General features: G+C 44.5%; 12 protein-coding genes across 31 annotated transcripts; 5 read left to right on the forward strand and 7 right to left on the reverse strand.

Moving 5' to 3' along the window:
* The first annotated feature begins 3786 nt into the window (after positions 1-3786).
* Positions 3787-4955, forward strand: LOC100713319 (interferon-induced transmembrane protein 3). The gene is made up of 2 exons (XM_003461295.3): positions 3787-4171; positions 4648-4955. The coding sequence occupies exons 1-2, from the start codon at positions 3983-3985 to the stop codon at positions 4810-4812; spliced, it is 354 nt and encodes a 117-aa protein (XP_003461343.2). The 5' UTR covers positions 3787-3982; the 3' UTR covers positions 4813-4955.
* Positions 4956-31734: 26779 nt separating this feature from the next.
* Positions 31735-32931, reverse strand: LOC100713599 (interferon-induced transmembrane protein 3-like). The gene is made up of 2 exons (XM_003461296.5): positions 32558-32931; positions 31735-32018 (listed from the first exon to the last, which is right to left on the reverse strand). Exons 1-2 carry the CDS (start codon positions 32804-32806, stop codon positions 31863-31865), a joined length of 405 nt encoding a protein of 134 aa, XP_003461344.2. The 5' UTR covers positions 32807-32931; the 3' UTR covers positions 31735-31862.
* Positions 32932-33033: 102 nt separating this feature from the next.
* Ifitm5 (interferon induced transmembrane protein 5) lies at positions 33034-42769 on the forward strand. Of its 2 annotated transcripts, none has more exons than XM_004999537.3 (2): positions 33034-33295; positions 42324-42769. In XM_004999537.3, exons 1-2 carry the CDS (start codon positions 33167-33169, stop codon positions 42534-42536), a joined length of 342 nt encoding a protein of 113 aa, XP_004999594.1. In that variant the 5' UTR covers positions 33034-33166; the 3' UTR covers positions 42537-42769. The 2 variants fall into 2 exon arrangements, with proteins under 2 accessions (XP_004999594.1, XP_003461363.1); XM_003461315.4 differs by lacking the exon at positions 33034-33295 and adding an exon at positions 33303-41742.
* A 1843-nt stretch (positions 42770-44612) lies between these two features.
* Pgghg (protein-glucosylgalactosylhydroxylysine glucosidase) lies at positions 44613-49971 on the reverse strand. Of its 8 annotated transcripts, XM_063252014.1 has the most exons (14): positions 49274-49968; positions 48835-49045; positions 48622-48760; positions 48325-48531; positions 47749-47868; positions 47443-47574; positions 47176-47287; positions 47018-47090; positions 46788-46924; positions 46575-46708; positions 46392-46487; positions 46159-46256; positions 45881-46104; positions 45288-45803 (listed from the first exon to the last, which is right to left on the reverse strand). In XM_063252014.1, the coding sequence occupies exons 1-14, from the start codon at positions 49593-49595 to the stop codon at positions 45748-45750; spliced, it is 2061 nt and encodes a 686-aa protein (XP_063108084.1). In that variant the 5' UTR covers positions 49596-49968; the 3' UTR covers positions 45288-45747. The 8 variants fall into 8 exon arrangements, with proteins under 8 accessions (XP_063108087.1, XP_063108084.1, XP_013006152.1 ...); XM_013150698.3 differs by having other exon boundaries at positions 48325-48760; positions 49274-49967; XM_063252015.1 differs by having other exon boundaries at positions 48325-48760; positions 48835-48928; positions 49340-49966.
* Positions 49972-51920: 1949 nt separating this feature from the next.
* Nlrp6 (NLR family pyrin domain containing 6) lies at positions 51921-57327 on the reverse strand. The gene is given in 8 exon segments (XM_063249783.1): positions 51921-52085; positions 52474-52578; positions 54126-54235; positions 54238-54660; positions 54663-54723; positions 54725-55327; positions 56649-56722; positions 57288-57327. Coding segments are annotated over 8 exon segments (1581 nt in total).
* A 5250-nt stretch (positions 57328-62577) lies between these two features.
* Positions 62578-63713, forward strand: LOC100714158 (cytochrome c oxidase subunit 8B, mitochondrial-like). Its single transcript, XM_003461297.3, has 2 exons — positions 62578-62776; positions 63551-63713. The coding sequence occupies exons 1-2, from the start codon at positions 62666-62668 to the stop codon at positions 63650-63652; spliced, it is 213 nt and encodes a 70-aa protein (XP_003461345.1). The 5' UTR covers positions 62578-62665; the 3' UTR covers positions 63653-63713.
* A 288-nt stretch (positions 63714-64001) lies between these two features.
* Positions 64002-74889, reverse strand: Psmd13 (proteasome 26S subunit, non-ATPase 13). The gene is made up of 13 exons (XM_063252028.1): positions 74672-74889; positions 73321-73399; positions 71511-71545; positions 71371-71426; positions 71154-71197; positions 70694-70780; positions 68455-68626; positions 67529-67608; positions 67324-67449; positions 65864-65926; positions 65205-65285; positions 64953-65069; positions 64002-64466 (listed from the first exon to the last, which is right to left on the reverse strand). Exons 1-13 carry the CDS (start codon positions 74764-74766, stop codon positions 64371-64373), a joined length of 1131 nt encoding a protein of 376 aa, XP_063108098.1. The 5' UTR covers positions 74767-74889; the 3' UTR covers positions 64002-64370.
* Positions 74890-101390, forward strand: Sirt3 (sirtuin 3). 9 transcript variants are annotated; one of them, XM_004999545.4, is made up of 7 exons: positions 74890-75097; positions 78831-79011; positions 79088-79320; positions 80865-80965; positions 93968-94129; positions 98639-98848; positions 100259-101390. In XM_004999545.4, exons 1-7 carry the CDS (start codon positions 75043-75045, stop codon positions 100277-100279), a joined length of 963 nt encoding a protein of 320 aa, XP_004999602.1. In that variant the 5' UTR covers positions 74890-75042; the 3' UTR covers positions 100280-101390. The 9 variants fall into 9 exon arrangements, with proteins under 9 accessions (XP_004999602.1, XP_063108095.1, XP_063108093.1 ...); XM_063252025.1 differs by having other exon boundaries at positions 78870-79011; XM_063252022.1 differs by having other exon boundaries at positions 74910-75097; positions 78823-79011; positions 100219-101390.
* An 83-nt stretch (positions 101391-101473) lies between these two features.
* On the reverse strand, positions 101474-107713 carry Ric8a (RIC8 guanine nucleotide exchange factor A). Of its 3 annotated transcripts, none has more exons than XM_063252019.1 (11): positions 107528-107713; positions 106868-107099; positions 106600-106647; positions 105925-106515; positions 105342-105433; positions 104640-104790; positions 103502-103597; positions 103256-103400; positions 103037-103181; positions 102528-102647; positions 101474-102165 (listed from the first exon to the last, which is right to left on the reverse strand). In XM_063252019.1, exons 2-11 carry the CDS (start codon positions 106949-106951, stop codon positions 102045-102047), a joined length of 1593 nt encoding a protein of 530 aa, XP_063108089.1. In that variant the 5' UTR covers positions 106952-107099; positions 107528-107713; the 3' UTR covers positions 101474-102044. The 3 variants fall into 3 exon arrangements, with proteins under 3 accessions (XP_063108089.1, XP_063108090.1, XP_063108088.1); XM_063252020.1 differs by having other exon boundaries at positions 107497-107687; XM_063252018.1 differs by having other exon boundaries at positions 106868-107687.
* A 160-nt stretch (positions 107714-107873) lies between these two features.
* Positions 107874-111934, forward strand: Bet1l (Bet1 golgi vesicular membrane trafficking protein like). Its single transcript, XM_003461277.5, has 4 exons — positions 107874-108037; positions 108985-109076; positions 109296-109352; positions 109497-111934. The coding sequence occupies exons 1-4, from the start codon at positions 108019-108021 to the stop codon at positions 109662-109664; spliced, it is 336 nt and encodes a 111-aa protein (XP_003461325.1). The 5' UTR covers positions 107874-108018; the 3' UTR covers positions 109665-111934.
* Positions 111935-112828: 894 nt separating this feature from the next.
* On the reverse strand, positions 112829-117733 carry Cimap1a (ciliary microtubule associated protein 1A). Of its 2 annotated transcripts, XM_003461278.5 has the most exons (8): positions 117630-117733; positions 115742-115829; positions 115283-115399; positions 114890-115090; positions 114444-114545; positions 114197-114318; positions 113431-113571; positions 112829-113166 (listed from the first exon to the last, which is right to left on the reverse strand). In XM_003461278.5, the coding sequence occupies exons 3-8, from the start codon at positions 115389-115391 to the stop codon at positions 113077-113079; spliced, it is 765 nt and encodes a 254-aa protein (XP_003461326.1). In that variant the 5' UTR covers positions 115392-115399; positions 115742-115829; positions 117630-117733; the 3' UTR covers positions 112829-113076. The 2 variants fall into 2 exon arrangements, with proteins under 2 accessions (XP_003461326.1, XP_063108099.1); XM_063252029.1 differs by lacking the exon at positions 115742-115829 and having other exon boundaries at positions 117630-117721.
* Positions 117734-124510: 6777 nt separating this feature from the next.
* On the reverse strand, positions 124511-125531 carry Scgb1c1 (secretoglobin family 1C member 1). Its single transcript, XM_003461300.4, has 2 exons — positions 125332-125531; positions 124511-124910 (listed from the first exon to the last, which is right to left on the reverse strand). Exons 1-2 carry the CDS (start codon positions 125384-125386, stop codon positions 124675-124677), a joined length of 291 nt encoding a protein of 96 aa, XP_003461348.3. The 5' UTR covers positions 125387-125531; the 3' UTR covers positions 124511-124674.
* Between the last annotated feature and the right edge of the window lie 12610 nt (positions 125532-138141).

Here is a 138141-nt window from a genome sequence, read left to right on the forward strand (position 1 = left end):
ACTTTAGTTTCTGTCAAGGCATTTTGCCAGTGTTCAATGGAGTTTTTAGTTTCCTGGTAATCTCTTTGGATCTGTTTCATGTATTCTAAGTTATGTTTAAACTCTTCTTCAGAAGTACCTCTTTCTTTTCTGATTTCCTTAGTTCTTCCATCTGTTTTCTCTTGGGAGGGGCTTGTCATTTCTTTAATTAATCTCTTTATATCTTGCCTCACTTGGGTCAGGAGTACTGCTTTAAATTCATCTATGAGGTCATGGAGGTATTTTTTTATTTCGGCTGATGCTGTGCCCAGTATTGGATGGTTACTGTGCTTGTTCTCTTCAGTGTTTACTTCTCCTGGGCTTATTTTCTCATGTTGGGCAGCTAGAGATTTTTTTATTTCTATCTCTTGTCATGTTTCTGGTTTCTTTCAGACTGGAGTGTTCTGGGGGTGTGTGGCCCTCTCCGTATTGCTTAGGGCCTTTCAGGAGTGTGTTGACTTGAGTTTTTGCTGTCCTCCCCAATTTTCTGTTATCTGGGGTAGGCAGGGATGCAGGGACGGTGCAGGCTAGCCTCCAGCCTCTGTGCCAGTCAATCTGCAAATTAGGCTGTACTTTGTGGTGTCACTATTGTGACTATTTTGTATCTGCTTATTGGGTCCCAACCAGAGGCTTGGTTCAGCCCCAGCATATCCTGCCAGTTCTCTCTGTGCCAGAAGCAGCTGTCTAATGTCACTGTGGCACAGGACTCTGCCCAAATCCCAGCTGTCCTCTTCCAGACCTCTCTGTGCCAGGATTGACTATGTAATGTCCCTGCAGCTGCGGGTCTGCCCAATTCCAAGATGTCCTCCACCAGTTCTCTCTATGTTGCTGATGCCAATGTGGCACCGGGCTCTGCCCACTTTAAGATGTCCTCCACCAGACCTCTCTATGTCAGGGGTGACTGTCTGATGTCACTGAGCCGCGTGCTCTGCCCAACTCCAAGATGTCTTCCACCAGACTCTCTGTGTTATTGATGTTGCTGTGGTGGCAGGCTCTGCCCAATTTCAAGAGTCTTCCAGCCAGCCACAGCAGCCACAGGACCCAGTCCCCAGTACTCACCAGGACACAGTGCAGGTCTTCCTTTTGAGTCTAATGCACACTACGCCGTTTGCCTTCACTGTGTTCCCAACACAGCATCGGATTGGTCAGAAAACTGCATGGTGCCCGGCTTCGGAACTCCAGAGCTTCTCACAATCTCCTCCGGCGCAGTGGGGCAGCCCTAGATGCTTCGCGGGGTATTTCCAGCAGTCACCAAAAGCCAATACAGCTTTTCCTCTTGGGTCCACTGGTTAGTTTGCTGCATTAAAGATGCGGGATTTGCAGACTCCCGTTATCAGCCATTGCATTCTCAGCACGACCTTAAATCCTCCAGCTGTGCTGTCTTGGTTAAAAAGAATCGTTATCCATTCATCTGGCCCTCTCCATGTTGTCATATTCTAGCATCTAATATAATTTCTCCGGAGAGACTCTCCGCCCAATCCCCTAGCAAGCCGCCATTTTTGAAACTCTTTTTTTTATTTTAAAGAAAATAAAGCCAAACAAGATAAAACAGAATAGAGCCAATCGAAACAAAACAGTGAATACACTACAGGACTCCAAAACAAGATAATAGGAAATCAATAGTGGCTAACATAATGCCTCCCGTTGTCTTCAATATAGCTGCCCATATCTTCAGGTATAATAAAATCAAACAAAACAAAACAGAACAATGAAAACAATGCAGGGCTTCAAAACAATTCAATAAGATATTAACTATGGCTACTACCTTCCCTTTTTAGATGTTTTCTCCCCTTTCACTTTCACAATATCTATTGTGTGTTTTGGATCCCACTAACTCATTCAGTTTTTTATACTAGAGAGACAACACAATGTTCATCCATGTGGGTCTGAGCCATTTTATCCAAAGGCATGATCTCAAATTGCATCCATTTACCTACAGGAGTCTTGTGATGGTCTTTCTTTATAGCTGAGTAGCTTTCCATTGTATAGAAATGTCATATCTTTCTTACCCATTCTGCTTTGACAGGCAAGCTTTTTTTTCTGGTTCCCTGTCACATGGAGCATTGTTTTCTCTTCTTTGACTTTCAGTTTATGAATTTCCTTTTGAGTTCTGTGTTTCTTGTATATTTCATATTGATGGATATTGCTTTTTAATTTATTGATTTCTTTTTATTTTTTATTTTAAAGGGGGTAAAACAGAATAGTAAAAAGAAACAAAACAGGTGATAGGACAGTAGGAAATCCACAATCATTACTATACTACATATTGTTATCCTCTAAGTAATTGCCCAGACTACTGTCCCCAAACCTGCAAAGTCAGGTTACTTCCCTACTTCAGTTACGATCTCAGGTTGTGTCATGTCTGGTTGCTTATGGGGGTGGGGAGGAGGTGGACGTGGCATCCTTACTAGTTCTCCCTGGCTGGCAGGGCTTCCACCAGCACACAGAATCCTGCCCCAAAGTCATCCTGGGAGGCCAGCTGAAATCGATCAGGGTGCTTTGCCACCTGAAGCTTGATCATCAAGGTGAGAAGGCACAGGGCCTCCTCAGACAAGGACCTTTACCATGAGGGATCTCACTGGAACATCCAAATGTTGTGTCAGATTGCGAGAGACACTCATGGAGGCTGTGAAAAGATTTATCAGCCAGTGGACAGCAGTAAGCAAGGCATCAACACTGAGGCAACATTTACCAAGTTCCTAAGTAATCATAGCAACCACATTATTTCACTTGAAATTCTATAAGAATGTCACAAGATTCCTTTTCAAACATTCGGTTTTGTTTGTGAAACAGGATGTAGACAATGGTCAGCATGTCCATTGTTTGCTGTAATGTTCCTTGCTTGTGGGTTTTATGGCTAACTGGAAGGAGAATTAGAGGGTGAGTTCATCTAGAGGAGTCCTAAAACAAAATGAGTTACTTTTGCCATGTCACTACATTCGTCTTTCTAATTGCTCTGTCTGGTTTAACTGTAGAGGCACGAGCTGCCTTTAGTAAGATTCTCCATTAATTTTTTTCTGTATTAATTTTTATTAAAGCTTGAATGAAGCTTTTATCTTATTATTTCTTTGCCTAGGAGCTTCCTTTCCCTACATTGGGGTAAGTTGTTTTTAATTTGTGAAATCTTCGCAAATTAAATAGGTTCTGGCACTACATACCTTCTGTTAGAAGCAGTGCTGAGCCCCAAATGCGCCATGACTGGAGCAGAGTCCCAGTGTTACTGAATCATACCCAGGACATAGCAAGCAATTTTGTAAAGAGCTCACAAAATACATGACAGGCTAAATTCCTCCCAAGCAGCATTTGGAATTGAGAATAGATGCTGTTGCAGATCCTTCCTCTGCTCCACTTTCCTTTCCTCTCTAACCAGAGACCCAGGCTACCTGGAACAGTTTCCTCCCTGGGACAGAATGCAAGCAATACCTTCTGGACTCCTACTGCCTTGCTTTATGTCTTGTATATAAATACTACTTCTCAGAAGTTGGTATGAAACACTAATTCAGCCCTGAGCTTCATCCAAACTTCAATTTCAAATAAAATTAAGTGCCAAATTGAATTATGTAAGCCCTGAATACAATGTCATATTACAGTGAAAGTCATCAGGCTCCCCAAACAGGCCCCATTGCAGCTATGTCCCTCCCATAATGTTGCTGGTATGGCTGAGGGAGGACACAGGGGCTGAGCTGCTACCTAGGTCTCCAGACTCCACCCTCAGGGGAGTAGGGATGGGCTTAGTGGGAGTGGCCTTGTTTGCTTAAAGTTCTACTTGCAATTTGAAATTCAGCGAATGCTGCTTACTCTTCACAACAATCTGCCAAATTATAAATCAGGAAGCTGAGAGACACACTGCTGTGGAGGGTAATCGCTAAGAAGCAACCCTTCCAGACCCAAGCTGCTCTCTTCTCACCACAAACCACACTGCTGAAGCCTTCTAGGCTCCCAGGAGGTACACCCACTGAGACAGATGATGCCCAAGGAGGAGCATGAGGTGGCTACGCTGGGGGGACCCCATCGCTCAGCTCCTGAGACTACCACTGTGATCAACATCCACAGCGACACTGCTGTGCCTGACCATGTGGTCTGGTCCCTCTTCAACACAATCTTCATGAACATATGCTGCCTGGGCTTCATAGCCTTTGCCTTCTCCATAAAGGTGAGTGTCCTGGGTGTGATGCTCTGGGAAGGAGCTGTAAGCCTCAGATTTACCCATCTGAACAAAATCTCTCTCTGACTCTCTGTCTCTCTCTCTTTGTGTGTGTATTTGCAAAACCTGTGTGGGAACTGAGCTGTGTGTGGTATGCAGCATGAGTGTGTGTTGAGAAATTTCCAGGGCAAGCACAAGGTAGGCTCTTGGGCATTCTGGAGTCCCATTTGTTCCCCTCCTACCCAGAGGAATTCTCCCCACTGTCCATACCAGAAACACCCCATGTCCGGGAGCTGGGGACTTTACCCTTGGCCTAAGCGGCCAGCACTGGAGCCACCTACAGTTAGAGTGTAAGAGGGATGTCCCTCATCTGAGTGAGGGCAGTGGGACCCTGGCTGGACAGGGTGAGACCGGGGCCCCCAAATCAGTGCTCTGGGCTCTGCCCTGTCAGTTAGGGAGGGTCCTCACTTTCTGGTCTCCCCCAGTCTAGGGACAGGAAGATGGTGCATGACATGATCGGGGCCCAGAGCTACGCCTCCACTGCCAAGTGCCTGAACATCAGCACCCTGGTCTTGAGCATCGCCACGATCATTATCTTCATCATATTGTATGCTACCACCGCCATAGCAATCACCCGAAACTTGTATTAGTTGAAAACAGATTCTCAGGGTTACTAGTTCTGTTGTGTTTTCCCCTTCAGAGCTGCCCTGATCCTGGGCTAGGGCCTGCCCTGTGCCCCACTCTGTGACCAACATCCACAATTGGAATCAATAAAGTGTATATGTTCCTATTATGTTCTGATGTCTCTTGGGGGAAGGGTATTGCTCGCTGTTCCCATCTTGGTCCTGAGATGAGCCCACCCTCTGTGCAGTGTCTCTGTGGCGACCAGGGAGGGTCTTTAGGTCAGAGGTCTCTGGGTACCTGCTGTGGGGAGGCAGCATACCAGTCCTGACGGGTCACCTCTCCACTTTTCCTGACTCTAGGGCACACTGTAAACAGAATTGCTTGATTCCAGACCAACCCTGTACACTCTGGCCTTGAGGATCTACTGTGGCTTTTGTATCCCTGGGATAAGTGCTTGAGCTGAACCCTACCTTTCCAGTCCATCCAGCTCTCATTCTATCCTAGCTACTGCCTCATTCTGTGCATTCAACTTTCAACTCTCCTTAGGTGTGGCAGGTGTAGCCATAATTTTCTGAGAGAGATCAGAAGACACAATTCAGACTTGGTTGATGATCTCTTGGCTTTGGGACAGAGTGAAGTCTGAATCCCTGGTGCTGACTTTCCTAGGGAAGGAGCCGTTCTGTGAAGGTTGAAGAATGCTTCTGCCCCTGGCTAGATGGGCTGGGTCAATCAGGGGCTCCTCAAACCTGGCACCTCAAGTCAGGAGCTCCACCAGGAGTCTCCTGCTCTGCCCTAGACACACCATAAAACTCACCAAGTCTCCTGCCACTTTGGGCCCCGGGGGGTCTTAATTCTGTGGGTTTGTGGACAGTGTGGTGTCTCTGAGCAGACAGTGAATGTGCAGGGGTCAAGTTGTCTCTGGTATCCTTGGGAAGTGAGAAGGGAGGTGCCTTGGAGGAACCTAGGAGAGGAAGCTAAGAAGAGGCTACACACTAAAGGCAGGAACCCAGTACAATGAGAGCTGTCAGATGGAGCCTGGACCCATACACGTACTGCAAGATTGTGGCACCATAGTCCCAACTGAGAGGCCGCCATTCCTGGAGGCAGGAAGCAATCTGTGGCCACATCCAGTTGAAATTCTGAGGCCTGGGGGATCAGAAGGAGATGTTTTTTGGAAGGTATTTTTGGTGCTGACTATTCTGTAAGGCTTGATTTGAACATGACTTTCCTAATACCCAACCTGTCTGCCAGCAGAGGCATTTACTCAGCTCAACACTGGTGCCCTCAGAAAATACTGCATGTTATAAAGAAGACAAGATGGAACACAGACTCCTCCAAGCACTGGGACACCTGAAGACACCCCAAATGTTTACACTAGATGTCTCAAGGACTTTTTCCACTGAGGCACAAGACATCTGGAGAACTCTGACCACTTCTGTTTATTAAGATTTTCCCACTCAATATCCCTTGCCTATAAAAAAAGTCTACTTCTCAGGGCTGGGGATTTAGCTCAGCAGCATAAGCACCTGCCTTGCAAGCAGGCAGTCGTGAGTTCAATCCCCGGTACCGATAAAAAGGAAAAAGACCAAAAAAGAAAAAAAAAGTCTACTGGTCTTTTTCCTTTTTATCAGTACCGGGGATCGAAGTCACAACTGCCTGCTTGCAAGGCAGGTGCTTACACTGCTGAGCTAAATACCCAGCCCCCAAGTCTACTTCTCTTTGTTGCCGATTAGAAAACCTTTTCATCTTTGTTGTACTCTAAGAAAATAGCTTCGTTATATGTGTATTATAACAAAACCTGTAACATGGCTTATGTATGTGTTTTCCTTTTCCCTTTGGATGACCTAATTTATATGTTAATCAATGCTCTTCTCTGTAAAGAATTGTAAAACCTTACCTAATTGATATGTTAACCATTGTTGCCCTCTACAAACAACAGAAGTAGTGCTAAAACAAGCTAACAAGGGTTGTTAATCACTGTTAGGCACCTCTATTCTCTGCTAAAGAGCTAAAGAAAACTAGGATGGCCCTCTAATTTACACTTGTTTGAAGTAACTTGCTTGTGTGCAGGGAGATTTGCTTATTAGCATAATCCTTACCGGACCTTGATCCCCCTCCCCAGAAAGAAAAAAAAACATAACCTCCGTTTTCTGTTCTGTATGGCACCTTATTGCCTCCCCTCTCCCCTTACCTATCTATCTAGGCTAGGCCATAAAGATTTTGGGTTTCTGGTGACCTCTTCCCAACCTGGTGGTGGTCTGTCATAAAATGTGCCTTAGCTTCAAAGAAATTACAGGAAAATGTTGTGGCTTAACCCTAATGCACCAAAAGGGTTAAGTTCCAAATCCTTGTGAAGGCTTAAGTTTCAGCTTCTTGTAACTTTCGACCCCTTCCCACCTGTTAGTGTTAAGGAGCTGTCCTGAGATAATTAGCTTTCTACTTTCTTCTCCAAATGTTATTACAGATAATTCTTATCTGCAAGATGGGAGTAACTCAAAAGGCGCCAAAGGCTATCGATGTTGTCAGAACTAAGTGGACAGCTGTACAATTTCCAGATTGGGGTCAACAAGTTTGATGGCTCTGCAGGTTTCTTTGTTTCTCCCCTCCTTTTCCTCCAGCCTCTTTTTAAAGTCCTCCCTTCAGTCTCTGGGATGCAGTCTCCAAATTGGCTCCCAGAGACTCGTCACCAGGCCTGGAAATAAAGCCTTTGCTTCCCAAATTTCAGTCTCTTGCTTCCTTGGATTTTATACCAGGGTCTGAGTTATTACAGTTAGTGCCTCACACATTTATTTGCATTTTCTTCTTCTTTTTTTTATTTAAAGAAAGACTACACAAAACATAAAATGGGTAGAAATAACACAAACTTTCAAAGAAAAAATAAACAGTAAGAAATCACTAGTTGATGATTACATATTGTCCTATTACAAATAGTTGTTCAAGATACAAAAGTGAAACATATAAAGTGGGGATTGAAACAGTGAGATTATAAACAGTTCTGTTCAACTATCCATCAAAAACTTAGTAATATGGTTATCAATCCTACACACTTAAACATACATGCAGTTATCCATATTTGTTCATTTCATCATGTATCAGATGATCGGTTCTCATAAACAGTTTATAGGTTCTACGCATACACGAGTCTTAACATGTATTTCTATCCTTTCTATATTAGAGGGAGAAACAAAACAAAGCAAGAAAAAAACAAAACATTCCTATAGACACATGAAATGAAAAAGACATATAAAACTGCTGTACAAGGAGTTCTACCATGGTTACTGTGTTGTCTCTTGTTACCTTTAAAAGAATGGGCTATATCATCAGACATAGTATATTTGAAAATAGCAATACATAACAATATAAAAACACAACTTTGTAGATAGTATAAAACTTCAAAAACAGGTAGTAATCAAACCAGAATGGGCATTGTAGTGAATCTTGTCATCTTCAGTGTAGTTGCCTATACTCTCAGACTTGGTACTATCAATCATAACAGTTTTGAATAAAATCTGTTGATACCAAACAGCAATCAAACAAACCAGATTTAATTAAGATCACTCATGATAAAACAGTATAAATTATACAGGGTTCTAGATTAAGTTAATAGGAAATTAAAGATGATTATTGTACTATATCCTGCTATTTTGGGGATAGGTGTCTGCACCCTCAGATCTAGTGCAAGTAGACAAACTGGGAGAGAATAAAATCTAAGCAGAGTAGTGTGAGTAATATGGGTTTTAAATCCTGATATACTATTAACAATATCTTCTGCCATCTTTTTAAAAACTATTCCTCCCCTTTCACTCCCCCAGGGTGCACTGTGCATTTTTGGGTCTTGCAACACCCTTGATTTTTAGATTAGGGGAGCAAACTGCTATTTACCTAAGTGGTTTCGAACCTTTTCCCTCCTGGACTTGCTCTCTAGTTGTACTCCTTTGCCTATTAAAGCCTGTCTTGCCACTCTGTCCACAAACACTGGTCTAGTTGCCCCTATTTCTCTCTGCTTACCTGTCACATAGTGTCGATGTCCGCTCCCGGCCGGCAGGAAGGACACACGACATAGTCTGGTAGTGGACAACCTTTTCTTTTTATTCTTCTTTCTCCGTACAGCCTGCCCTGGGTTCTCCCAGCTGAAGCCTCCTTTGGTCCGCTCTCCGCGGCTCCTCTTGTGCTTCAGTCTGCCCCGAAGCCTCTATCGGTCCGCTCTCCGCAGCTCCTTCTGGGCTTCTACTTCCGGGCTTCTACCTGGCTTCTTCTTCCGCCCAGGGGTGGCACCGGTATATATACGGGTACAGTGTCCAATCATGTTAAAGTAAGCAAGGCAAGCTGATTGGCTAACATCATCAGTTGCCAGGCAGACTATATTGTTGAGCGGGTTGTTTACGCGGTAAGCAGGAAACTAACATATTCGATGGGAGGGGTAATCTACCTCAGGCCTCACTCTTTACTACAGGCCTCACGTCCGCCAAGTGAGGCGACCGGGCTCGGGGCTGCGGCTCCCAACATCTCCCCCTTTTTTATTTTTTATGAATGTGCGCATCGTAGCCCTTCCTGGACTGGGTGCAGAGGCTTATGCCCTATGCGTAGGCCCACCGTAGGTCCTTGGCTTAGACCCTGGTCGGCCGTCCCATGGTCTGCCAAGGCCCTGAGGCCCTCGTCCTTTTTCTAGGGCCAGGCACAAACTGGACGGAACCTGGATGCACACAAGCTTGCACTCATTTCCTCTCCGTAAAGAAATCCCCTCGGAGAGAAATTTAGACCTGGGCAGCATCTAACAGTCCAGCGGCTTACGTGCAGGATGGGGTAGGGCCTGGCTTAGGTCGAGTCATGCTGGGGAGGCACGCTCTTACCCGTCATTGACTCATCTACCCTGCTGTGTATTGTCACCTTATGGAGGAGAATGAAGGATGCCCGCCATATCTAGACTCGGTCGTGGGCCAATCGAGCAAGCCATGCATATGCCTGAGGATCTTTTTGTCCATTTCGGGCTACCGCTATTTCTATTCATCTTGTTGGTTGGTCTGTGATGGATCTCCAGTAGGGCAGGTCTGATCTTCAGTCGAGGGCTTTGTTGCCCGTGTCAGTCTCTCCGGTATCCACAGTGGTTCTCGTCCCGGTTCCTGTGGGAAAACACAAATCGCGCCTCGGTTCCAGCTGACCACTGGATCCGGGCCCATCCACTGTCCTGTCAGGACATCTTTCCACTTCACCCACCCTTTATGGTTGGGGGAAGGGTTGCAGTGCTCCACAGCTAGGGAGCGATTATCATTATTTAAATTTAAAAAATTGTGTGTGAATAGTGCCATGGATAATCGTGCCTTTGGGGCCAGGCCTTGGCCTACTCCCCCTTTTTGTTTTTGTAAAATTTCTTTGAGGCTTCTATGAGCCCTCTCAATGATTCCTTGACCTTGGGGATTGTATGGGATACCATGTTTTAATTGAACCTCCATCATTTTGCAGAACTCATTGAAAGCTTTGCCTATATAGGCTGGTCCATTATCAGTTTTTAATATTTTTGGTTTGCCCCATGCGGCCCAAGCCGCCAGGCAATGATTGATCACATTAGACACTTTTTCACCTGTTTCTGCTGTTGCAAATATGACGCGAGAACAGGTGTCTGTGGAAACATGAACATATTTAAGAGTCCCAAACTCCTGTATATGTGTGATGTCCATCTGCCAAACATCACCAGGGATCAAACCTCGAGGGTTTACTCCCCCTTTTTGTTTTTTATTTTTTATTTTTTATTTTTATCTTTTTCGTTTTTTTTTTTTTTTTTTTTTTTTTTTTTTTTTTTTTTTTTTTTTATTGGTACCAGGGATCGAACTAACAACTGCACACTTGCAAGGCAGGCGCTTAAGCCGCTGAGCTAAATCCCCAGCCCCTTTTTCCTCGACCGGCGTTTTTCTCAGCCTGCTCGGCAGAGTAGCCGCCCATGAAAATACCGTCTGCCCAGCGGCGCGACGTCATAAGACTGCGGTCGCGACAGAGTGAAACGGGGCGTCACTTCCTGTGCCGGCTGAGGGAAGGGAGGGTTTCCTGTGGCGGCCTCTCGGCGGGGAGCCGCTTTTAGAAAAGAGCTCCAGGGCGGAGCGGATGGCTCTCTATCTCCTCCCCGCCAGAGAGCGCCGGGGAACCGAGTCTGACCATCAGCGCGCCGACCCTCTCCCACAAGCATTCTCTTGTTCCACCCCCGGTCTCCCCGATTGGCGTTTCTCTCAGCCTGCTCTGCAGAGGACTCTGCATACCAGGCTCGCCAATCCAGGTAACCACCCGAGGGCAGACACGCCCCCGCCAGCTGAATCCAGTCCGCGGGGGTGAGGGGCCCAGAAGACAGATTCTCCAGCATGGCAATGGTGTAAGGCGCAGTCGGCCCAAAAGTTGTAACTGCATTTTTAAGTTCTCTAATCTGCTTTATCTCAAAAGGCTCCCGTACATTGCGTCCCTGGCCTATAGCTACTTGTACAGGAAATATCTCGTAGGGGTCACTATCCATCCCAGGTGGTGGATGTACCTCATGAAACAAGCGTCTCCCCTGCCAAAGCCGCCTGTAAAAATACCGACCTGCCGGCGGCGGAGCATAAGACAGCGGCCGTGATTGGGCGGAAAATGGGGGCCCGTGCATCACTTCCTGTTCTGGCGAAGAGGAAGGGAGCTCCCGGGCGGCCGCCCCGCGGCGAGGGATCGCCTCCGGAAACGGCCCCCGAGGTGGGGCGGAAGGCTTCGCCTCCCTCTCGCGCCGGGGCGCACTCAGGAGCTCTCTACTCCTCCGCAGACCAGGTTGAGCAGAGCGCAATTCGCGGGGCAACGCTGGAAAAGAACCCTGCGACTCCTTATTGAGCGACTTAGGCTCCTGACAGCTGGTCTCTTTGGCCTCCCTGCCATTCAACTTTCCCTCGTCCTCGGAGTCAGACGACTCCGAGGCTAGAGCCCCGTCCTCCTCCTTAGCATCCTTGTTCCCCTTGACGGACACCTCTCGGGAGCTCCCTGACTGGGCCTGCTCAGATACCCTGCGTACTTTTGTAAGCTCTTGAGAGCTTTCTCCACAACCACCCTCGCTCTTAGTGCCGCTACCTAGCATGTTTCCCATTTTTTAATATGTTACTCACCGCGTGAGGCCCAAAAATCCGCCACTTACGCGTGAGCCTGAGGGGAGTCTAAAAGCCCTGTAGGTGCGCGCCACCCAGAGCCCAGGCTTATCCCCAACTCACCTGTCTCGCAGCTCTGTACTGGAGCGTTGTCCACTTCCACGTCGCGGGGGTGATCAGTCCCCGGGCGGGCCTCCAAATGTCGATGTCCGCTCCCGGCCGGCAGGAAGGACACACGACATAGTCTGGTAGTGGACAACCTTTTCTTTTTATTCTTCTTTCTCCGTACAGCCTGCCCTGGGTTCTCCCAGCTGAAGCCTCCTTTGGTCCGCTCTCCGCGGCTCCTCTTGTGCTTCAGTCTGCCCCGAAGCCTCTATCGGTCCGCTCTCCGCAGCTCCTTCTGGGCTTCTACTTCCGGGCTTCTACCTGGCTTCTTCTTCCGCCCAGGGGTGGCACCGGTATATATACGGGTACAGTGTCCAATCATGTTAAAGTAAGCAAGGCAAGCTGATTGGCTAACATCATCAGTTGCCAGGCAGACTATATTGTTGAGCGGGTTGTTTACGCGGTAAGCAGGAAACTAACATATTCGATGGGAGGGGTAATCTACCTCAGGCCTCACTCTTTACTACAGGCCTCACGTCCGCCAAGTGAGGCGACCGGGCTCGGGGCTGCGGCTCCCAACAACATAGAGCATTGTTTTCACATATTTGATTTTCAGTCCATATACCTTTTTTCAGGTTAATTATATTTCCTACATAGAGCATCTCAGTGGACCCTTCCTCCTGATCTACTCTGCCTGAGTCTCTCTCTCTTTTTTTATTGTATCAAGGCCATCTGTATTAGAGATTATAGCCAACCTTCTCTGCCTCAGTTCTGTTGTGCTCCTTTTCTGCCAATAGTGGTCTGCTTTTCTTCTTCATTCTGCTTTATGCTCCATTCATGAGGCTTCTCTGCCACTGTTCCTTGAATCCTGGTACTTTTCTCTCTCTCTAGAATGTCCTGCAGAATTCTCTGTAGAGTTGGATTGGTGGTTGCGAATTCCCCCAGTTCCTCTTTGTCTTGGAAGCATCTTGTTTCTCCATTAATTTCTAGAGACAGTTTTTCAGGGTACATCAATCTGGGCTGGAGGTTATTTTCTTTCAGGGCTTGGAATACTTTGCTCCAAGCTCTTCTTGATTTGATGGTCTGTGTGGAGAAATCTGCCAGGATTTTGATGGGGTTTCCTTTATAGGTAATCTGTTTCTTGTCTCTGACAGCTTTTAATATTCTGTTCTTATATTGAATTTCTGGGATCTTGATTATTATATGTCTGGGCATAGCTCTGTTTTGGTTGTAGGTGGCTGGAGTTCTGTATGCCTCATACATCAGAATATCATTTCCTTTTCCTATGTTTGGGAAGTTTTTCTTAATTATTTCTGTGAATAGCCTTTATAGTTCCTTTGTTCATACCCCTGATTCTTCATTCACATTCTTTATTCTTAGGTTATAGATCCTCTTGTCATCTTCTAGCCTTTGTATTATTTGTTTCCTTGTCATTTTTAAGAAATTTTTCCTTTCATGATTCCACATTGCAAACCTGTCCTCCAGTCTGCATAATCTATCCTTAGTTTCTTTCAAGCGGTTTTGCTAGCTTTCAATGGAGTTTTTTTATTTCCTGGTAATCTCTTTGAACCTGCTTCATGTATTCTACGTTTTCTTTATAGTCTTCATCAAATGGTTCTCTTCTTTTTTTGTGCTCCTCCATTCTTCTGTCTGTATCTTCTTGAGAGGTGCTTAGCATTTCTTTTATTAATCTACCTATATCTTTCTTTACTTGGTTAAATATTTCACTTTTGAACTCATCTATGAGGTCCTGAAGATATCTCTTTGCGTCCACTGATGCCATGTCTGATATTGAATGTTTGCTGTCCTCAATCTCTTTTGTATTTACCTTTGTATTTACCAATGTTCTCAGGGTTGGGAGCTGGGGACTTTTTCTTGTTGCTTCCTCTTCTCATATTTTTTTTCCCATACAGGCATATAGCGGAGGTCCCAGTCCCTTTCTGTATTGGTTATGGTTCTTCTGAAGTACACTGGCTAGGTGATCCTGCCCACTCCAGTGTGCTATTGAGGTACAAACAGGGGCAGCATATGCTGGCCCCTCCCCTATGGCTCAGTCAACCTGCTAAGGCCTTCACTGTGCTAGTGTGCACTGTGCATAGAGAATTGGTTTGGGACAACTTATTGGGTCTCAGCCAGGGGCATGACCCAAGCCAAGCATACCCCACCAATCTTGTCTGGGAAGTAAACAACTGACTGAAGTCACTGCTGTTCTTTGTTCTTGCCAGTCCTGCCTAATTCCAAAATGTCATCCTGTTGGAACAACACCCTTTTCCATGGAAGGATTTTATTCCCGGCACTCACCGCAGGTAAATGCAGGTCCCTTGCTAGCTCTGTCCTCCTTTGGGCTCACCAACCTTTAACTTCAGTGCGACTGTGGTTCCAGTGAGTTGAAATGGTGGGAATTTGGGCAGCTTGATGAGTCACTGCCATGCGAGTTCGAGCACTGCAGTGGGAGCACCAAATCTTAGCTGTTGCAATAGTAGCACTGGGACTGCATATTTGACTGGTTCTTTTTACTTTAGTTTCTTCCTGGGTTGAAAGGATTCATCTCACTCTGTCCAGAACTCCTCACGCTGTGTTATTTTGGCATCTAAGTTGACTGTCTCAGGGAGCCTCTGTAATCTGCTCTTATCTATCGGCCATCTTTACCAGAAGCCCTTATTTTATTTGCATTTTTAAAGGTAAAATACTGAAATGGTTTATTTTGATCCTGCTGACTAGAAATGAAATAATGGTTTTACTTGGTGAAGGAAGGTTCCTCCACCACCTAGTGGCTGCAATTCTAAATGGATCAAATATTTGCATATCAAAAACAAATTGCTTGCCTGTAGCTTTCTCTCGAATTAATATATCTTTTGTAATGGCTAGATTTTGAACAGCACTGCCAGAGGCCTGATCTGTACACAATTCAAAAAATGTCTTCAGAGATTTAGCTCAGTGGCATAAGCGCCTGCCTTGTAAGCAGGCAGTCATGAGTTCGACCCCCGGTACCAATAAAAAGGAAAAAGACAAAAAAAAAAAAAAAAACAAAAAAACAAAAAAAAAAACAAACCCAAAAAACTAAAAAATGTCTTCATCCACAACAAATAATTCCCTGGACTTAAACATGTTTTAGTTAATCATTTCAATTCATTTGGGGCCACAATCTGTCATCTTAGAAATTTTATAAAACCAAACACAAATGGGCTAGGGAGGAATAATTGAGGAAAGCACCCCATTGTTTGGTGGAATCCAGGTAGGCCCCACTAGAGGCTTTTCTGGAACAAGGAGGCCTTCCACATCAGTTTTCAATTTACACTGAGTGACCCAATGATACCATAATCTACATTTTGGATGAATAGTTGAAGGTTTTGTTGAAAGGACAGTTAATGGCTGTGTTGCCCCCACAGGAGCAAAAGCCCAACTTTTGGCAAAATGTCCCCTCCCATGCAATGAAAACAAGTAGTTTTGTTTTTTCTCCTTCCTTTAGGCTGTGAACTGAAGACTTGAGTGATTATAATTTGTCTCTGACTATTGGGGATTTGAAGTTTAGTAACATAGTAGATTACATTGAAAACCCTCCAGGTACTCCCACGCCCATCTGGCTTCCTTTAGACAATTGCAAGGGAGACAGAGAAAATCACTCTACTCCCTGAGAGGCAGAAGTTTTAACCTATGATGCAGAAAAACTTCTCTGAGCTGAAAAAGTAGAGATAGATGCTTGTGGCTCAAATAAAAATACCAGGTGTTGTACAATGGCATTTACAGCATAGCTTTCCTTTTGTGAGGAAGAGTTATTCCCCATTGCTCCTTCATTATCTAATTGAACAAGGTTACTGAAAAAGTTTTGCCCTAGAATAAAGTACAGGACATTAGGGTGGTGGAAGGCCAAATCAAGGATGTTTACCCTGAGGTCAGTTCCTTCTTCCCCTATTACAACTTCCTTTTTCCTTTCCTAGTGCTTGTGAAGAAAATTCCAATCAGCTCCTTGCGTGTCATCAATGCCTGCCCTAAGCACCACCCCCGCTCAAAGGTTACATATGTCCCATACCTCATATTCCAGTGGAAGGAGACAGTCCAGCCACCATGGGTTGTGTGCTCCTTTCCACATCCTCTTCTCAATAAACCTCTTTGTTTTGTACTTTTACTTCTCTATTGCACCAGAATACTCTATCAGTTACAAAGTTTATTAAACTTTATCAGAATTTCTTGTACTCTGCCATCTCTTCCCTGCTTGGGACTTGATTTTAAAATACTGTTCTGATCCAGTTTCCCTGTGGCCATCCCAACAAGCTCATAATTGTCAAGACATTTCCTAATCAAAATTCACAAAAGAAAAGTAAATATTGGAATCAAGCATACAACAAAAAATTCCATACACATTTCTGATTCTTTAAAAGTTGTTTGTTCCATAATTACACCACTAATGAAATCAATACACTTTGGGCGGGGGATGGGTTTCCTCACAGGCCCATTTATAACTGGCCCCAGAGAATAAGAGATTGTTTCAAGGTCCCACTCTTTACACCTGATGAAGCCAATATCAATACATTCCAGTGATGATTATGGACCTATATACAGATACGCTTTTCCCTAGTTGGATGCATACGAGAAGTGTCCCCTCATCCTCAATCTCTTACCCCATCCATGTTCTGACGCCATATGCCATGACCCACGTGGCCCTTGAGGCTCTTGGGGTGAAGGATTATGAAAGGATGAGAAAATAAAAACAGACAAAGCAAGGGTCTGGTGGAGCCTTATCCTCCTGATGAGAGCACAGGTACTGATCTTTCACTACAGGGGCATTTATTTACACCTTTAGCAACTTAATGTCATATGACACCCTGTTGTCTTAGCAACCCACTGTTCAGATTGTCTTGGGGCTAGGTGTTCTCTAGGTTGAAGCAGCTTCTTCATGTGACTGCCCCAGATGCTCTTTGTTGTTGGGATGGTCATGCTCCAGCCTTGCATAGGTGATCAATTTCTAGTTTCAGTGGCTCCCAACAGGAGACAAGTTCTCGGGAAAGCTTTTAAACTCTCTTGAACCTCCACCCCAGCTGAGGCCATCTGGCAACATCCTCAGACTTTGGTCCCTACAACTCTTTCTCTTCTGCTTTTCTAGATTTTGCTGGGCATTTCAGATTGGGCAAGTTCCCCAATCTCTCTCTTCCTCTTTTTCTCCCTGTCTGCCTTTTACTCTCCCCAGTAAAGTGAGAGAGAGGCTTTCCTTGCTTTTTAAACCCCAGTACTGGTCTCAAAAAGCACTGTAAAGAAGGTTGCTTTCCTTTAACATCTGACCAACTACAAAGACATTTGCCTTGCTCAGTCGCTCATGTTTTTTTTTTTGTCTTTTTCGTTTTTATCAGTACCAGGGATCGAACTCACGACTGCCTGCTTGCAAGGCAGGCGCTTATGCCGCTGAGCTAAATCCCCAGCCCCAGTCACTCATGTTTATAGCTTTGCATTCCAATTGAAGATGTCCACCAGAGATCCAGCTACTCTCCCACACCTCTTTCTGTACTCCAGTGGGAAACTGTCCATCTCCCATCTCCTCCTTGTCCCCTTTAGCCTGCCTCTTGTAGAATCTCAAATCTCTCCACCTCTGTCTTGATCTGAATCTCAAGTAGCTAATCTTTTTCTATAACAGCATGGCCAAGCTTCCTGCTACACAACAGGTCTCAGTGACCAGAGCATGATACTTTTGATTTTGTCCATTTTGTAAAATAACAAGTAATTAACAGGAGATAAGAGTTTGCTTTTATTTCTTGTTTGTTGAATTATATTAGGTAATCATAATTGCCGTTCTTGTTTGCCACTGCTTTTGTAATCACTATATATCCTTTTGTCAAAATGTTTATATTTCTTTAAAAAGATATTTTACTTTCATGGGCAAGATCTCATATTCCTGCTTTATATGTTACATTGAGACTTAAATTGTTTGACTTGTGACTCCAATGGGTTTTTTTTTTTATTTAAAGGAAAAAAACCCAAAACAGTATAAGGGTACAAGTAATACAGAATTACAAAAAAAAACAAAAAACAAAAAACAAACAAACAAAAAAGGTAAGCAATCACTAGTTAATAGATTACATATTGTCATCTTAGAAATAGTTGTTCAAGTTACAGGATTAAAACATACAAAGTGGACATTCAAACAGTGAGACTGCAAACAGTTGTGTTCAATGATCCAACAAAAAGTCAATAATATGGTCATCTATCTTAACACACCTAAACACACTTGCAGTTGTATCCTTTAGAGCACATTTTTTTCCTCTCTTTTTTACAATAAAATTTACGCATTTTGGGTTTTATTACTCCCATAGTACTTATTACTTTTTTTGGAAGAGAATAAAACCAAATATGACAAAATAAAGCAGTCAGTCAAAACAAATGATAGACATAGCACATGATGTAAAAACAGAATACAAGGTTATCAACAATGGTTATCATAGTGCCTCTTGCTTCCTTAAAAAGAATTGCCTATATCATTAGGTATAATAAAATTGAACAAAACAGTACAGAACAAGACCAATAAAATCTAAACATTGGAAACATTAAAGGACTTCAAAAGAAGATAATAGTCAAACCAGAATGAGCATCACAGTAAATGTTACTGCCTTCAAAGTAGTTGCCTATACCCTCAAACTTGATACTATCAAACAGAACGGAACAGTCTAATCAGTCAAAATAAGATAGTGGGAGTAATACAGGGCTTCAAATCAAGTTAATAGGAAATCAAAAAAGTTACTATAATATATCCTGCTAATTTTTCCCTTAATTAAAAAAAAATAAAATAAATAAATAAATAAAATTTTTTATGAATAAGGGGGAGATTGAGATAAAAGAGGACATAACAACATAACAATACAGGTCAAAGCATAACAATTTCAGCAACCTAGTGCTTCACCACAAGATAACCCGACTTAATAGCAGTTACCAAAGTGTCTCTTTCCTTGAAATATTTGAATATAACTTTGTATACTATAGCATTAAACATATCAAGACAGTGTGAAACCATTCAAGTGGATGAAAGTATTAAGGGTATTTAGAACCAGCTAACAGAAAACAAACAATGGTTTCTATATTATCTCTTTGCCTATAACAATTTTTGTTTATACTATCACATATAATAAAATCCAGTAAGATACAACATGATAAAACCAATAGAGACAGAAGAGCAACAGTTTTGTGGGATTTCAAAGCAAGATGATATGAAATCAGCACTAGCTATTATGATGTCTTGTTTTCTTCAAAATAGCTGTTCATTTCATCACAGGCAATAATATCAAACAGCCCAGAATAAAGCCATTCCAATCAATGAGTGAAAACTTTATAAGGCTCCAAAGCCACATAATGTGGAATCATGATTATCACATATTTTTATATAGTTGAATCATTTCTTACAATAGGGAAACTATTCGGTATACATACATGTGAGTTTATTTTATTTCACTTATGAGTATGGTCTCAAGCTGAGTACATTTATTTATAAATATCTCAATATGATCATTTTTTATAGCTGAATAGTACTCCATTGTATAAAAATACCATAACTTTTTTTATCCATGCCTCAGTTGATGGACACTTGGGTTGTTTCCAAGATCTGGCGATTACAAATTGTGCTGCTATAAACAGAGGTGCACATATATCACTGTGTATGATGCTTTCAGTTCTTCTGGGAATATGCCTAGAAGTGGAATAGCTGGAACAAATGGGACTTCCAATCCCAGCTTTTTGAGAAATCTCCAGACTGACCTACACAATGGTTGCACCAGTTTACACTTCCACCAACAGTGCAGGAGAGTTCCTTTTTCCTCTCTCGCATTTGTTGTTGGTGGTTTTCTTGATCCTGGCCATTCTTTCAGGAGTGAGATGGAATCTCAGTGTGGTTTTAATTTGCATTTCTCTAATGACTAATGATGATGAACATTTTTTCATGTATTTATTTGCCATTTGTATTTCATCATCTGAAAAATGTGTATTCATCTCAGATGCCCATTTTTGGATTGGATCATTGAATTTTGGGGGTCGGATTTTTTAAAACTCTTTATGTTTTAGACAGAAGTCCTTTGTCTGAGGGAGAGTTCACTAAGATTTTTTCCCAGTTTGTGGGTTTTCTTTTCACTATGCTGGAGATTTCTTTTAACATGCAGAAACTTTTTAATAAGAGGTGGTCCCGGTTATTGATTCTGGGAAGTATTTCCCATGCGGTTTGAGTCCTGTTCATGAATTCTCTACCTCCCCCTATGTCTTCAAGGTTTCTACCCAATTTGTCTTCCAATAGATTTAGTGTTTCTGTTTTAATATTCAGATCTTTGATCCATTTAGATTTTAATTTAGTACATGGTGATAGGCATTGGTCTAGTTTTAGTTTTTGGCAAGTGGAGAGCCAGTTTTTCCAACACCATTTACTAAAGAGATTGTCGTTCTTCCAGTGAACATGTTTGGCTCCTTTATCAAAGATAAGGTGGTTGAGTGTGTTTGTAGTTGTGGTTGTATCTTTTAATCTATTCCTTGATCTTTGGCTCTGTTTTGATTCCAGTACCATGTTGATTTTACTATGGTTGCTTTGTAGTATAACTTCAAGTCAGGGATTGTGAGGCTTCCTGCCTTGCCTTTGTTGCTTAGAACTGTCTTTGCTATTCTAGGTCTCTTCTCGCTCCAGATGAATTTGAGGAGTGATTTCTCTAGATTCATGAGGTATGTTGATGGTATTTTTTATTGGGGTTGTGTTGAATCTGTATAAGAGTTTTGGGAGAATGGCCATTGTGACAATATTTATTCTTCCTATCCATGAGCAAGGGATGTCTTTCCATTTTCTGAGATCATCTTCAATTTCCTTTTTCAGTGTATTATAATTTTCCCTGTATAGGTCTTTCACTTCTTTTGTAAGAGTAATTCCTAAATATTTCATTTTTTTGGTTGCTAGTGTGAAGGCTGTGGCTTCTCTTATTTCTCTCTCTGTGATTTTGTTAGTGTATAGGAATGCTATTGATTTTTGAGTATTGATTTTGTATCCAGCTACATTACTGAATTTATTTATTATATCTCAGAGTCTTTCAATGGAGTTTAGGGGGTCTTCATGTCATCTGCAAACAATGATAGCTTAACTTCTTCTTTTCCTACCTTTACCTCTTTTATTTCTCTCTCTTGTCTAATTGCTCTGGCTACTATTTCCAGTACTATATTAAATAGGAGTGGTGATAAAGGACATCCTTGTCTTGTGCCTGATTTTAGAGTAAAGACCTTCAATTTTTGGCCATTTAGTATGATGCTGGCTGTTGGTTTGTCATAAATGGCCTTTATTATATTGAGGTAAAGACCATCTATTCCAATTTTCTGTAAAGTTCTTATCATGAATAAATGTTGTACCTTATCGAAAGCTTTTTCTGCATGTGATTCTTACTTTTGGCTTTATTGACATGGTGGATTACATTTATTGATTTACGTATATTGAACCATCCCTGCATTCCTGGGATGAATCCCACTTGGTCATGGTGTATGATCTTCTTGATGATTTGCTGCATCCCATTTGCCAATATTTTATTGAGGATTTTTTAATCTGTGTTCATTAGGGAGATGGGTCTATAGTTCTCTTTTTTAGTTGAGTCTTTCTCAGGTTTTGGTACTAGAGTAATATTTGCTTCCAGGAATGACTTAGGAAGGATTGCTTCCCTTTCAATTTCCTTGAAGAGTTTGAGGAGTGTCAGCATTAGGTCTTCTTTGTATTTCTTATAGAATTCTACAGTGAATCCGTCTGGGCCTGGGCTCTTCTTTGTAGTTAAGGACTTAATTACATTTTCAATTTCAGTAATAGAAATTGTGTTATTCAGCAGTTTTAAATCCTCTTGACCTAACTTTGGTACATCATATGTTTCTAGGAATCTGTCTATTTCTTCTGTGTTATCAAACCTCTGAGAGTAGAGGTTTTCAAAATAGGTGTTGATGATCTTCTGTATTTCTATAGAGTCTGTAGTGATTTCACCTTTTTCATTTCTTTTGCATGAATTTGAGCTTTTTCTTCCCTTTTTAAAATAAGGTTGGCTAGGCGCTTATCAATTTTATTTATTCTTTCAAAGAACCAACCCTTTGATTCATTGATTTTTTGGATTGTTTTCTTAGTCTCTATTGCATTGATTTCTGCTCTGATTTTTATAATTTCCTCTCTTCTTTTGGTTTTGAGCTTGACTTGCTCTTCTGTTTCTAGCTGTTTGAAGTGTAGCATCAGGTTATTCATTTGTATTCGTTCTGTTTTCCTGATGTGGGAACTCAGTGCAATAAATTTTCCTCTGAGGACGGCTTTTGTTGCATCCCACAGATTTCAGGAAGTTGTATCTGTATTTTCATTTTCTTTTAGGTATTGTTTAATTTCTTCTTTAATTTCCCCTGTGACCCACTGATTACTCAAGAGTGTGTTTTTCAGTTTCCATGTGTTTGTGGGATTTTTGCAGTATCTTTTATCATTAATTTCTAATTTCAAAGTGCTATGATCTGATAACATGCAAGGGATGATTTCAACTCTTTTGCATTTGTTTAAATACGTTCTGTGAGCTAATATATGGTCTATTTTAGAGAATTATCCATGTACTGCTGAGAAGAATGTATATTCTGATGTGGTTGGGTGGAACATTGTGTATATGTCTATCAACTCCATTTGTTTACAGGTGTGATTCAGTTCTGTTATTTCTTCGCTCATTTTCTGTCTGGTTGATCTGTCCCTTGGTGTCAATGGTGTGTTAAGGTCTCCTGTTACAATTGTGTTACTGATAATTTAAGTTTTCATTTCTGTTAATAGTTGTTTTATATAACTGGGTGCTCTGGAGTTTGGTGCATATATATTTAAGATAATTATCTCTTCGTCTTGGAGTTTTCCCCTAACGAGTATGTAGTGACCTTCTTTGTCCTTTATGATCATCGTTGGTTTAAAGCTCATATTGTCTGCAAACAGAATGGCTACTCCTGCTTTTTTTGGGGTTCCTATTGCATGAAGTATTGTTTTCCATCCTTTGACTTTCAGTCTGTGAGTATCCTTCTGGGTTAGATGGGTTTCTTGTAGACAGCATATGGCTGGATTTTGTTTCTTGATCCATTCTGCTAGTCTGTTTCTTTTAATTGGTGCATTGAGACCATTTACATTAATGGTTATAAACTGCTATATGTTGGTTTATTGTTGACATGTTATCTCTCTGCTGTTGCATCTTTATCTTTCTGTTCTGTTTAATTATCTGCTTTGCTTAGTGGTTTTTTCCTAAGTGTATCTAAACTGTCTTTCAATATTTTTTGCAGGGTTGGCTTGGTGATCATGAAGTTCTTCAGCTGTTCTTTGTCATGGAAGTATTTTATTTCACCATCAATTTTGAAGGATAGTTTTGCAGAGTACATCAGTCTAGGTTGGAAATCATTTTCCTTTAGGATTTGGAATACTTCACTCCATGCTCTTCTTGACTTTATTGTTTGTGCTGAGAAGTCTGCTGTGATTCTGATAGGTTTTCCTTTATAAATAATCTGTCTTTTCTCTCTGACAGCTTTTAATAATCCATTCTTGTGTTGGATTTCTGGGATGGTGATTATTATATGTCTGGGTGTAGTTTTATTTTGGTTATGACTATTTGGAGTTCTATATGCTTCACTGAACCTGATCTCATGCTTGGGAAATTTTCAGCTATTACTTCTCTAAATATCCTCTTGATGTCCTTTATGTCACCACCTTCTTTTTCATTAATCCCTATCAATCTTATGTTGTTTTTCTTTGAGTCATCTTGCAGTTGTTGAATTGTTATTTCCTGATTCTTTGTCAATTTTAAAAGATCTTTCCTTTCCTGTTCGCTAGCTGCAATCTTGTCTTCAAGGTCTGAAATTCTATCTTCACTTTCATTGAGGCGGTTTTTACAGCTTTCAGTGGAATTCTTGATTTCCTCTATTCCTCTGTGCATCTGCTTTATGTATTCTGTTTGTTTCTTATATTGCTCATCTAGGGATTCTATCTTTTTGTTTAGTTCTTCCAATTTTTAAACTTTGTTTTCTTTAAATATGCTCAGCATCTCTTTCATTTCTTTTATCATTTCTTCTTTTACCTGGGAAATTATTTCTAGTTTGAATTCCTTTAAAGCTTCCCGGAGTTGCTTGTTTATTTCAGTAGCTACTATGTCTGATATTTGAGGTGTATGGCATATATTTTCTTCTATATACGTCGCTCCTAAGGTTTCTTGGGATGGCCTGGAGGTTTGAGATTGTAATTTGGTCTTTCGTTTTGTCATTTTCCTATATTTCTGTGTTTCAAGTGTTATTTGAAAGCTTCCTCAGGGTCTGTTGGAAATCCACTTCTATGCCCACAGCTCCTGGGACTCTGGCACCCAGTTCCCCAAGGCTACTGGGCCTCTGGAACTGGTGGTGCTTGCTTGCTTGCTTAGAATTCCACAGTTCTCCAAGCACAGCCTGAACGGGGAGGTGGATGCAGGCACCCCAGACCCGGCTAGCTGTTCTACTGCACCCAGACGGTTCAGGGTCCCAAACAAGCTGGGCTCAGGGGAAAGTGCACTGGGCACTTACCCTAGGACGCCCAGGCTTCTGGAACCGGTAGAACTCGCTTGCTTAAAACTCCACAGTCCTCCAAACACATGGGGAGGCGAATGCTGGCGCCCCAGACCCGCCTAGCTGTTCCACTGCACTCAGAAGGTGTGAGGGTCCCAAACAAGCTCGACTACCATGGGTTTTGAAAGGGTTTTGGCCCAGACAGGACACTGTAGCCAGGAAAGCCTCAACCAGAAGCAGGAAGCCCCTATCTCCCCCGCCTCTAGGAATTTACCTGTGATGCCATCTTCCTGCCCCTGGGAATTTGCCTATGGCACCAAACCTAGGACCAATGGACTACCTGTGCATCCCTAATGCCCGCCTTAGGTTCCATCTCAAACTGAGGCTACTTACATACCCCCACGCCATGTGTCCGCTGGAGAGATGCTGGATGCCAGCTGTGGGGGGTGCCGGCCATCTCTCTTCGTGTTCTCAGAATAAAGGCCGCTTTTTGTTTTATACTTCTCATCTTTTGGAAATATTTTTCACCTTTTGGAAATAATCCTATCAGGTTTTAATCTTTAAACAGTGCTAAGGAGAATTAGTGTAAAAGTGCCATCTAGTGGACTTTGATAAAATTCTATAAAATGGGTCTTTATATAAAATAATCTTGTCTGTATTCAGCTCAGGCCTTTATCTGTGCTTTACAAAATGCTAAAGTCAAACAGTGGTGACTCTGATAGCTAATAACTACCTTTAGAGCAGTTGTCACTCTCAAAGCAGAGGACAGATCTCTCCAGTCCCCCTAGTAAAATCCTTACTGATACCAATGGTCAGTGGAATGTTGACCAGGTGGGCAACTGGATTCCTTTCCACAGACAGATCTCTGATTGCACAGAAGTAGTGAAAACTGAAAGGATAAGTAAGGAGTCATGGCTGGGGCATCTCTACAGTGGATACCCAAAGGTCCCTCAGTGAAAGCTAACTGTTGACAAACCTGAATGCATAATCAGCAGAGGAGCTCCACTTGTCTATTGTTCCACCTGCATTTTTCATGGAAGGTGAAAGGTAACTGTTTCAGTGATCATCAGGTATCCTCTGTCTCAGAGTGGCCTGGAAAGATGCCATCAAACCCCCCTTTCTTAAGCTTCTGTCAAGAGTTGAGCTACAAGCCTAGACTTTTCTTTTTCTACTAAGTTTAAAACCTTAATTTTCCTCCTCTGTCCAACCCCCTCCCCACTTCCCTCTTTCATCAATTGCTTCCTGACATTTCCTTCACTCTACTCTCTCTTGCCATCACTTTTCACTTTGAGACATACCCAGGGTCCCTGGTGTAAGCTGCTGTGCACCAGCCACCCTGCTTGTGTGCCAGTCCTGGGCCAGGGGTTCCAGGCTACATGAGCCCAGTGGCATGTCCAGCCTGCCTCATGCAGAGCCTGCTTGCCACTCTCACAGTACTGATCACACAGCATAGCAGGCACATGCACCACAATAAAAGTCAAGGTCCAACCAGCGCTTACACACACAGTGAGGCCACAGTGAGTATTCATACAGGCCTCCCTCTGACACCTAGAAGCCATGTCTGTACACAGAGCCCACCATCAGTGCACCTACCTGAGCCCACCCCAGATTAAAAATAAAGAAGTATGAGCCCTTGACAGCACACCCCCTTGCCTTATCCTGCTCTGCTGACCCCATACACAGCAAGCTGTGGCTGCACCCTTCACAGCATCCTAGCCATGGCACCTACTTGCAGGTCTACCCTGCATTGCACCATCCTTGTTCACCCTCCCTGTTGCCACCACAGTGCGGCCACCTGGCTACACAAGCAAGCTGGTTCATACTCACCAAGCCCATCTAGGGCTGTCTTCTGAAGGCCCACTGCCACTCATGATGCCACAGGCCCAGGTTATGGGGCTTAGGCCACCCTGCTCACTGCTCCTCTGACCTTCTGTTGTATGCTCTAATCCCCACCTTGCCAAATACCTGGTCCAAACTACTTACTCCTTTGTATTCTCGTTCTTTGTTCTCTATCAGAAGTCTCCCAGGTCAACCAGGGTCTGAGCTCTTTCTCGTTAAATTCTTAAAACTCTAGTTTTTCTTCAACTCCCCAAAAGTTGCTTCTAGCTCAGCAGACACAGGACATGAAAAAATCTTTTCTACAGGATCTTACAATCCAGTAAGTCACCCAGTCTCCTGAACAGGGAGATTGATAGATCCAGAAGACAGAGATCAACAAAGACGTTTATTGTGATTAAGGAGGGTCACCTAGAAAAAAGATCTGTCAAGCAAGAGTGTGACTCATCTTTGGAAGCTGACATTGACAGAGGAGCTGAGAGGCTCTGTGAACGGTTCCAAGAGTAAAGCTTCAAATCAGACTCACATGTATAAACATTGTATTGTCTTCCTCGTGTAAGAAACTGAAAGATTAAATAAGGTCCAAAAGGCACCATAGATATTGTAAAAGGGTATGAAACTGCTCAAAAGGAAAGTATAACTGGGATGAGGGAAAAAGAGAAAAGAAGAAAGGAGGAAAAAATATAAAATATTATATATACACACACAAGATAGTTAAGATAATTATACTGCTGACCTTATTCAGGGAAAGAAACTGTGCTTATATTTTTTGATATGTTTTGCACTTGTATCTTATAATCTGAGCAACTATTTTGAAGATAACAATATGTAGTATAGCGACTGTTGTTAATTTCTTATCAGCTCATTTCTAAATCCTATATTGGTTCTGTTGTTTTATTTTCTTTTAATCTTTATTAAAAAAGTCTAAATACAACAATGAAAAAAAGAGACTTTACATGATCTTGATAGACAGTGAGAGGTCAATTTTAATTAACACAGGTCTCATTTTAACTTGATCTTAAACACCCAGCAGAAAAATACAATCAAAGAATTAGATAAACTTTTATTATGCATGTGCTCTCCAAAATAGCAGTTATTTACTGTAAGATGCCTTGACTGGTCTCTCCCTCTCCTAAGTTAAAAAGAATATTAATAAGTTAAACTGCTTTCAAAAATCCAGATGACATTTAAACATTCAAACAATTTCAGGGTACTTGTGCCATTATAAAAGCTAAGTGCTGTGTAGACATTCCTATCTTTCTAATATCTCTATGGCTATTCAAGATGTTAGATGACAGGTTAAGGCCATATCAGATTCTAAAATTCCCTAGGCCTTTTCCTTGTCCTATTTATAGAAGGCTAATTCTGGCTCATCCTAGTAAAATGTTTGTGATTTATAATTATAATAGTCTTAGCTATTCCAAAAATAGCAGGATATACTACCGTAACCATCCTTAATTTCCTATTAACTTAATCTGAAGTCCTGTATTGCTTACACTGTCTTGTTATGTCTGATCTTATTTGAATGTGGTTTGTGAGATAACTGTCTTGTCTTGACTGATTTTACTTGAATCTGTTATGTTTGATAACATCAAGTCCGAGAGTATAGGCAACTACTCTGAAGACAACAAAATTCACTAGGATACCCATTCTGTTTGACTATTACCTGTTTTTGAAGTCCTATAATGTCTCCAATGTTTTGTTTTTATTAATAGTGTTACGTACTGCTATGTTCAATTATACTATGCCTAATGATATAGATAATTCTATTGAAGATAACAAGAGATAATAACAAGATAATAACCACTATAGATCACCTCGTATTGTAGTTTTAATCTTGTATTATGTCCATTCTTTGTTTTGAATGACTCAGTTTTGTTTTCTTCCTCATTTGGTTTTATTCTTTTCAAAATAAAAAAATTATAATAGTCTTGTTGATTTTATTGTTTGGTCCTTTTATTGTTATTGTCACTTAACTGTTTCTTTGGCCTTGTCTAATTGTGGCCAGAGACAAATCAGTTAAAAGCCAGGCCTTAAGACAAGTAACACAAGGGCTGGGGATTTAGCTCAGCGGCATAAGCGCCTGCCTTGCAAGCAGGCTGTCGTGAGTTCGATCCCCGGTACCGATAAAAAGGGAAAAAAGACCAAAATAAATAAATAAATAAATAAATAAATAAATAAAAAGATAAGTAACACAAAATCAGGCCTACATACTCCCCAAGAGATGAAATAAATGGTAACATCTGATCTAATAAAATCTAGATCGATATTAATCACCGTAGTAGACAATCAAGATCATCACTTACTTGAAAAGTTCTTTAATCTTCCCATGCCAACTTACTACAAAACTTACTTCCCACTGAATCAGTATACCTAAACAACTCACAGGACCCCTTCTGTCAGTTCAGTCCTTTCTCATCTTACCTTCTCTGGCCTCATCCAAAGCACCTATTGCCTCCCCAGATCTGGACCCTAGAATCTGGGATACTTCCTTGGCTCCTAATCAAATATCTCTCATCTACTAAAGCCAGATCATTCCATCCCTCCCAGCCACAATACCTTATCCCAGATCAGACTCTGAGGAGTTAAACCAGTTTACCTCTTGACTGTTCCAGTGCAATCTTTTGGTCCTATCAACTCTCTAATTGTCCAGTTCTCTTTGTCTAAAAAGTGGACAGCATGTACAAATTAGTACAGAATCTCTGCAGTATCAACCTGATAGTCTTTGTTTTGCACCCTGTGGTGCCCACCCAATGTATATATTCTTTTATCTTCTAGCCCGCTATCCACTACCCATTACTCAGTCCAATATTTGAGAGGTACTTTTGAAAGGTACCAGTATCTCTTCACCTTTACTTCAGTCAGGCCCTTGCCCTTGATTTACTCTCTTTCCACCCATCTGGCTCCCACCTCATATAACATACAGATGAGTTTCTTCTCTACAGGCCCCTTACAAATCCTCCAGATGGGTCTTATAGCTCCTTTCCTTAAAAGGAGTGCTTGTCTGTATAATCTTCCTTCCCTTGTTCAAGCTGTCTTTTCAGACTGTTCTAGTTCTTACAAGACTGTATCTAACAATCACTAATTGAAAATTAGTGATTAGAAACCTCTTCTCCTCCCCTCAATTTGAAACAGTTCCCCAAATGTTTCCTTTTCTCTAGGTTGTCAACTGAGTCCAAGTGCTATACAGGAAGCAATCGTAAGAAAGACTATCTCTTTTCTTCCTCTTCCTCCTCCTCCTCCTCCTCTCCTTCTTTTCCCTTTTTGTTTATAATAATAAAAAAATAAGAATGTAAGGCTCAATTTGGGCACAAGTCTCCCAATACCCAACCTCTCTGCCAGTAGAAGCATTGTTTTCAGCTCAACACTGGTACCTCAATGTTGTAAAGGAGACTGCATAGAGCATGGAATTTTCCAAGCACTGGAACACCTGAAAACACTTAAACACTTACACCAGATGCCTCAGAGATTTTCCTACTGAGGCACAAGACATCCACAGAACTTTGGCCACTGATGTTTACTAAGATCTGCTCATCAAATGCTCCTTGCCTTCTTTCGAGCCCTTTAAAACAAAACAACCCTGCATCTCTTTGTTCCCTACAGATAGCCTTTTTGCCATTGGTCTGCCTGCACTGAGGCACAATAAATTCCACACCGTGTTGCTTTTAGCCAAGCCTTGTGGTCTTGGCTGGTATCTATCTCATCATGTATTTTACAGGTACACAGCAGGGACATGACTGGGAAATGGTCATGGGAAACCCTGGGAGTGGAGACTGCAGGTAACTTGGTGTGGAATGCCCAGGACTGCATTCTTCTAACTGAGCAGCTAGAATTCTCATCCTCTATCTGAGGACAGCATGGAGAGTCCCCTAACTAAGGAGGCACAAATGACCAGGAAGGGGTGCTCCTGCTGCCAGGTAAGGGAGGACAGGGCCATGGAATCACTCCAGGGCTTCAGCGCTTAGGCTGTGTCTGCTGTGACAGCTCATGGTGACTGGCAGCTTGGTGGGCTTGAGCCCCCTTGGAATTAGTACAGCACATTTCTGAGTGTTCCAGGTGACCATGGAAGTGGCCTGGGAGACCCTGTGTGCCTCTGACCCTGGTTCTCTGGAGCTTTCATCCTGCTCTCTGCTTCCCAGGTGCCGTAGCTGAGCATCTTTCCTCCACCCAGAGTCTGGTGGCCTGGGCTCAAACCTCCAAAACTGCCAGTAAAACAAACTCTTCTTCCTTTAAGTTGTACAAGTCAGGTATTTTGTGCCAGCAATACAAAGCTGGCCCAAACATCTGCTCTGCCAGTTAGAGATACAGCAAAGCCTGGGGTCCTGATATGAAGAGGTGAACATGCTTCTTGAACCAGAGCCCCAACTCTGTGCCTTCAGCCTTTCTGGAAACTGACTCTTAGGTAACTCAAAGGTTCTAGGGTCCACCTGAGCACCCATGGCATCAATGACCTCCCCTGCCTTGGGAACCTTGCATACATTTAACTTTGCAACTGGCTTAGGAGGCAGAGAGCTGCAGACATGGCCAGGAGACCCAGAGATGCAAGAAGGAGGCTGAAGTCAACTCCAAGGGATGATGCCTAGGGTAGGTCCAGAACCCAAGATGTAGGAGGGACGTGCTGTGGGACAAGGGGACAGGTGCCACTTGTTCCAGGTGCCACACATTGCAGGGCACCCAGAGGAGAGGAAGACACATGGGAGCTGTGACCACCAACAGAGAACAGGGATGTCCCAGGGATGCAGATGGGAGTGTGAGTGGGTTTCTAGCCATCACCAAGGTCACATTTCCACATCCAGCTGCTGTGTCAGCCCTGCCTAGAGAGAGGTCAGGAGTGCATCCTTTCATCAGGACACTTCCTGGGAGGCCAGGAGGTTGGAGTCTGAGACATGCCCATGGGTGACCCAGGCAGCATCCACAGGGCTCCCAGAATCAGGGCTCTGCTGTGGGAAAGGAGTAGGGAGCAACTACTGAGGTCCTAGATGGTCGCAGAAGTAGAAGTACAGACAGCCCAGTCCCACCCATGTCCTGGTAGTCAGGAGCGCCTTAGCACAGGGCTCCCAGAGGACCACATGGAGCCAGGATAGAGGCTGGGATCATAGCACTGCTAGGTTGGTGGTGTCTGCTTCCCTGAGGGACAGGACCTTGGCTGGTGCCCCTGGCCTGTGGACACCCTGATTCGGGGGTCCAGGCCTTGGTTGGATGATGAAGACCTTGGACTTGGAGTGGATTGGCCTCAGTATCTCTCTGCTGAATGGCCAAGGATCTGAGGAGGACCAGTAGGTCTCAGGTATGCAGTCATTCATGGCACCCAGAGACCAGAAACTGAGAACATGCTCCCCTCAGAGGCACGAGGGTAAACTTATCTCAGTACCAAACCATGTCCCTTCCCCCAGGAGATGTCACAGCACAGTAGGAATATGCATTTTATTGATCCCAATGGTGGACAGCTGGTCAGATTGTGGAGTTCAGGAAAGGCCCAGCCCAAGGCCATGACTGGTGTACAGGGAAGGAAACTGCAGGTCTAGTGGCTCTGAGAATCATGTGAACAACTGCACAGAGGTGAAGACAAACACAAAGATGAGGCTGATGACCAGAATGATGCTCAAGACCAGGGCGCTGATGTTCAGGCACTTGGCAGTGGAGGCGTAGCTCTGGGCCCCGATCACATCGCCCACCATCTTCCTGTCCCTAGACTGGGGGAAACCAGAGAGTGAGGGCCTGACAGTCAAGGCAGAGCCAAGGTGCTCACATGGGGGCCCCAATCTCGCCCTGCTCACACAGGGTCCTCCTGCCCTCACTCAGGTGAGAAATGATCCCTCTCACACTCTGACTCTAGGTGGCTCCAGTGCTGGTGGCTCAACCCAGGGACAAAGTCCCCAGTGAGTCCCTTTGCAGCTCCCAGAGAGCCTGGGGGCCACTGTCTGCAGTGTGGATGGGAAGTTTATGGAATGGGCAGTGGGGAGAATTCCTCTGGGTAGGAGGGGAGCAAATTGACCCCAGGATGCCCTGGGAGATTCTTCAACACACACTCATGCTCCTGCACACCACACACAGCCCATTGCCCACACTGATCTTGCAAACACACACACACACACACACACACACACACACACAGAGCGAGCAAGCGAGAGAGAGAGAGAGAGAGAGAGAGAGAGAGAGAGAGAGAGAGAGAGAGAGATTCTGTTCAGATGGGTGAATCTGAGGCTCACAGCTCCACACCCAGGACACTCACCTTTATGGAGTAGGCAAAGGCTATGAAGCCCAGGCAGCACATGTTCATGAAGATCGTGTTGAAGAGGGACCAGACCACATGGTCAGGCACAGCAGTGTCGCTGCGGATGTTGATCACAGTGGATGTTGGGGGAACCGGACCATGGGTGACCCCAAGCACAGAAACCTCGTGTTCTTCCTGGAGTCTCTCGTAGTTTGGGGAGAGGCTGACATTGGCCTGGGAGAAGAAGGTCTGGGTCGTGTTGTTCATGGTGCTGAAGCAGGACACGTTGTGAGTCTGGACAGTGGGCTCTTCTCTGTGACCAACTCTGCAGTGCAGTTTCGATTTCTCACAAGTTTCTTTTTCCTGCCCAAAGGCAAGTTAGGGACTAGCAGGGTACTGAGTGGGTGGGACTCCTGAAGATCAAATTTCTCCGGGAAATGGGGAGGTAGAGAGGGTGGAGATTTGGGAGCTTCCTGTCCAGGATCCAAGCCAGTATTTGGGTTAGCTGACCCCTCCTTGTTGGGGGCGGGACATAGAGAGACTTTCCAAGGCTTGGCTGTCTCCCCAGCCCAGGCTAACAGTGGGCCGGACCTTCCTATCTCTGTCCAGGACCAAAGTAAGGCCTTTATGGGTGACCCAGCTCCCAAAGCTAAGTCGTTTGGTCCTCAGATATTCCTTGGATGGGCTCTGAATCCATGTCCAGCAGCTCCACCTCCATGGCCTTTCACCCAGGAAGCTGTGGAGGACAGTGACCCAGTAAGTACAAAGGACAGAAGAGTAGGTGGGATTTAAGGTGTTTTCAATGATGTGGACTTGTCTGATTATGCTTACAAGACCTGAAGGTAACAGTGGCTATGTTGAGTGTGGGCTTACAATGCTACTGATGTCGGGCATTTGCTCCATGATGTTTTCTGGCTGCTGGCATGGGGACCTTACTCTGAAGGTGAAATGACTACATCGATGGCACACTTCATAGTCCCTTCCAAGGCATCTACACCCCAGGACCCTATTCCCTCTGTCTGTTGTGGCTTTGGTGAGCCCCAGGGACTTTGCTGTGAGCGCGCCTCTATGTTTGTTCTGTCCCTGGCCTGTCCTCAGCACCCAGAGGCAGCTCCTGTATGCAGCTCTGCCTGGAGGTGCTGCCTATTCCCTAGCTGTTCCAGAGTGGTTGAAGAGAGATACCATCACTCTGCTCTGTTCCCTCTCAGGTTATCCATGGTGAGCACCAAAGCCCTGAATTCTCCTTTCTCCCACTCTGTCCCTGAGCTCATCCTCTGTCCTCCAGGGAACAGCAGAGGGATAGGTACTGGGAAACAGGCTCAGATGCTGGGGTCATGGCTGCCTTGTGCTCCATCCTTTTGGTCCTCTTCTGTCCCTGTGCTTCAGAACCAGGTCCAGGACTGGAGCGTGTTAAGTCCCAAGGACAATAGAAACTTACCCCTCATAAAGGTGGACATGCTCTCTTCCAGTCTTCCTTGTGGCACTGGTGGCCACTACTGTGTAGCAGCCCTGAGTACTGGGCATTCTCCACAGAGCATCACTTTGACCCTTTGCTCTAGGGCCCTCAGGGGGACAGTCAATAGTGTCCAGGACAAATATCTGGTCCTGGAATGCTCTGGTCTCCCGCAGGGACTTCCCACACCATACATCAGGGAAATTAGAGGTAGAGATGTTGGCATGGCCAGAGTAAGCTGGGAAGGACACCTGTGGGGTGCCAGCCTAATGGGAAAGCTCTGAATGTTTCCTGGTCACCTGCCACAGAGAGCAGACAGGCATTGAGTCACCTCCCAGAACCCACAGTGTGTGGACACTGGCCACAACCATTCTCTACATCCTTCACAATTGGACCACAGGCCACATCCATAGTCCTTGTGCAGGGGACTTGGACAATGGCCAATCCTCACTGTTCCCAACTGTGACTGACTGACAGTCACAGGACAGCTCTGCCGTGTGGGCATCCAGTTGAAGAGGGCAGATTTTTCATGAGTCTGGTGGGAGCTTGTGCATTTCACCCATCAGTGAGGAAAGCCCCCACCCACAGATGCTTGGCATCACTTAGAAACCCCTGGTCACACCTTGCTTCCCACATGTGATCTGCATGTTACTGCCTGTCCCTGAAACCTGCTCTAGGTGTCTCTGGGCTGTATGGGTCTAGAGGTCCTCAGGGGTCAGCTCTGCCTTTGCTGGGGCTGCCTCAAAGGGTTCCTTTTCTTTCTACCCCCTTCCCCTTTCATTCTCAGGGGTTTGTTCAAAAGTTTTCCCTGATAAATGCTTAAATAGAAGCCCTGGGATGCATATTTTGTGGAAGACTGATGGAGCAAACTCACAGTACACTGCTATGTAGGGAGCTGTTTAAACTGGAGAATGATAACATGTGCAGGGCTAAAGCAAGGCCAGCCCTGAAAACACAGAAAACCTAAAACAAGCCATCTAAACAAGCTGTTCCAGCTCCAGGAAGGCAAGGGGCTGAAATTGACATTCTTCTTGGGAGTGTATAAACAAAGGTGCTACAGTGTTTGAGCAGTTCCTTTCCTCTCATCAGGAGAGTAAGGGCTCCACCTGACCCCAGCTTTGTCACTTTATTTTCTCATCCTCTCAAGGTCCTTCACCCTAGGAACCTCAAGGGCTGCAAGAGTTGCAGCATATAGTGCCTGAACATGGGTGGGGTAAGAGATAGAGAGTGAGGGGACACTTCTCATTTGTTTGCAACTAGGGGGAGAAGTACATTGATATAGGTCATTAGTCATCATTGGAGTATGCTGATACTGGCTTCATCAGATGTAAAGACTGGGGTAGTGAAATAAAACATTCTCTAAAGCCACAATTATAAATGGGCTTGTGAGAAATCCCTTGATGGCGGGGGGGGGAGGAGGTATATTTATTCATTAGTGGTATAATTATAGGACAAACAAAGTCTAAAGAATCACAAATGTACATGGAAGTGTTGGTTGTATGCTTGATTCCAGTATTTACATTTCTTTTGTGGCTTTTGATTGAGAAGTATCTTAATAATTATAAGCTTGTTGAGACAGCCACAAGGAAATTGGCTCAGAGCAATACTTTAAAATCAAGTCCTGAATAGGAATGAGATGGCAGAGTAACAGAAACTCAATAAAGTTTAAGCTATATAACCTTGCTCAATTAGATAAAGGAGAGATGGATAACTCTTCCCCATAGGAGGGGAGCTTTGCTGTGAATTTACCACACCCAATATTTTTAATTGAGCCACAAGCAGCTATCCCCACCTTTTCAGCTCAGACAGATGGAAACCTGCATCACAGGTTGGAACATCTACATCCAAGGGAGTAGAGCTCTTTTTGCATCTCTCTTGCAATTGTCACTAAAAGAAGTCAGACTGGCAGGGGAATACATGGATGGTTTTCAACATATCTACTTGTTTACTAAACTTTGAATCTCCAATAATCAAGGACAAATTATAATCACTCAGGTCATCAATCCATAGCCTAAACGAAAGGAAAAGAACAAAGCTACTTGCTTTCATTGTGGGGTTAGGAACATTCTGCCACAAGTTGCTCTGTTGCACCTGTAGGGTGCCACCACCCTACAGCCACCACCTGTCTTGTCAACAAAACCTTCAAGTATCTGTCTAAAGTGTAGATGATGATATCATTGGGCCACTTGACGTATATTTAAAATTGATGTGGAAGGACTATCTATTCCAGAAAAACTTCCAGCGGGGCCTATCACAGTGCTACCACAGAGTAGAAGTGCCACAGCTCAGACAGCTTCCCTGAGATGGCATGGCCCTACTCAGCACGACAAACTTCTTGTGGTTGGGGGATAATGTGGTCCTGGTTTGTGGCTTGCTGATTTTTATTTACAAAATACTCTCATAAAAGATAATTTGATATAACCAATACAATAACACCAATATGTAAAACTTGTAAAAGTTGAATATTCAGCTTTCATGAGCTGGTAATAGGTTGGCTCAAGCATTTTACTTTCACTATGGCTTCCTACAAGGAAGTCTTAATATTTGTTAGTGTAAATTCTCCAACTCCATTGTTTTTCAAAAGTGTTTATTTCTGGGGTACTTGCTTCAAATTTGTGATCAGTTTAACTCTACATTTATTTAGGTCTTCTTTGCTTTCTTATATCAAATCTTAGTTTTCAATACACTGACACTACACAGCTTGTTAAATTTCTTGAGTTTGTTTCTGAAGAAGGAATTATAAATTTACATACTTGGGAGCAAATGGGAAAATAGCTTAGAGCAAGGCTAAAGAGAAAACAATAGAAATCTATCAGGACCTTTGCAGACTTTTGAAGGATTACTTAACAGGGAGAAACTGTGGCTTCCTGCTCCTCACACTATTTCTCACCAGATCTCAAGCAGGGGAGGGAAACAAAGAGCACCCCTGAGCCTGGAGCTTGGCCCAGACAAAAGAGGTGAAGAAACAATGTTGCTTGTTTCAGCTGCAGTGGTGAAATGTTATGATTCTAATGTAACATAATGTTGATAGATTTAATACTGTTTCTTAAGGGTTGATAATCTGTTAAAATGTTCAAGTGGTATTTCTTACTGTATATTTTTTTTCCTGAAATTCTGTATTACTTGTACCCTTTTACTGCTTTGTTTTTTTTTTCCTCTCTTTTTTCTCTTTAAATTAAAAAAATGTTCAAGTGGTAAAATGATAAAAAATAAGCATGTCTTTTAAGCTGGAAATTGGTTTAAAGCAATGTGACAGTCATGGATGGGAATGGTTGATACACTGTGTCAGCCTTCAGGAATCTTGACTGAGTGACTTGGTGAGGAGGCTGGGATTCTCACTTTGCAAACATCCTTATACTGTGTAAGAACAGGGTACAGAGTTAGCCTGAATGCTGCACCCATCTGGGGATGGCCTGTAGGGGGAGAAAGTTTCGCTATGTTAGCTGTCTGCCACTGCCATGAATTGTTACTCCCTTAGACACTGTTCAATAGGCTTCTGTTTCTCATGCTACCTTCCATCAAAATGCTTTTGTCTTATGAAAACAGTTCCATTTAACCCCAAAACAGACCCAACAATTGTTAAACAATGTTCCTCATACATAATACAAGCTAAAAATTGTTAAACTTGCTCAAAATTTAATTACAAAAACGAAAAGGGAAATTTTACCTACTATTTTTATACCTGATAATAGGCTTCACTTGGAAGTATGTACTGTTAAAAGTTTTAAATCCTACTAAAGATGGAACTACAGCAGTAGCAAGGCAACTTGATCAGGTAAAAGCAAGAAGTGAGAGTCCTTCAGAAAGGTCTTCATACTAAACAATGAAAGCACTCAGTCCAGCACTGATTTTGTGTCAAGGATAGGCATATGTCTTTCCAGAGAATGTTGAACAGCCTATCTGGGTGCCAGAGCATACTGTTCAGATATATCATGGAGTCAGACACAGAAAGGGGCTGATTCCATCTCTCAAGAAGCAGATGCTTAGTTCTATGACTGTGATGCCTCAGAGACCACTCTACAGCTCACAGACAAGGATGGGATTAGACCAGACCTAGAGCCAGTTGAAGCAATTGACCCAGAATGCCCAAGGGATGGAAACCAAAAATAAAACCAAAGACATAAACAGATAATAGGAGTATGCTTAGTCCTATGACAAAAATATGTTATAGACAAGATTTTGTCCTTTCCAAATTCTTTTACAAGATATCTCTGATACTGCCTACAATAAATTTTTACTAGTATATTTATAATTGCACATTTTATAACTTTAAAAAGATTATATATATAATGCAATTTGGATAAAATATATTTGTATGTACTCTGATTTTGTGAGATGTTTATCAGTCTGCCTGTTATCTGTTTGACTGTTTGTCCAGTCTGTTGAGCTGTTGTTGAGAGTTGCTGAGCTAGTGATCCTTCACGCATGAAAAGCCAAAAGCACAAGTGTCCATACAAGAGTTCCCAGGGGCACAGAGTGCCTCAAAAACACCCTGAGGGTGTAAGGTGCTGTAGGTGAACAGGTGTTCCAGCCTGAGAACACAGGGTATAAAAAGTGAGCTAGTTCAGCAAATGGGCATGGTACAAGTATATAAATAGCCCCCCCCAAACTTAGAGAGCTCTAGTGGGCACCAACAAGTATTGTGCTTGTTTCTATGTCTGTTTCAATCTGTAGAGATCGTTCGTGTTTGTCATTTGTCCATTCTGTGAACAGCTGCTCCTTTTTGTTTTAGTTCAATGATTTTTCTCTTTTCTTTGTTTTGCATTTTTTAGTAATTTAATCAAAGTTTCATCTGGGTCGTACATTAAAAAAAATGTTTTCACCTGGGTTGCCAGCTTGCCAAAAATGGTTGTGTAAATGTAATGTATATTATTATTATTGACTTGAGAATCTCTCATAGGTTAAAAATTAATGGGCTAAATGTTATGACTGAATTTTTCATAAGTCATCAGAGTTATTATTAAGATAATTAAAAAAGAAATCCTTTGTAGTAGGAGGAAATTATTGAACAGGACTCCAGTTGATGTATAAGAAAACAGCTGCCTGGTAACATTAACCAGTTCTTGTTCATTAATGGGAGACCCCACTGATCTGTATGGTCTTATGGAAGACACCCCAATTAAAGTTTTAGAAATATATTATTGTGATATGCTTACATTGGTGATTGTCACAAGATGATATTTTCTAGACTATAAGGTTGTTGATTTAAAGATGCCAATACCAAGGTTTTCACATGGCTATGACAAATGATTGTTATTAGCCTCAGGTTTATTAATATATTCATGCTTCCAGATATACAAGGCTTCCAAGATATAAAACAAGGATTGTTTATGGTGACAGAATTTTGTTTCAGATTCAGACCTTTGCCTTTAATAAAAACTTATGAGATGTACATCCCACTGAAGGTCAATAAGTTAGGTAAAATCTTCTTAAGTTTTAGATAGGGACGACTGGTTAAAAGGGGAAATTTTATGTCAAAATGGAAATTCAAGTGTGTTACAAAATGTCATCATTATTGTCATGCTATAATGTATATTGTTTGATTTCTAATTTTCTGTGTAAAATGTATAACTATTAACATTCTACAGGTATTGAAATATTAAAACATCCATGGTTCCTAAAAAATAATGGTTCTATGTTCTAAGGTGTTTGATGTTTGGATAAGATAATAATGTCAAACTTACTGCCTGTACTACACTGTACTGTTATCAGTCTTTTCTTCTGGATGTTCAACAACTGAGGTTTAGAGGTCAAAAATTAGAGAGCTACTTGGGCTAAGAGGACAATCAATATTTGGGCCCTAGCCTTCTGAGGTCAATGAGAACCCAGAACATTAGAGAACCACATACTCAGCGAGTCCCTGATTTTCTGATCAAGAAGATTGTGACATCACAGAGGAAAATGATCACTGGTGTATAGTGTGCCTCAGGAGAGTCATCAGGAGAGAAGGTCTCCCAAGCTTTCACAGAAGGCAATCTGTTCATGCAATGGCCGTGACTCATCCGTAAAGTTGGCACTGACAGAAGTACTGAGAGGTGCTGTGTGTGGTTCCAAGGCATTTCTCTAGGAGACTTAACTGACCTTGACAGATAAAAAAAAAGTTTGTAATTAATACAGGTCTCACCTTGGTCTTGAACATGCTGAAGAAAGTGCAATTACTAGAGTTATATGAAACAGTGTCATAATAATGTGTTAATCATAAAAGAAACTTAACTCAGTAACACCGTTTGATAGTTTCCAGCCACACTGATACCTGTCTATTGTTATGGATTGATGGACTGTACAGAATTAAATTATGGAATGCAAGAGCTTTAACTCCTTGGACTGCACTTAAAATGAAAAGGATTCAAGAATGAAAGGGTCTTCCACCGAGTTCTTCAAACAACTCCTCCAGTTTCTTTCTTTCTTTCTTTCTTTTTTTTTTTTTTATCGGTACCAGGGATTGAACTCACAATCGCACGCTTGCAAGGCAGGCACTTATGCCGCTGAGCTAAAACCCCAGCCCCAACTACTCCAGTTTCAACAGAACACTCATTCTCTTGTGGGCCTTCACCCCAAGAACCTCAAGAGCTGCATGGGTATTAGCACTGCTTTCCCTGGGAAAAGGCAGGTTTGGGGTCACTGTAAGGCACAGTAATCACTTGAACAGGAGCACACTGGCTGTAGTGCAGAGCATAGACTGTGTTGCAGTGAAAGATAGAGCCCCAGGAGGAGGGAGGTTGTTTGGTCCCAGAAGTTCCAAATGAGAATGGAAAAACTTCCCATGTCCTGGACTGCTGGAGGGTGGAACACCACGATTTGGCTGGGCATCCAAGGAGCTGGCAAAGCCAAAGTGTGGGCTTTGCCAAAGGTTGGGCAGGGTGGGATAGCAGTGGAGGTCTGAAGGTTCTCAGAAGGGTTGGGCTGGGAAGCCTGGTTCAGATGTCCACACTGGGATATATTTATGTCATTGGCACACAGAGGCATCTTGTGAGCACAGTACGATGAACTCTATTCCTAAGCAGGACCATAACCCACAAACAGTCCAGGGTGAAGGAGGGCAGAGCAGATCCCAAGGAGGACCTGCTCACCCAGGAGGTGGAGGTTGGGCAGAGGACCCTATGGATGGGGAGCTCACTGTGGCCCTGCCAGTCCTGCTGGGTGTGGCAGTCCCTGGGGTGCTTGGCTTCCGTTTAGCTGCTCTGACAAGGTCTCCACTTTTCCACCTTGATGTGCCACTGGCTGCAGATGGCACTGCCAGAATCTGAGTTCTGACTTCTGGGCACACAAAGCCTTGGAGGCTCTGGCTGTGCCTAGGGTGAAAGAGGTATTTTGCAGCTCCAGCCCTACACAGCTTCTGTGGGTCTTCCTGAAGCCAATTCTGTGTCCCAGGGGCTTTGGGTGGGGTCTTCCTGGTGAGTAAGGGATACAGGCACCAGGCTGGCTGCCTTGCTCTGCAGACCCAGGCTGTAATTTGGGATCCATTTAGTGGGTGGAGCTGGCCAGCAGGGCAAGTCTATAAGCAAGCCAGGCACCCATCCTGGAAACAGTCTGAGTGACCGAGACGGCGCTGGAACCCATGGACACGTCGTTCCCCCGTGAGGATCCCCGGACCCTGACACCAGGCAAAGCTGATGGTGCTGCCCCTATAGCCCTTGGGCTGGGAGCACCAAGCCCTCCACCCCATGACCACCTGATCTGGTCCATCTTCAGCACAATCTACCTGAACCTGTGCTGCCTTGGCTTCCTGGCACTGGTGCATTCTGTTAAGGTGGGCTGTGGGCATAAGTGGGCCTCCGTGGAAGATGGGAAAGGAGACTCCATCTGGGGTGAGGGAAGGAACTCCAGGAGTAGGGAGAGGGCTTCGGGAAGGGTAGTGGAGGGGCTCCATGGGCAGAATCTTGTGAGTGGTGTTCCTGGAAGGCGATTATTAGCATGGGGGCCAATGTGGGAAGCCTCTCCATTATATCGGATTGCCATCACAAAAGGAGTGTTTGCTCTTGTGGGGATTTCTTTCTCCCAGGAGGGTGGAGTCCACTTTGGGGTTCCACATGCTTTGGCCACTGTGAACCAAGGCCTCTTGGCTCCAGTGTGAATCCTCTTTGCACACAGGTAGGTGTGGGGGAAGAGCTGATCTGATGGCCATGGGCCTGCAGCTGAGGTTCCCAAGCCACATACTTTTGACCTCACTGAGGCCCAGCCCTGTGTCAGTTTATGGGGAAGGAGAGAAGGGGCCCTGATCAGGTAGTGTTCCCTGGGCCATACTTCTTCACCCAGGTTCTCATCTTGGTAGACAGGCCCTGTGCCAGGTCCCCTGGACTTATAGTGACTAGTCCTGTGGCTGTCTCACAGGCCCGAGACCAGAAGGTGGCTGGGGACCTGGAGGCAGCCCGACGCTATGGCTCCAGAGCCAAGTGCTACAATATCCTGGCTGCCATGTGGACACTCGTTCCCCCACTACTGCTCCTGGGACTGGTGGTGACTGGAGCCCTGCACCTATCTCGGCTGGCTAAGGACTCTGCGGCATTCTTCAGCACCAAGTTTGATGATGCAGACTATGACTGAGTCCCTTTCCGGACCAGAGCACCCTGCCTCCAAACCCTGGCCCCAGGGAGCTTTACCCTATGACAGGGTCCCAAACCCTGGCTGACTGTGACCCTGGAGGCACCCCTGTCTCAACCTGGTCATCTGAAGCTGGCCATTCAGACCCCAGGGACCTCAGCTCATCTGTAAGGATTCCCAGTCCCTCACTCTCTGGGCTCATTTTCTGTTTGCAATTAAAAGTACCAGATACCAGACAGCTGAGATTTCCTTGCTGACTGTGTGTATGGGAGCTGCTACAGGGACCACACAGCTCAACCTCTTGGACCAACTTCTACTTGCTGGGTTTTGTCCACCCAATTATTCGCTAACTGTCCCCTACACTTAGGGCAGCCTGTGGCTTCTGGGGTGGAGGTGCCAGAGTATTTTAGGGTGAAGTTTGGGAATTCAGGCCTTTGATCCCTGCTGCCCTGTGGTTTGGTGCCATGTATTCCAGAATGTCTGGGTGTGTCCTGCATTCATGAGGCCCACTCCCTCTTGTGTACGCTGCTGCCTCACTGACCCTCTTTTCCCACATACTGGTTGCCCTTTAATGATATCTCTACGTTTCAAGGCTCTTCTTCTTCCAGGGTCAGCAAGGGAAGTGGGAGAGGTAGATGGCCTGTTTCCCAGGTGGGGTGGGTACTGGGTTCCCCAACATGTGGTCACATAGACTTCATGCCCACATGCAAGTTCCCTCCCCAACACTCTAGAAGCAAAATGGAGGACAGAGTGCAAGATATCTGCTAAGCCCTAGTGCTGGGGATGCCCTGCTTGATTTACCACATAACTCCCCACCCCCCAACTGCAGGATCCATCATGTAAAGGTTGTCAAACACAGCCCTTTGTGGTTGAGATGAGGCCCCAATCCTGCTGTGGCTCAGTGGCAGGGTGAGCTCATCCCAAGGGTCTTACTGAAAGGTGCTTTGGGACTCTGAGTCCCACTCAAGTCCCTTTTCTCTTGGGGGGTGGTCCTTTGGCTTATAGATCTTCCAGGGCTGGAGAAAGAGTTAACTCCACACAGCTTCCACTTGATGACAAACCTGGAGCTGGAGCCTCGACGAACCCCTCAAGGGCAGGGTACTCTGGGGGCTGGGCTGGAGATAGAGAGATGCCACTGCCAAACAAGGATACAGGCAACGTATGACCTGTGCTTGGGCCTCAGTGAGGATAGCGTACTGCCTGGGTTTGTTTTAAGAAGGGGCCAGCCTGTGCTGGACAAAGAGGATGGATGCAGGGGTCAGTCTCCAGGGAAGAGGTCTTCTGCTGGCCCCCATGTATGGTGGTGCAGGGATAGGTGCTGAGGACAAAGCCAATAGTCTAGTTGGTGCAGCCCTCCCCGCCCAGGCTTATTCTCCTGGGCAGGCTGATGGACCTTTGTTAGCCATGCTAGCACACATGCCCTGGGATGGTATGCAGAGGTGACCCATACATGTAGCAAGCACCAGGTTACACTGTCCCATGGATACAGGGCCACCTGCCACCCCATTCTGACACCTTTGTATAAGCCTACTGTTGGACCTTCAAGATGAATGCCCACTCCTGCCAGGACAGCCCTGCCCAGGCCTGCAGCAGATGGCACCATCTCCCCCACAGTGACAGTGATCATCAGGGCATTGCAGATGAGGGACAGCACATGACAGTCCCCTGGGGTTCAAGCCACAGTTTTGTCCCTGTGGCTGGGGGCCCCAGCAAGCATACCTCCCAAGCTCCCTGTAGCCAGGAGATGAACAGTATCCATGAGTCTCTGGCCTCTATATCCCACACACTGCCACTGCAGTGGTATTAAGAACTCAAGAGTGCAAGGGTAGCTGCTGGAGGCCAGTATAGCCTGAGTAGTGGATCGGTCGCTGGGCTCCCAGCTCCAGAGCTCCCTCTAGCCCAGAGTGCCCTCCTCTATGTGTATGGAGGTCTCTGCCTAGTGTCTATTGAGTGAAAAGAACTGGGATGTGACAATGCAGAACAAAGAAGTGGGACACCAGGGACTCACTTTGGTCCCTGACCCCAGGTGAAGAGAAAATCCATCCTTCATATGATGCTACTTTTGGAGGAAGACAGCAATTTGTCCCTTGTGGAGGACGCTATGTCAACACTAACCTTTAATTTCTCAAACTGGCTTAGTGCAGAGCAGCAGGCCTCTCCAGGTATCAATCCTAAATGCCACATCACCTTGTTGCTCTTGGAAGACATCTAGGATGAGACATCTAGAGCCTAATGGCTTAGGAGCAGAGGACAGGCAGAGCCCTGGCTGTATCCTTGAACCCACGTGCATTTGGCTCTTGTCCTTCTGGTGGCCAGTAGGGAGCTTGTGGCTCTTGTTCTGCTGTCTACCTGCCCTACCCTCTGGTGCCAGTGCCCCTTTCCTTCTGATCAGCAAGTGAGAGAGGATGGGCTGCACAGCCAACTCCAATGTGCCAGGGACTGGTGAGCTCTAGAATCAAGAAGAGACAAACAGTAGGGACACCAGGGTGTTGCAGTGTGCAATCATGGTGGGATGAATGGTTACTCATGAATGATGAGAGGGATGAATGATTACTCAACTTAGTTCAAACACTAAAAGCCCCCAGTATTATGAAGACTCCCAGGAAAAGCTCCAAAACCAAGAACCCTCTGACCCATATAAGTGGTGGGGTGGGGGTGGGGGGGAGCAGAAGAAAAACAGTTTGGGCAAGGAGCTGTCTCAAGACTAAGTAGTTTCTCTCGGGGAAAAGGGAAGGACAACAGCCAGACACCACATGCTTCACTAATCTGTTTAACCATTCACTTTCCACAGATCCCATGTGGCTTTGCCCCACAGTTTAACCATTCATTTTTTATTCAAGTTCCCCCACACCAAGGCCTGACACCCAGTCTTTGGTGGTTCTGCAGGTGGCTATGACCCTTTCCCCAGACTCACACCCTGCCACTCATGTGACCAGAAAAGTCTAGAGATCAGGGACCACAGAGGGCATGGGGGTGTCACAATCAGTCCAAGGGCAAACAGACTGTGTGGCTCCATGTCCGGACGAGCTCAGGCTGGGGGAAGGTTGGCAAGGGGGCATGCAGTAGTGGTTTCAGGAGAGGCCTAGGATGTCTCTGAGGCTGGCACTCTGGTTTTTTGGGTGCTAAGCTCCAGGGAGAGACTGTGAGGCTGGGGTAGGATCCAAGGTCTTCAAAACACTCTTCTAGAAGACTTAGGGCTAGAGCTTCAGGGCAGCTATGGGGATGACCTTTGTATCCGGCCAGCTGAGCAAGGAAATGAGACTTGGTTCCCTGCAGAGAGAGGGGTTCCATGGGATGAGGGCATATGTAAGGCACCTTGGGGCTGTATCACCCCAGACTCTACCTACCCAGCAAGAGGGGGATCTGAACTCCCGAAGGCCATAGCTCAGCCTCCAACTGAGGAGCCCTGGGCCATGCCTGGGCCGTAACCTCAACTGTCACTGATTCCTTGGAGAAAGTAAAGTTGAGCCTGTTCCCCTGGTAAAAGATGCCAGACACACACACTCTGGAGATGTCCGTCAGGCAAAGAGGGTCAAAGGTCACACCTTCACAGGTGATCCTGTGGAGAGAGCTGTGTGAGAAGGTGAGAGCCCTCTTTGCCACCCACATGCATTCCTGTGCTCACCTGAAGCCTGTACATCCAAACAGCACTGCCTGCAGGAAGCCTCCCATGCCTGTCAGGAAGTTTACAGCCCCAGACCCATCTGCATTCTCCGTCCACACCTGCAGGAGGGTATAACAGGCCTGGTACTTTGGCTGCCTTCCCAAGGTCAAGAGGAACTCCAGGCTGAGACCACATGGGCCTGAGTGGGGGCAGGTGAAGTCAGCCTGTGGGTCAAGGGTTCAAACCAGGCTGACCTTGAAGGGCTCAGTGGCATTGATGATGTTCCTGTCTAGAAGGCCCTGTGCCCGCGATGAGTCCTTCAGCTCCATCCAGCCCACAGCAAACATGCTCTGGGGTCAGAATTAAGAAGGCATGAGGCTAAGACCCATGGCTTGGGGAAGAAGGGCATGGGGCAGCCCCACCCCTCAGGTTCTCACCCATGTCATGGCAGGGCCCTGAGGGGATGTCACAGCTTCGTAAATCTCCAGGTTTCTTCTTCGGACATCAGGACTCAAGGGGAAGGGGACAGGGTATCCCAGAAGCACAACATCAGCCTGCTTTACCTCGTCACCTAGAGGGTGGGCTGCTGATGGGGCATGCTTGGTTGGACACAGGGTCAAGGGTAGGGAGAGGATGTAGGCACTACTCACCAAGCTCATATCCATCAAACTCAGGGTGGAAGTTCCACTCAGGGTCAAAGGGCACCTTGATCTTATCAGCCACCACCAGCCACTGATCAGGGATAGGCTCACCCAGGTCACGTGCCAGGGCAGCAGCAAAGTGCAGGCTGGAGGAAGACACAGGCTATTGACCCAGCACTGCTGGTTGAGCCAGGGCTGCTCAGGGTGGGCAGAGGCAGACCCAGGGGTTGGAGTCTGACCTGTTCTGGACCAGGACATTGGTGTACACAGAGTTACTGACTCCTGCATGGTACTCGTCAGGGGGCATAACTCCTGGGCACATGAATCCACCATGGCACATCATGCAGCAGACCCCATCTACCATACTGTTTCCCCACCTGTCTTCCCAGACTCATACCTCTCAGGTCGAACTTATTCTCACTGGCATTCCACTCTACACGGCTACACCAAAACTCAGCCACGGCACTGACCACATCCCAGCCACCAGCTTCTCGGAAGAGTTGCAGGTCCTAGAAAGCAGGAGGTGATACTGAGGCCAAGGCAGGGAGTGTCACTGTGCAGGCCAAGTGCCCACCCTGGTTCTTGAATGCCCCTTAAAATAGCATCCCAGGACTGACCCCAAACAGGGAATTGTGGGTAGGGGGCACACCTGGCAAGCCCTCACCTTGGTGGCATGGTAGTACAACTGGAAAGCCAGTACCACTGCCCCATTGATGTGGACTTCCTGGGTCCCATAGATGTCTTCAGGGCAGACCTCCAGGCCAGAGTCTGCACTCTCCCAGGCAAATTTAGCTCCCTGCAGGATAAATGTGAGGGACTGGAGGAGGATGGGCCAATGTCCTTAACTCTAACCCAGGGGGCCTGATCTCTTATGCACAGTGGAGTGAGGAGAAGTGGGTGCTCTGGTGTCTGCTGCATGATGACCTCTGCTTTGTTCTCAGGGTGTGCTGACCCTAGGTGGGCCCCTTACCTTGTAGTTCAGGGCCCGGGCATTCTCCAGGGCGCCACCCAATGTTCGGACACGGTATTCCAGGAGGGCCCTGGCAGCCTCTGGGTGAAACATCAGGATATTTGGGAACATCCAGAGATCCTGTGAGAATGTCCCCATTCTGAAGCTGGAGGGGCTCCCCATCCAGTTTTCCCCTATAGCAATTACCCTTAATATCTAGTGGCTCCCAAGTCCCCTCCCTTTTGCCCTTAGCTTTTCTGGCTCCCACACCTCACCCACCACCTAGCTCCATTTAGCAGGTCTTTGTTGCTCTTGTATTAAAGTCCCCTTGGCTTCTTTAGTCCAAAGAAAGCTCCAGGCCCATACTGCTGCCCAACTTGCAAGGGGTGGGTTCCCCTTCACCCACCAGGTGACCCCTGGGAACCTCTTGGTCACTCTTGTCCACCAGACTCCTGCACCTGCACGTCCTTCTGACAGACACTACCTCCTCCAGGCAGCCTCTCCATCTGCCCAGCACCTATGTTGCCCCAACCACTGCCTGGGTCCTAGGGAGGCACAGGCTAATCCCTCACAGCTCGTGGTGCAGGCCATGCATACCTGATCCCAGAAGACATGGCCCCAGTAGCACTCTCCTTGACTTCCATTGGAGAGGCCTCCAGGGCTGAGGCCATGGCAGATGGGTCCTGAGGTCCCAGGATGGGGCAGGGCACTGAACAGGTAGTAAAGGGAGCTACGGAGAGCCTGGCGCAGAGCGAGGGGCCCTGTCACATCCAGACTGCAGCCTTCCCAGAACTGGGCCCAAGCCTGCGCATGGGTGGCATACAGAGAATCCCTGGCCTGCAGCTCTAGGGCCTCAGTGAGGCAGGCCTGGGCTTCCATCTGGCTGCCACCCACCACGGTCAGGAAGTCCCAAATCCTGGTCTCTTCGCCTTCATCAAGGGTCAGGGCTGAGGGCACTGGTGTCCATAGCATGTGTACCTCCTTCTGGGGACCCCCTGGCTGCTCTGGAGTGAGCGTTCGGCCATACAGGTACCTGCGAAGGTACAATTGTGCCTCAGTGATGGCTTCCTCCTGGGCTACCCCACAGGGATCTGGGTCGCTGCTCACCTGAAGCCCTGGAAGTCAGGGCCCAGGTGCAAGTCCAGGTCTGGGCTTTCTGGGGAGAAGACTGACCACAGCAGCACCCTGATCGGCCCATTCCCTGCGGTCACACGTGCAATGCACACCCTGAAGGCCAGGACGTGGGAAAGCGTGCGGTGCGCATAGATGCGTTGGTAGGCCTGGAAGCTGGGGCCCTCTAGGGTGTGTAGGAAAGAGCCTGGAGGGGTGGGAGTGGGAGCCATGTCAACCTGGGCAGGGACAGGAGGGAGGGGCCGAGGGGACCAGAAGAAGTGTGCAAGGCTGTTGCACGTCCCTGGATTAGGGACTAGGCCCCCTGGACCTCTGGGCATCTCTTCCCACAGTGAAGTGGGAAGAGCCTCCCAGAATTTTTGTAATATCTATACGGGACCTGGGAGGCCCAGCAGAGAGAGGGAAGGGCACTCACAGAAGCCACATCCCGGGAGGCTGTGTGGTCCCCTGCTTGGAGAGAGGCCAGACCACGCCTTGCTACCTGTGTTGGTGTCCAGCGCAAAGGTCTCAATGAGCTGGTCTGTCGCTGCGGGGGCTTCCAGACGCACGTTGAGGGGGCTGGGTAGGACCGCCCGATGTGTACTGCCCCCGGACCCGTTGTACACGCCGCTCACATGCAGCGTGTCATGGTACACACGTGTTCCCAGGTACGCGTTGGTTACCGTGGCCAAGAGCCGAGGGTCCCTGGGTAGAGAGTGAGCGACGAACAGGGTGGGGTCCGGCTGGGTGTCCTCCATAGACGTCTCTGGCAGGCAGGCTGGTCCGTGACTGCAGGCCTCCTTTCGTCAGATTGCAGCCTCCCAGTCTCCCTAAAGCCTAGCTGACCTCTCAGACAGGGGCGAGGGTCCCTAGTTTTCTAGCGCGCCATCCCCATAGGCCTCCGGAAAACGCCAGAAGCACGGTCTCCAGCCAGACGCGGTTTCGGGATCTCAAACGAGTCTCCACGCTTAAGACCTGCGACCCTAAGAAAGAAACCACCCAAGTGGGCCATCCCCTCGGCCCGCGCGCTGAAGCCGCGAGCGCATGCGGACTCGCATCCAGCGGTCGGGAGCGCAGAGGTCAAAACAGGAAGCATGGGAGCAATCGCGCTGGTCGGCGGGGCCTCCGGGATTCATCGCAGCTTTGCTCGGTCGCCTGACGCCCTCTGGTGTCTGTCTATACGAACAAGCGGGCTCCAATTTGAGCGCCTGGCAACTTTGACCTTGGCGTGACGCGGGGCGTGGCTCAGAGGCGGGTGCGCTGAGCTAGGCGCCCCACAGCCGCATCTTGAGGCTTTGTAGGTGTCACTGAGCCTGGTAGGATACACCAGGTCCTACCTGAAAAATGGCATTTATCAAGCATGTCTTCACAGTTGGATTTGGTGCATCACTATTTATTTGCCTTCTCCAATCCTACTTCTCTGCTGTGTCAAGATCGCCCATTGTTCTTCCCTTTGCTAGGGCCTCAGTGAGGCAGGCCTGGGCTTCCATCTGGCTGCCACCCACCACGGTCAGGAAGTCCCAAATCCTGGTCTCTTCGTCAGGGCTGAGAGCACTGGTGTCCACAGCATGTGTACCTCCTTCGGGACCCCTGGCTGCTCTGGAGTGAGTTTATGGCCATACAGGTACCTGCGAAGGTGCAACTGTGCCTCTGTGATGGCTTCCTCCTAGGGCCACCCCACAGGGATCTGGATCCCTGCTCATCTTCGCCTCTCACCGCCTCCGCATCCACCTCTGCTTTGGGTCCCAGCCGGTCTCCACCCCTATCCACATGAGGCTCCCGGGCACCATTCTGGGGTAGGCATTGCCTAGCCCGATCTACATTTAGGGCTGTGCCTGGGTTGGTTTGTCAGGTTCCCTACTTTGGCATCCAGCATGGAGGCCAAGTCAGATCGTTGCTGTGGGCTCAGAGGACTGCAGCAAGGCTGCTTCAGCAAGCTCACTAGGCCTGCCTTGGTTCCCGCCCTCTTCTCTGGTCATTTCTGCCCAGCTCCCTTTGCTCTTGGGTGTGTGGAGCGCTTTCCCAACCTTAACCCAGGCCTTATCTGCCATGCTCCATGTACTCTGCAGCCCCTCACTGCACTGCACTTCTCTCCATGGTATGTGTCACAGCCTTTATTATTTATGTGTTTATGTACGACATATGTACTTAGGATGTATTGTTCATCATGTATGATTACTATATTACTATTTCTGTATCCGGGAAGCAGAGGCAAGGGGTCATAAGTTTGAGGCCAGAGTTTTTTACATGGCAAACCTCATCTGGATAAAGTTAAAAAAAAATCCCACCGTAGTGGCACCTGCCTATAATCCCAGCACTTTTAGGAGGTTTGCTGAAGTGAGCCACTTTAGTGACTCAGTGAATCTCTGTTTCAAAATTAAAAATAAAATATAAAATTAAATTAAATTAAAAAAGGACTGGGGACTTAATACAGTATAAAGACTCTGAGTACAATCCCCAGTACTATTAAAAAAATCCTATATTTACTGTGTTGTTTTTATGTATCAGATGTACAGCCACTGTATTGTGTTCTACAGTACTGTACTTTCTGTCATATGTGTATTTACTGTTCTGTGTTTGCATATTCCCTACATATTTATTATCTGTCTTCTATTTAGACTGCTGCCTTAGCAGGGCAGGGAATTTTCTATTTTGGGAATGAAAGAGTGGATTTACAAAGGAGGGTATTTCGCTTGGGAAGTGACTCCAGAATACTCTCCACACAGTCTGGGGCCCAAGAATGGGAAGAGCCTGCAGAGCCTGACAGAGGAGACTGACACTCAAGAAGTCTGCTTTCTACAGCCAGGCCAGCTGCTGAACCTGTTTCTTCAGTAGTGCCTGAGGACTGAGGCCTGTCCGGTGTGGGCAGAATGGTGAAAGCCCTGTCCTGTGCTGGGATGCTTAGCCAATGTAACAGAAACCAATGAAAAACAATCCACTAAAGAATTCATTATCAGTGTACCGAGGCCACCAAGGTTCTCACCCAGGGTGGTCACCACTCTGTGGCCACCTCCTGCCTTTGGAGCAAGGAAGACTTCTGGGCTCTGATCTCCAAATCCTCCACCTACTCCATGCTAGAGGACTCAGTGGGCATTAATGACTTTCTCAGGAGGATCAGGGTGGCTGTCAAGTGCTGGGTGAATGATGGCCAGGCTGGGCTTTGCTGTCTTCACGGCCCTCAGCTCCTTCACTGATGGCTCACTCAGCTCCACAGAGGCCAGACTACAGTCATGACTGTACATGTCAGACTACAGACAGAGGGCTGGTCACATGAAGGGAAAAGGCCTGGGCTTCGGGTATAGTGCTGAGGGCCCTGGGGCAGTGAGAAAATTGATGCTTTTGTCTATGCCAAAGGGACAAATGACCAGTCAGAGATCTGCCAAAAATGAGCAGCTCTTGGAGGATTAATTGGTGGTAAGATTTGATACCCAGACTGTATTATTTGGTATTATGGATACTATTTGGTCAGCCAAGTGGTCTAGGGCTTTAAAGGGGGGCCTCTCTAGGCCAGGCCCTATAGATCTTGTTGGAGCTTGGGAGGTCTTGTGAGGGCTTGTGGAAGCCCCAAGAACCACCCCCATAGGGTTGACAGGCTGGGTCCTAGCACCCTGCCTGCTTGCCCCTGCTTTCACCTACGGTCTGAAGGCTGTATCCTGGGTGTTTCAGGACTGTATACAGGCAGGGCACCATGGGGCCAGGCAGGTGACAGTCACTTAGGTCCCGGGTGATGAGGGTCGAGCTCTGTTGGAACAGGGCTCACAGGTACTGGAAGGCTTGGCAGTATCACCCTGGGAAACAGCTAATCTCAGGAGCTTCTGGGGTTGGTATCATGTCCCTCCAGCCTCCCGTGGTGGTGGTGGTGGGCTCATCTGAGTGTCTGTACCCAGCACTGGGGCCAGGCCAGGCCCTCACTCAGCACACTAAGACCAGCCTCACTGAGTGTACGGTGGAGGTCTGTCATCCCTTAGGGTCATAGAGAGGTCTTGGCAGATTCTGTCAGAGAGTTTGCAGTGGAACATCCGGTGGCCAAGAAGACATAGATCTAATGCATGAGATCCTGGATTTGAGCCTTAGTAGCAAACAAAGGCAAAAATAAAACCAAACCCAAAAAGAAGCAGCCAGAGCTGTCTGTGAGCCCCTTAGCCAGTTTTTGCTCCCAAACACATAAACTGCTTTGCTTCCTGGTGACCTGATATTCACCATGGAGAAGGTGCACAGTTCACTTAATTGGGTCATTATTTCTTTGGTCAGCTAATTCTTGTGGTTAGCGCAGTTTTGTGGATTTTGCTTTTTTCTTTTCTTTCTGCTTACTGGTTATGGCTAACTACAGTTGGAAAGCTACTGCATTCCATGTGCTGCACACTGTAACTCTTTACCTCTGAGGGAGAAACTGGGTACATTTCACACCAACCCTTTACTCATTATCACCTAACTCAGAATGGAGCCCTAATGGTTCCTCAGGTTTCCCCAGGTCATCCTTCTGATCTGCACAGGGTATCCTGCTCTGAGCTCCCTGCATGAAAGGAAGAAGCTGTAGTCACTCATGTCAAGCTTCTCAGGCCACACTACAGGTCAGTCATGGCCTTGAAGAGTGCATGCAGTGGGGAGACCCAGAGTTGTTTCAAGGTGGCTTGAGAACTGCTAGGAGAGAGAAGTAATGTGGCCCACTATATCCCTTCTGAGCTCCTGCCTATCTGTTGGGTCTTGGCACTGCCTCTGCAGTCACTCCCATGATAAACCAGGACTCTTCCATCCCTTCTGCAGGGGCCTGGGTCTAGTCCTTGCCAATATTCTTGTGAGCACCTGGGATGGCTCCTGAGTGAAGTTCAAACAAACTAGCACAATTCTTGCCTTGAAGGGCCTGAAGTTGTGACAGAAGAGACAGGCCTGAGAGATGTGGAATAACCCACAAGATTCCAGGTCATCTGGGGGCAGCCAGGGAAGGCTTTGAAAATGGATAGCAAAGGGAGTGCTACATGTGGAGGGAACAGCAGGTGCAAGGTTCAGGGCAGAGGACATAGTACATTCTAGAACTTACGTAGATGGGGAGGAGGCAGCTGCCATGCTAGGTCTGCATTGGTAGGGGATGGCTGAAGGTGGGTATAGTAAGGACACCCTGGGAAAGATGAATGCTGGGAAGTTGCCTTGCAAGGGGTAGACCGGCATAGTCCTAAGGTTCTCCTGTCATTTGGGGGAGTAGACACCAAGTCTGGTCATGTGCTCCAAACTAAGAGGCACCAGTGCACAGGCACACACTGTTGTCTGTGGGACCATGAGACTCATCCCTTAACACACTTTGCCAGGCTCCTCTTCCTTCTTTTCTCCTGCCCAGCCACCAGGCTGCAGCTGACCAGTCACAGCTCCTGTCTAGCTGGGCAGCACTGAATGCAATAGCTCATACATTGAGATCCATGTGGCTGAAGCACACATGCTCCAATATCCCCTCAAGGAGGCTGCACAGGGCCTGGCACATAAAGGCCTTATCCTTATGTGCCAGGCCCTGCTCCAGAGGGAAGTTGGGTTCTTCTTCCTCCTCTTTTTCCTCCTTCTCTGGCTCCTCCAAGAGTTCCTCTTTGAACTTTTCCATCCCATTTGTTCCCTCTGGTGCTACTACCATGGGATGGCCCTGCCCCAGAACCCATTGCAAGGCATCCTGCTTCACCTGCACTGGGACCACACAGCTGAAGTGGTGCTAGACATTCTGCACATGCTCCACACTCAGCAGCCCAAAGAAAAAGTGTGTGGTGAGCGTGAAGTGGCTATGCCCCTTGATACCCTTGTGTAGCAGTGTCCCCAGGCCGCCCACTGGGACCTCAGATGCCCCTCATCCTCCAGCAGGTAGGACAGTGCTGCAAAAAACCTCTGGAAGCTCTGATAGATGAACTGGGTAGATCGCCTCAGTCCCCAGCACACCTGGCAGCTCCTTCTTGATAAGAAAGTGCTGGACATCGGAACCCTGAAGTTCCAGGTGCTCCAGGTACCTTTCGGAGGACTGTGCCTTGCATCCTAGGACCCCGTTGCAGGTCAGGTGGCACAGCTTGTGCAGCTGCTCCCGCATGTGGGGACCCTCAGCACCCAAAGAGCTTAGCGCATTGCCCAGAAAGAGCAGGTACACTGAAGTGATGGTCTTGGAAATGCGTGCCAGGTCCCGGCCCAGCTCCAGCTGCCGGCGCAGTACAGTGCACACGATCCAGCACACGACCGGCACGAAGCACAGGGCAAACAGCGTCTTGTTCTCTTTCACAAATCGATAGGCGCGCTTGACCCTGCGCTCCTCTCAAAAGAACTTATAGAAGTACTTCTTGTCCTTGTTGGAAGGGCCGCGCACCTTGGCGCACTGGGACACGCACAGGCTGCGGTGCAGCTTTCTAGAGGCTGTGGTGCGTGTTGAAGGCCCCGGTGTGGGCAAGTGGTCGACGCCGTCCAAAATGAACAAAAACCGCTGTGGCTGCGCCAGCATCTGCGACACGGGCGCACCGAGGAATTTTGGCTGGGTATAGGGATGGGCACCGAATCTAGGGCATTTACACAGAGCTATATCCTCTAGCTCTTTTATTTTTTATATTTTGACAGGATTTTCTAAGTTGAAAGTTGCCTGGGCTGTGCTCAAATTTGCAATCCTCCTATTCCAACCTTTTGAGAAGCTGTGGTTATAAGCATATATCAATGTACCCAGCTTTAAACAAGTATACTTTAATTAAACAAAAGTGGGAAAGTTTAAATGAAAGCAAAAATAAAAGTTAACAAAATTTGTGGGACTCATAATAAGCAGTTCTTATGGGGAAATTTATAATATTCCAATATTCATACTAAAAAAAAAAAGAAAGCTCTAAAGTCCAGTCTTAACTTCCACTCTAAGAGAGCAGGAAAATAAACCAAATTAAATCCAAACTAAGCAGGAGAAAATAAATAATAAAAATAGATCCCAAATCAATAAAACTTAAAGAAAATCAGTAGAGAAAATGAAAGAACCCAGAGTTGTTTTTTGAAAACAAACGATGTTGATAAGCCTCTAGCCAGACTAAGAAGACAGAGAGGGGAGAGAAGGAGAAAGTGGGAGGCAGGTGGGGGGGGGGGAGGAAGAGAGAGAGAAACACATTTCTAATATTAGAATTATAAATGAGGCCATCACTACTGAATCTATGGATATTAGAAGAATAATAAAGGAGCACTATGTGTCTGCCTACACATTTGATAAAATGGCCAATTCCTAGAAAGACAATCTTCTAAAACTCACTCAGGCAGGTAAGTTGAATAAGCCTATGCTTACTATAGAAATAAAATCAACAACTAAATAAAAATCAACCACTAACTTTCTAATACCTAAAAATACTAGGTTGAGGTAATTTCATTGGTGAATTCTACTAAACATTTGAAGAAGCAATAACAATTCTTTATAATATCTTTCAGAAAATAAAAGCAGAGTAAATATTTCCTAACTCATTCATTGAAGCCAGTAATGCCTTAACCAAAACCAGACAAAGATAACACAAAACAACAAAACCACAGACCAATACTAAACATAGACACAAAACTCCTCAACAGAATATTGTTGAGTCAAATTCAACACCTGTAGAATGGATTCATGACCAAGTGAGATTTGTTCCAGATATCCACAACTAATTTAAATTCAAATATCAACTAATCAAATAGATTCAGAAAAACATTGGAAAAATTCAACATCCAATTATGATTTAAAAAAAACTCAAGAAACAGAGTAGAACTTGTACAGCTTGATAAAGAACATCTACAAAACACTTTCAGTTAATGTCAAGCAGGTGGCTCTACAGGGCCAGTGCCCAACCCCCTACCTCAGAGGCTGCTACTTTCCCTCTCCCTGTGGCCTTCCAGGTGCCTGCGTCCTCAGTGGTGGGAATAGTGCAACCTGGGTGAACAGGAGTACATCATGCAAAGTGAAATAATCCAGATGCAAAAGAACAAGTATTGTATAAATTTTCTTGTACCAAATATACAGAACAGGAAAATTCCCAGCAATGGAAAACAGGACAGTGGTTTTTAGGGCTGGAGTGATATATGTTAGTGCTTAATGGGCAGGAGGCCTCTGGGGCAGTCAAAGGGTTTTGTAATTAGTGGTGATTGTTGTGGGATGTTAAAGTGTAATTAGTGCCACTGAGTTGTGCACTTAAAATGGTCAAAATATTTAAAGTGAAAAATTTTTATGTGTATTTCACTATATAAATGATTACTTGACTCATAGTGAGTGCTTGCTATGGTGGCTGGAATGATGGCACTGTCCTATTCCATCAGACTATGTGTAGAAGAGCCCCTGTATATTCTATCTGGTGGCAGAAATAAGCAGGACACACCTATGGATCACACAGAAATGAACTGTGCAGGGGACAGAGCTGAGCAGAAAGGGAAGCAGTAGGAATAGTATTACATGGAGGATAGACTGGGGGCCATTCCCTAATGGGGCAGCCAGCACCTACTGGCCAGCACAGTGGGGTGGGTAGGTCCAGGGTAGGGCATATTTGTGGGAGGGGAGGGTGGAGAGGAACAGGTCATGTCCAGCCTCTGGGTACCTGATCATTGCTCACCAGAGCACGAGGACAAGGCTGTCACCCTTCCCAAGGACCAGCTCCAGCCAGGTGAGACTTGAGAGTCTTCTGCAGTGGGGCATAGCTGATCTGACACTTTACTGTGTTTCCCACAAGGCAGGAAGTGACCCTCTGTGCCAACCCAGCCAGTGAAGCTCTACATCACAGCAGCGCCCCTGCAAACCCTGGCCCTCAGTTCCCTGTGCTGCTTTGTTCCCCTCTCCACCATGACCCCTGTCCGGTCATTGTCCCCAGCTTTGATCACTGAGGTCACCAGGCCCCTTTCTTCTTTCTTTGTGGTAGAGGCCTTGTGTAAGCCAAGACTGCGTATGCGTGCCATGCTCTGCTTGGAGAAGTTTCTGTGTTTTCTGCCCTCTTCTTGATCCCTGTTCTCACCCTCTGCCATTGGCCTCACCACACCCTCTCATCTCTTGTCATCGATTACCAGCACTACTCAAATCTGCTCTGGCAGAGCACTTTTCTAGCTCTGCCCGTTATGGGATTCAGAATCTGGCTCCTCCACTGCACACACTGGCCAGCTCTTACTTGCTTAACAGAACTTCCCAGCTGCCTTCCTAGTGCCCCTAACTAAAGAAAACAGAAGATATGTCCATGTTACACTGGGAATCATCTAATACAGCAGACTTCATGGAAGGAAGGCATAATGAAGGGTTAGTTTCACAGTAGAGGTGGAAAGTCCAGAAAGCTTCTTTTTCTTTAGGCTGTTTGTCAAAGTGTCAGTGTGGAATCTGCAGAGAAACAGGATCAGCAGAGAAGGTGTGTTGTGTATGGTGGTTGCGCGATGTGTGTGTATTGTGGGGGAGGGAAGATGAGAGAAACCTTTTTTTTTTCTGGGATAGGTTCACATGATTGCAGAACTGGAGAATCCAGAATTGGTACACGGCTGGCAGCAAGAGACATGGGCAGACCTGGTGTCAGAAAGCAGAATTCCTGCTTGCTTAGGAGAGGTCAGTCTTTGTTCAGTTAAGGCCTTCAGCCGACTAGAGGAGGTCTATTCATTTCACGAGGTTCATCTGCTTGACAAAAGTCCACCAATGCATGTGGAAGTTTCATGTAGCAACATCTCACAGAAACACTCAGGGTAATGTGTGGCTAAGTCTGGACTCTGGCCCTGCCGGGTTGACAAATATTCACTGTTGTACCAACAGAACAGTTGAATGAGGAACACTTTCCTCTCCAGTGGCCCAGGCTTCTGGTGGAGGCCAAGTTCTCAAGGGTTCAAAACTACACCTTCACAAGATCGCCTGTATGTGACTCATGTTTCAGTAAATGCTGGCAAATGTAAGAAATGTTTAGTGGGAGCATGGTTTTATGGATATATGGAAGAAACTGAGTCTTGTAACCTGTGTGAGCTTTTTGTCTTTTTGGAATGACTGTCCAGTTTGACTGTCACTGTTTTTGTGACTTAGATATTGTTCCCAGACTTGTATGTATTAAAATCATCTGGTGCCTGCAGTAAGGGACCCCAGCACACCCCTCAGCTTCTGGTCCAGGTACCATACTCTGAAAACCCATTTCCTGTGGTGAGAGGACAGTGAGAGGATCTGGTCAGTGGTTCACATGACACATGCTTCCTGTGTCCCTGATTCTGGGCTGACCTCTGCTTCTGTTTTTTCCAGAGATCTTGTGTTTCCCAGTCTGGACACAAGGTGGTGCCCTCTGCCCACAGTGTTCATTCAGATGTCGGGCCTCCAGCTGTGCAAGTGACATGTGGTTTGGCCCTGGGAGTATGGACATGTGTGGGCCCGATGTTCTAGAGGTGGGAGGGCAGTCAGGTTCCAGCAGCGGAGCCTCTCCATCTGCCAGACACCTGGGGAGGCATTTGTGTCCCAAACAAGCAGGATGGGCTTTCTCCAAGATTCACTGTCTATGGCTACCACAAGGTACCTTCATCCTGTGCTGTCTTCCACATGACTATCTTCCCCTTCTCCTAGGGAGTACCGTTTTTCTTCCAATGAAAAGCAGACCCAGGTCTGCTTCCAGAGGGCAGAATCCCCAGGTTTTGGAATTAGGGGCCAGTAGGGGTCTGCAGAGAAGTGATCTGAGGAAGTGGCTCAACCTGGAGACCAATGTTCAAGTTAAGGAGAAGCGCAGGGCTCACTGTGGCAATTAGTGGCACAAGAGTTGTGTGAGTGGAGGTAAGGAGGACTGGCTGGTGCCAGGAAAAATCTGGATGGGATTGAGGGATGGGAAGGGGCTCGAAGGACACAGCTGGGGTGGTTACCTGGGCATAAGGGGATTTAGAAGATCTCCTCTCAATGGTGCCTCCTTGTTCAGAAGCCAAATGCCCTGGAGTACTGTGGGCCTCTATGCCACCTGTGCCCCACCTAATCAAGCCAGGTGGCAGAGATGTAGGAATGCCTATAGGAACAGTAGGTCTTATCTATGAAAAGAGCAATGACAGGTGGAATGGCCTGAAGAACAAACCTCAGGTCTACCACCTTATCCTGAGCTGGACCCCAAGGCTGTAATTAAAGGTTCAGGCGGAAGGGATTATATTAGTGGTGGACAGAGCCCCCCACGGCCTGAGGCTGGCATGAGAAGCCCAGTGCTGTTGAAGATAACATTCAGGAACCTTCCTCGTCTGACCTCCCAGGACTTGGCTTCCAGGAAGACTACCTGGCCTGGTGTAGCAGGCAGTGGAGAGCCCAGGAAGGAGTTCCATATTTGAGAAAATTTGGCTTCCAGGGAAGAAAGAAAAAATCAAGTCATTTTCCCAGTGAAATGAATTCACATTTTCAATTTGTCATTCCTAAAAAAACTGAAAAGGGCAATATTGTCCCTCATGAAGACAGTGACTAGGGCCAACTCTGGGGTGCAGACATGGATAAGGCTGAGTGCTGCATGCCTGGTGTGGTTATCCTGTGCTTGGGCCCATACCAATCTGTCTGAAAACAAAGAGTGTCTTCTGGGGTGTGGCTTTCATCACTGTTTTGACAATGTCATGGGCTATTCTGATGGTGGAGTGCCTTCCTACAGTGCTTTGCCTCATGTCTGACTCAGCTCTGTATTCTGAAATTTATCACAATGTCCAGTGTCTGATGGAAATTTCATCTACCCTTACATCTGCCTTTCCAATTTTCTACCAGTCCACTCATCTATCCATATACTTACCTCACCTACCCATTCCATCCATCCATGCATTCATTCATTCATTCATTCATCCATCTACTTAGCCATTCATCCATCTACTAGCCTACTCACTTATTTATTCATCCACCTCCCATCCATTGCTTATTCATTTATCCACTTATCTACCTATCTACTCCTTAATCTATTTACCCATCAATTCACCAACTATCCATCCATCCATCCATCCATCCATCCATCATTCATCTACCTAAGCCATCCACCCATCCAACATATCCATCTATTCACTCAGCCATTATCCATTGACAACTGTGCAACACTGACTGAAAAATTTGCTAAGCTAGACTGTTACAGGGCCCTAAGATTCACTGGTGGACACACAGGATCGCTGCCTTCATGGGCTTCTATTTCACCTAGGGAAAGCAGACCATTGAGCAAGATATATCTGAGGAGATTGCATTTAAATAAAGCCCAATGAACTTAAGAAATGCCCAAGAAGATAAGAATGCTGTCTGAGCAAATGCACCAGCCTGAGTGGAGTGTTCTATGTAAAAAGGAAGCCAGGTCATTCTGACCTCCCTGTGAGAAGGTGAGTGGAACCTGTAGGAGGATGTGGAACAGAGGGAGTTGATGACTCTACAAGCATAGTCCTTGTGTGTGGAGAAGACATCTGAGGCTGGGCTTGAGAAGACTGGTGAGCCAGTCCCCTGGGGTGTAGCTCTGTTGGATGATGAGCAGATCCTCTGGGGTATGGCTGGATGTGAAATATGAGCTCCAGAGGGAGCAGAGGCTGCTGCTCTGTGGAGGCACACTGGGGAAAGAAAGAAGCACTGCAGGGTCACAGTAACTTGACCATGAGGTGGGGAGAGGTCAGTGGTTAATAGATTCAGAAATTGTGACTCTGACAGCTAAGGATATCAAGGTTGCCTGGACCAGGGCCAGATGAGGTCTGGAGAGGAGCGTTGGGCCATTGGAGGCTATGCAGAAGCTGTACAAGGTGGGAGGAAAACCAGCAACTAAGGAGAGCTAGGCAAGTGATGGTGTCCAAGAACTGACCTTTGGATTTGGTGGTAGTGAACAGGCAGACACACAGGCTGTTGTCCTGGGGTAGTGCAGGCAGAGACAAAGGCTGTTGTTCCAGGGTAGTGCAGGTAGGCCCACAGAAACTTGTGGAGTGGGGTTTGCACACTGAGAAGGTATGAGACAGTCTCGGTAGAGAGGAGGAAGGCAGACATATTAGTACCTTTTGCTGGAGGAAGGGTGAAACCCACTATCTGCAGAAGCAAGAGCAACTGGGAGCTCTGGAGCCTGCTAAGTGGCCTGAATACTTGAGTTGGAGGGCCCAGCATATAGCCCTGAGGGTCTTGACTCAGTCTGAGGTCAGACAGTGCCCCCTGCTGGCACTCAGAAAACATATGTTGAACTTAGATTTTGCTTCTCTGCAGCTTGAGGTCAACTTCTATTCATAGAAATGTGACTGTCTGCTCAGGTTGCCAGTAGGCTCCCGGGACACAGGGCTGTTGGGGAGGACATTGTTTGAGAGTAGGAAGCCTCAGGGCTCAGTTGGGAATCTATATTAGACTGTGTGTGTGTGCGTGTGTGTGTGTGTGTGTCCAGGGCCTCTGCATTGAATTACACCCCCAGCCCTTAGTCTTTATTTTGAAACAGTTTTGCTAAGTCACTGAATTGCCCAGGGTTGGGTATAGCTTTTGATGCTCCTGCTTCAACCTCCCAGAGTGCTGGGATTAGAGGTGTGTGCTGCCATGCCTAGCTACAGAGTCTTACAGAAGCTTTCCATAATGTTGTTGCTGATATTCCAAGATTTAAAGTTCACTTTGGGAATCTGTCACTGTCTCTTTGTGTTTTGAAGCCCGACTGCCTTGGAACAGCTCCATTTAAGTTTTTTTTTTTTTTTTTTTTTTTTTTTTTTTGGTGGAGTAGAATCCAGAAAACCCACTACAAAGGATTGGGAGCCCTACAGGGTCAACATGCTGGGACTGTCATCTCCCATTTCCACGCCCCTATACTTTCTGCCAAGCCTTGTGACAAGAGAGGACAGCTGCAGTTCTCCCTCCAACTATAAAAAACCCTAGTGCCCTATTGAGCAGAAGACAGTCAGGGCACCCAGTGGAGACTCAGGAAGGAGCTCAGTTTGAGCTATGCTAAGGTTGGCCTCTGCCGTGCAGCTGCTCCAAGTCCCCTTCAAATGCTGGGTGGTTTCCAAGGCCCACGTGTCTGCAAAGCCAGCTAGAACTCCCACTTCCTCTATGGTAAGCTACCCCAGAGACGGCAGCAACCACTCTGGGTTTGGGACAATTCCAGGCTGGGAAAGGGAGGCAACAGTGGGCCTAGGTCAGCTATGGTTGAATCTGATGGCCAGGAGAGACTCCTAAGGCAGCCATAGTGGATATGTCACCACCAATAAAGGGCAAGGGTGACCTTGAGCAGAAAGGGCCTGTCACTCAGCCTGACATGGCAGTGGGGCTGCTGAGACAGAAGAGGTGGAAACCTATACCTCCATCAGCAGAAGTGTCCCTTTGTTAAGTATATAAATAAATTAATGCCTAGGTTATTTGCTTAAGGTCATTCAGCTAAAATAAAAATTCAGACTAAGGTCACTGTTCCAAGGCCACATTTGCTCTTAAACCTTCCAACCAGGAAGGTTTTCAAGAGCTCTGAGTGGAGGTGACTGATGCCTTAGACTACTGTCTGCTGAGGACATGGGTCATGTCTCACAGCACCCTTCAACATATAGCTGCAGGTAACCAAAGGACAGAGGGGTTTGTTTTGCTGGAGGGTCAGCTTGTCAGAAGGATCTCAGGCCTGAGCCCAAGGCCATTCCTCCTGGTCCCCTAGATTGTCCCTCCTAAAGGTTAGATACTGCCCCTCCATGACTGCTCACCCCAGCACAGAAGCCTGAAGATGGCCTGTGCTTGATGCAGATAACTGGCCAAGTGTGTGTGTATGGCAGTTTCTCTATTGCCTTGGGCATCTGCATCTCATTAGGACTGAACCAATGGATTCATGTATGCTTTCCTCTTCAGGAGCAGGCAGTGGGGATTTCAGCCATATTCCTCAGCTTCCTGGTTCCTGCAGGCTGGATCTTGTCCCATCTGGAGAGCTATAAGAAGAGCTCCATAGCATGAAGACCCCACAGCCCTATGAGTCACAGCTCTGAAAGATCACATTAAACCTTTTTCCATGTGCTGCTCTTGTTGATTCTTCCAGGTTCCCACTTCTGGCCAAGAAACTGAGAGGTCTCATGTATACCCCAGCATCAGCCTGTCCTCTGGCTGGCTCATGCTGACCCTGGGGCACACTGAGTGCCTATCTGAATGCTGCTATGTGGCAAGGGTACAGATGCCTGTGTCTGAGAAGGCACCTCAGTGGGAAAAAGGGGTGGCCAACGGCTGAGTTCTGCCCTACTCCTCCCTAGTGTGGTGGGAGAGGAGGGGGCAGTCCTAGATTCCAGTTCAGACACAGGCTAGGCCCACAGACAGAACAAAGCAAAGGCATTTATTATAGGAACATTCTTGTACCACATTGGAAAAGATGTCCACACAGGCAGATGTGGATGAGGACCCTCCTTGGGGTGTGTGTCTTCTGAAGAGTGGAGGACATCCTGCCTGGTCATGTTCTTACCCTCCTTCATCACCTGAGGCCATTGCAGGTGAGACACTACAAAAAGGAGCCTTTTGCTCATATCTAGCCCCCATCAACAACAGTTCTGCTTTCAAAGCAAAAACAGTCCCTACTCCCTCAAAGGTCCACCTCCCCCAAACCAATGCAGGTCTCTGCTACTGAGAGTTTCATGGGCCACAAAGGCCTCTTGGGGTGGAGCAGGGTGGGTGGTGCTGCAGGGCACTAGGTGAGGATGTCATGGGCCTGGTGCTCCACCAACATCTCCATGCTCTTCACATCTGTGCACCAGAACTCCAGGCGGTCCTTCATCCCCTTGATCTGCAGGCAAATAAGGACCAGAGAGGCTTTAGGACATGTGGGATCACAGGCCAAGGGGAAAGCACTATGAACCTCAGAGCTGGGCTGGGGCTGATGGGATCACCTAGTCAGTTGTTATCACAGGGAGTTTGAAAATTTGAGTTAAAGAACAGCCATGAATAGAGAAAATCTACAGATAAGATGGATTTGAGCTCAAATCACAAAACTAGGAACATATTTGATCAGAGTACCAATTTTAAGATTAACAGGCATTATCATTAGCACAACCAGCAGTATTGTCCCAGTAAGCTTCTCAGCACAGGGATCAGACCGCAGACCTACATCAAGCTACATTCGAAGAAAAATGCTTGATTCTACAGCAGTAATCCACTTCCCAAATCTGGGTCAGGTGATGCCTTCCTTCTACATGGCCTCAGTCCACATGAAACCAAGACCCAGACACAACCCCAACCCCATATAGGTGAGCCAGGGGCCCAGCCAACTCACCTGCTGCAGATCTAGCACACGGGGCTGCACCCAGGTCATGTGGACTCGCTTGTCGACCTCATCTATGCTACCTCTCACCAGCCCCACCGAGAGTGCCTTCATCACCAGCAACTCTACCTGTGTAGAGAGGCTCACGTGATATAGCTGAACCAGACAGCTTCCGAAGACTGGATGCCTTCCCATTGCCTGGACAGTGTGTGGCTGAGTACTTAATAGGTCTCAGCTCCAACACCTCAAGTCCCAGTATTGTACCTCGTTCACTGTGATTTTAGCACTTTTGGCAATTTCTTCAAAAGTGAGTTGTCTGTGGTTGGCAGGTCGTGTGAAAGTCATCTGAAAAAAAGATGTTCCTTAACTATTTTTCCAAATAAAAATGGTCAGAGAACTGATTGTTAATGATATTTTTGTAAATACTTGCTCTGAAAATAGAGGTCATCTTTAGTACCCTACACACTAAAATTTCCTTGGTATCTGTCTTATCTTACTCCAAGTTTTCAAAGCTTAGAGAAAAAGGTTAAACGTGTAAATAGTTTTACATGAATTTTCAACAATAGTTATTACTCATTCCACAAACAGGCAGTTAACACTGGCAAGTCCCACAGGTCCAGAGTATATTGTAGGGAACCAGAAACTCAAGCTCCACTTCCTTGAAAGCTCATACCCTGGTCATGGGCCAGGAGGGACTAATAGCAGGTCAGCTGTGTTGAGAGCATTTTAGCTTAAGTGGTGGTAGTGGGGGTGGGGTGGGGGTGGGGGGTGGAGGGTGGTGAGAGGGTGGGGGTGTGAAGAAGGTGGCCCTGCCTCAAGGGCTAAAATTCAAACTTGGAAAAGGCAGTGGCAGCAGGGAGGGGGATAGGGAGTAGGGCATAGAAGATGTTCATTCAGAAAAGGAGGAGCTCCTGGATACTTACCTCCATTAGACACAACAGCTGAATCTTCCGCAGAAGCTGGGTTTCATTGGCAGCTAAGTCAGGCTGTGAAGTGTAGAAAGACAGTAGATGTCACCTACATTTATGTTCATTGGCTGCCTAACCTGAGCTTCAAATCCAGAGAAGGGATGTACACTGATATCACAAATACCAAGAGGCATTTAGAATCATTTTGATCCAAAGCACCATCAAGAAAGGATGGAGTCCCAGGAGGTCCTGGGTGGTCTGGGCCATTAAGTGTAGCCACTCTGAGCATAACTATACATCAACAGTTTATACCGAATCCAAAGGACAACTGATTAATATAGAACAACAAAAACAACAAATCATCTATTTGTGAGAACTAGAATACACACTGTAAGACCTGCATTTCTCCTTGCAGGTGGATTGGAGGGCTCTCAATGAGCAAAAATTAAACCAGGAGAGTTCAACAGTTATTCAAATATTGGAAAACTCATAACCCTGACAGGCACCTCTGATAGGGATACTGCTGCGGGTACTCAACAAGCACTGTGAACATTCACCTCTGAGTTTCCTCTATTCCTTTAAATTGCTATGGTGCTATGGCTAGACAGTTTTTTTTTTTTCTTTCCTTTGTTTTTCTTTTTTTGAAACAAGGTCTTAAGTTTGCTGCCCAGGCTGGTTTCAGGTGATCCTTCTGCTTCAGCCTCCAGAGTAGCTGGGACAAGTGCACAATACATGAGTTCTGGATGGATCCGGCGTTTCTAGGCTCTTTATAGTCCCTTCACCTATACCTTACCCTACTCCACCATGTATGAATTCTACAACTGTCTTTTAAACTTTGGGAAAACTGAAAATATCAGAAAAGTATGTGAACAGAACACGATCATAATTCCTACCACAGTTAAAAATTTTAGCAATATTTGCTTCTAATAATTTCATTTAAAAAAGAACAGCCTTACTGTTCAGCACTTCTGGTGCACTCCCAATCTCAAAGTTCTTTTCTGGTCTGGTCCATGTGTACTGTCTCTGCCACTCCTTGGGGACAGACTGTTTTCTTCCTTTCTCCACTGTGTTTGTCTCGATTTCCCCTTCTCTCATGTCCACCCCTGCCTGCTTATGCCGACCTAGGCCTCTGTTTCAACAAACACGTAAATCTCCTTTTCTTTTGTTCTTTTCAGTTTCTTCACTCACTCCTTGGAAGGGTTTTGTGCCACTCTCAAGTCAGCACAGAAAAAGAGCACATTCTATTCTGTTGTTCACATGTATCTTCCACCCTGCCTTTAGCACTCAGCAGCACTGCTGCGCCATGATCATCTGATTCTCTGCTTTACAATGGCAAAGCTTGGCCTACTATGGTATTCTACATGCCAGCACCTCCCAGGTGCTTGCTGTGTACAGGGAAGGGGCTAAATGAACATTTATTCGAAAAAATGGACAAATGTAGAGATGAACAAGGGCCTCTGATAGGTGAGACACACCTGGTGGCCCCAGGCAGTCTTCAGAGTCTGGAACCTGTCCACATCACCACTATTGAAGGCATAGAGGGTGTCAATCAGCCATTGTCGGTCAGTGCTCCGCAGTGACTCCAGCACAGGGTGCATGAGCTGTGGGGATAAAGACAAGTCAGTTGGCAGAAAGTCAGCCACCCTCCCCACCAAGGAATCTGCTTCATGGCCAACTTACTAGTTCTCCAAAGTTAAAAACTCCTTCGCCAAGAAGTCCTGCAAGGCCCAGTGTAAAGGCTCTCTCCTGCTGCTCTGAAACTAAGGCAATGACATACACAGTCACATCTGTCACCATAATCAGCTGTTTGGCTTTAAGAAAGCAACTGTCGTCTCAGTAATGGTTATATTACAGAGGATTAATTTGAGGAGACAAACACATGCATATTTTGTGGGAAAAGGATTCATTTGTTATTTTTTTCCTAAATATTCACAACCCTACATATGCTGTGAGAAGTAGCACTGCTGCTCAGGTCTTAAGAGTCAGTTCAGTCTGCCTCCCTACACATTAGAATTAACTTGTCTTTTGTTCCCTGGTCAGTAAGCTCTTTCTTGATTGTATTAGTTGCTTTAACAATATGCTTTCCTCGAGATACACAAATCAAAACTGCACCAGTATTTTTCAGAGTTGTTGGTCTCCTTATCTCCAATGGTGTATTATGCAATACATATAAAATATGATGAAATATTTTTCTAAATATACACTTGGAACTTTTTTTTTCCCCTCAGATCCTTGAAAAACTTCTAATTTGCCTCATAGGTGTGGAGCTTTACTTTGAGAACAAAGATCTCAGCTATAGGATTTCAGTGCTCCACTCTGCAATGGTCAGGAAGTACTGACATCATTACACTTCCTATCAGACCTCTGACAAGAGTAACACTAAGGACTTGGAGAAGGAAAAGTGCTGGTGGGAGGAGTTACCGTTGTCATCTGAATTAAAAACTAGACAAAATGACATAGAAACTAAAGTATAAACAAATCTTCACACCTTTTCTTCAAAAAAGGATAAATCCAACGGTGCTGAGAGCTATACCCTCAAGCACAGCATAGCTGCCACATCTGGGAAATATGCTTTTGTACAACATGAACCTAATGCCCTCAGTTACCTGGTAGATCCTTGATGTCCACACAGCCCAGAAAGCGCAGGGCATCTTTATAATAGGAAGCATGATTCCCAATTGTTTGGTAGTATTTACTGGAGAGATCATAGAAACGACTGTGAACTGATGTCACACCAGGGAGGTTTCGGAGCATCTCTTCAACATCTTCAATAGTTTCCTATGCACAGGAGTAAAACTATCTCAGAAGAGTTTACAGTAATGTGAAAGTAAAGAGTATGAGCTATAAACAGAAAGACTGAAGTGTATACATTAAAATGGAAAACTTTAGTTCATTCAAAGCACACAAAAAAGTACAAAGGTAAGATGCAGACCAGAAAATATATTTATAGCACAATGGACTATGATCCAGGAAACATAAAAAACACAAATCAGGCAGAACACAATAGAAAAACAGGCACTTACAGAAGTAGCAGTTTGAATAGATTGAGAAACGTAAAGCATCAACAAGGGGCCACTTCACTCCAGTAGATGAGCAAGACATACTGTGAAAGTGCCAGATACTAAGGATACAGCACTCAGGAGTGCATGACTGGCTTCAGACATGCACTCTGGTGAGATTCTGCTCACACAATGCAGTGAGCAGGCACAAAAACACTAATATGAATCTTGTTCATAATAGGAAAATAGCCTAAATGCAATGTTAATACACGCACTGTTTGTAACAGAAAAAAATAACCTAAATCCTTCCATAGGAGACCAGGTACTTACAAGGTATAATTTAAAAATATGATGAATGTTTAAATTTTAAAAAATGTACTACAGAAGACACATTGCCATTAAACCCCCTTAAAATACTCCTGGTTGCTTCAAACACAATCTCATTGTTCTTGACACTTTCTAAAGCAGTTCTGGAAATCCTTGAGTTTTTTCATTATTTGCTGTGACTGCATCAATATCCCGAATTGATTCAAAATGTTTATATTTCATGGTCATTTTTTTTTGACTTTAGGGAAAAGCCAGAAGTCACATGATGCCAGGTCCAGTAAGTAAGGTGGATTAGTACACCATCATGTTTTGTGAATCTGCCTTTCCACTGGATGGCACCTGTAGCAACATTCATCACTTTTCTTTTTGAGACAGAGTCTCAGTAGTGCAAGCTGGCCTTGAGCTCACTATGTAGTGTAGGGCGGTCTCAACTCCATAATGATCCTTTTGCTTCAACCTCTCAAGTGCTGGGATTACAGATGTATGATCTCACTTTTGGCATTCACCACAGTTTTGATTATATCTTATAGACATTTACAAGAGAGGACTCCTTAAAGTGTTTCAAAGAGTGGCAAGAACCATGGAATAAGTATTTTAGAACGAGGGCGATCAATGGCAATCTGTCTTTTATTGTAAATTTTTAAAAAAATCTAAACACTGTATATTTTGATCACACCCATAGGTTATGTAGTATACAATGAAATACCACATTGGAGTGAAAATACACTGCTCAGACATTTCAACACTGACTGGAGTTACACATGTGAGAGTGCATACGACAGCGTGGTTGTAATGGTCATTCTGGGCAAGGATGCAGGTGGAGGGTGCCTGTGTGAATGTGTAGACACACACATGTGCGATGCTCTGCTCCTGAGAAACTGTAGCACAATAGTCTCTGTTATAACATTTCCCATAGTGAATTACAGTTTTCAATGTGTCTCAAATATTTCAGAAAAAAATGTAATTAAGTATAATATGGGCCAGGTCTCGGAAACATTAATAAAAAGTATTTTTCTTAGGACAACAAGAACATAAACAACTTTAACACTTACATCCAATATTTTCTTTAATTATTATGGTTACAAAAACCAAGCCGGTCTGCTAAACAAAGCAGACTCACCACATAAGCTGGTTTCATTGCCATTCGTATCTCCACCTGCTCTCCAAATAAGACAAGTAGCTCAAACTGATCAGAGAAGCCACATGTTTGGACCAGCTGAGGCTTTGTGGAGTCCTGACTGGACAGCCAAACCACTTATATACAGGTATCATAACAACAAACCCATTTACTATTAAATGGTTTTGAAAAAACACACACAGAAAATTGTTAAACCAAAGTGATAAAATGTAAACAGTGGGGAACAGTTAGAGATATCAAAGTTTTTTGTCCTGCTTTTGCAATTTTTCCACAACTTAAAAACCACTTTTAAATAAACAGTTAAAGAAGAATATATTACTTTTTTCCCAGTTTCAGGCAACTTTTTAAGCTAAAGATAAATCTGTGTTATGGTGTTCTCACCTTTGTAATCTGTAGATCTCCGATGTTTAATTTTAGAGCTCCGATTGCTGTTTTACACAGGATCACTGCCTCATCACTACTTTTCACCTGAAGACATCAAAAAACATGAAACCTCAGAAATGTTGGCAGCCTACCTACAAAGTAAACCATTACCTATGTGCTGAATTGATCATCATAATGGCAGACACATGGTTTCTAGAAGTATAGACAAAAAACCCCCCAGCACAACCAGGTGTGGTGGTGCACACCTACAATCCCAGCATTTGGGAGCATGAGGCAGGAAGACTGCCACAAGTTAAAGGCCAGTTTGTTCACAGTGAGTTCAAGGTCACCCTGAACTACACAGTGAGACTCTGTTTCAAACAAACAAACAAACAACAAAAAAGCAAAAAAAAAAAAAGTGCGGACAAAAACTGTAAGCCATACATTCCAAAAGATGTTATTCAAACTTTATACTCACCTTCTCACGAGTCTTTTCCAGAAAAGTAAGGGCCACACTGGGATCTAAAGAGAAAAAACAAAATCAGAAGAACCCCAACAGCTGGTTTCCACCAGCCAAGGGTTAGCTTATAAGGTATAATAAAATTCTATCAAATTATATTTTGATTAAGTTCTATTTCAAGAGCATTTTAACTACCACTTAGAACTGCTCCATTATAAAACAATGTGAGGCTTACCAGTCATCTGTCTAACCACATGAAGAATTATTTCTACCAGAGACAAAGGATTCACCCTGCAATAAAAACCATAAGCTTTTGAATGTCAAAGAATGTCAATACACTTATTTTCAAAGTAAAAACTGACAAAAGGGTTTTACCTGTGTTCAAACTCACTGATGAAGTTTTCATAAAGCTGTAGAACCAAAATATGGAGAGTAAGTATAGGATTTTGCAAAATTAGACTTCACTATTTTCAGTTGAAGAAGTTTCATGAATACTGTCAAGTTAGGAGTTTGCCCATCACATTGTAAGCACTGCATTAACATTGGCTCAATCAGAGGAGGCCCACAATAGGGCTTATTTATGTTCACAACCATGATCACTGATGAATTAATACAGAAAGCCAGGGCTTCTTTCTAGTTCTGGGAAATTAGAACTTGGACTTGCAAGAATGTCCTGAAAAGCGATTCCTGTATTATTTCTCCAAGATACCCCAAGTACCACAGACCTTCAATTTGAAATGCTCACTTCTTCAATTTTAGAAGGTGACAGGCTAATTATATCCTTTCACTGAAGTTTTTAGTACACAGTTGAGCACTTCCTCAGACTCCACGGCCAAGTACACAGAATGCGTGATGTGAACATTGAACCTTCAAGAAGTTTCTAGGGCAGGGAAGATTGTCTGTGAACAAATTGATGAGCAATACTGTGTCTTTAAGAACAAGAGAAAGAAGGCATACCAGTAGGTGAGCCAAAGGGAGGAATTTTAAAGGTTATTTCCAAAGTAGTGACAACTGGGTTTCAAGAAACGAAGAGCAGTTAGAGGGGTCCATCTGCTGTGGGAGAGGGGACAGATGAAAGACTTCAGAAGAAACAACTTGCACTGAGTCATAATGCATGTATTAATCTCTGATTGATTCAAAATCAGAAAAAGGCGGCAAAGAGTAAGATGTCAGGAAAGACTTCAAAGAGAAGGCTTCCTGTGAACATGTCAGGGGATCTGCTTAAGGCTGGGAAAGAGTGTGAATTTTTCTCTGTTAACAAAATTCTAAAAATGATCTATTCCAAAGTCACTTAATATTATCAAATCTCTATTCCACCACCCTCAGACAAAGTACAAAAGGTGCTCTGTCTTCTATACTACTCAGGACAGAGTTGCCTGGGAAGCAAAATCAGTGTGGATAAGGGAGTGGAGTAAGGACTGAAGGGAGTTACCTAAAGGTCCCCATAGCAATCCTCTGTACCAGTAGTCGTGAACCTATGGTATGTGTGCCACAGCAGGCTGTTTGTATCACTGAAAGCTCTAAAGGGCTCGCCATTACTGCTCTATACCATATTGCACTTCATGATTGACTTAACTTTTAATGTATGAAAAAGTTTTCCAGAAGAATAGAAAACAAAGCCAAATAAATTTGTGAACAAAAAGATATTCAGGCATGTTTTTTAGGCTAGTTTTTTTTTTTTCCTTTTGGAGACAAGGTCTTACTATAGTGTCCAGGTTGACTTAAAACTCATAATCATTTTGCCTCAACCTTGTGAGTAGCTGAGATTACAGGCACACATCACTTTGCCTGGCATCTTTTCTGTTTTGGGAATGCAGAGAATTTAACTCAGGGCCGGCACATACACTATGCACATGCTTCACCAATAATAGTCTAGAATTTTGGAAACCAGAATTTCTGTATTTGAATGGTCTTCTTGTGACTTACCGACTATAACCTGTGGTAAGCTACTTAACCTTTAATGTCTGCTTCTGCATTAAAAAAAAAAAAAAAAAAAAAAAAGTAGTACTTGTCTCCCAATATTGCTAGGAAGAGCAAATACATAAAAGTGCTTACATCAGTCTCTCACACAAAGTTGACTAATGAATCAGTGTGGCTTATTATTACTATCATAAAGTCCATCTATTATTTAAAAAAAATCCTTGAGCATATGATATAATCTGACCTAGCATGACAAATTATTTACCTTAATGAGACCATCTCCTTGGGCAAAGCATGGATCCTGTACAAAATCAAGGACCTGAAGTGTCAGCTGATGCCATAACCTGAAAAACAAAGGCCTTTCAGATCTACAAATTAATATGCAGTTATAAACACCTTCAATCTTGACGGTCCCAACAAACAACAAATTCCTACCAGTATCTACTGTTTAGAAAGCTACAACAGATGCCAATAAACCTGAGTTCTTTTCCTGGGCTTGCTATTATGTCCCTTGAGCTCATTTATCCTCTCTATGCCTCAGTTTTCTCATACAGCATATAAAATGGAGAACATCTTGCTGACTGCTTCAAAGGGTTATTGTAAGGTGTGACTGGAAACAAGAATATTGGAATTATATAGCTCTATTGAAATCCAGGCTCTCCTTATTAGCTGAGTATCTCAGGGAAGCCAAGGAAACAGCTTGTTTCCTCACCGGTAAATGGGATAAAGGAAGGATGAAATAAACTAATATACAAAACCTCTAGCACCCTCCACCCTCAAAAAACCCAAGGGCAAATATTTAATAATGCAGTTAAGATGCTTTGAAAAATACAAAGTGCGCCTCAAGTATTTGTCAAACATTAAAAATTTTCTTTCAACAACTACTAACAGTTGAAGACGGCTGAACATCATTAAAACCAATGAAAGCCTGAATGAAAAGTTCTACGCTAAATGCCCCATCGTTAACAAGGTTAACCACAGGAAGTCTGTTCTTTGGTGGGGCAGCTCTAGCCCAAATGTTATCAAATTATAACTGTTCAAAGTTCACCTTGAATATAATAAATACAAACTCTGAGATCTCTCTAGGGCCAGGAAGTCCAATATGAAATGCAACAGAAATTAGGTAGTGTGTGTGGGCGGCAGTGGTTACACCCTGTGCAAACAGTTTCACAATCAACGGGAAACTTGCACTGGCCTCTGGTTTCTAGGCCATACTCCGTGAGAAAGATAATTGGAAATGCAGTCACATTATGCCTTGGGTACCAGGGCCTGTCTTCTCAGAAGGTGGCAACCTAGTTCCAAAGTGTGATTTTGAATTAAGAGCTAAAATCAATCACAGACCATCTCGTATCCTTTTAATAAGACCAGAAGACAGTAGAGTCCATGCGTCTCAGGCACAGTTCCTGGGGTAGGAAAAGTGCCCCCAAATCCCTGGCTACAACAGGCTTCTTAGCCCCCACGGGCTGTCATCCTTTTTCCGCAGCTTTGAGCCTGAGGATGGCTCAGCCCCTCCTGCCTAGCCGACTCCTCCCGGCATGTCTCTGCCTCCTCAATCCTCCCAGACTCGGGTTCACGCGCCCCCCCCCCCCATGTCGGTCCTTCGGTTTGGCGCTCACTTCTTTGTGTAGAGTTCCTCCAAACGGTGCCACACGGAAGCTTGCCCGGGCCCAGAGCTCTGACTCTGCTGTAAGAAGCCCGGGACATCCTTCATGACGGCAAGAAAGTGTGATCCAAAACACAAGAAAAACGTCAGCGTCGCAGAGATGGCGGCCGGAAGTGCTCACTCACTTCCGTCGCTGCAGGGCGCTAGGCATGCCGGGAATCCCGTGTTCGGCCTCCGCACTACGCCAGTCGTCTTGGGAACTGCGCTCCTCGGCAACAAGGGCGAAATTATCTCCCGGGTTTGTAGCCAGCTTCCGGTGCAGTTGGCCGGGGGCGGGGCGCTTCGGCCATTACGCTCCTGGACGCGCGTGCGCGGCGGAGTATCATGGCGCTGTGGGGCCGGTGGCCCCTGTCTGCTCCACGTCTGTGGGCTCTGGGAGGTGAGCGGGCAGGGCCCAACCGTGGAAGGCCAGAGAAGGCTGGGGCCCTGCAGCTTGAGCTATTTTCAGTATGTGAAAGGGATGACAGCGGCTGGTCGTGGGCCCCTGGTTTCTTCTTGTCTTGGAGCTGCTCCCATTATAGCGCAGTCCTTGTGCTGGGCTCCGGCAGTCTCGTTGGGACATGTCGTAGTTTATTTTACCATACTCATGTTGAAATGGTTTCTGATCTCTAGTTTTCACAAATAACGGTGTAACCACAGCCCTGATTTTTGGATAACTCGCTTTTTGCATACATTTCTGGATCTGAGGTAAAAGATCAACGCCTTAGTTGACATTCATAAAGGTTGTGCTACCACTCGCAGGTGGATACATCCTTCTGTACGGTAGTTATACCTAACCCCTGTGCTGAGGTTCAAACCCAGGGCCCTCTTTATGCTAGGCGAGCACTCTACTTCTGAGCGACACTCCCAGTCTAGAGTCCTTACCTAGGAACTCAGAGTGCAGGTGGGAAGAATCGTAGGTTCCACAGTTGGTGGGGAAAAAACCGTAACTTGAACGTTTAAGTAAGTAGTGGTACATTGTTGAAGAGTGTAATAAAAAAGATGTTCATCCAAGATACCTTCTTTCAGCTTATACTCTGTACCAGCCCTGTTTGGGTGCTGGGGTTTGAGCAGTGACCAGGACACTTGTTTCCATGCAGACAGTTCTCATTAATTATCTGAAGGATAATTAATGGCTGGCTCTCATTAATCCCACGCTGTTACTCCTAACACTGGAGCTGAGGGGATGCCTGGGAGTAGTGGGCAGTCTAGGTTTACACAGTTTGGAATTTGTTACCCTTAATTGTAGAGTTTGGGGCTGTTGTGCGGATACATCCTTTGTGTGTCTTTGAACAGTGTTTCTCTGGACCAGTGTCTCTCAGGCAACATTCATACCTGTTTCAGGGTCTTCTGCTTGCAGGAACTTTCATACCATGTAATACATACTTTAAGTCATCTTAAATGTGTTACACATTGGTAAAACTGTGTTTTTCAGTGACTGATAACCATTTTACTTAAATAGATGAATAAAAACTACACTTCCAGTATCCTGTGTAATAACTAACAATTGGTTGTTCAACAGTGCTAATAACTGTTCTTTTGTTTCTTATGCATTTCTTATAATGCTTTGCACCTAGAACTAAAAATGTTTGGGTGAGAGTTTTGTGTGAAAAAATGTTCTTAAGGCTATGTGAATGGGAGCATTTATTAGATAGAAGAATGCTTTTAGAGTTGTGGTTTTCCTTTTTTCATTCTTGACTGACTAGTTTTCATTAAAAATCCTCTTTGGGGATTTCATCAACTTGTGCTCAGAAGAAGGGGTGTGGCTTTGTATGCTACACCTTGGGTGTGGCAGAGCCTTCTCAGAACCTATGGTCATTTCTAAGTATTTGTGGAGAGGAAGTGCTCTTATTTGCTATATGTGTTTCCTGTACTTGATAGTGAGAGGTTTTGGGCACAAGTTCTTCAAAAAAAAAGACTGTAAAAGTTAAGGTTGCAGATGTAGTTCAGCAGTAGAATACATGCTTCCACCCCCAACACCACAAAGCCACATCAGGGTATTTCAGAGATTTGAGTTTCCTTTTGTGCTTTCAGCCCTGCATGTTGTTATCATGGGACACATCTTTTAGAGATTAATTCTTTGTTGGGAGAAGTGACTACACATAGGGATGCCTAGGGACTTCCTGCTGGTCTGTGGACAGCAAACAAATCCCTGAGTCATACTAGCACTGACTCAGAATGGATGAAGCAGCTGTGTACAGTAGCTGCAAAGTGGGAAAGGATGACAGGAAGGAGCAGGGAGCCAACATGACTGCCTTTCAGATAAAGGCCAGTGACTTCCTGTGGAATTTAGCAAGGATATGGCATTTGATCCTGGCCTTGACCCTGGGAGATTGGGACATTCTGAGGCAGGGAAAGGACTTTTTTTTTGGTACCAGGGATTGAACTCAACACTGCGTGCTTGCAAGGCAGAAGCTTATACTGCTGAGCTAAATCCCCACTCCAGGGAAAGAACTTTTTAGGCAGAGTATACTGAATGGGGGAAAGAGTTGTTTGGGAACACTAAAGTTTAGGGCATAGAGAAGAGATGGGAAAATCTTTTCTTTGGAAGAAACAAGGGGTTCACAACAGGGAATAATGGGGTTAAAGATATCACTGGGATAGGATGTGCTGTAATAAGACAATGGAATGTTGTGAGGAACAGAGAGCTTTGGGGGAATCCGTGGCAGCAGGATGTAAAGTAGATATTTCAAGAGATTTTGCAGTGTTGGTTTTGTAAGGAGGAAAAGAAAAGAGCAACCACTCTATTAAGATTGGAAACCTCCTAGAAGACAGGTTCTGAGTTGTCCTGATGAATCTAAAGATGTGCTTTTAGTATATTTATTTCTGACAAAAGAAATATTCTTAATTGCCTGGCCTGCGTCCCCACCTATACCCTGAGACAGCACTTTCCTATGTAGTTCAAACTGGCCTTGAATTTACTATGCAGTCCAGGCTGGCCTCAAACACAGCAATCCTCCTGCCTCAGCCTCTTGAGTGCTAAGACTATAGGCATGTGCCATCACACCTGGTTTAGTTCCCTCTTTTATGTCTATGTTAGTTTTAGAGTAATCCTTTACATGGGTAGTTGTCAGATTGTTGAATGATTTTTCCCACGTGGAAATAGGGATTCTACTGAAGAGGGTCATCAGGAGGGTCACCTGATGGAAGAATGGGCCTAGGGATTGTATTTTCTGGGGATTCTTGGGGATGAGAAAGGCACCAGAGCCGGTGGGTTCAACTGCCCTGAACTCAGGGCAAGTCACCAGGGTGATGGAGACATGTGTAGCTTGGTTAGATGTCAAGAAGGTCCTAAAAGGTGAGACTATGGGTCAGGAGGCCTTGAAGGGCCACAGGAAGCTGCAATGCTTTATGCTTCTCTGGCTGTGGCCTTCAGAGGGATGTTTTCAGGTGCTCCTGTAGATTGATGTTCTGTATTACTTTTGTTTTCTTCCTCTTGCTCCCCCAGCTTGTGACTTGGGTTTTGTTTTGTCTGTGTGTTTTGTATTCCTTTCCTGTAAATGACTATATCATACTCCTAATCTTGGCTCCCAGCTTCTGAAGGAAGCTGCCCGGGCCTTCCTCATTGTATAATGTTGATAGTTGAGTAATATGTGCTTCAAATCAGTTACAGACATTGAAGATGTGCTGTTTGTAGCAATTTGACCCCTAGCTGTTAGGGAAAGAGTGTTTCTGAAGTGGTTTCTAGAGCCCAGCTTTTATCCCACCAAGGTTTAGTGTAAAGTCTGAGAATTTTAATTTTCTTCAAATGTCACTGAATATTTATGTACATCCCATATATATATTAGGGCATGGAGTTCTGTTGAAAATGTTCCCAGATTCTCCTCAAAGGGATGCTCAGGATGCTGGCTTAGGCATTTGGTCTACAGCACTGACCTTTGATGACCTTTGTGAAGTCCTACTTTCCTAACTTGCATAGTGCCCAATAACCAGAATTTTTTGCCCCAGGTAAGTCTTGATTTCTAATTCAAGGCTGCCTTCTGTTTTAGCCAGTAGTTATCATGATGAGAAAAGTGATTACTGTGGGAGACAAAAATGCATTCCTTTTCTCAATGGTGGGGAGGGTTCTTGCCAGCACAAGACTGACTGTCATCTGCTGGCTTTCTTTTCTGCGCTTGCTGTCAGTATTGCAGGTGGAAGAAGGTGCTTATCTCTTTCTGTGAGTGCTTCAGGCATTTTTGGAAGCAGAGGCAACAGTGAGAAGAAGTTTTCCCTGCAGGATGTAGCTGAGCTGATTCGGACCAGAGTCTGCCAGAGAGTGGTGATCATGGTGGGCGCCGGGATTAGCACACCCAGTGGCATTCCGGACTTCAGGTACCTCTGTGGTCCCCAGCCATCACCACTTACCTTCCCTCTTAGGAAGGGCTCAGTCTCTTTTCTCTCTTTCCAGATCTCCAGGGAGTGGTCTATACAGCAACCTCCTGCAGTACAACATCCCGTACCCTGAGGCCATTTTTGAACTTGAATTTTTCTTTCACAACCCAAAGCCTTTTTTCACTTTGGCCAAACAACTGTATCCTGGGAACTATCGGCCCAATATTACTCATTACTTCTTCCGGCTGCTCCATGACAAGGGCCTGCTTCTGCGGCTCTACACTCAGAACATCGATGGGCTTGAGAGAGGTGAGCCCTTTGTCCCCATTGTATGTTCTGTGTTTCAGGTAGGGCTGGGCCTACTGCTTACACCTCATGCTTGGGGCCACTTTGACTCAACATTTGTCTCCTCTGAGTGTTCAAGTCTACTTTTGGTCCTCTTTGTGGGTTTTTTTTCCTGCAAACTTGCTGTGTAATGGTTTTAGGGCAGAACTGTTTTGCTGACATGGTATAGTGATGTCTTTTTCTTTTAAGAAATATGTTTAAGGGGCCAGGGATTTAGCTCACTGGTATAAGCACCTGTCTACCAAGTGCAAGGTTGAGAGTGATCCCTGGTACAAAAAAAAAAAAAAAAAAAAAAAAAAAAGAAAGAAAGAAAGAAACAAAGAACTATGTTTTAAAAATTAAAAATAGACAGAAAGAAAGAAATATGTTGACCAGCTGGGTGTGGTGGTGCATGCCTATAATCCCAGCACCAAGGATGCAGGAAGATTGCTGTGTGTTCAAGGCAAACCTGGTCTATATAGAGAGTTCAAGGCCAGTTTAAAACATGTAGTGAGATCCTGTCTTAAAAGCCAGAGAAAGAGAGAGAGAGGGAGAGAGAGAGAATTGGAGCAGATAAAAACAGTGCAAAGAACCCTCATGTCTTCTTGTTCTGTTTTTACTGATACGTAGATAATGCTCATCTGTGTTCTCCTGACCTACCTTCTTCATCCATTGATTGTATTTAAGCAGATCCATTAGTGGGTATCTCAAACATAAAGTCTTGCAAATCCAGCTCTGCTATTCTTACCACACTAAAGAGTCATTGTTTTTCAGTGTTGTATAACAGGCTGAGATTGCCTCTTGGTTGCATCCATATCACATGTTGACTGTAAGCTGCATTCATGATGGTGCTGGCAAGGCTGAGCATCTAGAAAGTATTTACTGGGACCTTACCTAATGTATAGAGGCTTGGACAGGGTTGGGCTGTCAGATTGATTGAACCCTGCCAGTCTACAGAGATGCCATGATCTCAAAGAGCTTGTCTTGGAGCATGTTTCATATGACAAGGAATTCATAACTAAGGACACAAAGGCAGTAGTGGACATTACAAGGGATAGAAAGTAAGGCTGTATAGTGAACCACTTGGCCAAGAGCTTCAGGGCTGTAGTTGGGACAGTGACCAGGGTTTGGGAAGCCATCTGTAGCTTTCTAGAACCAGATAGTAGTGAGATGCTACATTTTGCATTTGTCAACCAAGCAGTGTTTTGGAAAATTATGGTATTTGTACACTCATTTTTACTTGGTGTTGTAGAATAGTATATATGTGTTGCTAAGTATTAGGCATCTGAACTTATATCAAATGGATTTTTGCCCTGAATTTTGAAGGGTTTGTTTTAGTGTGGCTTGGTCCCCACAGAGAGCCTCTGCCCTTGTGTATCATCCTGATAGTTGGAAAACTGTGTATTGGTGACAGCTGGTACTATTGAGGAGCTGAAGTCCCACCCAGGAGGCCTGTTACAGTCAAAAGTCATATCTGGACTTGCATGGTCCCTGAAGGTTGCAATGCTTAGTTTTGGTTTGAATTTCAGTGTCTGGCATCCCTGTTTCAAAGTTGGTCGAAGCTCATGGAACCTTTGCCTCAGCCACCTGCACCGTCTGTCGAAGATCCTTCCCAGAGAAGGACTGGTGGGTGAGTAGTTACCCCACTGAGAGTTCCTCCATTTTGCAATTCTTGGCAGAGGTGAGCTTTGAATGTGGCACTGTGTAAGCATCGTGTTGGAAAGACAACAGAACAGTATTGTGTGATGATAGTTCTCTATGTTTTGGTTAGAAAAGTAGTGATGAGTGAGAGCAAATTTCCCTTTAGACAGTTTCTACTGCTAACCTTCAAAAATTTGATATGTAACATTCCAGGTCTTTATCTGAAAGCACATACTGTGTATGTGTGAACAAATACTTACTGTGATTTTAGGGATGGAATTATAATGAACTTATGATTCTATGATTGCTTCTTCCTGCACAGAGCTTTGAGTATGTCTTCTGCAATTTTGCTCAATTTTATTATTAACTGTAGAGGATCATAGTTTACCAGTCAAATATTATGCAGCATTTTTTGATGGCTTCTTAATGTAATTTTTACTATTTGCCTATTTACACCAAAGATTGCAGTTTTTAAAATTTTTTTTTTTTTTTTACATTTTTTTTTTTCTTTTTCTCTTTTTATCGGTACTGGGGATCGAACTCATGACCGTCTGCTTGCAAGGCAGGTGCTTATGCCGCTGAGCTAAATCCCCAGCCCCAGTTTTTTAAATTTTTGCATAAAATTTATCTGTATTACCTAGAAAAGTTCAAGAAATAAGAATTTAAAGAGAAGAAAATTTATCATGCTCCCTTATTATGGGCATTCCAAGAATGGGACAGTAGGCATTGAAGGGGACTAATAAGAGCAGGATGACAAGATTAGGGACCACCATGGCGGTGGTAAAGTTAGTGAGTGGAACAGCACTACTCCTCTTGCCCTGTTCTTGATAGCATGAGAGAGGAGAGACAGGACCCCAGTCGCCTTGAGCTCTAGTGGGACAGTGTATGGGAAGTCAGCACTCCCTCTACCCTGCTCCCAGTGGTGCAAGAGAGGAAAGAGAAATAGGACTGGAGCAGCTTTTGTCTGTCTTCACAGTGGCAGCAGGGGAAGTAAGTTGACCAATAACACTACCACTGCCCTTTTCCCAGTGGCATGAGAGAGGAGAAAGATGTGCCAATGGAGTGGAACAGAGGAGGTTGTACAAGGGCCAGGTAGGGCCAACTTTGCATGGGACTGGGAGCAGCTTTGGGCTGTCTTTGAGGGTGCCACAGCAGTTGGGAAAGACCTTCATTATGGTTGTCATTTCTTTTATTAATCTGAGAGATTATTTCTGATCTTATATCCTCTGTAACCTCATTCATCTGGTTTGTTGGTTTATTTGTTTGTTTTCCACTGCTGCTAACAATTTCAGAAAACTCAGGTGGGTGGCTTCTGATTTCCATCTCATTGTCCACTGGGTTTGCCCTGGTTGGGCTGGAGATCAGGGTTGCATTTTGTTTCTGTGTCTTGTTATTTTCTAATTTTTCTTTAATTTTAATTTGCTTTCTCTGTTGATGCTTATAAATTGCTTTTGGTAGGTAGCTTTATCATTAGTATCTAGGCTTCCCTAGAAAATATCTATTCCTCAGACATGTGTTCTAGGAATAGCTGATTCTTGGTCTTCCTGTTTGTCTCAAGATCCTACCTATCCTCCCGCCCCCACAACAAGTCCAGGAGATAATGAAACAGAGTAAAATGGAAGTCACACACCTTAAGTTTCTGAAATGGTATCAACAGAATTAAAGAAACAAATGCATGAGGCTATAGGGTATATCAGATCAGAAATAGTCTCTCAGATAAAAAAAAAAAAGAAATGTCAACATTCATAAAGGAATTGCTCAGCAAATCTAGAGATAGATTAAAAAAAGATGATAATAAGAAAAGGATGGTAACTTTGTGTGATCCATTTAGGAAAGAAATAGAATGCATGAAATGGATTCAAACAGATATCCAGGAAATTAGAAATTCCATTGAAAGCTGGTAAAACCGCTTGAACAAAACTAAAGGTAGACTTTCAGACCTTGAAGTGTTGTGGCTAGCAATCACAAAATGAAAGATCTCTTAAAAATAACTAGGGATCAAGAAATAATTCAACAGCTGCAAGACAATACAAAGAAAAACAATATACGACTGATTAGTGTCTAACTCAAATACACTCAGCCACTGTATCTTTAACAAAGCGGCCAAACATACTAACTGGAAGAAAGATAACCTCTTTAATAAATGATGCTGGAAAAACTGGCTTTCTATTTGCCAAAGACTAAAACTAGACCCGTGTGTATCACCAAGCACTAAGCTGAAGTAAGAATGGATCAGAGATCTAAATATTAAGAGAGAAACACTAAATCTACTGGAAGAGACTATAGGAAGAAATCTTGAAGGCATAGGTGTAGGCAGAGACTTCATGAACAAAACTCAAACTGCATGGGAAGTACTTCAAAGAAGCAATAACTGGGACCTCTCTTTCTCTCTCTCTCTCCCTCTTTTTTTTTTGTAATGGGATCAAACTTATGACCTTGAGCTTCCCAAGCAGGTGCTTGAGCCACTAAGTTAAACCCCCAGGCTCTGGATCTCATCTTATAAAAAAAACTTTATCACATCAAAAGAAGTCACCAACAAAGTAAAAAGACAATGTACAGACTAGAAAAACAAATTTAGCCAACTGTCCTTCAGACAAAGGACTTCTATCTGGAATGCATAAAGAACTGAAAAAAAATGAAGTCCTCCTAATTCAAAGACCTAATCCAAAAATGAGCATTTGAGATGAATACATATTTCTCAAAGAAATACAAATGGCAAATATGTGTGTGAAAAAATGTTTAACATCATTGGTTATTCAAGAAATGCAAATTAAAACAATGCTGAGATTTGATCTTACCCCAGACAGAATGGCTACCATCGAGACATAAACTAATAACAAATGCTGTAGGACTGTGGGGGAAAAGGAACTCTTCTCCATTGTTGATGATAGTGTAGACTGGAACAACCACTGTGGAAAACAGTGTAGAATTTCCTCAAAAAACTAGGATTAGAGGTCCCATTTGACCCAGATATTCTTCTGGGTATTTCCCCAGAAGAATTAAAAACAACATACTGCAGCAATATATGTGCACTAATGTTTATAGAAGCACAGTTTGTAATAGCTAAATCTTGGAAACAACCCAAATGTCCATCAACTGAGGAATGGATAAGAAATATATGGTATTTTTATATAGAGGAATACTACTCTGCTATCAAGGAGGAGAAACTTGAGACTTTTATAGGTAAATGGATACAACTTGTGAGCATACTCATAAGTGAAATGAATCAGACTTGTATGTGTAAACATCATATTGTTTCCCTAGTGTAAGAAACTGAAAGAATAAATCAGATCTAAAATATACAGTAGGTATTGTGAATGGGAAGAAACTGCTCAAAAGGAAAGAGAAACTGGGATGGGGGAAAGAAAAGAAGGAAGGGCAAAGGAAAAGAAAATTATATATATCTATATATATGCACATATATATACACACGATAGTTATACTACTAATTTCTATTATTTACTGAAAAGAAAGGTTTGTGTTTGTGTTGTTTGATCAATTTTTCATGGCTATATCTTGTAATATGAGCAACTAATTTGAAGATAATGCACAATGTATCAGTGTACAATATATCATTATTATTCTGTTTTGAAACTGTAGCATCACTTTCATGGTATTTTTCTCTTTAAAATAAAAAAGACTGATATGTTTCAGTGAAAAGCAGCTGTAACATAAATAACATAAATGACATAAATAACATAGACCATTTGCAGAAAGAATAGTAGAATATTTCCAAACAGGAGAACAGAATCTGACATTCGGATAGGTAAGGTATATAGATCTCCAATTGGCCATTGACCAAAAGAAATCTACACCAAGGCATATAATAATCAAGATCCCAGAAATGGAGCACAAGAACAAAATATTAAAAGCTGTTAGAGAAAAGAAACAGATCATTTTTAAAGGAAAGCTCATCAGAACCACAGCAGACTTCTCAGTAGAAATCCTCAAGTCAAGAAGAGCTTGAAGTGAAAAGTATTTCAAGTCCTAAAAGAAAACAATTTCCAACCCATATTGATGTACCCTGAAAAACTGTCTTTCAAAATTAATGGAGAAATAAGATACTTCTATGGCAAAGAACAACTAAATAAATTCATGACCACCAAACCAACCATATGAAGAGTACTAAAAGATATTCTAGACAGAGATAAAAATGACCACAATTCCATGAACAACCAGGCAGAAACCACCAGTAGGACAAGCAGTTAAAGGGGAAAACCAGGGAACCAACAGTGGGAAAATAACATGACAAAGATAAGCCAATACATATCAGTTATAACCGTCAGTATAAATGGCCAATCAAAAGAAACAAATTGGCAGAATGGATCAAGAAACAAGATCCAACAATATGCTGTATACAAGCAACACATTTAACTTAAAAAGAAACACGTAGACTGAAAGTCAAAGGATGGAAAACAATACTCCATGCAATAGTAACCCAGAAAAAAGTAGAGGTAGCTATTCTGTTTGCAGACAATGTAAATTTCAAACCAAGAATGACTGAAAGAAATGAAGAAGGTCACTTCATACTTGTTAGGGGAAAAATTCAAGAGGAAGAGATAATAAACATAAAATATATGTATCACATGTGGGAGTACCCAACTATATAAGACAAATATTAATGGACATGAAAAATCAAATAAGCAATAACATAATTATAACAGGAGACCTTAACACGCTATTGACTCAAAGGGATGGATCAACTAGATGAAAAAAAAAAAAACCAGCAAGAAAAATCATAACTGAACCAAACTTGTGAACAAATTGATGTTTACATAGTGTTCACCCAACAAAATCAGAATACACATTCTCAGCTGCACACATTATGTTCTTTAAAATAGGCTATATATTAGCCCACAGAACATGCTTAAGTAAATGCAAAGGAATTGAAATTATCCAATGTGTATTATTTGCTCATAGTGCAATAAAATTGTAAATTAATGGCAAAAGAAATTGCAAAGAAATCCATGAAAAATAGAGGTTAAATAATACCATCTTGAAAAAACAGTGAGTCACAGATGAAATTAAAGAAGAAATTAAACAATATCTACAATCAAATGAAAATGCAAATACAATATACTGAAACCTGTGGCATGCACTGAAAACAGTCCTAAGAGGGAAATTTATAGCAGTGAATTCTCATTTCAGGAAAGCAACCCATGCAAATAAACAACTTAATGTTATACCTCAAGCTGCTAGAAAAAGAGCAAGTCAAGCTCAAAGCCCATTTCCTTCCCACAAGGAAGGAAATAAAGATCAGAGCAAAAATTAACACAATTGAGGCTAAAAAATATAAAGAATTAATGAATTGAAAAGTTGTTTCTTTGAAAGAGTAAATAAAATTGATAAACTCCTAGCCAAACTTAAAAAAGGAAGAAAAAATTCAAATTTATGCAATGAGGAATGAAAAGGGGTGAAATTCCTGCAAATCCTGTGGAAATTCAGAAGATCATCAATATCTATTTCAAAAATCTTTATTTGCATAGAACGGAAAACAGAAGAAATGGACAGATTCCTAGAAATACATGAATTACCAAAGCTGAATCAAGAAGATATAAAAATTCGGAATAATCTAACATCAGTTAATGAAACTGAGATTGCAATTAAAAACTTACCAACAAAGAAAAAATGAGGTCCTGATGAAGTCATGGCTGAATTCTACAAGAAACTTAGAGAAAATTTAATGCCAATACTCCTTAAATTCTTTAATGAAGTTGAAAGAGAAGCAGTCTTCCCTAACTCATTCCTGGAGGCAAGTATTACTCTGATACCAAAACCAGAAAAAGACCTAGTCAAAAAAGAGAACCATAGGCCAATCTCCCTAATAAACATAGGTGCAAAAATCTTCAATAAAATCCTAGCAAATAGAATGCAACAAGTTATCAAGAAGATTATATGCCATGACCATTTGGGATTCATCCCAGGAATGGAGGGATGGTTTAACATATGCAAATCAATAAACGTAATACACCTTATCAATAGAACCAAAGACAAGATCACATGATCATTTCAATAGATGTAGAAAAAGCTTTTGATAAAGTCCAATACTCATTCATTTAAGAACCCTACAGAAAATCAGAATAGTTGGCCTTTACCTCATCTGATAAAAAGCCATCTATGACAAACCAACAGCCAACATCATAACACTGGATAAAAACTGAAAGCTTTTACTCTAAAATCAAGAAAAATACAAAAATGTCCATTGTCACCTCTTCTATTGAATATAGTTTTGTAAATATTAGCCAGAGCAACTAGACAAGAGAAAGAATACAAGGAATAAGGATGGGGAAGGAAGCAGTTAAATTATCATTATTTGCTGATAATGTGATACTCATATAATCCCAAAAACCCCATCAAAAGACTTCTAGATTCAATAACAAAATTCAATTGCATATCTGGATTCAAAGTCAACACTCAAATATCAACAGCATTCCTGTACAAAAATAACAAACTCACTTAGAGGGAAATTGGAGAAATGACACCTTTCACAGTAGCATCCAACAAATGAAATACCTAAGAATCAGTCTAATTAAAAAAGTAAAAGACCTTTATGTTAAAAGTTACAGTATTCCCAAAAAGAAGATCAAAGAGGATATCAGAAAATGGAAAGATATCCTTTGTACTTGTATAGGAAGAAGCAGCATAGTGACAATTGTGATACTTCCAAAATTTAACAGATTTAGTGCAATCCCAGTAAAAAATTCCACAGTGTATCTTAATACTATTAGAACAAACAATCCTAACATAAAAGGACATGTAAGTTCCAATAAAATAATAGTGGATGACTTCAATACTTCACTGTCACTAGACAGTTGAGAAAAGTCATCAGACAAAAGAATCAACAGAGAAGCATCAGAAAAACTACAACACAAATCAAAACAGGTGTCTACAGAACATTCCATCCAATAACTACACAACACATCCTTTCAGCAGCTCATGGAACATTCTTCAAAGTGGGTCATATTTAGAGCTATAAACCAATCATTAACAAATATAATAAATTCTTGCATCTCATCAGATCATAATGAAACAAAATTAGAAGTCAACAGCAAAAGAAACTACAGAAACTATACAAAGACATGGAGATTAAAAAATACCTCTTCACCAAAAAACAAAAGCAAAAAGGTAAATAAAAATGAGCTGAGAAAATTCAATGAGAATTTTCTGCATTGAAGTGTTTGGATGGTAGTTTCTTTTCAGGGCTTGTAGTATTAGAATTCGCCAGATATGGGAGAGAAAGAGTAAGTCAAGTCGAAACAGGACCTGTTTCCACATTTTTTGCTGTGTGAATGCAAAGGCCTGCCTACCTTTTCTGCTGGGCAGAGTCATTCTGTGGTATGTTGTTTACCTCAGGGCAGTGTCCTCTCCAGAGGCTTTCTGGGTTTGTACCCTTCTGTATTTACTGAGTCACTGCTGATTCCAATTTTGCGGCTTGTGGGTCTTGTAAGGTACACACAGAGACCTATTGTATGGCCAGAATGCGGCAGAGATCCAAGAAGAGGCATATTCTTGATCACATTCGTTGAGTTCTGTGTTGAAAGAAGGCAGCAAGGGAGCCAAGCAGTCTGCTGGCCTCAATTCTCTTTTAAAGCCAGTTTCTTAGAATATCACATGTCGTCAGCCTAGCTTTTCACCTAGAGGATGGAACCTATGAATTTTGTGGCCTGAGCCTGCTGCTGTTTGAACTTCTCAGTGTGAGTCAGTTCCTAGCTTGCTTCGTTTTGTGACTTTTTTATGGCTGTTTCCTACCCAGTCACTGTAGAAGAGTGACCCAGAGACCTTGAAGTGTGATTGGTCTGTGACTTCTGATTCCAGGAATGGCTCAGTCTTGGACAGTAGACCCTTTATAACAATGGCTTCTGATTATTCCACTCCTAAATGTGGGGGATTTTGTACTGGGTGGCTTCTCCAACTTTAGCCTGCTATGCAAGTAGGAGTCACTTTTGGTGTAACACCCCACACTGTATTTTCAGTTTACAATAACCATGGGTTTTTCTTGGGGATAGCACTGCCATTGTTCAGTACTGGGGCTGCTTGCCTTCTCATGTTTACTTTGTATTTATGGAAGCAGGACCCTCTCCTGAGGAACCAAAGTTGGCATTCTTTTCTCTGTGTTGCCTTTGATTTCTCCATGAAATTTAGCTTTCCTGCGAGCTTTTTCTTGATTTTCAGAGCTCTTCTCTCTCTCTCTCTTTTTTTTTTTTTTTCTTTTTATCGGTTCTGGGGATTGAACTCATGACTGTGTGCTTGCAAGGCAGGCGCTTATGCCGCTGAGCTAAATCCCCAGGTTCTTTTCTCTTTCTCTTCGCTAAGTTAATTTCCAGATGTCTGAATTCCAGGTCTGAAAGAGGTAGTGACTTGTTTCTGTCTTCTACTCTTCCATTCTAATTTCCCTGGGCTTACTTTTTTAGAGAGTGTTAGTCAAGTTCACAACAAACTTGAGTTGAAAGTATAGACAGTTTCTAGATATTCTCTTTCCCACATATATACAGCATCTTCTGTTAGAGTGGGATTTGTGTTACAGTGCATGAACCCATGGTGACACATGACTATCACTAGAGTCCATTATTTACATTTGTATTTCCTCTTGGTGTGCTGAACTTGTTTGGACAAATGTGTAATGACATGTATCTACCAGTAACATCCAGAGTAGACTTACTGTCCTGAAGGTCCTGTGTGTTCCACTTGTTCATCCCTGTGTGTTCCCAGCTCCTGGCATCCAGTGACCTCTGCTGTCTCCATTGTTTTGTCTTTTCCAGAATGTCATAGAATTGAAATCACATAGTATGCAGACTTTTCATGTTGGCTTCTTTTACTTAGCAATGAGCATTTAAATTTCTTCCATGTCTTTTCATGGCTTAATAGTTCATTTCATTTTAGTACTGAGTGATATTACATTTTCTAAATATAACATAGTTTACACACACACACACACACATTTTTGTTTTGATTGAGACAGAGTCTCACTATGTGGTGCAGGCTGGCCTTGAACTTATGGCAGTCCTTCTGCCTCAACCTCTCAAGTGCTTGGATTACAGTCATGCCACCACCATGCCTGGTGCTATTTTGTTTGAAATAGGGTCTCCTGTTTCAAACAAAGAGAAAGAGAAAAGGGCCTGGGGATTTAGCTCAGCGGCATAAGTGCCTGCCTTGCAAGCACACAGTCGTGAGTTCAATCCCCAGGCTGGCCATGAAGCAGTCTTTCTGCTTCAACCTCTATTCACCGGTTGAAAGGCATCTTGAATGCTTATTGAAAGGCATCTTGAAATTTTAGTAAATTTCAACAAGTTTTGGCAGCTATAAATAAAGTTTCTGTAAATATTCATGTGCAGGTTTTGCATGGATACATGTTTTCAAGTTCTTTCAGCAAATATTAAGGAGCATAATTGCTGGTTGGTATTTTGATTATTTGTCTCTCATTACTGAGACAAAGTACCTGACACCAAAAATGAAGGAAGGAAAGGTTTATTTAGCTCACAGTTTGTAGAGGTTTCAGCTGTACTCAACTGGCTCCAAGGCAGAGTGGCACATGGCAGAGAAACAACAGTTTATGGCAGCAGAAGACAGAAAAAGCAACAAGAGCAAAAGGAGAGGAGCACAAGAGAAGGCTCTTTCTGTCCCTTACATTGTATGTAGGCCACACCCATTTGGGTATAGCACTGATATCCATAATCCCAGCATTGGACCATGAGTCAATCACAAACTTTAGAAGCCTGCGCCCATGACTGCATGAGGCTTTGGGGTACATCCAGACACAAACAAAGCAGATGGTGCATTATGTTTAGTTTTATAAGGAAGGGTTGATAGTAGGATAGGGGGATGGGAACCAAAAGAATCAAGATATATCATGTGCATGTACAAATTCCCTATGATGAATATGATCATTATGTAAACCTAAAATGATCTGATAAACTTAATTAATTTAAATTGTATTTAAATGCTTAGTTTTGTAAGAAACCATCACACTGTCTTCTAAAGTGGCTATAACATTTTACATTCCCAGCAGAAGTTAGAGAGACTTCCTGTGGCTTCCTGTTGCTTCCTTGTCAGCACTTGGTATTGTCAGTGTTCTGGACTTTGGTCATTCTAACAGGCGTGTGGTGTCTCCCTGTTTTAATGTGCATTTCCCTGAGACTTATCATGTTGAATATCTTTTCATATGCTTGTAATCTATATAGAGAGGTTTCTGGTCATGTGTTTTCCTATTTTTTTGATTGGGTTGTTTACTTACAGTTGAGTTTTAAATTGTTTATTTAATAATTCTTTATCGATATATCTTTTGCAAATATTTTTCCCTAGCCTGTGGTTTATCTTCTCATTCTCTTGACAATGTCTTCACAGAGCAGAAGCTTTTAATTTTAATAAATTTCAACATCAGTTCTTTCTTTTCTTTCCTTCTTTTTTTTTTTTTTGGTGACAGGGTCTCACTAATGGTTCAGGATGACCCTGAACTTGTGGCAGTCCTCCTGCCTCAGCCTGCTGAGTGCTGGGATTACAGAAGTGTGCCATCATATTTGGCAGTTACTTCTTTTATCAGTTGTGTTTTTGGTGCCGTATGTAACAGGTCATTGCCATACTGATTGTTAGTTAGGGTTTCTCCTATATTATCTTATAGAAGTTTTTTTTTTTGCTGAGTGTCATGGTACATGCCTGTAACTCCAGCACTTTAGAGGCTGAGGCAGGAGAAGTGCTGCAAGTTTGAGGCCAATGTGGGGTACAAAGTGAGTTCAAGATTAGCTTGAACTGCATAGTGAAACCCTCTGTCAAAAAGATCAAAAAAAGAAAGAAAGTAAAAGAAACAGAAGGAAGAGGAAGAGGAGGAGTTCGTTTTACTTTTTATATTTGGATCTTGGATCTGAGTTAATTTTTGTGGCATATGTTAAGTCTGTTTGTATGTTTGTTTCTTTGTATGCAGACATCCAGTAACAATTTGTTCCAGCACTGTTTCTTGGAACATCTAACCGGATGCTATGGCACATGCCTGTATCCCACAGCTACTTTAAGGCTGAGTCAGGAGGGTAGAAGCTAGAGGCCAATCTGTACAATTTAATGAGACCCTAAAGAGAACTAGAGATGTAATTCAGTGTAACAGCACTTGCATAGCATGCAGGAGGCTCTTTATTCAATCCCCAGTACCCCCTTTTAAAAAGTTTTTTTTGATTGAGGTGCTTTGCTCCTAAAATTAGTTGATAGCTGGGAGTGATGGCGTTCTCCTGTAATCCCAGCACTCAGGAGGCTGAGGCAGGAGGATTGCTGTGAGTTTGAAGTCAGCCTGGGTGACATAGTGAGTTCAAGGACTTCCTGGGGTAAATAGTGAGACCCTGTCTCAAAAAACAAAACAAAACAGAACAAACAAAGATTATTTGAGGTATTTGTTTCTGTCACTTTGCTTCTCTGCTGTTTTGTTAATCGCTGTATCTGTTATTTCACTAGTATCACAGTCTTGATTCCTTTAGCTCCATAGTGAGTCTTGGTACTGGGAAGTATCTGTTCTCTGACTTTGTTTTCCTCATTCAATATTGTGCTGGATTTTTTGCCTTTTTATATATAAATTTTAGAATTCGTTGATAGCAGCTTTGTGTATATTTTTAAAACTTTTTTCCTTTGGGGTTTGCAGTTTCACTGTGTTTTGTCTTCATATGCAGTGCTTTTTATTTATTCTCCCTAAAACATGTAGGACCTCTTCACGTTGGATTTTTCATAGTTGTTGGATAACCCTCAGCTATTACCTCTTCCAATGCTGGTCAGCTCTGCCCCTTGCCCTTAGTTTCATGGCTATCTGAGCAGATGTGCTTTACACCTGCTCTCTGACAGTAGTGGCCACCCTTCTTCCTGTTTGTGTTACATTCTGGTGGTTTCCCCTGTGTCCAGCTCATTAACACCCAATTCCACTGTAGAGAATAAAGTCCTTCCGTTGAGTTTTAATTTTGTTTACTTTTTATTTTTAGTTCTCTTTGCTTTATTTCATCAATCAAATTTTTAGTAGTTTCCAATAATATTCTTAATAGATATTTTAAGCTTGTGAATTTTTTTTTTTAATTTAAATATACACCATTTTGGGCCAGGGATGTAGCTCAGCAGCATAACTCCTGCTACAGCAAGTACGAGGTCATGAGTTTGATTTGTGGTACCAATAAATAAATAAAAATAAAATATGCACCATTTTATTGCTTGAGGCTGATAAAGTCTCAAGTGCTTGGTGGGTCTCTTTCTTGTGGTAATTATTTCTGCTTATTCTTTTTGGATTCAACTTCCTGAAACAAATCCCATTGGTCATAAAGATTTATTTGAAACCATGTATCTTCCTCCTTTCCTCCATCCTCATCTTTCCCAAGGTATTGGTTCAGGGTCCATTAATAATTGTTACCTGCTTTATCTTGGCCTGAAAAGAAGCAATCTTTCACAAGTATTGTTACTCCTGTCAGTGCCAGCCAGTGAGCTGAAGCTGACTGAATGTCTTCCAGAGCTAAAGTGGTCAATTACAGCTTAACCCAGGCACGAGCTTCATGCTGCCCTTGAATGTGGGCCAGATGTCCACAGAGCACTATTTGAGCACAGCAGACCCTCTGGTATGCTCTTGATGCTACACAAGTACAGAGTGAGATTACACATGGAACTTGAGGGAAAATTCGGAGGTGAAACCTTGTGGTATATAGGATATCCTTTAAATATAGCACCATGCTTTGAAAAATTTTGGATTGGGCTGGGGATTTGGCTCAGCGGCATAAGCGCCTGCATGGCAAGCAGGCAGTCGTGGGTTCGATCCCCGGTACCAATAAAAAGGAAAAAGACAAAAAATAAATAAATAAAATGTGTGCTAAAAAAAAAAAATTGGATTATGTGAAATAGTTGGCAAAATGTTAATTGGTGAAGTTGGGCACGTGATAATAAACTGTCAGCTTTTGTGTATGTTTGAAACTTCTTTGAGATGTTGTTGCTTTTTCCTCCTAAAGGAGCTTTTCTTTGGATCAACCTTCTTTTTCATCCCCAGGCTGATGTGATGATGGACAGGGTGCCCTGCTGCCCAGTTTGCGCTGGTATCGTGAAGCCTGATATTGTGTTCTTTGGGGAGCCGCTGCCTGAGAGGTTCTTGTTACATGTGCTTGATTTCCCCATGGCGGATCTGCTACTCATCCTTGGGACCTCCCTGGAGGTTTGTCAGAAGAACTGTAGGTGGTGGGCTAAAGGATGGGGAGGAGGTAGGTACCTCCCATTGGGTGCTGATATGTACATACAGCTGGCGCTGTAGGCTGTATAGGAGATTGGGGAGGGAAGAGGGAAGGGTAGAAAGTGAAAGGCTAGCTGTTCAGGCCAGACCAGGAAGACTGGTACCATGCTAGAAACAGTGATAAACCTGAGGGGACTAAGCCAGGGACACAGCTGACCCTTGGGCCTGGGAACTAGATGCTAGTTCTACAGAAGGCAAGGGTGGTGTATGGCTTAGTCTTGGGTTAGCTAGGAGTATTAGGAGCGAGGATCCTGAGCTGGGCTCTGTATATTGGTGAAGTGCCTGGGAGATGCCCACAGAATATGTCTAAGCAGCTGTTCTATATCTGGGTCTGAATGCCAGATTTCTAAAGGATATGATAGTAAGAAACAAGACCATGAAATGAGCTAGTACTTGACTAGATATAGGCAGCAAGGAGCAGAAGGACCAGGGAGCCTTGTGCTTAGGGGCTAGCTGGTTACTGAGTCCCAGGGTTGGCTGGGTGCTCAGAATATCCATGTTACTACCTACTGTGAGCATGGTCCTATCTTGGTGCTTACAACAGACATAGTAGGCAGGACAGGGAACCTGGGAGGCAAGTAGGTTGCAGTACAGACTTGATGGCTCTGTGTGTTTTGTCACTAAATAGTACTGGATGTGAGGGTTTCCGAGTGGAGGGGGTCTGGCAGAGGTGTTACATAGCACTCAAGGATGGCAGGACCAAGGAAATGACAGGGCACCAAGAAAGGGCACTATTCCAACTCATGTTGGACCAACTGTGGTTGCTGTGTTATGACTGGGACACAAGGTTCGGCTAGCAGAGGAGTTGCCCATGGTGATTGCATGGTGCTGGCTGGTGGCCAAGCCAAGCCAAGCCAGCAGGGCAGAGGGCTCATTGGCATGCAGGATGCCCACAGGATCCAAGGTTGTGGCCTGCATTTCTTGGTGGACAGGTCTGCAGATGCACATAAGGAATATATGAGGGACCATAAGGAATATAAGAGGGGCTGTATTTCTTTTAAAAACAAAACAAGAAAGAATAAAAACAATGATACCAAATTTCAAAACAATAGGAAATAATATATTGTATATTGTTATCTTCAAAGTAGTTTTTCAGATTACAAGATTTAGGCATGAAAAAAGTGATCAGTCAGTCAGTGAAAGCACAAACTGCTCTTTTTGATGAACTAAGAATAGTGTATAATTATGTATCTTGTAAACACACACACACACACACACACACACACACACACACACGCATACATAAAATCTTTTTTCCTTCTCTCTTTTCTCCTTTCCCCTATCCCAATTCCTTCCCTTCATTCCTTTTCATTTTCACAGTATCTGTTGTACATTTTGGAACTTACTTACTCTTATTTGCTCAGTTTTTTTACATTAGGGAAACAATCCAATATTTATATATGTGAATCTGATACTTTACTTATGAGTATGGTCTCAATTTGTATCCACTTACCTATGAAAACCTTCAGTTTATCCTTCAGTATATCCTTCTTTAATACTTCATTGTATAAACATATCACATCTTTTTTATCTATTCCACAGTTAATGGGCATTTTGGTTGCTTCCAAGATTTAGCTATCACTAATTGTGCTAGGGGTGCACATATATTGCTGTGGCATGATGTTTTTGGCTCTCCTGGGAAAATGACCAGAAGGGGAATAGCTGGATTGAATGGGATCACCAATGCTAGTTTTTTGAGAAATCTCCACACTGATTTCCACAGTGGTTATACCTACCAACAATGAGGAAGAGTTCCATTTTTCTCACAGCCCTGCCAGCATTCGTTAATGGTTTATTTCTTGATGACAGCCATTCTTTCTGGGGAAGGGGGGCCATATTTTCATATCTTCAACAATACCAAAATGATCTGTCTTTAGTCAGTGTGACTGGTTAAAAACAGTGTGTGTGAGACAACAATTATGGTTAAAAACATTTGTTTGATTATAGAAGATCATGTTTGTGACCATTTAAATTGTAATAGTAGATTATTTTATGTGTAAGTATTATTGTCAAATATAGGGACTGTTTCCAGGCATAGAATATAAATCATAAGTTAGGATGGACATTAAGTGTGATCATGATGATATATCAAACGTCTGTAGTCCTGGGTCTTCAAATGCACGGTGAGAAATTAAAACAAATTGGATAAGTCATTGACAGATGGACTCTTGAGATGTTAGGAAAATACTTTAACTCCAGGCCTTAAAATACCCCATGAGTCAGCACTCATTTTATTGACACAATCAGAGAGCTCCCTGGACACTGAAGCTGTAAAGGAAAAAGATTTCCCTATAGTAGGTTATGCTGGGAAGCATAACATAGATGAGCACAGAATGGGTTAGGCCCTGGCAGCATTGCTGCTTAGGAGGAACCACCTTCACCTTTGTTTGCATCAGTAAATACAAAATTCAGATCCTTGGTCAGGTTCATATAAACACTCTTCCAAGGTGTCTAACTGATTGAGCTTTGTTTTGGTAACCTTTTACCTTAAGCTCGTATGCTGTTCTTCACCTTGTTTCCAAGGATGGGTGCTATGAGTTGTACCTAGATGTCCCCTTCAAAGGCTCAGTCACAGGTGAGGCTTTTTGAAGGTGGCTGAATCTAGGGTATGTGCTACTGGGATCAAGGATGAAATGCTAGGCTTCAGGATAAGTGTGTTGTCTGCCCTAAGAGTGAATAGCCTGGATAAAGTGTAAGGGACAGAAAGAGATTCATTGCTTGCTTGCTCGTGCTATCTTCTGCTTGCCATGAACTGAGATGCCTCTCTGCCATACCACCTTGCCTCAGAACCAACCAGCTATGAACTGAACTCTATAAACTGTCAGCCGAAACAAACATTTCCTCCTTTAACTTTGGATGCTAAGTATTTTGTCTCAGCAATGGGAAAAAGAAACTTAAGATACTGAGAGACAGAAAATAACCTCTGTTTTGCAGTGGAAGTGAATATACCTTTATGTTTTACTGTGACCTGTTTGGAACCACATTTTACAAAATGCCTTGTTTCACCCATTCTTGTTTCTGGAAAGTGCTATTAACATTGTTTTAATTTGATTAAGGATACTGTGGTTTCTTAACTGTAGCTTATTTTGAAAGCTTGAGTTTAAATGTATGCCAACACTTTTCAAAGTAAGGTAATATTCAGAGACAGATGTTCTGATCAATGACTTTGAGAAATTTCTGCAATATTAACTTTTGAAGATTCCTTATTAATGAGTCCCTCTGACTTTAATCTAGAAGAAAACGGTTGTACTTTGTATACTTTCATTATATAGTTTTAACAAACTCAGTTATAAGTGAAATACTTAAACTATTTGTGAAAAAAATACTGTTAGAGGGGCTGGGGATTTAGCTCAGTGGCCTAAGAGGTCTGCCTGGCAAGTGTGAGGTTAAGAGTTTAATCCCCGGTACCACCAAAAAACAAAAAACCTGTGAAAAACATTTTGGGTTTCTGTAAGAGTGAAATTCCTCTTTTCATGTTCATTTGTTACTTCTGTTTTCCTTTCTTTGGATTGCATTTGGATTACATATTGATATCTCCCATTTTTCATTACGCTATAAATTAGCAACATAAATTTTTATAAATTACATGTTTATGAATTAGTTTATCAGAAATAAACTCATAGAAGTTTTTTTACATTTTAAAATTCTCTCTGATAGTTTATGTTGATACCAAAGTGACAATATTTTCATAGTGAAATCTTGATTTCCAGTCTAGGGACTTAGCTCAGCAGTTCAAACACTTGCCTGGTATATGTGAGGTGGTGAGTTCAATTCCCAGTACAAGTCTGTTGATTTCCTTTGTCTTATTTGACTTTAGTTATGTCTAAAAACTTTTACACCCTTACCTGTAAAGCCTATTTTCTTCAAGAACATGTAAATCTTTAATCCATTTGAAACTTTCTCAGTGAAAGCTGGGAATTAATAACTTTCCTCCTAGTTTTGTTATCATCTAATTTACCCTTTTAAAAACATTTTTACTCATGAAAGAAACTTCCATTTGAGAGCTTGTGTAGAAGCCTGATGGCTTGGCATTAGGCCTCCTTGGCTTCTGCTGGTAATGATAGGATGTGGGACAGTCCTCAGTTCTTGGGCATGTTAGGATCCTGCAGGGGCTCTGGCTCCTCTGCCAGGTGGGAGACAAGTATAGCAGAGGCTGCCAGCAGGGGCCATGTAGTGGGGTGGGCAGGAAAGGCAGAAGGTTGATGCTTGAAGACAGAGTGCAGTATGGCAGGAGGGGTGAGAGGCTAAGGCAAATGGAGCAGGAGAGGAGGAGGAAAGGGAGGCCTGGGAGGCCATTCAGACCAAGTGGAAAGGTCCTTACCTCCCAGAGTCTGACCCTGGTCTACCTCTCAAGGCCTCTGTGGCTGTGGCATCATAAAACTGATGGTGGTTCATGGGGGTGGACCATGTCTTTACATTTGTGCTGTTTTTCAGGTGGAACCTTTTGCCAGCTTGTCTGAGGCGGTAGGTGCCTCTGTGCCTCGACTACTCATCAACAGGGACCTAGTAGGAACCTTTGCTTGGCGTCCTCGAAGCAGAGATGTGGTTCAGCTGGGCGATGTGGTTCACAGTGTGGAAAGACTGGTGGAACTTCTGGGCTGGACAAAAGAGTTGCAGGACCTTGTTCAGCGGGAAACTAGAAAGGTAATGCCACAAAGTGCTGGGGTCTGTTCCACTCTCCGTGAAGCCCTGTTGGCCAGAGCACTAATTGCTGGTATTGCTATTCGTTTTGTACTCAGCTCTGAGCTGGACTCACTGCCAGCACTAAGAAAGGAGCAAACTGATGCCACATTCTGTAAAGGTTCACAATGAATAGTAACTGAGGAAAGATGGGTTCTAGGTAGTTCTTGTTACCCCACAGACCCCTGCTTTTTGCTTCTAAAATGAAGCAATTGCATAGCTCCCTTTTGAGACTTCTGGACAACTGAAATTCTCTGCATCATTAGGGATGAAGCTTGAACCAGATTTTGAGAAGTCAGTGTGAGTTACTGTTACCAACTGAGGAGAAAACCTGAGACTTTTTTTATAGATTTTACACCTCCCAGAATCAAGTGAAATCACAGAAAAATGCAGGTTTCTGTGAAAATCATGAACATGTTTAGCTTTAGCAATCAGGGATAGTTTCTACAGGAAGTAGCTTTTGCATCTGAACTCTAGTTCTATGGTTATAGACCGGTAACAATACTGGCCAGATTTCATAATGTATTGCAATTGATGTTCTTGTCCCCCAAGTCAGATATCTCAGGAAACCCCAACTCTCACCTTTGTCTCCAGCTGTGCCTGCTTCATGACCATGGCTAGCACTCTCCTTTATCTCCACTGGCAAAAGTCCCCACCCTCTGATTACAGTCTGATTTGATACCCAGACTGAACCAATAATGAATACAAAACTTATTAAGGATAGTAGACTTAGCATTAACTGTTTCTGCTTGTTAGACATTACTATCAATGTTTTGACTTTCTTTTTGAAGTCTGGTTCTTCGGGCTAAGATGTAGATTGGTGTCATTTTTCATCTTACTGTATAGGAATACAGACAAGAATGTTACATGTGGCTTACTTTGTGATGGAAGGAGAATCTAGACAACAAAATATAGCTCATTGAGGCATATGTCCTCTGACTAGTTCCCAGGGCAGTAGAGGTCTTGGTAGATCATGTTAGTAGGCTTGTGAGGTTTCCTGATTCTGATTTCTATTTATGTAAAAACAGTGTAGGCCCTTACGGATTTTTGGAAGTGGTCCTATAGGATTTTACCTGTACTGTTTCTTAGTTTCTGAAATTTAGGTAAAATGGGTTATGATTTCATTTTTTAAAAAAAAAGTTGCCATCCACAGGGCTACGTTTCTAAACAGTGAAGGTTTTTGAGCATGTAAGCAGTACATGGTATTTAAAATCCCTTGGAATGAAGATTAGTCCTGTTCCACTAGGCCTGTTGCGATCTCTTAACTTGCTCATTGACAAGGAGAAAAGTTTCTGTTTCATGAAATATTTTGTTTTCTGTTATGTTTGATCCAGGCCTGAGATGTGCCAGCAACTTATCTCTTCTCTGTTCCAGCTGGATGGACAAGACAGATAGAAGAATGACTGCCTCATGTTCAGGAAACAAGTTACACAGGAGATCTACATCCCATTTCTGAAGACAGCCTAGGAAGACTCAGAAATCTTGGCCAAACCACAACATGCAGCCTGAGGTAGCATGGAGGCCTGAGGCTGCATCAGGATGTGTGCTGGGAAGGACCTGTTTGTGCTTGGGGCCACCTGGCCAAGGTTGCCTGGCAGCTGTCATGTTTGTGTGCTCAGCTCTTTACTCTGCTGACACTCATTGTAAAATATTTTGTTGTGAAGATGACCTTTTAGGACAACTGGAATCCTGGGCTGTCTGTAGGTCAGCGTGGCATATCTGCTGAGATGCTCAGCTTGGGCTCAGGTGATATACTAGGGTCTTCTAGCATGTTATTCTCTGCAGTTGGATTGTTTTTAGAGTCTTATCCTTTATTCTCACATGAAATAATTTTACTGTCAACAGTAGGTAGGTGCATAATTGTTTTTGTCTCCTCAAATTGATAACAAGTGTTGATAAGGCCTATGCAAAGTGGAACGAACCTTCAGGGTATGAGTTTCCCCTTCTAGCACAGTCAGGACTGAGTACGTCTACCCTTGAATTCATGCTTAAATTGGCCTCGTATGAGAGCGCTCATCTCCTCTCTGCTGGCTGTCCATTTGATTTTACCCTGAGATGTTCATGCCTGACTCCTCCAGATTTCTTTTTAATTTTGAGACAGGGTCTCACTGGATAGTTCAGGCTGGCCTTGAACTCATTAGCTCAGGCGAGCTTCAAACTTGCAGTGGTCCTCCTGCCTCAACCTCCCAAGTGGTGGGATTACAGGCATGCACCACCATGCCTGGTATTCCTCCACATAGTCTGTCTGGCACTTCCCTCCTCACCCAGTACCTCTTGCTATAATGGTACCAAAGTCAGTTCTATCCATATGGAGGGCATCACTTCCTGGGAAACCTTGCTGGCCCTGGCAGAACTCACAGCTGTGTGCATGTCCTCCTCCTTGGCATTGTGTTGAAGCACCTGTCTGTAAGCAGTCCTGCAGTAGGCCAGAGCTAAGAAAGACAGACTTAACTAATAGATGCAACAGAAGGGAGTCTCGTGACCTTGTTCCTTGCTGATGACAAAAGATGCATGATAAAAGCATTGAATTCTGAAAAAATTAGTTTCTATTTAATGTCTCAACTATTTCACATATACATTCACACAGTCTTGCTCAAAACTCTTCTTTATTCTAGATGTTTCTATGACCCCTGGAAATCTCAAGATTGCATCTTATGGTCTCATGAGGGTCATTTTCCTTCATAGTCTGGACCAGTGGGTAGGACTGACATTCTTCAATTGACACTGTCACAGCCAGTGAGAACATGGATATCTGGACACTGTAATAGGTGGTTGGGACAGGACCAAGGGAAATGTGGAAGGATGAGTAGCCCCATTTGGTGGAGATACAACAGCCTACCTTGGCACCTAGTGTGTGGACTGGTAAAATTCTAATGTATCCCTTCCCCTGTGAGATGCAGTGTGCCAGCCCCACATATTCTCCACTCACATCGTCCACTCAGGCCAGTCTCATCTGAAGAAAACATAGTCAAGTTCCCAGGACAAGACTACTGCAGTCTACAAGATAAGAAATAGGACTAGAGGCAAATCATGAACAGAACTTGGGGCAGAGAAAAAGGGACTCCAGCTGGAGAGGGGCTGGGCTTCCCAAGGCTGCCATCCATTCAAGGATGTCTCTGGAAGCAGCACCAATTCTGAAGGTGGGACAGAACCACCATCCTCAGTCAGGGTCAGAATCTGGGTCTGAGGAGAGCTGTCCCTCCATGGTCTCACACATGGCATCTTGCAGGGATGTAAGGTGACCCTGGGGACTCATTCCCATGGGCTGGATGACTTGGTGCCTATAGGAGAAAAGTGCAGTAGGACCAAGGAAGGGACCTAGTATGCCAGGCAATGGTCTTTTTCGTCTTTGCCTGCTGCTGGGAGAGCCTGGGTTCAACTTTGTACTAATTAAGCTCAAGTCCTAATTGCTATCTAATGGATTTGAGACATCAGTCCTTGCTTTAATGGCCTTAGACTTCCTCAGCTGTAAAATGGGTACAATGCTGATCTCCCCAAACTCTTCTAGGGTATTTCTTCCAGGACAGGTGATTTCAAACACAGGTAATGCAGCCTGCCCATAATCTTAGCCCTTCTGTGACCCACTCCAGAGGCTTCTAAGCCTCTCTTCTCCCCGCTGCAGGCCTTTCTTTACCACACATACCTGGAGAGCTTGTCAAACATGTTCACCAGCTTCATGGCCTCATGCTCCTTCTGCTCTTCTGTCATGCCCTCCATAGGGTTGGGTGGCCTCTCCTCTACCCTGCCAGTCACTGGGTTGATGCTGTTTCCCATGGTGGGGGGGATAGAGAATGTGTTAGTGACTCCTGAAAAAGAGGGGCTGTAGGGGTGGCATGCGCGGGGGGGGAGGGGGGTCCCCATCCTCCTGCCCAAACCTGGAATGGCAAGGAGCTCATTCTCCTGGTAGAAAACAGGGATGGAAGCTACAGGGACAAGCTCTTTCAAGAGCAGCCATCAGCCAGTCCTCCCAGTGATCCAGCTATTCTGGACTCAAGTTCTTCAGGCTCAGAGATCAGAACACATCACTTTGGACCATGTGCCTGTTCTGGAAGGCCTTATGTACTCCTCACTCTGTCCCCCTACCACAGGAATGTGGCTGGTGAGCAGAAAATAGGGGCAATGAGGGAAACCTGAGGGTAGGGAGGCACATACCTGGCCTTGGCTTCCTTGTACTCATCTGTGTCTGTGTCCTCATCCTCCGAATACTGCCCCTCAGTCCGGCCCCCTGCCATGAGGCCCTTGGCAGCTAGAAGACCAGCAGCATTCCCGTAGCCTGTGTACTTAATGAACCGGGGCACTGGGGACCAGGACATAAATCAGTGTATGAGCTGATGAGCGGGGAAGGTTAGGGTCAGGCTCCCCCTAACTCACCACTCTCAGAACATAGGACAAAGAGGAACTCCGCTGCTACCCTCTTCACATCTGTGTCCAGGTGTGTCATGAGCCGTACCAGTTTATTCCGAAGTAGCTCTCCCACCTCAGGCCTAGTCCTTACATCCCGCAGGGGAGGCAGCACCTGGGGAGGAAATGTCCCTCAGCCAGAGCTTGGAGCAGTCTAGCCTCTGTTACTAGGCCCTGCCCATATCCCCTTGGTGCTCTGGTTCCTTTGTGAAATACCTGGGCCTTCAGGAACTTCCTGGCTGGACGGTGCATGCGGGCACACTCAGTCAGCACGCTTAGTACAGGAGCCACACTCTCCTTCAGCCTATGGGTCTGCAGAAGAGCCTCTGTCATTGCCCCACTTTGAAGCAGTGGTGAGCGCTCCGTGTACCCCACCTCACTACTGGCACAAAGACTTGTGAAGAAGCCTACTGCAGCAAGTCAGTCAAGGACCAGGAGCTGATAAGTGGGTGTTTGTCAGTTTCCAAAGCAATGAGGTCAGGACCTAACTCAGGAAGGTACTAGAAGCTTTGGGACTTGGGCAAACATCTCAACTACTTTCAGTTTAACTACCTCAACTATAAACCAAGAATAAGAACAAGCTATAAGCTCTCTAAAGATGTCAACACACCACTAGCACATATACTGCCCTCAGAAAATGAGAGCAAAAAGAGAATCTCTACTCTGTGTCTCATAGAAAGCAACCAGAGTCCCCACCCTGTCTATCCTCCCCTATTATCTCCCTAAAACTGAACACAAGTAGCTATAGCAGTGGGGACAGGTGGCCACAGCCAAGATGCCCAACACCTGCTCCTTTTCTGCCTGGCTCATATTGTAAGCATCCTTTGCCTGGCAACATGAATTCCTCAGCAATCTATTGAACTTTAACCTGAAGCTTTTGCCTGCTTAACATTTGCAAACTCAAGAAGGACTGGTTAGAACTCCAGTCCCCCCAGATGTCCTGTGATGTAGCTGCAGAAAACAAAGAGAAACTCGGTTAGAGTATCCTGTAAGTTTCTTAGGATGTCAAGGAACAGCTGATGCTTATTATTAAGGGCTGTCATTACACAGGGACACTAGGTGTCTGAAGATCACAAGCAGGAACGAGGGGCTTCCCAGGACCACACGAGAACTACTAAAAGGTAACAAGCACTTCACCAGACCCCGAGAAGCTTGTTGCCTGTAGTAGCCAGCACAAGTGAAACCTTAAAAGTGAAGAGTTGTCCACATACTTTGGAGGGACAAAGAGCCCAGTGTTCTGGTTGCTACTTGGCTGGACCACAGAGCAGCTGGAGGAGTTGCCCAAATTGCACCACCAACATAACATGCACTTGCTAGTGTGGACAGTGCAGAAGCAGTGATCACAGTTGCCTACCTGATTTAAGCGCTTCTCTAGGAAGGCAAGGAGGACACTGATCACATCCATGTTCACTCCCATGAACTCCAAAGAATGTTCGTGTAGATCCAGGGTGAGGAGGACATCCAAGCACTTGAGGGGCAAATTCCCTAAGAGATTCACGGTGTGGCTGGGGACAGTTACACAGGGATGTTGATGGGGCTGGTCCCACAGCACAAAGGCAATCCCTGGTACCCTGCTTGGCCACATATGACGTGAGCCAGGGTCCGAGGGATCTCAGAACAGCACAAAGGACCACAGGCAAGAGCAGAGACTGTCTCAAATTCTCCCACTTAGGTGTATGGTGGAGTTCTCTTGAGGGATAGCACCATCCACAGAAACCCCATTTGTCTCAAACTACCTAGGCTGAAGCACCAAAAGATTTCTGGGAACCCATACCAGTCCAGGCACAAGTCAGGGGTGAGGGATTACACTGCCCAGTGATACCACACCCGCTGTGATACCACACCCACTACTCTGTCCCTAAATCCATACATGTTGTCTTTGCCACATCCTGGAAGCACTTGTGGTTCTTTGGAAATACACTATTGTCTAGTTCCCCTGAAAAAGTTGAATTCTACAGTTGGGTCTGGGCTCTCCAGTGGTACCTGTCTACAGTCAAGAGTTGGGGACCATCAATTAGAGGTTGACATGACCCAGCATGACAAGCTCTGCTCTCACCCATGGAACTCCTCTGTGCGGTCTCCAGCAGCAGCAATCATCACACAGTGCCGCAAAAGGGTCCCCAGGTATTGGTAAAGAGCAGCATCTTCCTGACCAAAAGCAGAAAGGGTTCCTGTGAGAGGGAGCTCCATTCATCTGTATTACTGCATTGCAGAACTGTGTGGCATTAACTACCACATTTCCTTGACTGCTCTGGTAACCTTGACCAGTTTGATCAGTGCTAGGCTAAAGGCAATCACTGCTGTTTTCCCCCAAAGCCCATGAGTGCGCTTCTCAACATACTTTACAGATAAGACATTAGTGGATCCCTGTTGGATAAAGTTATACTGGGCCTTGGTCACACGAGGCCTCACAAGTGGAGAATATCCTATAGCCTCCTCAAGCATCTCAAAGTTTTCCTGCTAGGCACCCACCTCCCTTAGAAACTTTAAGATCTCTGCCTGGAGTAGGTATCTCTTGGGACGTCCTATTGTCCTCTATGTCTGACACTCAGGAACCTAAAGGTATTGTGGAAGACTTGTCCATGAAGCAATGCAGCTAAGGTAAGCAAGCCCCACCATAGCTTCAAGCCACAACTTACCTCCTCTACCTCCTTCTTGATGGAGTCAAAAGTGATATTGAAGAGCACTTTGAGGATCTCCATGATTCGCTCCGTCTCTTGGGGAGGAAGGACTACAAGGGGGCCCTCTTCAGGGGTCACTCTCAGCGTCAACTCCAGTGCGTCAGTCAACAAGTGAACACCATGCAGCTCCTGAAACAGCTGCTGGCGAACATCAGTGCGCAGCGCAGTTAGCAAAAAGAGGAGCCGCAGGTCAAAGAACTGTACCTCATGGGGGAAGCTCTTCTTGCCATAGAGCCCCACACGCTCTGTAAGTTTCACTACCAGGTGGGCTTCAGCAGCAAGTGCCTGTGCCACAGGGCTGCTGAAAACAAGATTGCACAAGCACTTGAGGGCCTCAAGCACGACATCCATGTCAGGAGCCTCTGAGGAGGACCCTTCAGAGGCAGATATGTCAGCATAGGAGGCTAGTGCATGCAGGCTCTGGCGGCTGGTGAATGGAACCAGGCAGCTACGGTCCCGGGACAGGATTCGGATAGTCTGCAACCAGGTGACACGGTGTGAAAGTGGCAAGCCCTGCTCCAGGATAGACACCAACAGCTTTGCGAGTCTCTGCGGGCAGAGAGGACAATGGCTCCACCTGGCCCTCTCTGGGGCAGCCCTCCTCGCCCCATTACCCCTGGAGCTAGCACCCACCTTTCTATCTTCCTGCTGGGCATCATCAAAGGTGAAGCTCTCCGAGTGCTGCAGAGACATAGTGGACTCAGGTCCTCTTATGCAGATAAGGCCTGTGCTCTTTCAGGGGTGGGGCGGGGCAGTCTGTTGCCTCTGAACAGGCAGCCACCCATACAGCTGTCTCCCGAGGGGTAGCACCCAGGTCTGTCACCAGCTTAGAACCAGCATCACTCACTCACGCTGCCTCCTCCCTCCCGCGCCCGTTCCTGGGCGCAGGGGCTCTGCTCACCTCCTGGTTATACCTCCTCAGAGCTTCCGTAATCACATCTTTCTCTCCAGACTCCACTGCATCCGCAACCGCCCGGGGCTCCATCGTCCCGGGACCCAGCACCACGAAGCCTGGCCCGCAAAATCTAAGGAGTTAGCCCACCGGCTCCGCCCTGGCTCGGCAGCCCAGCGTCGGCGCGCGGTGGAAGCCGGGACCCGGCCGCACTGGGCGGGGACTCGGGCTATGCTGCTGCCTAAGGTGGAGCGACCAAGAGGCACTGGTCAGGATACGTTACTAAAGGAGGCTGAGTCGTCCAGGAACTGAGCAGGGGCCCCTCATATATCCCTGCACTAGAGACTCTCGCCCGATACCCAGTACAACTAGTAGGGTAACTGTGTGCAGAAACCTCGCTGCGTGGGAGACGCTAGCATGGTGTACAACAGGGTTATGGACAACATGACTTCCCGGCCCCTGCCTTTGTGGAGTTCACGGGAGAGACAATATGAACTTAGCGCTCCAAATGCTTCAAGAGATGACTGGGAGGCTGCGGGGTGCGAAGAAACACCCTGCCGGCCTGGCCCAGGCGCTCTCTGAAGAGAACTGGTAAACGTGTCCACTCCAGAGGGTGTGCTGAAGATTGCAGGACACACCGGAAAGGATCAGTGGGGGCGGTGACTGTACTTGCGAGAGCTGCGTTCAAGGCTTTTTCGGTTCCACGTATCTTCATTTCATTTTTCGGTAATTCTTCACGGCTGCATTTTATGCAACATCTTGAGTACCTATCTCCGCCTTCCAAAGGCGGTTTTCTGGCCCGGGTGAAGCTAGTTCAGGATCGCTCGGCCCCTGCCTCGAGAGCCGAGAGAACTTCCGGTCACGCCCTTGCCCACGGACCGGAAGGACCTGGCTGTCAGTCACATCCGGGAACTAAGAATACCGAGTACAAAGCCAGCTGCTAAGCCAAGAGCCAACGCTCACTCCTCCTTTGACCAGGGAAGGAGAAAATGCATCACTTCCGTTCCCACAGCGCTACCGCCCCTCACCCGGATATCGAATGAGCCTGGAAAGTGGGAGGGCCCTGGAGAGGCGGGGCCGGAAGTCTATCGGGCTTCAGTGCCACGTCTGCGGTTCTTGTGGCCTTGTCAGTGAGTTGTGGCCCGCACTGCCTTACTAGGATGGCGGACTGGACTCAGGGTGAGCGCCCGAAAGCTAGGCCGAGCCGCCCCCCTTGCCCACGCCTCCCTCACTGGAGGTCCTTGTGTGGGGGCGGACCAGTCTTCCGGGTCTAGGTGACTGAACTACGCTGAACCTGAAGCGGCAGGTGGTTTGCAGGTGGTAGGTGAGCTGGGTGGAGTCTCAGTGCCCTGGTCCGACGCCACTCGGGTGAGGGTGCAGTGGGCAGAGTTCCAAGCAGGCGCGCACTGACTTGGGGGCCTAGGCGTTTCGGTCTTTGTTGTGTGAAAGAAGTGAACCGGCATGGGGTGGTCGGCAGGTCGCCTGCACCTTTCCTTCCGGTTCTGAACACGCCAGTGGTACCTACGGCTGCATTTCTTGCGGTGGGTCACATTGCCGGTTCTTGCTGGGCATTGGGCCAGTACAGATTTGGACTGTATTTGGTAGGGGCGGTTTTCACCACGTGATACGCCTGGTAATGACACTTCACCTGGCCCGTCCCTGTCAGGTTTCCGCAGGCACTATGAGTGTCACAGGAGGCGAAGCCCGGCACTCATTATGGGCGGTTGGGGAGCCTTATTCACTTCTTTTGTAGTAAGGGGGCTCCTGCCATCTTCTTGGATACTCTTTCGTATGCCTCTACCAGTGTTTATTCTTTTCCTTGGAGAACAGTGCCTTAGTCACAGATGATAATGTCTGTGGAGTGCATCTTTCCAGTATTCCTAGGGTTAGTCTATATGCTGCTACAGTATCAAGAGAGGCTGTTTGGAGTGAGCCTGTGGGGTCCCCTTCCTACCTTCACCTGGGTCTGCATGAAGGACTTCTGTTCACACCACAGTGCTACATTCCTGTCAAGCGCTTTCATGGTCCACCTGCTGGGAAATCTAATTGGGCCAGACTTGATTGGAGTGATTGGGGTTGGGGTTTCACTCATGGGCATCCTTTTTAACCTATCTATCTTTTCATAGCCCAGAGCTCTGATGCTGTGGAGGAGATTCTAGATCAGGAGAACAAGCGGATGACTGACAGCCTTGCCTCCAAGGTTTCCAGGCTTAAATCGGTCAGTAGTGGCCTCTTTTCGGCCTTTCATTTCCACCTCAAGGGGCTAAGAGGGTGGGCAGAGGACCTTGAGGTTAGGGTTAGGCAGTTTTTTTTTTTTATCTATTGCTGGTGGCATGGTGTAGAGCAGGGTTATGGACAATGCCTGGCTGGTCAGAGGGGAGAATGATGTTGTATGAATTGTTTTCCTTGACTTGACTTTGTTCTGTGTTCTTGCCAGTTGGCCCTGGACATTGATAGGGATGCAGAAGACCAGAACCAGTACCTGGACAGCATGGTAAGGGTCTGTAGAGTGCAGGAGCTACCATCAGGTCTACCCCATGCTCCTGGCTCAGCAGTCTGTGCTCTAGTGATGGGGATGGGAAGTGGGGAGTGGTAGTTGAGATGGTACACTTCGTGATCTTGCTGTCCCCTGCCCCAGGACTCAGATTTCACAAGTGTGACTGGCCTGCTCACGGGGAGTGTGAAGCGGTTCTCCACAATGGCACGGTCTGGACGAGACAACCGGAAGCTTTTGTGTGGCATGGCTGTGGGCCTGCTCACGGCCTTTTTCATCCTTTCTTACCTCTTGTCAAGGACAAGGACGTGAATCAGTGGGAGCCAAAGATTCTAGGATCTTCTCCACCTGGTATCTGGACCTCCTAAGGACTCACCTGCAAAATACTACTTTGAAATCACCACCATGGGTCAGAAATCTTTTTCCTGTGTGGAGGGGCCTCTTGACCTAGCCATCAAGTTGGCTAATCCCCTGTGGAAGGGTATTTTCCCTTTGGAAAAATAAGACCCAGCCCCTACCTCTACTCGGGAATTAGAGATATTGGTCAGGCTGGGGCTACAGTGCACCAGGACCAGCCAGGTCTTGAGTAGAGCAGCTGTGAGTACTGAATATACTCACATGGCCAGCAGCCCTCCTCCCAGCCCTCAGGGTCTGAAGTTTTAAGACTCTTTTGTGCTATTTGTTCCTGGGTGAGGACATGTCTGATTTTACTGAGAACCCTGGGACCACCACAGGAAGGGACAGTGACTGTGACCCCAATAAGAGCTGGCTTCTAGGGGCTGGGGATTTAGCTCAGCGGCATAAGCGCCTGCCTTGAAAGCAGGCAGTCGTGAGTTCGATCCCTGGTACCGATAAAAAGGAAAAAGACAAAAAAAAAAAAAAAAAAGCTGGCTTCCTCACCTGCAGGTGCTCAGCACGGATGTGACAGCTATTCCTGGCCAAGAGTGTTGAGCAGAGGTGGTCTGATATGGACAAGTATGAAAAGTGTGGGCTGTTAATGAAGGCATGGACTATACAGCCTTGGCTGGATACACAGGGCTGGTTTCCCTTTTGCATCACAGCGCTGTGTTCAGGAACAGAAATGGATGTCCTCGGGATTCAGAACCTCTCCAGTGCTAGAGATGTACCCCGGGAGAGCTAGTCTGGCCTTCAAAGTCAGATGGAGTGTTGGGGAGATTTTCCTTCAGAGGGCTTTCATGGAGCTGAAGGCTGCCTAGAGAGGCCACTGTGGCATTTATAGCAGAACATATCCCCTGCTCCACATTGCTGCCTACCTCCCATAGCTAGTCTCCCCTTGCAGTGGGGATGCTCTGAGCTACCACCTCTCCTTCATGCAAATTGAACTGAACTATGAAGCCGGCAGGGCCAGCAATTTCTGAGAGAGTGGTACTTTTGTCTTCACATAAAGGACCTTTAAGTAGTGAACTGTGCAGCTTTGGGCCCTTCTAACCATATTCCAGTCTGCCTTCCAGGTACTTCTACCCTCTCCAGCACTATTAGCTCACTGTCTGCCTCCCCATATTGCCACACTGTGAGGCTTGTCCAGCTAGAAGTTTTCCTCTGAGTTCTGGGTTGACTGATCACCCATAGTTTGCCTTATCATCATGGTCCTTCCCTGCTTCCTCTGCAGGCCCAGCTACCCAACTGTCCTCTTCCTCTACACAGCATGTCTGCCTTTCCACAGACATGCTCACACACCCCCTCTTTTCATCTTCTGGCCCTTCCATTCAGTCTGACTGAGTCCCTGCTTCACTTGGGAGAGGAAGATTCTCCTTTTTGTTTTGACTTCTTCCCCTCTTAGTGCATACTCCTTTTTCAGTGCCTCAGCTTTTCTGTGACTTCACTGTTTCCTTGACAACCCCTCCTGGTAGGCTAGTCTTGCTTGTATTCCCCTCCTTGCTCTGGCAGCCTGATTGCTTAGTCTTTTGCTGTCACCAAATGGGATTGCTGCCTATGTTATGTCCCTATGTGATCACTGCAGACACAGTAGAGGGTACATTCACAAGCTCTACATCTTCCTGGCCACACACTGCTGACTTCCATTTCCTCTGAATATACCATGGCCGAATTGAGAGACAAAGGCAGATCCCAGATCCACAGAACACTCGCTGTGGTCATTGCCTGCTTATTTTGCTGGTGCAGAGTAGAAACTTAAGACTTGCATTTTGGGGTGACATTCCCCTGGAGAACTTTTGCCACCTCTGTGTAACCTTGGTCACTTCATTTTTTCCTCAGGACTCTTGGTTGTTTGCAGCCTTTTTGGCTGTCTTTGGTCTGTGTGTTGTCATTCCTTCCCAGTTAGCTTTTTTTGTTTCTCCTGGTGTCTTAATCCTGTGAAGTGGGATGGCAGTTCTGCTACCACTGGATCAAACCAGCTTCCTGAGAGTCCATAATCCTAGTTCTCTAGCTTGGCCTTGTATACCTGACACCTGGCCCACTGGGTAAGTGGAGTTTGCCAACTTGGTCTCCAACACTAATAAACCAGAAAAAGACTCAGTGTGAGGATTGTGAGCTGCCAGACTGTGTCTCATAAGAACATCTCAGCAATAAAATGTGGAATAAACTGCTTTGTGAAGAAGGTATCATGTATTTTTTGTCTTTTCTGGGTGTTTGAGAGAGATGGTTTTTTCTATTTGTTTAGGTTGTGTGGAGTCTGTTCCCTGTCTCTTCCCTGGATCCACTGTTGCCCCTTGGTATCCCCATGGCTCAACCTTAGGCAGGGCAGCCATAGGCCCACCACTTTCTGCTGTGCTTTTTTGTACTACACATGCCATGACAGTGTCACTTCTATGGGGTAAAGGAGTAAATGTGGTGACCCTGAAGCTGGTCACAGGATTGGTCACTGCAGAAGAATCAGCACCTCTGCTGTGCAGGTGTAAGTTTTGTCCTGGTATGCAGGCTAGGCCACCTGCTCAGTATGGGCCTCTCCTGGGCCAAGGGAAGTCCAGATTCTCCTCAAGGTCTGTCTGTGGCCTTGAGGAACCTGTGCAGATCCCCCAGGCCCAGCTGAGATTGGCCAGTGTCCCTGCCCATATCCTGTATTAGCTCGTGGTAAGTAATAGATTTCCTTGAGACTTAGAGTCACTCAGCGTAGCAACAGTGGTTTATCGTGTTTCATTGTTATTGCACCCAAATTTGAGGCAGCCTGCGAGGCATGACTAGCTCTGGTTACCATAGTGAGGCTTCAGTTGCAGAGAGGCTTGGGCTGTCACCCAAGACCACTCACATGTATTGAGCTTCCTTACACTGGGGCGAATGGAGAGCATCAGGCAGTAGCACTTCTATACCCATTATCTGGGTTGGTCCAGATTCAGGGGGAGGGATGTGGACTCTAGTTTTCCTAGAGACTGTAGTTCTCCAAAGTGTGAGGCAGGACTCTGAGGTCTCTCTTTGAGACCTGGGAGCCAGGGATGAGACCCCACATGGACTTGCACTGAAATCTGTGGATGATTTTGGTCCTTCCCCAAGACAAATCCTTATAATTGAAATCCATGGTTTATTAAGTAATTTGGGCACAACAGGAAGCAATATTAGCAATTGGGAAGATAGCATAGAAAAAAATAACCTTAAAAAAGGAAACTTGTCACAACTGTCCAAACAAGCATGCTCTGTCCTGCAGGGTCCCCTTGCTGTGGCTCTGCTCAGAAGGAGGTGTCAGCCTGCATCTGCCCTGGGAATCTTGTAGGCATGAGATGGATCCAGGCTGCAGGATGTGGGGCTGGGGCTATTCCACATCAACAACCAAGGGTGTCATATAGTCAGAGTGCTTGATGCCGAAGGTGACAATGGGGGCACAGGGCTTGTGCAGGGTCACCTGGGAGAAGAAAAGCTTTTGGCAATGACTTGCACTTGGGTGTTAACCCTCTGAACCAGCACTCAATAGCAGTGACTGTCATGAGATTGGGACCTAGAGCCTGCTGTCAGGTATAATGAATGGCTCTGATTCTCTGTCCAAAGGGTTGCTGTTGGGGCAAGTGCACCATCTTGAGGTCCCTGCAGGTTACACCCCTTCCCTTCCTGCCCGCTTTGGCATGTCCTTGAGTCCCCTAACCCCTCTCTAGGGTTGTTGTTCCCAAACCTTCTCAGGGCTGTGGGCTCCTGGTCCTGGCTTGAGGGTCTTGTCTCCTGGAGGCTCTACCCGGGCGGCCATAGTGTACTGTGGAGCCTTGAACTTGGTCACCTGCACATCTGTCTGGCGGTATGCTGCAGGACCTGGGGTCTAGGAGGCAAAGATGGCACAGACAGGTTTACCTTGCCATGGCATGTGATCCCAAGGGCCAAGGGCAGGGACAGTTCCAGGTCCTGAGTCCCCAGAAGGAATTCTGAAATGGCTGTGTCTCTAGTGGGGCACCTTGGGGTGTGTGTGTGTGTCACCCCCTCCATTTCAGCCTTACTGTGTCAATGACACTCCCAGAGTATGCCAGTCCCAGGAGCATGTGTATGAGGTCCCTTCTTAGTTGGGACACTGTCCTCTTGGCTTGAGGGCTATGTACTGTTGCTGGTAGTAGACCAGATGTGGGACACTGATACTGCCTCATGTCCCAGGGCCTTTACACTGGCTGTTAACAGAGTAGGAACCTTCCTCCTCCAGATGTCTCAGGGCTTAGTTTTTCTTCTTCCTCTGTGTCCTAAAGCCATCTAAAAAGTTTGGTGCCCTCTAGGTAGGCCCTATATATTCCTCTGCTTGTCCTCAGCACTGGCACTGTCTCCCTTGCTGATGTCCTGGATCTACCTCCTTAGGCATGCAGAGGACACAGGTCACAAGATGCCTCAGCAGGGCAGTGGAGGGCTGAGGGTCCTAGGTTTTAGGGGCTGTTCCCTGTCCGAGGCTGGGTGACCCTTGCCTTGTGCAGGTCGTCGCTGAAGTTGCCCCTCTTGCTGCGGCCCTTGATGGAGAAGGAGGGCTGGGAGGCCTTACCCACAGTGTGTGGTCCCATCACTACCGGCAGCATGTATGCAGCGGGTCCTGCAGGGTAGACAGGAGCTTCAGGCCAGTGCTTGGCGGACTTCCATCTGCCATCGAGCTGTTTCTCATTTACCCCTAGGGGACCCAAACACCAGTTGTCCAGGTGACTGTGGGCTGCTGCAGACCTGGAGTGCTGTCTATCCGGAAGGTCTTTGTCCGGGCAGAGATGGAGTGGCTGGGTGCTGAGTCAAACACATGCTTAGTAGATTTCTCTGGAAAATAATCACCTGTGGCAGAGAGAAAGGGTATGAGAATCAGGGTGCAGCCTACCCCCCTCCCCAGATGAAAATTTCTACCTTCCAGACACAAGGCTCTGGGCCCCAAAACAGGCATGGAGTGAGTATGTTTGGCCAGCAGTGTCCAGGATGGAAACCTGGCTTTAGGGCTGGGGGATAGGAACTGTTTTGAGCAGGCAGTGTGGGTTAAGGTCTGATGGTACCCTGAGAGTAGAAAGGGGATAGAAAAGCACGCCCCACATTGACACAGTAGGACATACAGTGGCCCCCCAATAGGGACAATTGGGATGATGGGACAGTTCATCTTCCTGGGCTGGGAGCATGAGGGCTCTCACCTGGGCCAGGGGTCCGCATCGTCTTGGTGTGGTAGCGCCCCAGGATGGAGTAGGCAGGGCCAAGGTCCTTGCCGGTCCTTAATATCTTGGGGTTCACACTATAGCGGGGTCCTGGGGAGCAGTTCTCTGCCAGAAGCATGGGGGCCCCACGGAAGCTATAGGCTGGAGCACGCAACTTGGTGGGCGTGTGCTTCACAAAGCCTGTGGACATGGTGGCTCTGAGCAGCCTGGAACCAGCTGCCACTTTGCCCCAACTGGCAGTCTGGGATGGAGCCTGTTGGGGTACCAACCCAGATGTATCCCCGATCACCCATACCCACCCCAGGCCATCCAGATCCTCTTCAGGCTGATATTCTTATTTCCCTACCAGTCCCCCAGGCCCTTATCTCTGACCTGTCGTGGGTGGAATCAGGTACTTGGGGCCAGGGCTGCTGTAGAGGGCCATGATGGGCCCCCGGGGCCTATGGGGCCTCCAGGTGCCCACCCACACTTCCTCCGTCATGGCTGGCTCTGTGGACAAGAAAGCTACTGTTCTAAAAGTCTTGGCTTGTCTCATCCTTGCTGCCATACCCCCACCCTGGTCTTATTCATGTTGATAGGGCAGAGCCACAGTCTTCAGCCTCCACAGGATCTCATGCAGTCAGGGGCAGTAGAAACTTTCTGCTTGATGAAGTGTGCTCAGCCCTCTTCAGCTCCAAGATAAGGGATGCCAGTTGTGTTCAGTGTTCACTCTGGCTAGTAACTGGCCACCCTTTTAGGTTTCAGGGGGCCTGGAAAACCCTGCTCATCACTTGGTAAGAATCTCCTGGGGTAGAGCTGTACAGTTGCTGGGTAAGAGGCTCAGGGCCTTACCTCCTTGGAGTAGGGCAGTTCAGAGTGGCCTGACACCCAAACTCCTCGTAGGTGGTCCCCTTCCCTGGATCTCAGTACCTGGTAGTTCCTGAGAAAAGAACACAGAGAGAAAGGACTCCCTACTCCCTGAGAATTAGGGAGGGGTCCCTGAGCTCTAGAATGTGGCTTTGTGGGATGCAGGAGTTCTAGATTACAGCAAGTGTGATGGAGACAATGGCTCTGTTTGGGCTCTTACTGAGCCCCACCCTTCCTGGGAACCCACCTAGTCAGAGACACCACCTTCTCTAGGGATCCTCACTCTCACCTGGGTACCCCACCTTCTCTAGGGACCCTTACCTTCCCCACTGACTCTCCTCTTAACAGATACGGATGTTCTTTAGGGTGTATAGGGAGGAACAGGGCCCCAAGCCCAGGGTGGACCAGGAGTGAATGTGGTGATCAGTTAGCACTGCCCTGTCACAAACCCTGATCTTGGGAAACTGAGACACAGGGAAGCTCTGGCTGTCAGGGATCCTGGGTTTGGAGTCAGATTGAAATGTATGTTGTGTTAAGCAGTAGCCAGGGTGGGGAGGCTGCTTCTGCTAACATTCCTGAGACCCAGCTGGCCTACTCCACCGTGGGGCCCTTGGGTGCTTTTTCACATTATCAGGGCCCTCATGGAATCAGGCTCTACTGAGGGCATCTCTCCATGGGTGACTTTGAAGACAGTATCTTTTCAGAGGCCCTCATGCTCGTGTACTTTCTGCCTATGCTGTCACATTTCTCATATACAGCTGTGTTCCTGAGGTCCTTCCCCTCTGAGCCCTAGATACTTTTTTTTGAGCTCTGTTACTCTGGGTCCTGCCACCCACACCTCTGCCCTGATGCCTGCCTGGCTTTGTGCTCCATCCTATCAGGTCTTTGAACTTGATGCCTGCCCAACTGGGAGAGTAAAAACACCCCCAGACAGATCTGTTATTTACACCTTGGGGAGCTTGGTGTTCAACAGAAAGCTGGTAGACAGAAAGCTGTGTCCCCACACAGCCACCTGCAAAGAGCTGATTCCACAGAAAAGCCACAAGAGACATGCTATGCCTGCCAGCCTCCCATATACTGAACACTGTCCTGTCTATGAGCTAACCTTAGATGCCCTATTCAGAGACCCCAAATTTGCAACCCCCTCAGCAATGCCTCCCTCCTCTATCTAAAATCCCCTATAAAAACATGCCCTCACCCCTTGCGCAGGGCCAATGGTCTTTTTGCCCTTGGCCTGACTGCATGTGGTGTGCAATAAAGTTGTTGCTATTTGCTTCAGCCTTGCCTGCCTCAGTAGTCTTAGTCATGCTCCAGTTTAATCTAATATCTGGTGCCTCATGTGAAGAGGGGTCAAGGTCACCTCCTCAAGGGTTCAGCCACGCCCTCCTGGACCTTGATCAGGGCATGCTGAGACCACTATTGACACTGGACCTCTAGCCAGTCCCTTGCCTCGACTTGCTGCTGGTTTTGATTCTCCCTTCAGGCCAGGTGAGTGATATTTTGTCTTCTCTGTTGTTCTAGTATCCCTTCTTCGCCCTTGTTGATCTTCAAGACCCTGTCAAAGTTGTGCTGCAGGAAACCCCAGGCCTGGTCATACTCACCCCCCACCAGTACCAGGCTCCCTTGAGGCCACCCAGGCTTTGGAGACATCTAGTTTTGTCACCTCATCTGCTGTCCTTGCCTTCAAGAAATTGACAGATGTCCTCTGTTTTTCTTGAGTCACCCTCATTCTACTATAGTCTTGACTCATCCGCCTCCTTCCGTTCTTGTCCCCTCCCCATTTACTTGTGTTCTGTGTCTTAGTTACTTTATGCTCGTCGCTGAGACAAAATACCTGATGCCCAAGTTGGGAAACGAAAGGTTTATTTCTTACAGTTTTTGGAGGTTTCAGTCCACACTCAGTTGGCTCCAAGGCAGGCGGGCATGGCTGGACCTCAGTTCATGGCAGCCGTCGACAGCAAGCTCAGACCAGCAAAGAGAAAAACACACCTTCTTCCTGCCATTACATCACATCCTGGCTCCACCCCTATGTGGGTGGAACACTGATACTATCAATCCAAGCACTAGACAATGAACCATCACGAATATACAATGCAAGCTCCTGAGGCCTGGGGGACACACACATAAACCATGACATTCCACCCCTGGCCCCCAGGACTCATGTACATCCTTTATACAAAACACAATTTAGTCCACCTCCAAGAGTTGCCAAAGTTCTAACTTTCAGCATTGCTGAACAGTCCAAGTCCCAAGTCTCCTCCATGATCTATGGCAAACTGTAACTGTAACCCCTGTACAAATGAAACAAGATTAAACATTTCTGAAATGCAAAGGCACAAGATAAACATTACCATTCCAAAAGTTACAAACAGGGGAATATAAAGTATTGGAAACAAAGCAACAAGTCCAGCATCCAGCAGGATGAACATTAAGTCCTAGAGTTCCAAGCTCAGCATCTGAAGCAATCTGGTTGCAAGCTCCAAAAGCCTTGGGTGATTCCACCCCCAGGGCACTTCCAGGGATTTCAACTCCCACAGCTTTTCTCTTAAATCTTCTCTGCTCGCTTTTTGCAGCTTCCCTTGGATCATCCACATTCCTGGCTTTTCCAAATTTCTGGGGTCTCCACTGCACCTTCGGCTTCACCCTTACATCTTCACAAATTGCCCTCTCAGGGGCACACTGCTTGGCCTCCCAGGCCCTTTGCAATCGAGGTAGAAGCCGTTTTACCCTCAGAATTCGTGCATTTTCCTTGCACCTAAAATCAGCACCTTGTGGATGCCGCCAAGGTTTGCTGCTAGCTGAAGCAGTAGCCAGGCTTTTCTCTCTCTTGGCGGTAGGGGTCAGTTGCCTGGATCCCAGGGCTCTGTTTACCTGATTGTGATGAAAAGCTTCTCTGTGTTGCTGCCATTCTGGAACCTCACGTGGCCTCTGTCGCCATTCTGGAACCTCACGTGGTCTCTGTCGCCATTCTGGAGCATGGCACTCTGTAGCTTTTTTCTCTGAGCAAAATTTTTCATCTTTTCTGTGAGGCTGCACAGGGTGGGGACCTGCTTCCTGGGATGCCCCAGGGCCATCTTTCTTATCTCTTTGTTTCACCTCAGGAATCAAAATCTCAACTCTGTCTTTACAATCCACACCCTTCCTGGAATCTTCCTTCGGGCCAAACTCACAGCATTGTACATTATCCTGCTGGGCTCTTTGCTCCTGATTCAAAACATAAAGCTGGCTGAAAGCCACCAACAATAGCCATGCCACAGCCTCAACATTTGGTTGCTTTTTAATTTCTTTTTCAAGATTAATCAGTCCATTGCCCTTTGTCTCAGTCTCAGGCAATGTCTCTGGGCAGGAGCAAAATGCAGACAAACTTTCTGCTAAGCCATAACACACATCATGTGGAGTCCAACAACCAATGCGGTCCTTCCCAGCAGAAACCTCTCAAGCCTGGTCTTTACCATCAGGCTTTCTGGTCTCCTGAGCTCTGACCAGAATCTCCTCTACAGAACAGCCTAAGCTGCTCCAGCTCTATGCATCCAGGAGACATGTGCAAACCTTTCCGAACTCCACCCACAAGCCATTTCCAAAGCCTCTTGAAAAACATGGCCAGGTATAGTCACTGCAAACGACCCCACTCCTTGGTACCAAATTCTGTCTTAGTTACTTTAAGCTCGTCGCTGAGACAAAATACCTGATGCCCAAGTTGGGAAAGGAAAGGTTTATTTCTTACAGTTTTTGGAGGTTTCAGTCCACACTCAGTTGGCTCCAAGGCAGGCGGGCATGGCTGGACCTCAGTTCATGGCAGCCGTCGACAGCAAGCTCAGACCAGCAAAGAGAAAAACACACCTTCTTCCTGCCATTACATCACATCCTGGCTCCACCCCTATGTGGGTGGAGCACTGACACTATCAATCCAAGCACTAGACAATGAACCATCACAAATATACAATGCAAGCTCCTGAGGCCTGGGGGACACACACATAAACCATTACATTCTAATAAAAACTGCTGTGTCTCCTGACCTGAATTCAAAACACCTGATTTACTCCTGCAATATGTCTTGCCCAGTCTGTAAGTTGAACAACCAGTCCAAATGGCCAGTTAACAAGACATTTGACTTTTTAATTCTCCAGGATCTTGATGATTTTTGTTGTAGGCTTAGTAAGTGGTATGTTTGCCCTCCTCTGTCTCTCCTATTTTTGTACTTCCTGTAACCCTACCAAACTCATTTCCATCCCCCTCACTGCTCTGTCCTTGCACATTAAAAAGGGCACATGATTACGTGATTGCCTGCCTTGTTGAGGGACTAAAAAGGCAGCTCACAAATCAGTCAATTAGGAAAAACTCAAGAAAATTACTCTAAGAATAAAAATTTTGCTCAGTTTATGTCACAGCTGACAACCACCCCAACAAAATATATGGCCCTCAGTCTAGAAACCTCAGAGGGACCATGGATTCCCAAAAATATGTTTTATCACCCAAGCAGCTCCTGACATTAGAAAAAAAACTCCAAAAAATTGAGACTGGCCTTGAGACCCTACAACAGGAATTAATCTCCCAGATCTTTAAGGTCTAAAATAACTGAGATAAGGGTGTCCACCAGCAGTCATTTCTGACCTACAATTACTTGCCTCCACCATATGAAACCCAAAACCTAAAACTAATACTGACAAGTCCAAAGGGGCAAAAAGGGGAACTGTCCCCTTCAGGACTCTGCTTCAAGTGTCAACAGTCAGGCCACTGGGCCAACAAGTGCACTTACCCTAGACCCCTTTAAGCTATGGTCCACGTGTAGGGGCCCTCATTAGAAATCACAGTGTCCCTCAGCAGCAAAGCCTGCTGCAGGAGTCCCTTCCCAGGGCACCCCACTGGACACTCTTGTTCTCTCTGATTTGACTGGGTGGGCCTCAGATGACTGACATGTCCCAAAGTTTTCAGAATTCCCCTGGACTGTCACAACAGTGGAACCCCAAGTAATTCGTATGATGGAAGGTAAGACTGTTTCATTCTTAACTGATATGTAGACAGCCCATTCAACCTCTCCCTCTTTCTCAGGATGGCTTAGGGATACTGATATCTCTGTTGTGGGAATTGATGGTACCATATTCAGGCCCCCAAAGACAGCCCCACTCTGCCAATTATAAAACCATATATTTTCTCACGATTTCCTAGTCATTACAACCTGCTCTGTTCCACTCCTTGGAAGAGACATTCTAGTAAAACTGCAACTCTAACCCAGCACCACCTCATGCCTCATGCCTCTTCTGCTCTCCCCATCTTGCCCCTAGCCCTGACCCCCCCTTCCAGTCCTTTCTCCCTTCCTTAGACCAATGTGTCTGGGATAGCTTTAGTTCTTCTATAGCCACACACCAAACTCCCCTCCTATTCCCCTAAAAGACAATCACCTGTACCTCACTCAGCACCAATATCTTCTACCTGATTTGGCTTTCAGAGGATGTACACCTGTTATCAATGATCTGGCTTTGCAGCCACAACCTTCTCATACCTGTCACCTCCCCTTTCAACACACCCCATCCTTGCTGTCAAGACGTCAGACCAATCATACTGTATGATCCAAGACCTCTGAGATATCAATCAAATTATACTCTGAATCCACACTATAGTCCCCAATCCCTACACCCTCTTATCTTCCATACCCTCCACCACCATCCGCTACACCATATTGGACTTCAAAGATGCTTTCTTCACCGTTCTCTTACACCCAAAATCACTGATGACCTCTTCTCTTTCCACTCCGCTGCTTTTCACCTCCTCCAGTATATTGATGATTGAGTCCCCCTCCAGAGCCCAAATCTGTAAGACCTCAGTCTTTATCTAGGCATCCTTCTACAAAAAACTCCACAAAACTTCTACCTCCCAAATATATACACTGTAGCACCCAAATCCAGTTGCCCACTACAGTCCAACAGCTCCTTTTGTTTCTGGAAATTATAGGCTACTTCTACCTCTGGATCCCAGGCTTCTCTATACATGCCAAACCCCTATATGAACTCACCCAGACAACCTCTCAGGCCACCTAGACCAAAAGGCTTTCCTCAATGTGTCCTTTCAGAAACTAAAACAGGCCTTATCCTTAACCACTGCTCTATTCCAGACCTCATTCACCCCTTCTCCCTACATACAACAGAACACAAGGGATGTCCCACAGCAGTTCTGAGTCAAGATATAACATCCAGCCCTGTCACCTTCCTCTCCTTCCTCTTGCACTGGACCTCACCATCAGAGGGTGACCCTCCTGCTTAAAGGCTTTGGAAGCCCTAAAAATCATCTTCCATATCCCAATAACTTTATACTCCTCATGAACTCCAAGCTTTCCTTATTTCCTCACATCTCCCCCAACTACTGTTGGCCCCATGACCCCTACATCTCTGTGTCCTCTTCCTTAGCTCCAATTAGCAGGCAGACCCCCTAATTTTGCTACAAACAAGAGATAACAACTCAAGCCCCTCCTGGGAACATGACTGTCCCTCTTTTCTGCAATTACACACGAAGATTTCCCCCAACATTTCAGACCTTCCTATACCTAAGCCACAGCACACTTGGCTCAGAGACAGAAGCTCCTACAAGACCTCCTCCACTTCAGCTACAAAAGTTGAATATGCAATAGTTACAAACTGACACAATAATCAAACCTCAAGCTCTCATGGCAGGCTAAACTCAGCCCAGACCTCGGCTCTCACTCTGTGTAAAGGAAACAGCAATCAACATTTACAGACTCAGAGTATACTTCCCACAGCCATGTAGTAATCTGGGTAGCAAGGGGATTTCTCACCATTATGGAATTCTCTATCATCAATTCCACCTTGATAAAAACACTGCTAAGTGAAGTGCTCCTTCCCACTCAGGCAGGGGTCATTCACTGTAAGGGACATTAAAAGCCTGTAGGCCTCATAACACAAGAAAACTCCTTTACAGGCCAGATAGCAAAGAGGGCTGCTGCCTCTGTGAGACTCCACCCACCGCCTCAGGGCCAATACTCTCTTTGGCAGGCATCATTCGCAATTATTCCACAGAACAGTTACAATATCAGCCGCTGCCCACTTCTGATGGATGCTTCCTTGTCTAAGGAAAGTATCTCCTCCCTACCTCCAAAACTCACCAGATTCTTTATTTCCTTCATGACAGCTTTCATAAAGGCTACCAACTTTTCATCTCAGCCCCCTCCTGGAGGGAGGACAACTGTCAGATAGATCATTGGACATTGTTTAGTCTGCTACTCAGCCTCCCCCCAAGTCTCCCTCTATCCTCCCCCTTACCCTACTCACCAAACCTGAAGGTTCACTCTGGTCCCAAACTGCAAGTCAACTTCACACACATGACAAAAGTTTAAAAATTTAGATATCTCCTAGTCTGACAGACACTTTTCCTTGGGATGGGGAGGGGACATCTTCCAAACCAGATGGATGTCTGGCTGCTCCTCATTCTTAGGCCCCTGATCTCAGTCTTCTTACTGTTGTTTGTTGGGCCTTGCCTAATCAGATTTATAACAGATTTCATCCAAGGACAAGTCCGATCCATGACAGCTGGACAACTCCTCCAGATGACCTGCAATACTGCTGTCCCACAAGAACCCCACACTGATCCATGTAGAGACTCTGCCCACAGCAGCCTGCAGTCCAACCAGCACCCCATCCATTTTTCTGTTTTAGGTTGCCTATACAGCTCTCAGTCACGCTTAAAGAAGCCTTGAGAGACTGTACTCTTGCTCCCTTGCTCTCCCTTTGTAACATAACAGGCAGGAATGTCAGGTCTCTGCATTGGACCCCTACCCAGCTAGGAGAGAAAAAACTCCCCCAAACAGGGGAGTGTCATACCAGGAGGAGCAAGGTGTTCAAAAGGAAGCTGGCAGCTGTCCCTACACAGCAAAGAGCTGGTTCCACAGAAAAGCCACAAGAGACATGCTGTGCCTGCCAGCCTCCCCTATCCCCAACACTGTCCTGTCTATCAGCTAACCTTAGATCCCCTACTCAGAGGTCCCAAGTTTTACAACCCCCTCAGCAATGTCTCCCTTCCCTATCTAAAATCCCCTGTAAAAACCTGCCCTCCCTCCTTGCTCAGGGCCAGTGGTCTTTTTGCCCTTGACCTGACTGCATGTGGTATGCAATAAAGTTATTGCTGTTTGCTTCAGCCTTGCCTGCTTCAGTGGCCTCAGTCATACTCCATTTTAGCCTAACACATCCCCTGCCATGTGGTGTCTGCCAGAGTTCTGTCCCAGTCTTAGGAGCCTGCTCCTGTGTATCCCTCTGGATTGGGCCTCCTGTGTATGACCCACTTATCTGAGTTTGTACATCTGCATGTGCCCCTGATAGTACTATGGATGGTCTTTTATGTATCCCTGTGTTGGGAGAAACAGAAGCCAATGCCTAGGCTGCAGGAGGCTTTATTGGTCTAACAGTTTGAGGGTCAGTTTACTTGTAGGGAAGCAGCCATGGGTAGCACATCCAGGGCTGCTGGTGTAGTTCATCCTGTGCTGTCAGGAGCTGTGTCTGATGTCCACTCAGGCGTCATCCTCACTGCTCAGCACTTGCTCCTGGAAGGCAGATGTGTGGGGGCCCAATGAGCTGGTGGCCAATAATCAGAAAGCCACTGCTCCCTGAGGCAGACAGCCAGGGTCCTCTCTGAGAGATGGGTGTGGGCCCATTGTGGCATAACCCCCAGCATCTGGGAGGTATGCGCATGCATGTTCGCATGTGTGCACCTGCATGTCCTTGTGTGTGCACATGCTTGTGTAGGGCATAGACTAGCAACAGAGCAGGGAACATGTTGAGGGGGCTAAGTTTCTTTGTGGATACAGAGGTTGGAGGTATCCACTTCAGACCTCGGTATCTGTAAAGGATAGGCTTCAGGGTGCTGCCTTGGATAGATGACCAGGGCCTAGGTGTTGGGCAGATCTTGAAAGGACTTTAGGTTTGAGGGAAGGGGTTCCCCAGTCCCAGTACCAGCAACTTGACCAGCTCCGCCTTGTGAATGGGCTGCAGACCATCAATGCAGGATTTGAGCTCTGTCAGGGCCTCCTTGGCATCCTGGTTGACATTGTACTTGCCCAGAGGCCCCTCATAGAGCTCCTCTGGGCTTCCAACCAGCAGCACTTGCAGGAACTCCATGAAGAATTCACTGTTGTCCTCCCCTCTGGCCCTTCCTGTGTTGTAAGGGGAGATGATGCTAGGAGAGGGCCCTCCCTGGGCCTCTCAGCTCTGTGGTCTTCACCATATTTTTCTCCATAACAGTGTAACCCGAAATACCATAGACCTTTCTCCTCACATTTCTAATCTCAGCATCTGATTTCCACTCTGATCCTGGCCTCACCAGGGAAGGAAAGTTGAGCTTTGATATGAGTTGATTTCTTTCCCTGTTGTGAAGCTGAACTGCAGTGAGGTTCAGAGTTGGGGTCATGCTATATTGGGCTGGAGTAGGTGACACTGAGTGGAGTGGGCCTGGTTTGGGATTAGGGTTAGCATTGCCTGTGCTCTTCTGTGAGTGATTTGTGAGGGAGGCAGGTGGTATCCACTATATCCCAGGACCCTGTCCCTGAATACACTGGAAACCTGACCCAGACTTACCACAAGTACAGAGCACAGTGAGGACCACGAGCAGGAGGGTGCTGCTTCCCTTCATGATGGCAGTCTCAGAAGCCACCTAGGCTGACACCAGGCTTTTATCCCTTAGCAGGTGGCACTTTGCCCAGGGGCAGGCCTGTCCTGTCCATCAGGACCTAACAAGTGAGCTGGGGCCAGGCATATCCACTAGGTGCCAGCAGTTTTAGGCCTAGGTCAGCAACAAGAGTTGTTAGAAAACAAGTTTGGGTGAACAAGAGTGAGATTCAAATGTGCTGAACACAAGAGAGGAGTCCTGTGCATTGCATGAAGTGGGGTGGTAGGCCCAGACCCAAACGTCTCTAGTCACACTAGGCCTTGAGGCTGTAGTACTGTGTCTGCCCTTTAGGGGTGATAATCTTCCCTCTCTATTGCTCAGCTAGAGTGGTAGGTGGAAAGGGGACAGAAGCATGGGGGCTCAGTGCCACAGAACGTTTGAAGCAGGTAGCAGCATTCAGGACAAGGAAGATGGCCTCATAAGCTCTGAGGGCTATGCCTGGGGCCTGTCACAGCAGGAAATGAGGAAAGGCCCTGGGTAACATATCTTTCCTCAGTGGCTAGCCAGACAGGTACCAGTCTCAGTGCACACTATCATAAAACAGGCCGGGACACCTGGTCCCTAAACCAAGGCGTCCCAGAACAGCTGTTTCTGAGAGGTTTGAGTCTACCACTGTGATGTGACCCCTTGTCTCTTATCCTCTACTGCCACCTGGTGTCTGGTGGTCCCTGTAGGAACCTTGCCTGCTCCCTCACAGGGGTGTCTGTTCAAAGCTGCCCAACCCAAATTCTACTGTTGTACCACCAGAGCAAACCTTATCATTGATAGAACTGTGGAGGGAGGACCGGCGGCGGCTGAAAAGATAAGAAGTATGAAATATAAATGACCTTTATTTTGAGAATGCAGGGAGAGACACCCCCGAACCCCTGGGGCGTGGCATCTCCACCCTGGGGCCAGTGATCTCTCCGTGGAACACGTGGAGTGAGGCACCTAAGTAGCCTCGGCTTGGGGTGGAACCTAAGGGGGGCATTAGGGATGCACAGGTAGCCCACTGGTCTTAGTTTGGCGCCAGAGATAGATTCCTAAGGGAGGGGGAGATAGGAGCTCCTTGGCTTTACTGGCTACAGTATCCGGCCTGGGCCAAAACCCTTTCAATCATGTCCAAGTCCTTGTCTGTTAAGCTGACCTTCATTACCCTGGCACTAAGTATCTCCTGGCTAGACACAAACCCCAAAGCCTGCCCTGTATCCTTTGGGCATAATCCCTGATATCACTGGTTCTTACCTTCAAGCCCCCTGTTTATAGTGATCTTCTCTAATCCCTTTGCTAGCATAAATTAAATCCATAGATAATATAACTCACTTATATACATAATTCTAAAAATATAGGAGAAACAATGCTTAATGAAGTCATCTATAACAACCCTGTGGTTGACATGTCCAGACATGTCCAGCAGAGCTTGCCCATACCCTACTGTTATGGAAGCACTTGGGGAGATCTCTGAGCAGTGGCTCTGGAGTTGGCCCTTGCTGGAACCAATGTGGTTCTGAAAACTGTAATAACTCGGACCCCAGTATAAAATCCAAGGAAGCAAGAGACTGAAATTTGGGGAGCAAAGGCTTTATTTAGGCCAGGCCTGGCGATGAGTCTCTGGGAGCCAATTTGGAGACTGCATGCGAGAGACTGAAGGAAGGGCTTTAAAAAGAGGTTGAAGGAAAAGGGTGGGGGGAGAAACAAAAGAAACCCGCAGAGCCGTTAAACTGTTCCCCCAAATCTGGAAACTGTAAAAAGCTGTCCACTTAGTTCTGACAACCTCGGGAGCCTTTGGCGCCTTTCAAGTTACTCCCATCCTGCAGATAAGCATTATTTTGGAATAGTACATTTGCAACAACATTTGGAGAAGAAAGTAGAAAGTTAATTATCTCAGGACAGCTCGTTAACACTAACAGGTGGGAAGGGGTGGAAAGTTATAAGAAGCTGAAACTTAAGTTTTTACAAGGATTTGGAACTTAACCCTTTTGGTGCATTAGGGTTAAGCCACAACATTTTCCTGTAATTTTTTTGAAGCTAAGGCACATTTTATGACAGACCACCACTGGGTCAGGAAGGGGTCACCAGAAACCCAAAGTCTTTATGGCCTTTCAGGAAATTGAAACTTAGCCTAGATAGATAGGTAGAGGAAAGGGGAGGCAGTACAGCATTACAGAAAATATGGCGAGATTACATTCCTTGGGGAGAGCAAGGTCAGGTAAGGGTTGTGCTAACAAGCAAGTCTCCCTGCACACAAGCAAGTTACTTCAAACAAGTGTAAATTAGGGAAACATCCTGGTTTTCCTCAGCGGAGAATGGGGAAGCCTAAGAGTAATTAACAACTCCTGTTAGCTTATCTTAGCACTGCATCTGTTATTTGTAGAGGGCAACAATGGTTAACATATCTATTAGGTAAGGTTTTACAATTCTTTACAGAGAAGAGCATTGATTAACCTATCAATTAGGTCATCCAGAGGGAAAAGGAAAACATATACACAGTAGGCCGTGTTACAGGTTTTGCTATAATACACATATAACAAAGCTATTTTTTTCCTAGAGCACAACAAAAACCTCCAGAAGATCCCACCATATGGACATGGTTCTATCAGAGATGGACTGATCTAGCATTTGTCCCTGTTCTGTCTGTTGTCCCCAATAAGAACTGCTGATGGATTCCCTCTGTGGCCTACAGATTGATGTTTTTCTTCCTTAGTCCCAGTCCTGGATCAGTATATGCTGTTTGATATTGCTTCTGAGGCCCCCCTGAAATGGGAGCCACTGATCTCTGACAGTCTCATGAAACTGCTGAGTATATTTTTATTCTGTCTCTGCTCACTCCTCTAATATCATTTCTAGTGAGCCATTGTCCACGTAATTCATCTAACACCCCACACCTTCACTCTTGACCCATTCTGCCTCCTTTGGTCACTGCTGCAAGGTTGTTCTTTAGTCCTGGACAATTATGATACTGCCCACCTTTCATATTTTAATATCAAGTGCCACCTCTGACCTTCTCATCCCTAGGCTTGCTCTCTTAAATGCCTGAGGCCAACACCTGGCCACTCTCTCTTCAATATCACCACCTTGGTTGTTTCTTAGGTGCTGCACTTCTGCTTTATTTCCTCAGGAGTATCTTCTTATACCCTGGAGATGGTTCTCATTCTTGCTCTCTCTGTCTCTGCTTTAGTTCTTATTTCACTGAGACATGGAAGTAATCAGAAAAATAACATGTGAAACTATTATCAAATTTGCCACCTGCCTTCATTTTTTCCTGCATTTATTCTGGAAGCATCTTTTTCATATTTCCTCATGTTACAAGAGATGATCTGTCAACCAGGAATGGTAGCTCAAGACTGTAATTCCCAGAGACATGATTGTGAGTTTAAGCTCAGGCTGGGCAAATGAGCAGATTAACAAGACCTTGTATCAAAACAAAAAAGGTGGCAGATATAGATCAGTTTAAAGGCCCTGTATTGTGTCCTCACTACTGGGTGTGTGGGGGCATCAGTCTTCACACTGATTGATGGCCAATCCTCTTGTCACTACATTTTCTCACTAAATGTGACTTTGTCTCATCTTTCTGCAGCACCTTCTCTCCTGGACTCTTATCATCAGTATATACTTATGCTACCACATATCTACTTCAAGTAACACAAAATCCCCTTCTTCAGCACAGTATGGAGAATCCATGTGGCTCCTTCTTCTCTCCCTTCACTCTTGCTTTGTCATGAGTGTACGAATTTTGTTGGGATTTGGCTAATGAAGGGCACCAGCAGATCAGAGGAAGGAATGGATAAGTTTAAGACCCACTGACTTGCTATACATGGGTGTTTTTTTTTTTTGGATGGAAAATAAGGCAAGTTGTTCTATCAATGTATAGGTTATCTGGTTATAACTTTTACAGGTGTGTAAATACAATATACTTACACTTGGGATGTATCATAACTGTCTGTACGACTTACGTTTGTCTAGGTTTCTAACATTTGTTTATGTCCTGTGACCTTATCTGCTTCAATGAAAAATACTGCATTCTTGAATGGAAATATTAACATTATTTGGTGATATGAACCAAATAAGTCAGACCATCTAATTTATGTTATTAAGGAGTTGAGAAAAAAAACTGGCTCTCTTTTTCTTGCAGAAACACAAAAAGTTCATTCTGTAGTTGAATTTTATTAATATAACTTCTTGTTAGGGCAACTATCATATTTAAAATGTGCTTGTTTTCAGGTAGTTTATATATTATCACTAAAGAGTTAATCTCAAGATTGAGACATTAGTTTCTGTGGAAGTCATGATCATACTACATCTCCAAGTACACAGTTTGGGTCAGCTGGAACCTCTGGAACAGCAAGGCTGAAACATTTCCCTCAAGAAGGAAATGGTGGTAGACTGGCTTAGAGTCCCATTACTGAGGAAACTGTTCAAGAATTTCCCTCTAATTGTAACTATGTCATCAGAACACAAGACAAAAACCTAATCTTTAACCACATCTATTTGGCAATGTAATGCTGCATAGTCTTATATGGTTCAGAGCTGGGAGTTTCATTGGCAGTGAAGCTAAATCTCTCAAGTCACTATAATCTTCAAATCACACATGCTGGAAGAATTAGCATATTATAAATAACTGAGTCAATCAAGTTGCTGTGGGAAATATTCTGCTAGATTTATGTGCTCTATGAGTTGTCTTCTATTTCACTTGCCAGTTCCTTGATACCTAGATTTGAGCTGCTTCCAGTGTCACAAATATATCTGTTTTTCAGGCAGTATCTTTGATGCTTGAAGGCTTTGAGTCACTTTCACCAATTTCTCAGTGATTGGCACCCTTGTTGAATCTGTCCTCTGCAAAGAGGAGACCCCTCTGTGTGGCCTAGGCCATTATCATTGATCTTGAGTGCTGCCTGTTGTTTCTGAGTGGCCCTACAGGGAGGTGTGTGTGTGGCTTCACTCTGGGCCCTCACATTGTGATTCCCTCACACAGTACACACAACTGTGTTCTCAGGGGTCCCAGAGTTCAGCTGCAGGGCGAACTGGTTCTTGGATGTATTTCTGGAAATCTAGAGTCTACTCTTAGCTATGGGATATAATACGTATTTCTGTGACAGCATGTTTCAGATAGTCACTGTATTCTGCTGGGGCTATTGAATGCCCTGTGTCTGACCTTTGCACTTGCACCGGAGACAGGACATCTGGGGACAGAATCAATGCTGACACCTTTCAGTCACAACTTCCAAGATATCTTACATTGTTTTCCAACTTTCACTAAAGCCCTGTCCTAAAGCAAAAAACTTTTTTTGTGACATTTCTAATCATACTAGGACATTCGTCTTAATTTACATCTCTTTAATAATCAGCAATGATGAACATTTTTCATTATTTTTATTTGCCATTTGTAGTTCATCTCAGAAGTGTGTGTTTATGCTAGATACTCATTTTTTGGACTGGGTCTTTAAATTTGGGGGTGAAGTTTGCTTTTTTTCAATTCTTCACATGTTCTAGATATAAATCATTTGTATGAAGCACAACAGGCTAAAGTGTTTTTCCCACTCTGTGGATTGTCTTTTCATTCTGTTAGTGATTTCTTTTGCTGTGTAAAATCTTTCAATAGCATGAGATCCCATTAATTGATCCTTGGTATTATTTCCTGTGAATTTGGGGTTTTGTTCATGAAATCCTTGCCTACATGCCTACGTGCCTATTCTCTCTTCTAATAGATTTAGTGTTTCTGTTTTAATATTTAGGTCTTTGCTCCATTTTGATTTTAGCTTAGTGCGTGGTGATATACATGAATCTAATTTTAATGTTTTAATGTTTGGCACACGCAAAACCAGTTTTTCCATTTATTAGAGGCTGTCTTTCTTCCAGTGAAGGTGTTTGGCCTCTTTTGTCAAAGATAAGATGCTAAATGGAGTTGTTTCTGCTTCTTCTTATCTATTCCATTGATCCTTGGGTCTGTTGTGTATTTCTTTTTTGGCTAGTAGCATGCTGTATTTACCACAGTAGCTTTGTAGTTTAGTTTCAAGTGAATGATTGTGATGCCTCCTGCATTGTCTTTGTTGCCCAGGATTGATTTTTCTATTCTAGGTATTTTCTTGTGCCACATGAATTTTAAGATTGTTTGCTCTAATTCTGTGAGATATACTACTGGGATTTTAAAAATTGGGATTGCATTAAATCTGCATAACAACTTAGGAAGTATGATCATTTTTAATATGTTGGTTCTTCCTATGCAAGTGCAAGGGATGTCTTTCCATTTTCTAGTATCCTATTTTATCTTTTTTTTCCAGAGTACTGTAGTTTTAAATGTAGAGGTCGTTTAATTTCTTAGATTGATTCTTAGGTATTTCATTTGTTGGATGCTACTGTGAAAGGTGTTGTTTCCCTAACTTCTCTATCAGGTGTTTGTCATTTTTGTAAAGGAATGCTATTGATATTTGAGTGTTGACTTTGTATCCAGCTATGCTACTGAATTTGTTTATTAAATCTAGGAGTCTTTTGGTGGGATTTTGGGGATCTTCTATGTTGAGTATCATGTTGTCTGTCAATAATGATAATTTAATTTTTTCTTTCATATATTTTTTGCTTTTATTTCTCTCTTTTGTCTAATTGCTCTGGATAATGTTTCCAGAATTATATTGAATAAGAGTGTTGTCTTGTTCCTGATTTTAGAGTCAAAACTTTCAGGTTTTTTTTTACCTATTTATTATGCTGTTGGCTGTTGGTTTGTCATCGATGGTTTTTATAGGATTGAGATAAAAATCATTGATTCCAATTTCTTGTAGGGTTTTTATCATGAATGAGTGCTGTGATTTGTCAAATGCTTTTCTGCATCTATTGAGGTGATCACATGGCTTGTCCTTTACTCCATTACAATGGTATATTACATTTATTTACTTGTGCATGTGGATCCATACCTACATTCCTGGAATGGAGCCTACTTGGTCATGGTGCATAATCTTGATGATTTGCTGCATTCTGTTTGCCGATATCTTACTGAAGATTTTTGCGTTTACGTTCATTGGGGATATTGGCCTGTGGTCCTGTTTTATGTTTGGACCCTTCTCTGATTTTGGTTTCAGGTTAATAATTGCTTTTGGGAATGCCTTTACAAGTTTTACTTCCCTTTCAATTTTGCTAAAGATTTTGAGAAATAGTGGCATTAGGTATTGTATAAATTTCTTGTAGAATTCAGGAGTGAAGCTGTTAGGGCCTGGGTTTTCTTAATTTACAGATTTTCAATTTCCTTGACTGATATTGGTTTATTTTTAGAATTTTTATAGCTCCTTGATTCAGCTTTGTTAATTAATACATATGTAGGAATCTGTCCATTTATTTTGCGCTTTGCATCTTATTAGAAACAAGTTCTCAAAGTAGATATTGATGATCTTTTGAATTTCTGCAGGATCTGTTGTTATTCACCTTTTTTATTGCTAATTGAATGGATTTGAGTCTTTGTTTTCCTTTTTTGATAAGATTGGATAAGGATTTATCAATTTTATTTATCTCTTTTTTTTGGTACCAATAATCAAACTCAGGATCTTGTGCTTTCCAGGAAGGCACTATGTCACTGAATTAAATTCCCAATCCTTGTCAGTTTTATTTAATCTCTCCAGGAACCAATTCTTTGATTAATTGATTCTTTGTATTGTTTTCTTGGTCTCAACTGTATTCACTGCTCTCATCTTTATAATTTCCTTTCTCACATGAGTGTTGGGGTTGTTTTGTTCTTCTTTTTCTAGAAGTTTGAGGTTCAATATTAGGTCACTCTGTTTTCCTGCTATGGGTAGTCATGACTTTAGATTTCCTTCATAGGACTGCTCTCATTGTGTCCCATACATTGTGGAATGGTATAGTGGCATTATTGTTTAATTATAGAAATTGTATAATTTATTCTTTAATTTTGTCTGTGATTCATTGTTCAGGAGGGTGTTGTTTCATTGCCATATTTTTATGAAGTTCTTGTGCTTTATTTTGCCATTGATTTCCAATTTTAATGCACTGTGGTTTGATAATTTGCATGTGATAATTCCAATTCCTTTGTATTCATTTAAGTATGTTCTATGACCTAGCATGTGATCTGTTTTGGAGAACATCCCATATTCAGCTGAGAAGAATGTGTATTCTGATTTTGTAGAGTGGAACACTCTGTAGACATCTACCAAGTCCATTTATTCACAGGTTTGGTTCATTTATGATATGTCCTTACTGATTTTATATCTAGTTCATCTATCTTTATGATAGTGGGGTACTGGCATCCTCCTTTATGATTGTGTTAGTGCTTATTTGGTTTTTCATGCCCATTAATTTTCATTTTCTATAGTTGGGTATACCCGTATTTGGTGCATATATATTTATGATGTTATCTCTTGCTCTTTGAGTTTTCCTTTAACAAGTAGGTGGTGATCTTATTTATCTCTCTTTATCAGTCTTGGTTTAAAATCCACTTTGTCTGAAAATGGATTAGCTACCTCTTACTTTTCTTAGGTTCCTGTCACATGAAGTATTATTTTTCATCCTTTAACTTCAGTCTATGAATTCCTTTTTGAGTTACATATGTTTCTTATATGCAGCATATTGTAGGATCTTGATTCTTGATTCATTTTGCCATTCTATTTCTTTTGGTTGGTGATTGAGACCATTTACATTGACGGTTATAACTGATATGTATTGACTTACTGTTTTCATGGTACTTTCCTGTTGTTGGCTCTCTTTTTCTCCCTTCTATTTAATTGCTTGTCTTTACTGGTGGATTCATTCTATTGGAGTTCATAATCATCATTATCTCTTTCTAGAATATCCTTCAGAACATTTTGTAATGCTGGTTTGGTGGTCATGAATTTCCTCAGGTGTTCTTTGTCATAGACTTATCTTATTTTTCTATCAATTTTGAAAGTCAGTTTTTCAGGGTACATCAGTTTGCGTTGGAGATTGTTTTCTTGTAGGGCCATAAATACTTCACTCTGAACTTTCGTTGAGGGCTTGTGTTGAGAAGTCTGCTGTGATTCTGATGGCTTTCCTTTACAGTTGATTTTTTTCCCCTAATAGTTTTTAGTATTCTTGTGTTGAATTTCTAAAGTGTTGACTATTGTTGACTGTAGTGTAGATTTATTTTGATCACAGCTAATTGGAGTTCTATACTCATTACTTATCTTTTTCTCTGCTTAGGAAGTTTTCTGTGTTTTCTTCTTTCTGTGTCATTTGTGCTTACTTCCTTTTTCCATTGACTATGAGCAAACTTATGTTGTTCTTATTTGCATCACATTTCAGCTATTGGGTTGCTTTTTCATGGTTCCTTGACATTTTAAAGTGATCTCTGTTTTCATGACGACTAACCACATTCTTGTCTTCTGGGTCTGATATTCTGTCTTCACTTTTTTTCATTTAGATTTGCAGATGTCCAGTGGAAAATTAATTTCCTGGATATCTGTTTGGATCTATTTTATGGATTCCACTTTTCTATGTGGGTGTTCATGGCTTTCATCATTTTCCCATGTTTCTCTATTTTTTTTTCTTTTTATGTATATCTACTTTCGATTTTCTGAGCAAGTCCTTCAGAATGGTGGTCATCTCTTTCTGTTACCTGAGAGAAGTATTTACCATGCAGTTTGATTTTTGTTCATGAAAACTCTGGCTACTCCTATGTCTTTAATGTTTCTGCATCCTTTGTCTTCCAGCAGATTAAGTGTTTCTATTTTAATATTTAGATCTTTGATCCATTTTGACTTTAGTTTAGTGCATGGTGATAGGAATGGGTCTAGTTGTAGTTTTCAGCATGTGAAAAGCCAGTTTTTCCAGAACCACGAATTAAAAGGCTGCTTTTTTCCCTGTAAACAGGTTTAACTCCTTTATCAAGATGAGGTTACTGAATATATTTGTATTTGTGGTTGTATCTTTTAATCTAGTCCATTGATTTTTTAGGACTGCTTTTATTCCAGTACTATACTGATTTTATCACAGAAGCTTTGTAGTATATCTTCAAGTCAGATATTCTGATGCCTCGTGCTATGTCTTTGTTGGACAGAATTGCCTTTGGTATTTTAGGTCTCTTTTGGTTTCATATAAATTTTAAGAACAATTTTTCTAGATCTGTGAAGTATGCTAATGGTGTTTTGATTGGAATTGCATTAAATTTGTATGGTAATTTTGGGAGAATGACTATATTCTCAATGTTTGTTCTTCCTATCCATGAACAATGAATATCTTTCCATTTTCTGAATTCTTTGGTTTCTTTATTCAGAGCACTGTAATTTTTACTGTAATTTTCATTTTTTATGTGGGTTTATAAATATTTAATTTTTTATCCTATTATGAAATGTGTAGTTTTTCTTATTTCACTCTCGGTAAGTTTCTTGTTTGTGCACAGGAATGCTATTGATTTTTGAGTGTTGACTTTGTATCCAGATATATTTCTGAATTTGGTTATTACATATAGAAATCTTTTAATGCAGTTTTAGGGGTCTTCTATGGCTGATAGTAAGTCAATATTTGCTTTGTATTGGTATTTGTACTATTATTTTCTATTACTACTAAATTTCTCTTTTTTATGGCTAAGATTGTTGCTTTATTTGTACTTAAACTTTGTGACTATTCAATTTGTTTTTTGCTATAATTGATGCTGTTTCATTACTATAATTAAGATGACATATCTATTACTGTTATCATGGAATACCAACTATATGAATTGCCTTGTAGTCATTAATAATATTATGGCCAATTCCTGGAAAACTGTACTGGTTAAGTACACTGCAACATCCCATCTCTCAAATCAACAGAGGTGGTTGGATACTTGGGGTAGAGCAAAAGACCAATTGTTAGCCATGCCCAGGGGGCATCACAAAAAAAAATAGACATTAATTAATATCTCCATACTAAAAATAAAGCTTTCTACTTCAATCAACCTACAAAAGAAACCTATAAAAAAGAAAGCTTTCTACTTCAACCTACAAAAGAAACCTATAAAAAAGAAACAATAGCAGCCACATCAACAAAATAAATAAACATGAGATAAACAGCCAATAAAATATTTCCAAACACTCCCAACTACCGCAAAGCTAATCAATGGGGCATACAATGGGGGAAAGCTAATGTCACAAGTGTGAACTATTCAAAATAATATCAGTAAAGATAACAAAGCAACAAGGCATTTTGCAAGCAGAAAGAGGGCCTAACTAAAAAGATATTGGTCCAAATAATAAGTGAAACTATAAAAGACATTCATAAAAAGCTACAACAGATAAACAAAATGATGCAAAATATGTGTGACAATCATAAAAAAGTATTACAGTCCATGTCAGTACTCCACATAAAAATTCAGAGGATTAGACATTCTATAAAAAATATGGTCAATTGAAATGTCCAATGTGAACTAGATATTAGAGTTGTTTTCAAGAAACTTTAGGTATAACCACTGAACAAGCAAAATGAATACAACATTTCCTAGATGATGCAAAGAGGACTAATCTAAGATAAATTTGAATTAGACAAAAATCAGAAAACAATAAAAGTGGCATAAAATAACAGCTTAAAATTCTCTTCCTTGTACACTTTGGGTTTAACTTGTTTTGGTTTTTGTTTTCTAGAAACTGGAGGTTGAATATTATTGAAGCTCAGTATTTTCCTGATGTGAGTATTCACTGCCATAAATTTCCCTAATATGAACGCTTTCATTGTTACCCATGTGTTGCACTGATATTATAGCTCAATGGTAGAAAATGTCTAATTTCTTATTTTATGTATAACTCAATGGTTAGACAGTGGCATGTTATTAATTTTCATCCTTTTATGTAGTTCTTTGGTGGTTTCCTTTTGCTGATGCTATTCAATTTCATTGCTCTATGATTTCATAATATGGTGTTATTAATTTTCATCCTTTTATGTAGTTCTTTTGTAGTTTCCTTTTGCTGATGATATTCAATTTCACTGCACTATGATTCAATAATATGCATGGTACAATTTCAATTCCTTTGTCTTTATTTAGTCATGTTCTACAAGATAGTATGTGGTCTATTTTGGTGAAAGTCCTGGGTACTGATATTAGAAATGTTCATTTTTGACTGGGACACTCTGTAGATATCTACTAAGTTCATTTGCTCAAAGATTTGGTACTGTGATAGCTTGGACCCTGGAATAAAATCCAAGGAAGCAAGAAATTAAATTTGGGGAACAAAGGCTTTATTTAGGCCAGGCCTGGCATCTAGTCTCCGGAAGCCAATTTGGAGACAGCGTGCCCCCGAGATTGGAGAAGGGATTTAAAAAGCATGAGGGGTGGGGGAGCAAAAGAAACCCACAGAGCCATTAAACTGTTGACCCAAATCTGGAAACTGTAAAGCTGTCCACTTAGTTCTGACAACATCGAGAGCCTTTGGCGCCTTTTGAGTTACTCCCATCCTGCAGATAAGAATTATCTGCAATAACATTTGGAGAAGAAAGTAGAAAGCTAGTTATCTCAGGACAGCTTGTTAACACTAACAGGTGGGAAGGGGTCGAAAGTTACAAGAAGCTGAAACTTAAGCCTTCACAAGGATTTGGAACTTAACCCTTTTGGTGCATTAGGGTTAAGCCACAACATTTTTGTAATTTCTTTGAAGTTGAGTATTTCTTAAGAACAGCACAATTAGCACATTTTATGACAGACTACCACTGGGTAGGGAAAGGGGGAAGGCAGTGTGGTGCATTACAGAAAATATGGCGAGATTACATTCCTTGAGGTCAGGTAAGGGTTGTGCTAACAAGCAAGTCTCCCTGCATAC

This window comes from Cavia porcellus, unplaced genomic scaffold, assembly GCF_034190915.1.
Source record: "Cavia porcellus strain 051 isolate PalLab524CR breed Dunkin Hartley unplaced genomic scaffold, mCavPor4.1 scaffold_6, whole genome shotgun sequence".
Taxonomy (NCBI): Eukaryota; Metazoa; Chordata; class Mammalia; order Rodentia; family Caviidae; genus Cavia; species Cavia porcellus.

Excerpts from the sequence above, each read along its gene's own strand:
- Cimap1a (XM_003461278.5), bottom strand. The coding sequence starts at position 115,391 with ATGACGGAGGAAGTGTGGGTGGGCACCTGGAGGCCCCATAGGCCCCGG. Across the intron at positions 114,319-114,443 it reads CCGGATAGACAGCACTCCAG|GACCCGCTGCATACATGCTG; the intron begins GTCTGCAGCAGC and ends TCTACCCTGCAG. Across the intron at positions 113,572-114,196 it reads TCAGCGACGACCTGCACAAG|ACCCCAGGTCCTGCAGCATA; the intron begins GCAAGGGTCACC and ends TTTGCCTCCTAG.
- LOC100713599 (XM_003461296.5), bottom strand. The coding sequence starts at position 32,806 with ATGAACAACACGACCCAGACCTTCTTCTCCCAGGCCAATGTCAGCCTC. Across the intron at positions 32,019-32,557 it reads CCTTTGCCTACTCCATAAAG|TCTAGGGACAGGAAGATGGT; the intron begins GTGAGTGTCCTG and ends GGTTTCCCCCAG.
- Scgb1c1 (XM_003461300.4), bottom strand. The coding sequence starts at position 125,386 with ATGAAGGGAAGCAGCACCCTCCTGCTCGTGGTCCTCACTGTGCTCTGT. Across the intron at positions 124,911-125,331 it reads CACTGTGCTCTGTACTTGTG|GAAGGGCCAGAGGGGAGGAC; the intron begins GTAAGTCTGGGT and ends CTTACAACACAG.
- Psmd13 (XM_063252028.1), bottom strand. The coding sequence starts at position 74,766 with ATGAAGGATGTCCCGGGCTTCTTACAGCAGAGTCAGAGCTCTGGGCCC. Across the intron at positions 67,609-68,454 it reads GGACATCAAGGATCTACCAG|TTTCAGAGCAGCAGGAGAGA; the intron begins GTAACTGAGGGC and ends TCATTGCCTTAG. Across the intron at positions 65,286-65,863 it reads AGCTGTTGTGTCTAATGGAG|ATGACTTTCACACGACCTGC; the intron begins GTAAGTATCCAG and ends TCTTTTTTTCAG.
- LOC100714158 (XM_003461297.3), top strand. The coding sequence starts at position 62,666 with ATGCTAAGGTTGGCCTCTGCCGTGCAGCTGCTCCAAGTCCCCTTCAAA. Across the intron at positions 62,777-63,550 it reads GAACTCCCACTTCCTCTATG|GAGCAGGCAGTGGGGATTTC; the intron begins GTAAGCTACCCC and ends TTTCCTCTTCAG.
- Ifitm5 (XM_003461315.4), top strand. The coding sequence starts at position 41,551 with ATGGACACGTCGTTCCCCCGTGAGGATCCCCGGACCCTGACACCAGGC. Across the intron at positions 41,743-42,323 it reads CACTGGTGCATTCTGTTAAG|GCCCGAGACCAGAAGGTGGC; the intron begins GTGGGCTGTGGG and ends GCTGTCTCACAG.
- Pgghg (XM_013150698.3), bottom strand. The coding sequence starts at position 49,595 with ATGGAGGACACCCAGCCGGACCCCACCCTGTTCGTCGCTCACTCTCTA. Across the intron at positions 47,091-47,175 it reads GAATAAGTTCGACCTGAGAG|GAGTTATGCCCCCTGACGAG; the intron begins GTATGAGTCTGG and ends TCATGTGCCCAG. Across the intron at positions 45,804-45,880 it reads TCAGATCCCCCTCTTGCTGG|GGAACCAAGTCTCATTTCCT; the intron begins GTAGGTAGAGTC and ends CTCTCTCTGCAG.
- LOC100713319 (XM_003461295.3), top strand. The coding sequence starts at position 3,983 with ATGATGCCCAAGGAGGAGCATGAGGTGGCTACGCTGGGGGGACCCCAT. Across the intron at positions 4,172-4,647 it reads CCTTTGCCTTCTCCATAAAG|TCTAGGGACAGGAAGATGGT; the intron begins GTGAGTGTCCTG and ends GGTCTCCCCCAG.
- Bet1l (XM_003461277.5), top strand. Across the intron at positions 109,077-109,295 it reads AGGTTTCCAGGCTTAAATCG|TTGGCCCTGGACATTGATAG; the intron begins GTCAGTAGTGGC and ends TGTTCTTGCCAG. Across the intron at positions 109,353-109,496 it reads ACCAGTACCTGGACAGCATG|GACTCAGATTTCACAAGTGT; the intron begins GTAAGGGTCTGT and ends CCCCTGCCCCAG.
- Sirt3 (XM_004999545.4), top strand. The coding sequence starts at position 75,043 with ATGGCGCTGTGGGGCCGGTGGCCCCTGTCTGCTCCACGTCTGTGGGCT. Across the intron at positions 75,098-78,830 it reads ACGTCTGTGGGCTCTGGGAG|GTGGAAGAAGGTGCTTATCT; the intron begins GTGAGCGGGCAG and ends TCAGTATTGCAG. Across the intron at positions 79,012-79,087 it reads AGTGGCATTCCGGACTTCAG|ATCTCCAGGGAGTGGTCTAT; the intron begins GTACCTCTGTGG and ends CTCTCTTTCCAG.
- Ric8a (XM_063252019.1), bottom strand. The coding sequence starts at position 106,951 with ATGGAGCCCCGGGCGGTTGCGGATGCAGTGGAGTCTGGAGAGAAAGAT. Across the intron at positions 103,598-104,639 it reads TAGAGAAGCGCTTAAATCAG|ACCCATAGGCTGAAGGAGAG; the intron begins GTAGGCAACTGT and ends GCTCTTCTGCAG. Across the intron at positions 103,182-103,255 it reads TGTCCTATGTTCTGAGAGTG|TGCCCCGGTTCATTAAGTAC; the intron begins GTGAGTTAGGGG and ends CCTGGTCCCCAG.